General features: G+C 39.8%; 3 protein-coding genes across 4 annotated transcripts; 2 read left to right on the top strand and 1 right to left on the bottom strand.

The window, feature by feature from the left end:
- Positions 1-499: 499 nt before the first annotated feature.
- tdrd1 (tudor domain containing 1) lies at positions 500-26,234 on the bottom strand. The gene is made up of 25 exons (XM_034194648.1): positions 26,075-26,234; positions 25,202-25,239; positions 25,033-25,087; positions 24,792-24,906; positions 24,586-24,652; positions 24,402-24,482; positions 24,128-24,310; positions 23,880-24,023; positions 23,621-23,786; positions 23,428-23,511; positions 22,025-22,201; positions 21,608-21,715; positions 20,316-20,486; positions 19,485-19,739; positions 16,123-16,254; positions 15,402-15,506; positions 14,987-15,154; positions 11,572-11,946; positions 11,362-11,478; positions 11,147-11,266; positions 8,413-8,580; positions 7,059-7,424; positions 4,493-4,543; positions 1,923-1,966; positions 500-964 (listed from the first exon to the last, which is right to left on the bottom strand). Exons 1-25 carry the CDS (start codon positions 26,232-26,234, stop codon positions 896-898), a joined length of 3,519 nt encoding a protein of 1,172 aa, XP_034050539.1. The 3' UTR covers positions 500-895.
- Positions 26,235-28,550: 2,316 nt separating this feature from the next.
- Positions 28,551-69,854, top strand: LOC117530880 (coiled-coil domain-containing protein 186-like). Of its 2 annotated transcripts, none has more exons than XM_034193828.1 (16): positions 28,551-28,698; positions 31,501-32,438; positions 33,462-33,588; positions 35,315-35,443; positions 40,879-41,091; positions 41,286-41,405; positions 42,267-42,371; positions 44,480-44,578; positions 47,920-48,006; positions 48,088-48,230; positions 49,945-50,200; positions 51,964-52,153; positions 55,280-55,333; positions 56,618-56,846; positions 65,859-66,078; positions 69,456-69,854. In XM_034193828.1, exons 2-16 carry the CDS (start codon positions 31,525-31,527, stop codon positions 69,537-69,539), a joined length of 2,970 nt encoding a protein of 989 aa, XP_034049719.1. In that variant the 5' UTR covers positions 28,551-28,698; positions 31,501-31,524; the 3' UTR covers positions 69,540-69,854. The 2 variants fall into 2 exon arrangements, with proteins under 2 accessions (XP_034049719.1, XP_034049718.1); XM_034193827.1 differs by having other exon boundaries at positions 55,280-55,360.
- A 13,187-nt stretch (positions 69,855-83,041) lies between these two features.
- LOC117531061 (coiled-coil domain-containing protein 186-like) lies at positions 83,042-111,616 on the top strand (the record flags this gene model as incomplete). The annotated part of the gene is given in 14 exon segments (XM_034194083.1): positions 83,042-83,264; positions 83,458-83,573; positions 84,434-84,538; positions 86,634-86,697; positions 86,700-86,731; positions 90,059-90,145; positions 90,227-90,369; positions 92,082-92,337; positions 94,097-94,286; positions 97,391-97,471; positions 98,727-98,771; positions 98,774-98,957; positions 107,927-108,146; positions 111,526-111,616. Coding segments are annotated over 14 exon segments (1,830 nt in total), but the record flags the coding sequence as incomplete, so codon positions are not given.
- Between the last annotated feature and the right edge of the window lie 10,280 nt (positions 111,617-121,896).

Below are 121,896 nucleotides of genomic sequence, written 5' to 3'. Positions count from 1 at the left end.
TCCGTTCAGTGCGTCTCCTATCTTGTTCTGGTTCTCTCCTCCAAACGAGAGCACAGGCCACGCCCATTCAGACCCACCTGTGCTAACAGGTTCTCTTTGTTCTCTCCTCCAATAGCATGGCAGAGACACTTCTATTTACTCTGTCCCCGTGGACAGTTTTTTTTTCCCTCCCGTCTTTCCAATTTAATTTGTTAATTCTGCATTCAACAAGCCCAGGAGTCATTACTTCTACCAACCAACAGAGGGCAGGATTGTTACCACCTCTTTGCAGTTTAGTGTAATGTCGCCAAAGTTTTTCAGGGGGAAATAAAATGTCATCAATCCAGTAGCAGCGAGAAAGAAATGCAAACTAAGATTTTTGGTCAAGAACCTGTGTTTGGGTGTGTGTGTGTGTGTGTGTGTTGGGGGGATGTGTAAATAAAAACAATGTCACGGAGTGGATGAAACCATCATCACTCATCAGAACAATTTTTTTTTTTGCAAGAAACCAAACATTTTGGTCATTAAAAAAAAAGATACCTGAAGCCACTTGAACACATTTTCTTGTTTTTGAAATCACAGACACACAAATCCAGCTGAACATGAATACAACCAGACAGCAGTACAGCACGCACGACAGAGGAACTTAAAACTGATTTCAGTTATTTATAACATCTTTAACATAGAAAACCTCACTTACTTTAAAAAAAACAAACAAACAAACAAACAAACTTCAAAACATTCTTATGATTTGAAATAAAAAATGTCAAATTCAGACACACAAACTTAAAACTCCTTTTAAAGACAAAATTGTAAATGAACCGGTGGCAGCTTCTGGAGTTTGAACTGAAAAATAAAACTGGTTGAACAAACTGGCAAATAAAGTGTAAGATAAGGAACGAGGTTAGGATGAAGATTACGTTTGTCCTGTTAACTGTTTGATGAGAGAAATCTGCAGCTGCATCAACTGTTCCAGGTGGTCGATCTGAAAAAGTAAAAGAAAATTACTTCCTTTCAAAACAAACACCTAAAGAAACTTATAAAAGTGTCTATAATTATTATTATTATTATAAAATCTGAACATCTGAGGTCATGGTTCTCAGTGGGAATCCGATGGATTGCCTTCTCCAGGAATAAGGTCTTGCCCCAAATGGAGCTCAAGTACCTCGGGGTCTTGTTCAGGAGTGAGGGGACAATGAAGTGCGAGATTGGCTGGAGAATCAGCGCAGCAGGGACGGTGTTGTATTCAATCTAACGTACTGTTGTGACAAAAAGGGAGTCGAGCCAAAAAGGCGAAGCTCTCGATCCACTGGTCAATCTTCATTCCTACTTTCACCTGTGGTCATGAAGGTTGGGTCATGACCAAAAGAACTAGATCGTGGGGAAGGGTGGCTGGTGTCTCCCTTAGAGATAAGGTGCGAAGCTCAGAGTAGAGCTGCTGGTCCTTCACGTAGAAAGGAGCCAGTTGAGGTAGTCCAGGTATCGGTAAGGATACCTCCTAAGTGCCTTCCTAGGAAGGTGATCAAGCACATCCAGCTGGGAGGCGACCCTGTGGAAAACCCAGGACTAGGTGGGTCCTGGGTCGTCGCTCATAATTTCTTTGTTTGCCTTTTGTTTTATTTTGCGCCGTGACAACTGTAAACAATGTCACAGACTGGCCAATCAGAGCATATGGGCTATCGTAGCCATATAATAATAGGGTTTATAAGCATTTTTGACTAATTTTTAAAATATTTTTTTTTAAAAATGGCAGCCAACTTAAAGTTAGAGGAACTAAACGTAGTGGACGCTAGCTGGTCTGCTGATAGTTATCAATGCTAATCTGTGCACCAAAAAAAAAAAAGAAAAAAAAAAAGTGAGCTTTGCTAATTAGCCGTTATCTGATCTGTGCCCACCACTGATTGTTATGAGAATATTAATTGAAAATTAAAATAAGCTCTGACCTTCATCTTCAAACTCAGACAGCAGCAGGAAGGGTTCTGAAGATCTTAGAATCAAAGAGACGTCAGTGTTACATCAACATGAAAAGCTGTGCAGTAAAAACTGTGACCCCTTAAAAACAGGTCACTTTTTGCCTAAGTATTGTACTATTACTATTCTATGAGCAAGTACTTGGAGTGTTATCGTGTACGTGACCTGAGAAACACATTACAAAAATACTGTGTTCTACGCAAGTATGGGTGATATTTTCATCATCAATATTTTCAGCAAGTATAAGTGTTTGACCCCCTGTCAGTTTTGCAGGTTTTCCCATCCACAAAGAATGGAGAGGTCTCTAATTTTTATCGTAGGTACACTTCAACTGTGAGAGACAGAATCTAAAAACAAAATCCAGTAAATCACATTGTATGATTTTTAAATAATTTGCATTTGTTATGACGGGTGGCTGCCCAACACCAGGAGCAGGTGGACCCATGGTACAAATTCCCACACCAGGCTTTGTGGTATAAGAAGTCGTCATGTTTATTACAGGCTGAGGTTCGGCACACAGGTGATCAGATAACGGAACAGAGGTACAAGCAGGGCGAGGCATAAACTTAGTCATTTCCAGGCAGGGGTCTAAGGCACGAGCAAACAGGCATGTAGGCTGAGGCAAAAGGCGCGGTCAAGAAACAGAGCAAAAGACTGGTACACGGCGAGACTAAACAGGGCAAAGAACAGGAAGGCTGGAGAGTGTGCTGGAAGCGACAACAATCTGGCTAGGTACTGTGAGACTGTGAGGGTTAATATGCATGTGGACAAATTAGGAACAGGTGGTGTTAACAAGATGCACGTGAGGAAGGATCCAGAAAGGGGGCGTGGCTAATGAACAAAGATACTATGTGTGCAAGACAGGGAGGGAAGAGAGTACAGGGTGGAGAGAAGAAAAGACAAAGATGTGTGAACAGGTGCACAGAGTGTGAGACAAAAGGAAAAACAAAGCAGACAGAATTAAAGTGAGAGACAGGGACACATGACAGGTGCAGAGAGAACATAATCAGATGTAAGTGAGGGATGAAGACATGAAGGCAGGTGCAGGGTGTGGAGTGAAACAGAACTCAGAGGGGCGTGAGGAGAAACCAGGGAACTATGGCAGAACATAATACAACTGGAAGCAGGCATGAACATGAGAACTAAACTAAACATGAACTGGCAGCACAGACTAGAACGAGAGACATGGAGCAAAATACTAAAATGACATTAAACACAAACTGACTTAAGAAAAACAAAGCAGTAAGACAAAACATAAGAAAAAGCAGTGATCAAACAACAACCAGAACAAATCCTGACACAATACATCAAATATAATAACCAAGAGGAACAAGTGATAACTTAATAAACAATGACTGAAAACAACTAGAACAGAATGGATGGCAAAAGTATAAAGTAACAAAAAAAACAAAGTGACAAGTCAAAACAGAAAATAACCATATGAAGAAAACAAAATAACTAGTGAATCATAACCAGAACAAAGTGACAAGAAAAACATGACAGAATAATTCCTGATGAAAATAAATCCCTATGCTTCATGGTTGGGATGGTTTTCTTGGGGTTGTTCTCATCCTCTAAACATGGTAAGTGAAGTTGATTCCAAAAAGCTCTATTTTGGTCTCATCTGACCACATGACCTTCTCCCATGCCTCCTCTGGATCATCCAGATGGTCACTGGTGAACTTCAAACAGGCCTGGACACGTGCTGGCTTGAGCAGGGGGACTTTGCTGCCCTGCAGGATTTTAAACCATGACAGCATCATGTGTTACTAATGTAATCTTTGTGACTGTGTTCCCAGCTCTCTTCAGGTTATTGACCAGGTCCTCCTGTGTAGTTCTGAGCTTTCTCACAATCATCCTTACCCCACAAAGTGAGATCTTGCATGGAATCCCAGACCGAGGGAGATTGACAGTCATCTTGTGTTTCTTCCACTTTCTAATAAATAATCATAACAGTTGTTGTCTTCTACCAAGCTGCTTGCCTGTTGTCCTGTAGTCCATCCCAGCCTTGTGCAGGTCTACAGTTTTGTCCCTGGTGTCCTTAGACAGCTCTTTGGTCTTAGCTATGGTGGACAGGTTGGAGTGTGATTGAGTGTGTGAACAGGTGTCTTTTATACAGGTAACAAGTTCAAACAGGTGCAATTAATACAGGTAAAGAGTGCAGAATAAGAGGGCTTCTTAAAGAAAAATTAACAGGTCTGTGTGAGCCAGAATTCTTGCTGGTTGGTAGGGGTTCAAATACTTATTTTATGCAATAAAATGCAAATTAATTATTTAAAAAAATGATACGTGATTTTCTGGATTTTTTTTAGATTCTGTCTCTCACAGTTGAAGTGTACCTACGATAAAAATTACAGACCTCTCCATTCTTTGTAGGTGGGAAACCTGCAAAACTGACAGGGGGTCAAATACTTATTTTCACCACTGTAACTTGCTGAAAATATTGATGTAGACATCATGACATTCTGGATCCCAAAAATGATCATAACCAGTTATACAAAACACTGAACTGTTAAATTCTCATAGTCAAGCCAATACATACCATTATTCTTTGTATCGATTCTGCATGGTGACCTCATTTGCACTTCATTTTCTGAAAAACAAAATATTATCTTAGAACCTCTTAAGAGCTTACTGTACCTCACACTCCAGCAAATACTGTATGTGTGGTTGCATAACCATGTTTGAATTATTAGCATATTAGGTTACAAATGACCTTCTTATGGCCTCGGACAGTGGACTCATCTCTGTGCTTGTTCTGTTAGACCTCAGTGCTGCTTTTGATACTGTTGACCATAAAATTTATTACAGAGATTAAAGCATGCCATAGGTATTAAAGGCACTGCGCTGCGGTGGTTTGAATCATATTTGTCTAATAGATTACAATTTGTTCATGTAAATGGGGAATCTTCTTCACAGACTAAAGTTAATTATGGAGTTCCACAAGGTTCTGTGCTAGGACCAATTTTATTCGCTTTATACATGCTTCCCTTAGGCAGTATTATTAGACGGTATTGCTTAAATTTTCATTGTTACGCAGATGATACCCAGCTTTATCTATCCATGAAGCCAGAGGACACACACCAATTAGCTAAACTGCAGGATTGTCTTACAGACATAAAGACATGGATGACCTCTAATTTCCTGCTTTTAAACTCAGATAAAACTGAAGTTATTGTACTTGGCCCCACAAATCTTAGAAACATGGTGTCTAACCAGATCCTTACTCTGGATGGCATTACCCTGACCTCTAGTAATACTGTGAGAAATCTTGGAGTCATTTTTGATCAGGATATGTCATTCAAAGCGCATATTAAACAAATATGTAGGACTGCTTTTTTGCATTTACGCAATATCTCTAAAATCAGAAAGGTCTTGTCTCAGAGTGATGCTGAAAAACTAATTCATGCATTTATTTCCTCTAGGCTGGACTATTGTAATTCATTATTATCAGGTTGTCCTAAAAGTTCCCTAAAAAGCCTTCAGTTAATTCAAAATGCTGCAGCTAGAGTACTAACGGGGACTAGAAGGAGAGAGCATATCTCACCCATATTGGCCTCTCTTCATTGGCTTCCTGTTAATTCTAGAATAGAATTTAAAATTCTTCTTCTTACTTATAAGGTTTTGAATAATCAGGTCCCATCTTATCTTAGGGACCTCGTAGTACCATATCACCCCAATAGAGCGCTTCGCTCTCAGACTGCAGGCTTACTTGTTAGTTATGCTGCTATAGACTTAGACTGCTGGGGGGTTCCCATGATGCACTGTTTCTTTCTCTTTTTGCTCTGTATGCACCACTCTGCATTTAATCATTAGTGATCGATCTCTGCTCCCCTCCACAGCATGTCTTTTTCCTGGTTCTCTCCCTCAGCCCCAACCAGTCCCAGCAGAAGACTGCCCCTCCCTGAGCCTGGTTCTGCTGGAGGTTTCTTCCTGTTAAAAGGGAGTTTTTCCTTCCCACTGTAGCCAAGTGCTTGCTCACAGGGGGTCGTTTTGACCGTTGGGGTTTTACATAATTATTGTATGGCCTTGCCTTACAATATAAAGCGCCTTGGGGCAACTGTTTGTTGTGATTTGGCGCTATATAAAAAAATTGATTGATTGATTGATATACACAATAGTGGAAGAACAACCTGATTAACATGCATCTTAAATACTTTTACTATAAATAACAGTTTAGCAGCTCAGTTAATAGCATCTAGAGATGTGTACTGAAACCTGCTATAATCAGGACCCGGGGCTAGATTAATACCAGAGTAGATTAAATTAAATTAGTGTGTGCTAGATTAAAGACCAGAATATTGATAAGCTCCAACCCTTAACAGTACTCCTTTCAGTACTGGAGAAATTACAGAAATGTCTTGCTTTATTTATTGGTACATAGAAGAGAGCTCTCCATCTCTCACTGTGAGATTATGTGTGCGCACATGGAGCATGGAGGCAGCTCATCTCTCTCTCTCAGAATCAACCAGAAAATTTAACACTGAAATGTGTGGTTGCACTTGACTGTTAAATGGCGTGCAGAAAATAAAACATGGTTGATTATCTTCTTCATTTTGAATTTTCTTCTCCACAAAGTACCAAGTAGAATTTGGTTAAAGTACCGGATTGAGAAGCAGTACTGTGGTTAAAGTCTTAATACCCATCCCGAGTTGTATCTCAGATGCTACTCGGTGTTTAGCTCCATTTTTTATGTTTTGAAGCTATGTATTTCTTATGACTGATACAAATCTAAAATCAAATATAACACCCCGCTATACCCTTGTGCTATGCTCATACCCTCGTCTGTATGAGCATAAAAACAGGAAACAGAATGTGACCTTTTGACCTCTTAGAGTAGGTCAATGTTAGCCATCTTTGAACTTGTCCAAGGTTTGTGTCCCAAGAATGTTCCCTGTGACTTTGAAGAAGACACCTTGGCAGTAATGGGACTGGACTTTTGCTGAGCACAGGGGCAGACTGACACATGCACGCAAAGTCTTCATAATACCCGATGGTCAGATTTTGGCCTCGGGTAATGAAGGGTTACACTACACATGCATTTAAATGCCATTTTTACTAAATATATACACATATCTCAAAAACTGTGAAAACTGAATGTGACAAACCATCAACTCTCTCAGCAGAAGTGGTATGTGGGAGAGTTTTGGGTGAGTCTGGTGTTGTAGCAGGTGGGTCGTCCAGCGATTTATGGGTTTCAGGGATCCTAGTGGATTGAGGGCAGTTGGGGGCAGCTGTAGTACGATCACATAACACAGGGGTGGCTGGAGAAGGAGGGGTCTTGACCTGAGCCTGTAGTGCCTTCAAGATCAAAGCCGTGACATCACTCCTGCCCCCCTCAGTGGTCAGAGTGAGTGAAAGCAGATTAACAGACCCATCAAAGGACTGGACAGTGGCTAGGACACCCTGCGACAGCAAGTCCCGAAACATCTGCTGCACTTCTGCTGGCCACACTGTAGGAAAATGTTCTCGACCTGGGAGCAGAGGAAGGAGTGGTGGAGTGAGATACCCCAGAGCGATGACTAAAACAGAGTTTATGTCGTCCAGTTTGAAATCTATGTCAAAATAATGACTAAGATGCAATGTTTGTTGTAGTACTTCTTGTTAAAAAAAAAACATTGTTCACTGTTTACTACTTTTTTTTTAGACTTCAAGAATAAAGTCAAAATATTACTAGAATAAAGTCAACATATTACTAAAATAAAGTTGTATTTATACGAGAAGCGATAACTGCCAGTGTCGTGTCAATGCAGTTATTCCCGCCAGGAATTGTATCAACAACCCCACGACACCAGTTCCGGCCATCTCCTCCTCCAGGAAAGAAGCGATTTCGGGAGCTACTAATAACCAGAACTACAGACGAAATCCGCATGGTTCCTCCTCCGGAATAGACACATTTTCTTGCATATTCTTTTCAAAGTTGTGATACTAATGATAATGTGGTGCAGATTTCAGTAGGTGGTGGCATAATAGTTTGAACGTTGTACTGAGATGCCAGTGATCCGGGTTCGATTCTCGATTGCAGCCACGCTCCCAACAGGAGTGCTTGGGAGGGGTGAGAGATGTGCCGTGGACCCTTCTGGAAACAAGCTTTGGGCTTTCATTGGGAATCTACGTTAAAAAGGAACCTCTATCTCTCCTCTTTATTTGTAAAACATATACCTGAAGTACAACTTAAAGCACTCCACAGATCTCATTTTGAAATTAGTCTCTCTCTCATAAAATTACATCTTTGTCATAATTATGACTTTATTCTCATAAATTACAAGTTTTTTTCCTCATAAAATTACAACTTTATTCTTGTAATATCACGTCTTTATTTCGAAGTCTTATAAAAAAATAATAATAATAAAAAAATCATCAATGTGGCCCTGAAACGCCATCATAGTTTACAGTTTCTGTACTCTGGCAAAATAATTTCCTTCGGGATGAATAAAGTTGATCTTATTTTAAAAGCCTTACCAATGAGGGCACAGCGAACTATCTGAAAGGGGAGCTGCAGCAGGTGCACAGGGATAGCCAAAATTCTGGAACATGGCACTTGCTCAATGTTCCCATAGTCTGCGTAGATGACGGTGATCTCATTCTCGGCAACCTCCAGGACCACCGCACGGTACCAGTTATTATCAGCTGGATGAAAAGGGGCAGATGCAGTTATATAACACACACACACACACACTAAAATCAGCTTTCAAATCTACCTTTCTGCAGTTTCACCAGCATCACTGCTTTAGTTTGCACCATACGTTTTTCACATTTGTGAGGAACCCAACAACACATACTATTAAAATAGGCAATAATCTAAAAGTTGAATATTGTAAAATGTTAATGAATGTTACTGGTGGTGATGTTCACATCTCTGGGGCCAGAGTCTTTTCCCTCGTTTGTTTGCAGGGCTGTGAAATGAAAATTGTGAAATCCGAGGAAAATTTGCAGGGGGTCTGGGGGTGGGGGTAGTCCCCAGGAGCTGGGGTCTAGGGCCCTGTGGGGCCCCAGAATTAAATTTTTATCTAATGATACTTTTTCAGCATCTCCTGGAAGAACAAATCTCAAAATTAGTGGATATTTAATTGATCCTATATTCAAACTTTTATTTGACCTGTCAATGATGATGTTGAAATAACAGAATATGACCTGGAAGTAGGACCTGGAATGATTTTCCTTTTAACTGTAAACCAAATTATGCATTAACTCAGAACAATTAAACTACATGAAATTTATGAAGACTGAAATGACTGTTACAGCATTTCAAAAACCACAGCTAAAGCTTGTAGAATATTTGGAAAATCATGGTAAAATATCAATAACACACCTTATAGTAAAAAGTCACTTATATTCTTGTGTAAATTCATGCAGCCTAAATCCATTCAAAGCCACAATGTCTTTTTACAAAGAAAGAAAGTCTAGATTAGTGAAAAAAGTCACATAATCTTGTCTAAAATCCTGTTTGAACAGCACAATATTTATTTTCCAGGGAGAGAAAAATTCTTACCGTGATTCCTGAGAGGGCACAGTTCACTTTTTCCCATTCTTTTATCTTTCAGGTGTGTGGATGAAGCCAGTGACAATTCCATGGATTCTTGTCCTTATCAGACTTTTTCAAACAGTCTTTCTCGCCATCTTCTCTCTGTGCGACGTCGGTCCGTGACACAGACATGCTGCACAAATCTTCTTTTAAAACCTTGAAAGCTTTAAGGTTTGGGATTTCCACATGCTAAGTTTAGCTTAAGCGTCGCACAGGAGCCACACAGCGTCGCCGCAGCAACCAACCAGTCCTGCTTTACAACAACAGTCGTAACAGCTACGCTTTGAGTGGCATTTTTCCTCCGCAAAACTCCGCGGATCCAAGGAAACTGATTTGTATCTGTAATACACAGATCAGTGTCCGCGGAGTTATAAAACTTACACGATGTCGTAAAAAAAAGAGAACGCTTTGCGATAAGCATTTTAAAAACTCAGTGATGATCACGATTAAAGAGTACAACACTAACACCCCCCCCCCCCCCCCCCCATGATGAAATCCGCGGAATCCCGCAGATCCGCCGGGTTTTCACAGCCCTGTGTTTGCTAATGGGACAGCTTTCAAACATTACCCACAGTATTTTGGAGAAAATGTTTAACCTCACGGTGTGTACAGTGTTTTCTTGTTGTTGTACAAGTACTCTGTCTTCAGCATTTACAGATAACGCATTTAGAGAACTTGTGAAAACATTAATTCTTGCATCCAGCTGTACAGCAGACCTTCAGACAGCACAAAAGATTCAGTTAAATGCAACCCTGTTGTTAGCTGGGCTGTGGAATGTTCTACCTGCACACTGTGTTTAAAGAATAGATGCTCTTGTGCTCGGCTGCACCACAGCAGTCTAATTATGTCGACTAGCAGACGGCAAATTACCGGCTCAGTTCTGCAGAAGCGATAACTGCAGGCATGCCTCAACACAAATCAGAGAGAAAAATGTAGAAAAAAGGTTTCATTGAGAGGAATAAATAGTAATATTTGGTATTGTCTGTGTGTGTGAGAATGTGAATGGAGTTCATTAATGAGTGAGCTGGTCTGTCCTCACAGTGTCTCCTGTATGGAATAAATAAATCTGTGTGTGAAGATGTGATTTTCTCCTGCTGACATATATATATATATATATATATATATATATATATATATATATATATATATATATTTTTTTTTTTATTTTTTTATCAAATTATTAAAATGTCCTCATATGGCACAAGCACATCCACTTCACTGTTGCTGATGATTTTCCAAAGAGTATTTCTCAAACATTGCTTAAGCACAAAAGCAAGTTATTATTAAAACTAAAAATAAACAGTTTTTTAACACTACGACTGCTGGTGAACAGGTGTCACAGTTAGTCAATGATTAATGTTATAAACTCATGACTCTGCATGCTTTTTAGCACACTTGTCTGACCCCTAGTGGCTATAGGGAGTCATGGCAAAGCTTAGAAATGGGGAATTCTTGCACTGTGTGAAACTTTGCATAAACACTGCATTCCTCTGTTTTTCCTTTCAGCTGCTGGGCTGACTTTACTGGACAGTTACTGGCTGCATCATCAAGATGAGTGCTGTGCGTCTGTCAGGAAAACCAGCCCACTGAGGAGCCAGACCAAAGGACTTTGCTGCCTCAGTAACGTATTACAATGTTGTGTGTTGAGGGAATCATAAAGTCATTCCTCACCAGAGAACTGGGCACAGCAGACTGCTCCTGGTGCGGGTCTGCTTGCGGCCACTGAGGCCTGCTTGGTGCTGCAGTAGGCGGCCAGCTCCACCATCACCTCCCGAAGCTTATTAGGTTCAACTGTGCGACACAACGGCCACAACAGAAATACAAATTGTCACATATTTGTAAATGTTTACTTAACGTGAGAAAGAGGCACAAGTGAGCAGGCTGACCTTGGTTTGACCCAACCAGGTAGAAGAGGGAAGGACTGGTGATGGCAGCAAAGTAAGGTTGGAACATCTCATTGACAGGCAGCTCCACTGTCTTCCAGTCCAAAGGGAAAGACTCTGCTGAAAGGGGACACACACACATTCAATCAGTATTCTTGACTCATTCATTTCCTTTTTTTTTTTTTTAAATAAACAATGCTTACAATAACTGACCTTCTGATTTCACTGTTGCACTCAGCTCTTCAGATGGCTCATCCTGGGAGCTGGCAGCTGTCTGGTTGGAGGCTTGGAGCTGCTTTTGGCTGTCTTCCATTTCCTTTACACTCTCTTGGTTCTTGGCTACAGTGCTCTTGCTTGTACGTGCTTCTTTGGCCGTGAGATCAGGAAGCCGCTCAGTTTGCCCGGAACCTCTGGCTAGTTGCTGAGAAATTAGGGCATCCGCCACATCCAGCCCTCTGCTCTCCAGCGCCACGCCATAGCCTTGTTCAGTGAGTGCGAGGACACGTGCTGAGAGCTGGTGGCCGTCCACGAGACTTTGGAACCACAACGTGGCTTCACTGCTCCATTCCAATCCCAGTGGCTCCACGCCTGGATCCAAACATACAAACCACTCAAGATACACGCTTTGACACCGAGCTTGCATACAGCTGCATTGTGATGCATGTGGAATACACTGAAAAACTGCACAGCTTTGGGCATAGTCCCTGTGTACGCTGGTGTGTGTTTGCGTTCCTCATCTAGCTTCAGTTGCTTACTGCCATGTATGTAGCCCTCACCGCTGTATTTTCTGTCCACTCCTGCCTTTTTTTTTTTTTTTTGACAGTGTGGAAATGTGATCCGTTCTCAAAACAATACATGAACAGCACTCACGTTGCATGCAGAGAGAGAGCGCGGGTGAGCCGACGGATTTGATACACTGGAAAAAGTCAGAAGACATTATTTCCAGAAGTTAATGGACTTTTCAGGCACACATCTTAAATACTCACGCTACAGAGTCTCGCCCTTAAAACAAAGCAGTGGAAATCACAACTTTCCAAGTAGCACTTGAAAACCTCCTGTTGTGGCGATTCACAGAAGCTTGTGACTTTGAGCCAGCAGCAGCAGCGGACATTTGTGTGACGTTTGATCCAGCTGTGACACATGTGCCTGAGTAAAGCAGTAAACCCTGTGTTATTGCATTTCCTTCTGAACAACGTCTGAGTGGTGAATTATGCACAAAACAATCTTTTTGCACGCGCTATAACTTAGTGAAAATGCCTGGACCGGCAATCGCACACGCGTTACATGCATGAGGAGTGGACATGGACATGTTCCCTCGCTGGCCATCCATCCGTGTGGAGTTAACCCGGATATGTCCTCTCGCTGGCGAGTTCTCCGTGAGCAGGAGTTAATGGACTACTTAACTTGCTGCACTTGTGAGAGTACTTGAGGAGAGAAATAAAAGCAAAGCAAAACGAAGGTACATGTGGCGGCTGTGCGTGCGATCTGCTGCGAGACGTGGACAGTGGAAATGTCCTCCTGCTGGGGATCGGTCTGTGAGCAGGGGTTAATGGACTTTACTGCACTCGTGAGACAATTGGAGGAGGTGAAGGAAAGCTGCGAGCTGCAGCGGCGATGTCGTGCACGATCCATGCATGAGAAGTGAACGGTGGACATGTCCTCCCGCTGTAGATCTGTCCGTGAAACTGGACGTGGACATGTCCTCCAAATATGGGAGCATGGCTCGCCTCTTCTTTTTCCATGGTTTTGAAGCGTCACTGCCAGTAAAGTCCAGAGGACAAATAAAATCTATCAATCCAGGTTTGTATTGATAAAAGGATTTGTCACCCCAGCGTGTAGAATTGAGGAGGCTTGGTGTACTTTAGCGCAGTGATGTGTAGATTTATAAGTTTAAGTTGCGTGCGTTGTGTAGACTCACTTATAAACTGCATACTTTGAGTCCAGTGCTCTATGCTGAAAAAATTAAACATGTTTCTTGCATCCTCCTCGCGTACCGCCAGAATACTGCTGCGTAGTGGAGTAAAAACCCGATGTAGAGCTGCGTAACTCAGTGTAAACAGTACGCCACAATACACAATTCTACGTTGGCCCCGGTGTGAAAGGGGCTTAAGAGTCATGGTTTCTGAAAAGTAATTTCCAGAATTTACTTGCATGTATTTATTTTAGAGATGGATTCTTTTCTAAATTACATTTCCTATTAATCAGAAAAGATTGTACTATAGTAAAATGATGTTCTCTGCAGAAAGAGGCTTCAATTACATTCAGTCAACGCCCGGCCAAACTAAAATTACACTTGTAAATATTCCTCAATTTTTATTTATATTTTAATAATAGCCAAGTGGCCTCTGTGTGTGTGTATGGCTCGATCATGCAGAAACCAGGGACAGCGGACATGTGACGTTTGGTATATCTATTTTGGGTCAAGGATGAACGCTGCGAAATGGAACGTTGATAGGATGAAAATTTTTGGAGAAGCTAGGGATATTAGCTAACAACACTGAACAATAAGTAAGTCCCTTCGGCTGCTCCCTTGTTTGCACTCGGGGTCACCACAGCAAATCCAAGTTGGATCTGCATGTTGAATTGGCACAGGTTTTACGCCGGATGCCCTTCCTGACGCAACGCCACATTACATGGAGAAATGTGGCAGGGGTGGGATTTGAACCCGGAGCCTTCTGAACTGAAACCAAGCGCATTAACCACTTGGCCACCACCCCTGCTGAACAATGGAGGATGCTAATTACATTATGAACTCGCGCCATTCCAACAGGGGGCGGTAAGTCATCTTTATATTAAAAGCATGAGAGCGGTGAGTGATTTTATTTAGAAAGTTCAATCCAAGTACATAATATAATGTTCAAAATACATGAATGACAAGAAAGTGAAAACACTTATTTCCATTGTGGTCCATTTAAAAGTCAAATAAGAAAATAGAAGGAAAAATAAAATGATTATAATAGTGTATATATAACAAGAACCTAAACAATTTATAAATACATTACGACAGTAAATTAACATTTAAAAAATGACATAATTCACAGGAAATAAAAGGGTTTAGTTCCTCTTCTAAAAACTGTTGAGGTCTAAGGTTCTAAAAACATTCTGGATTCACACACACCATTGCAACTCATTATACAAGCTTTGCTTAATTTATTACCACCCTTGAAAAATGTCAGCTACCGATTTTATTAACACTAGCCAACCTAGAGCCCGTGGATCCCCATGGGCAGCACGCTACTCTGTGTATATTCTGTTTTTCACGACTTAAAAAAATAATTACTATTTAACGCAACATCCCCTCATAGTATAATTTTAAGTGTAAACACAATTTCACAAGTAAACAGTGGAACATTATGGCATTTTCTTAAATATATATATATATATATATATATATATATATATATATATATATATATATATATATATATATATATATATATATATATATATACACACACACACACACACACCAGTGAGTCAAGTCTCTGGACACTGCCTCTGCACAAAAATATAATTCCTGAACTTAGAAAATCTTTATCTTCATGAAACTGACTGAGGAACCATCTGAGCTCCAAATTAAATGAATATAACAAACTTCCACTCTCTTGCTGATGCAGACACACAGTACCTGCAAGCCAGCAGCGGATGGCCTGAAAAGGTAAAACCAGGAGTTTGGGTTCGATGGCTCTAACACAGCTGTTTTTCACTTGAATGCTGTAGCCGTAGTCCACGAAGTAAACAGACACACTATCTTGAAGCAGCTGCTGCACCATAGCACGATGCCATGCCCCATCCCCTGGACAGGAACAAGCACAACACACACAAAAAGAAACCAGACTGCATGAACATCAACAAAGCATTTACATGAGAAAATATTTCACGTGCCATCAATTCAGCAACATGAATTATGAATTTAGGATTTCTTAATTGCATTATTTTGAGTTTTGTTGTTGTTTTTATAACCTAAATCTGGGTACAAATAAAGCTGAATAATCACACCCACAGTTTTTGACAGAATGATAATCACAATCAATGAGTCTCACCAGGAAACTTTGCACAACAGGGTTCTCCCACTTTGGGTGTGAAAGGTGCAACATCTTCACAAAGCTGCTTCAACTCGGCCCCCAGCTGCACCAGCTGTCGATTGTCTGACAAGAAACAAAAATTTCACTGCTCAAGTAGTGTGACAAAAAGGCATGTGCAGGTCTCGACAACAGCAGGGGCCCAACTACAGAGGGTTCTGAACATTTCTGTAAAAAGTAAGTCCCTTCGGCTGCTCCCTTGTTTGCAACTTGGGGTCGCCTCAGCAAATCCAAGGTGGATCTGCATGTTGAATTGGCTCAAGTTTTACGCCGGATGCCCTTCCTGACGCAACTCCACATTACATGGAGAAATGTGGCAGGGGTGGGATTTGAACCCGGAACCTTCTGAACTGAAACCAAGCGCATTAACCACTTGGCCACCACCCCTGCTCTGAACATTTCTGTAAAACCTTATTTAAATTCACTAACTTCATTTATACCAAAGGAAAGTATTTTTGCCAAACAATAGTTAGTTTAATACACAATTACAGAAAATGTCAATATTAAATAATGTTTTTGTAACAATAAATACAACAAATTTATGCAAAATGACTGGGAGATATATTGCACAAGATGCTTGACAATATTGCACATAAAGTCCAAATTGTCACCTGGCAGAGGGAGGTGCACTTGTCTAATTTATTATCATAACAGCTTTTTTTTTTATTGATCACAGAACTACCTGCAGGATTGTTGATGTGACAGTAAAACTCGCTAGGGTTGACCACAACACTGGATAGCAGCATCACTGTCTGCCCGTCACGAGGGAGCTCGGCACTGGACCACAGCAGAGGCTCACGGGGCATGTTAGACACTGCAGGACACACAAGAACACCATCTGACCACTGCTAGACCCAGTAACACATGCCATACACACGAGTGGTAATGACAAAACTGACAGTCGTGGCCCTTCATGACACACCGTTGACCATCTTTCCTCTGTGATGTAAAATGAAGCAATAAAAAGCAGCTGCATGTCTTCACAACACAGTGAACACAAAAGGGCACATAAATGAAATGGCTTCATAACATACAACTGTCACCACTTAAAGGACATTTCAGTGAAATAACACTACCACAAAGCTCAACGAACTCAACCATATTTACTATAATAATCAGAATGCAACAAATGTTGTGAAATGTTCATTTAGAGCTGCAACGATTAATCAACTACTACAACCCCTGGCAAAAATTATGGAATCACCGGCCTCGGAGGATCTTCATTCAGTTGTTTAATTTTGTAGGAAAAAAAAAAAAAACAGATCACAGACATGACACAAAACTAAAGTATTTCAAATGGCAACTTTCTGGCTTTAAGAAACACTAAGAAATCAGGAAAAAAAATTGTGGCAGTCAGTAAGTTACTTTTTTAGACCAAGCAGAGGGAAAAAAATATGGAATCACTCAATTCTGAGGAAAAAATTATGGAATCATGAAAAACAAAAGAATGCTCCAACACATCACTAGTATTTTGTTGCACCACCTCTGGCTTTTATAACAGTTTGCAGTCTCTGAGGCAGGACTTAATGAGTGACAAACAGTATTCTTCATCAATCTGGCTCCAACTTTCTGATTGCTGTTGCCAGATCAGCTTTGCAGGTTGGAGCCTTGTCATGGACCATTTTCTTCAACTTCCACCAAAGATTTTCAATTGGATTAAGATCCGAACTATTTGCAGGCCATGACATTGACCCTATGTGTCTTTTTGCAAGGAATTTTTTCACAGTTTTTGCTCTATGGCAAGATGCATTATCATCGTGAAAAATGATTTCATCATCCCCAAACATCCTTTCAATTGATGGGATAAGTGTCCAAAATATCAACGTAAACTCGTGCATTTATTGATGATGTAATGACAGCCATCTCCCCAGTGCCTTTACCTGACATGCAGCCCCATATCATCAATGACTGTGGAAATTCACGTTCTCTTCAGGCAGTCATCTTTATAAATCTCATTGGAACGGCACCAAACAGAAGTTCCAGCATCATCACCTTGCCCAATGCAGATTCGAGATTCATCACTGAATATGACTTTCATCCAGTCATCCACAGTCCACAATTGCTTTTCCTTAGCCCATTGTAACCTTGTTTTTTCTGTTTAGGTGTTAATGATGGCTTTTGTTTAGCTTTTCTGTATGTAAATCCCATTTCCTTTAGGCGGTTTCTTACAGTTCGGTCACAGACGTTGACTCCAGTTTCCTCCCATTTGTTCATTTGTTTTGTTGTGCATTTTCAATTTTTGAGACATATTGCTTTACGTTTTCTGTCTTGACGCTTTGATGTCTTCTTTGGTCTACCAGTATGTTTGCCTTTAACAACCTTCCCATGTTGTTTGTATTTGGTCCAGAGTTTAGACACAGCCGACTGTGAACAATCATCTTTTGCAACATTGTGTGATGATTTACCCTCTTTTAAGAGTTTGATAATCCTCTCCTTTGTTTCAATTGACATCTCTCATGTTGGAGCCATGATTCATGTCAATCCACTTGGTGCAACAGCTCTCCAAGGTGTGATCACTCCTTTTTAGATGCAGACTAACGAGCAGATCTGATTTGATGCAGGTGTTAGTTTTGGGGATGAAAATTTACAGTGTGATTCCATAATTTATTCCTCAGAATTGAGTGAGTCCATATTTTTTCCCCTCTGCTTGGTCTAAAAAAGTAACTGTTACTGACTGCCACAATTATTTTTCCTGATTTCTTACAGTGTTTCTTAAAACCAGAAAGTTGCCATTTGAAATGACTTTAGTTTTGTGTCATGTCTGTGATCTGCTTTTTTTCCTACAAAATTAAACAACTGAATTAACATCCTCCGAGGCTGGTGATTCCATAATTATTGCCAGGGGTTGTAAATGAAACCCCAACTATTTTCATAATCAAATCAGTCTTTGTTTCCTTTTTTCTAAACAGACAATTTCTTTATTTCTGCTTCTCAAATGCGAGTTATTTTCTGGTTTATTTCCTCCTCTATGAAAATCTGTGTTGTGGACACTTGACATTTGAGGACATTATCTTATTCATTATTATCAGGTTGTCCTAAAAGTTCCCTGAAAAGCCTTCAGTTAATTCAAAATGCTGCAGCTAGAGTACTAACGGGGACTAGAAGGAGAGAGCATATCTCACCCATATTGGCCTCTCTTCATTGGCTTCCTGTTAATTCTAGAATAGAATTTAAAATTCTTCTTCTTACTTATAAGGTTTTGAATAATCAGGTCCCATCTTATCTTAGGGACCTCATAGTACCATATCACCCCAATAGAGCGCTTCGCTCTCAGACTGCAGGCTTACTTGTAGTTCCTAGGGTTTGTAAGAGCAGAATGGGAGGCAGAGCCTTCAGCTTTCAGGCTCCTCTCCTGTGGAACCAGCTCCCAATTCAGATCAGGGAGACAGACACCCTCTCTACTTTTAAGATTAGGCTTAAAACTTTCCTTTTTGCTAAAGCTTATAGTTAGGGCTGGATCAGGTGACCCTGAACCATCCCTTAGTTATGCTGCTATAGACTTAGACTGCTGGGGGGTTCCCATGATGCACTGAGTGTTTCTTTCTCTTTTTGCTCTGTATGCACCACTCTGCATTTAATCATTAGTGATTGATCTCTGCTCCCCTCCACAGCATGTCTTTTTCCTGGTTCTTTCCCTCAGCCCCAACCAGTCCCAGCAGAAGACTGCCCCTCCCTGAGCCTGGTTCTGCTGGAGGTTTCTTCCTGTTAAAAGGGAGTTTTTCCTTCCCACTGTCGCCAAGTGCTTGCTCACAGGGGGTCGTTTTGACCGTTGGGGTTTTTATGTAATTATTGTATGGCCTTGCCTTACAATATAAGGTGCCTTGGGGCAACTGTTTGTTGTGATTTGGCGCTATATAAATAAAATTGATTGATTGATTGATCTTGGGCTTTGGAGAAAAACTGACAGTTTTCACCATTTTCTGGGTCAAACATCTAATTAATTAATTAATCAAGGAAATAACTGATAGATTAATCAAACACAGAAATAAATGTAAGTTGCAGCAGCCCTAGATTCAATTCCTAATAAGAACATCTTTTTTTCACCATGTGGTTCTGCAGCAGCAGCAGGTTTCTGCTCAGCCTGCTGGTCATTGGTGATAGTAGCAGGAAGTGCATAGCCAGCAGAGATCAACAGCTCGGCGATGTTGTCCTGAGGATCACTGCTCTCATCGATCATAGTCATCAAAGCATTGCCCTTGTGTGCTCCCTGGATATCAACTCGCAATACTCGGTTGCAGATTCTTCGTTTTAGAGCCAGCAGGCATTCCTCCGACCAGTCTTCTTCAGCGGGCTGCACCCCTGGAACACACCCGAGGGACACCACGGAAAGGAGATGAATGAATTAGTGGGCATGATGCACCAACTGAAACACCTGAGAGTTCAAACTACTGAAATTTAGATTTCGTCTCCCTTCCACTTCACTAAGCAGTGTTTTGTTAAGTTTAATATTGAAGTGACAATCAGAATATCTTTGCACAAAGTGCGCTTCCACTGAAGCAACTGCATGTTTGCACAAATGTTTTATGAAATTAGGTCACTCATAGCATATGCATAAACAAAGTTCAAAAATACTGCGTAACACACTGAAAGCATTTTGTTGAAAAAGGCTCACAATATCCAAATTTTTGCGAAGAATAACCAAGTAGCCCGTCTCATTAAAAATAACAGCAACAACAGACTTTAGAAATACTACAGCAAAAACAACATTACCTGTATCACAGCCAACAAATACAGCTCTAGAACTATCTCCTAATTTAGAAATACTACAGCAAAAACAACATTACCTGTATCATAGCCAACAAATACAGCTCTAGAACTATCTCCTAAAACCTTTCAATGCAGTATTACACCAGTGTTGCACAGTGGAGAGATTACCAGCTAGTCCACATGGGATAGCCTGCATCGGCAGAGCCGAAAGAGACGCAGTGATTGGGCGCAGGTGTCTGATCTCCACCTCCTCAGAGTTGCCAAAATCAATGTAGCCAACACAGACTCGTTCTTCTGATGAATATGCCAGGATTTTAGCCCTGTACCACTGCTTGTCCTCTGACAGAGAAAGCACACGTCAGGGTCTGGACTGACCAAACAAGTCTAATTAAGGTCTCTACAAAGTACAGGTCTATTCCAAACATCACTTTTACATTTGATATTTAAGTTTTTGGGAACAAAGGTTTGGGAAGTACTTGATTTTTGCATCTCCCCCAGGTCAAACAGTCTGACAGCAAGATAGCGTATAGCTTCTTTAACCTGCCAAACAGCCTCTATAAGCAGTACTGACAATTTTCTGTCCCCATTCAAATAAGCTCTGCAAGTGGCAGCAAGTAATTAACAGCCAACATTACACAGCAGATTTTATTTATAATGTGCAGAATTGTGAACGCCTTGGGGTTCCCCCGGAGGAGCTGGGGGAGGTGTGTGTGGATCGGGAGGTCTGGGCGGCTTTGCTTGAGCTGCTGCCCCGCGACCCGACTCCGGATAAAGCGGAGGAAAATGGATGGATGGATGTGCAGAATTTAGCTGGATGAAGCACATCAACAGAAAGATGACAAAACTAGCATTTGACGTTAGTTAACATTACACATTAGAAGCCAAGGGCTCTGTGTACGTGTATGCGTGTGATCACAGAGAAACTGGGGAGAGCTGACATTTGCCATTTGGTATGCTTATGCATTTTGGGTCAAGGATGAACGTCGCCAAAATGGAACATTTATGGGACTAATATTTGTGAAGAAATTACAGATATTACATAACAACAGTCAACAATGGACATTGGTAATTAGATTCTAGACTCACATGCCATTCCAAATAATTACAGAAACATTGCATAATTTGTTACCACCCTTGAAAAATGTCAGCTACCCATTTTATAAACACTACCCAATCTAGAGCCCATAGATCCCACGGACAACGCACTAGTAATTGTTATTTACTTAACTTTGTAGTTGTGTGTATATATGACAAAACATATTTAAATCCTTTATTTAATTTGCTGGCTGGGGCTTTAGCCTTCCTACAAATCCGATGAACATTAATGATGTTAAAGTTTGGTAACTGTTGTAAGCAATGGGTGTAGAATGCTATCACAGTTGGACGGAAAACAACGCAGAAGTCAATGTGCAAATAGCCCATTGCTGTTTATAAAAACAATTTTTTTTAATGTGCTGTACCTGAGAACTGGGCGCAACAAGCGGTACTAGGAGCAGGTCTGAAGTTCAGAGGAGCTGGAGACTTGCAGCAATGTTCCTTCAGCTTCAATTGCATCTCCTGAATCATTCCTGCCAACCAAAACCTCCAAATGTTAGCATGTGTAGCCGGACAAATATCTGTCTGCTACTAGGGCCAGCAGGAGTCGCTGTGTATAGGGTAGTCAATAGGCATCACTCCCCTGACAGCCAAAGGATTCTCTGGACACTCAGGCCAGAGCTCGGATTTTTAGCCAACTGGTCATGGTCAGAGCGTCTGCCTCCCACGCCGGAGATCATGAGTTCATGTCCCGAGGGGAGCAAGTGAAAGGAGTCAAACACACGACACAAAGAAAACCACTACACCTGTCCTGATCCAGAGATTTAGCAGTGTGCACTTACCGGCATTCTCTACTTTCTGAACAATGATTTTGGTGGGTGACTGGAAGTGGGTGACCACAACAGAGAAGGAGTCACCAACTGCCTGTGACTGTGCCTTTGGTGCCTCAGCCCGGATGTTATCATCCTTTCCACCAGAGAAACGCTTGAAGATCTCCAAAGATGCACATAGCATACCACCTACGGAAGTTCAGAGAGATACTGATGACAGCGAAAGTCACTATAGCTTTTTAATGTAAGCTTGTAGGTGATCAACCATCCTCTTGGTCATTCATTTTTGTCAGACATGTCATAAAATCAATTTCAAACACGGGGTGACCAAAACAAACAAAAATAAATATATTTTTTTCAGAGAATTTAATTTGATATTAATACTTCAGAAACTGAATTTTGTCATCCACTTTATGAGTTCACAGAAGTGGATTGCTAGTGGATTTTAGTCAATGTGTACTATAGCAAAGAAGGCTGGTGGTGGCTTAGTGATGACTTTATCACTGTGGAAAAGAAATTAGGAGATATTCATTGAAGCATCTCTTGTCTTTCGATACTCTATCCGGAAACAAAAACAACCAGCTACATTGCTTACGTGGTTGCAACACACATGCGGGGGGGGGCACCTCACAGTTTGTAAACTACTGATGTAGATCAAATATTGGTGACTAACAACCCAGCATATATTGGTGGGTTGTTTTATTTCATTTATTTTCCTGTGGTTGATTGGTTAGGACAGAACAGAAAATGCAGACTGGTTGATTTTTTTCTTTATGGCTTTCATCGACCTCTGGTTGTTTGGGCACAGCAGATCCACATCGGATGCCCTTCCTGGCGCCTCTCCATTTCCACATGGAGAAACATGTTCATCACAGTCTATTCCCCAACAGTCGCCCAGCCAAGTACTGACTGGCACCTACTCTTCTTCAATTCTGAGGTCTAACAGGATCAACTGCACTCAGAGTGGCATGACTGTGCCAAAAATAGCCAGCTATCTAATTATGCTCAAGTTCAAATTTGCTTAAGATACTCATTTAGGATGTTCTGGTTAAAGTGAGTGAAAACAATTTAACATTTGCACAAGTCATCAAGTGCACAACAAAGTGGGTCCGACATATAGAAAGCAACTCTACACCCCGCTTCTGGGCCTTACAGGTAGCGGCGGATACTATCTAGGAATGTTTGATGCACAACACTGAAAGTTCTCATATTAATGTGCTTAGGCAGTGTTATAAAAGTTTGTCAAACTTCTGCTAACAAACAAGGATTCTCCTCCTTAAACAATTTTCTGCACGGTACAGAAAGTGAAATCCACTAATTCTCTACATATTTGTTTCTTTAATGCCACAATGATGCACAAAGCACACAGATTAATTTGCCAACCATGAGGGGAGGAACATACACAGACTACTTACTTATTTCTTGCTCAGATGGGGTTACGGCAGCCATTTCCTTCATTGCATAACCGTGTTCGATAAGGAATGTGCTCAGCCGGTTTCCTAAAAGCAAAACGGGGATGTTTTTCCTTTGGCGTATAGCACACCTGTGCATCTCAAACATTCCAACAATCGCAAACAAATCCAATCCAGAAAAGTCTGTATGACCTACCCAAAGAAAGCATAATATCCACAGCATGGACGTGACCACTCTCAAGTGTTTCAATCAACTTAACGGTCACAGTCTTTCCAGCCAACATCTGTCTTACAGCCAAACAGCACTCGCCTGACCAGCTGCTGTTCACGGGCACCACCCCAGCAATGTGGCACTCCATCGCCTGCAGAAGACAATCAAGTGCTAGTGTCATTTTATGGGTATATTAGAAAGAAATACAAAATCAACAAATATAAATGTGTCAATTTTCCCTTACACATGGACAAAAAAGCTGAATGTTGGCATTAAGGGGCTTGATTCTCTGTATGGGAACATCCTCCTCGTTGCCAAAGTCAATGTAAAGGACCTTCGCAGTCTTGTGATCAGGAGCCAAAGTCTGGACCAGGCCTCTGTACCAGTTCTATACACAAATGGAAAGTACAACACAAATTGCAAGGTTGAAGGAGGACAAGGCAACATGGGCATTTGGATTCATCTATATTGGTGAAAAAGTTCTATGCTTACCATATCACAGGAGAACTGAACTGCGCAAACCTCCCCCTGGCAGGGTGTATAAACCATTGTAGAGGGGCAGCTGCCGTAGGTTTTCTGAAGTTCCATGCTAATGTTTTGCAGGGCTTCTCGCACCTCAGGACTTTGGACAAAGATGAAAAACCTGCTCGGGCTGTAGAACTCCAATAGTGATGCCTAAATAAGAAATACCATAGCAAATACATTTTTAGCTTTAATAACATTTGCCAATTATTGTTAAAGTTGAGACTAAAGGATTCTGTGATACCTGGACATCTGTTCCCTTAATAATTTTGGTGAGGTACAAGTCCTTTAAATAGACTCTCTGCTGGCAGGGCCCATCACTGTGCTTTGCAGGTAAAACCAAAATGCAGATCATAAATCTTTCATACAAGGATGTTTCATCACTAAAGTGTTTATTTGCAGTTTGATATCCCTGAAACATTAGTTACCTTTGACTCGAGAAGACTGGCTCTGTCTCCCAACACCGGTGAAGCACAGCTTTCCTTGGACTTTTCTCTTCAGAAGAACAAACACAACTGAGTACAGGTAAGTCTTGATGTCCAATCCAAATCCTGGCAGTGGACTTGAAAGCCCAAAATTGCATTTTTCTAACTTGTTTTTAAAATAACTGGCACTGTGGGATCAATTAGCTTACTTGACAGTGTCTCCATCACTGGACTTGCACATGTCTTTGTGCACCTTCCAGTCTTTTGACTGACATGCCACAGAACAGTAGGGCGTCTTCTTGCAGCCTTTGCACCGAAAATTTCCTATCAGCGCAAAGAGGTCAATTAAAATGTCCAAAACGCCTCAACTCAGTTCAACCACAATGAACTTTCCTGCATTGCAAAAACATTTAAATTAATACTGAAAGTTATTAAGTGTGTCAAGAGTACCTTGCTGACCACAGAAGTTGCAAAAGTATGTATCTGGAGGTGCAGTGCCTAAGAACTGTGCAGACAAAGAAGAAAAATGGCAGAGATCTTTAAAAGAAGGGCAGAGATCTTTAACAGACGGCCAGATATGATCACAGCAATATCAAAGTAATGGGCGTTTACTACATACTGGAGATTTAACCCTCTTGTCCAAGGCATTTAGAGCACCTGCAAAAAAGACGAAGTGTATTTCAGGACAGCAAGATATCAATAACAGGGCACATAGTATTTAAGCAGATCAGCAGGCCATTTCTCCAAGAGCCTTGGGTACACCAGTTCACAAATAATCAAATGCATGTGGGGCTTTTTCTGTGCTATACTACCACCCTAAATGTTTGTTTATAAAGAGTATAATGTTTTCCTGGATAAATTAATTTTCACCTGTGATGAAATGTGTGTATGACTTTGGTCACTAGGACCTGTTTTGGTGACACAGATATCATTATTGATATGGGCCATTTTGACTGCCACCAGATACTTTTTTTTGGCCATGATTAATCCACAAGAATGACAGAAGAATTCAAGTGAAATATGGTTGGTGTAAGAGATGAAACGGTATGAAAATTTTACATCACGATTATAATGACCAAAATCATCATGTTATTGCTAATGATGACATGTTCAAAATGGCTAAAAAGCACTGATACACAAGCTGAAACAGTTTTATGAAGTTTTAAGTAATACATTTATCACATAAAAATAATAAACATAGCCAAAACCTTATCAATAACGCAATTTTAACATTAAAAGGCATACATGTGCATGCCTGTTTTGCATGAAAAATTTTACAGCATTAGCCAAGTCTCCCAAAACAGGCGTGCTTTGGAAAACTTGGATAACGCTATACAGTTTTTCACACTGCTGTAATTCCAAGTAACTTAAAAAAAAGTTGCAATGGTAATTGCCATCGTCAGATAGTTTTAAGTTTACTATTACACCAGTAACTGTTACAGCACACTGTAAATGTGATCATGATTCATTCATGTGTTGCTAAAGTTCTCACCCAGGCTTGCCACGTGTGGAACAGGCACTGTACCAGGTGATGTCAGACGTCTGGAAGGCGGAGTCAGAGCGGGAACGCCCACGGGGAGGGTGGATGGTTTCCTCAGAGGCTGGTTCGGTCGGATGGATCGAACCGAAGACGGGGAGAAAGAACGGTTCATACCGCCACCTGTCAGGGAAAATACTTAAAAAGTAAAGTTGAGCCACATAACTAAAAATACAACATATCTATTTAAAAAAAAAACCCTCATAATATAACCCCGTTTCATAACATAATATATCGCCATATCATTATAAATTCAACTACACGAATCTCTGAAGCTAATTCGCTTCAACACGTCCGTGATTGTTTTTCGAAAGCTAACAAGACAGGTAATTAATGTTTAAAAATTAAGCAAATGTTACAATAAATTAATGTGCTGCTTGTTATTTTAGATATAAAAAAAAAGACTTAAAACTTACGTGTGTAACAAGTCTCCACGGCCAATAATCCTCTTGCATGTGCCTCGTGCGGGAGCAAAAGCTTTGCGCATGCGCAAATAGCGTTCAGCTGCATATATATATATATATTCATATTCATATTCATTTATTTTTTGGGCGGGGGGGAATGTCATTTTATATATAAAATAACATTTTTTTCCAAGAATGAAGAGAAATGTTTTTCAAGTCAACTATATTTCACTGTTTTATTTTTCTGTTCATTTGGCTTTTACTGTCATTTCTTTTCACAATAATGAAACATTGATTAAATCTATTTTATTTATTTCGTAAAATTCAATGCACATAACAAAGTGGATGACACTATAAAGTGATAACACTTATTTCCACTTTGTTTTTATGTATGGGACATAAAAACAAATAAATAAAAGTGTAAAAATAACAATAAAAACAAATACAAGGTAAATTAAAAATTATAACAATACTCAAAATAAGTTAATAATTGTACACATAACTAATATAAAAGGCTAATGAATGGTGTACTACACCAAAGAACTGATAATATGTTTAAAATAAATAAAAAATGACCCTTAAAAATGAATATACCTGCTAATCAATGCCTAAAAATCCATGAATAATTAACAAAAGGGCTCAGTCTCTCCTCCAAAACTTGATCAAATAAAAAAGTTTTAACATGATATTTAAAACAGCATTTATGTGATTAGAATTTAATATGCCCTGGTAAACCATCCCACAATCTGGCACCAGTAAAAGTAAAGAAAGAACTCACCAAAGGACCAAACAGAAAGGATAACAAAGCAAAGCGGACCTGAGCATGACAGGGATTTATTGCAAAAGCAGAAGTTAAATTACGAGGCGCTTTACCATGTATTATGTTAAGCATGCGACTGAGCTGAAGTTATAAGATAACTTTTGTCTTTCTCTATATCAATCAATCAATCAATCAATCAATCAATCAATCAATCAATCAATCAATCAGTTACAGTGAACCATGGTCACCAAACCATTTGTGTTTTTGGCACTGTTGGCAGGTGGCAAGTCCTGCTGGAAAATGAAATCAGCATCTGAATCGGCTTTGCTTGACATTCTTCTCAAGGGTGCAGTCATCCCTGTTGCTTTTGTATCTTTTCCTACCACACTTTTTCTTTCCAGTCAACTTGTGAAGGGTGTCAAAGACTGTCTTCTGGACAGCTGTCAAGCCATCAATCTTCCAAATGATTGTGGGTTTGTGTATTGAAGGGGTTGGTGATGGTCTAGAGGTTAAAGAGGTGGGCTTGAGCATCCTTGGTTCAAATCCCTGTTAGAGTTTGGGGAAAAAAAATGGGAAAAGATGAACGCCTTGTATAGCAGTGCACTGACGCTGGTTTGCATGTGTGTATGTGAGGCATCATTCCAAATCACTTTGAGTATCTCCTGCAGATGGGAAAAGTGCTATTGAAATGCAGTCCATTTACTGAAGCAGACTGAGCAATTCATGTCATTTATACCTCATTAACAGTGTATTTCTCAAACGTAAAATGAAATCTAATATTTTGAGGTAAGGTTTTCTGTTTTGTTTTTTTTGTTTTGTTTTGTTTTTAGCTGTAGGCCATACTTATCAAAATGTAAAATGTAATTAATGAAACATGTTAGATGACAGAAGGACCATGGAACTAGCAACAAGGATTTCCAAGCATCTTGGTAGGCTTGTCTTTTCTTTATTTTATGTTTTGATCACTGTTCAAGTTAAGAGATGACAACATGGCCCAAAATAGGAGGTCCACTGGTCCTCACCTGTGTCTATCAGATCCCAAAATTTCAGAGCTACTTATGCAGTAGTTAAGCAGTTACTAATGAAAATTTTGTGGACCCACTTACTCACTAACTTCTTTATGCTTACAGGAAATTACAGATTAATTACATAAATTGCATGAAACAGATAGATAGATAGATAGATGTGTTTCACGTTTGACAGTGCTGTATTTATTGTGACGTTATATGACGTCACCCGTCGCTTGGTTCTCATTGGCTTATTTTCCCTTTGCTTGTCGCGCAGTGGCCATATTTGTTGATGTGTCACGTCAAAGTGTTTTGTTGGGGACGATCAGCTGGCCAAACAGCAAGCTCAAAGTTCATCATTGTTCCGATTGTTACTGGATCGAACTGCACATGGATTTGTCGTGTATGGTGAGGAAACATCCATTTGTTTACTGAAGACTCACACACGCTTTATTGCTGATGATTGGCGCTAGGCTAGCTGTGCTAATTGAAGCTAATGCGGGCTGCTCGAGATTCTATAACGTTAGCTTCGTGAAAGTTATAATATTTCGCTCCACGTTTTAAAGTTAGATAAACCACCTCTGCTGGGTTAGTAATATGTCATATTGGGACTTATGCGGGTGGTTCGGTGTTTATTTTTAACGCTTCATTGCAGTTAGCTAACATGCTAGCAAGCTTAAATAAGCTTATGGTGGGCTCAAGTGTCACTATAAAGGGCATTTTTGAATTAACGTTCCTATCTTCATTTATAAACTTAATGGAAGGATGGTCTAAAGAAGGTGTCGACCATGGCTGATCTTCCAGTCTAGTAATTTGAAATGACATCTGTCACAAGAGCGCAGTTTTAGCTGAGGGAGTAACATGGTGAGTGCTTCATTTATTTTCTGATACGCATTCAGTAACAAAAAAGGCCAGTGGAAACTTAAAGGATTGCTTTAATCTTTCTTTTTTATAGTGACATCAGATCTTCCTCAGTGTAGATGGGAGAATTTTATTTATTTTAGGTAAACTGTATCGAAGTTCTGTAATGATTGTGATTCTATGTTTTTGTTGTATTGTGCTAGAAACTAAATGCGTACAGGTGCAATATCACAGTTGTTGGGATCTCCATTCCTGTTAAGGTATGAGCTATTTTGAAATATCAAAAAGTAGAACAAATGTCTGTGTGGGATGGGAGTTGGGAAACCAATATATAGGGTGTGGTTTGAGTCCATGCATGAAGGGTGTGATCCAGCACACAGGTGCCTCAGTGTTGAGGACCACAGTTTGTGGAGAAGCTTGTGTTTCACCTGGCTGTGGCAGATAGATGAGGTAGGGATGAACCAGTTGTCTGCCTGAGCGGTTGCCATCCTGGACCCAAGGAGGTTCGGTGGTGTTATGAATATGGCGATGTGTGGTTCCGGCGCATGCTGCCAGAGGTGATTTTTCTTGATTCCGGGTATGTGCTTCATTCTACCTTGTGTGTTGTCAAATAATACACTTCATCTGCATTGTCTCAGTCCACCCAGCTGTAAATAGATACCAGTCTTGGAAGGGGAAGTACTGTAACCTTTAATGGGCTGATATTCCCTTCAGAAGGAATCATAAACTCTAAGCACCAGTGACAACGGCCTCAGGGCCTGCATAGGTCCCCTTCTATTTTTATAAGGGTGCGAGGAAAAAGGTCAAATTTTGAACACTGGTAGATTGTGATTGCTGACACGTCAGATACTCTGAAGGGTGGATGTGGCCAGCACAGTTAAAAATATTTGTTGTATTTTCACTCTTGGGACAGTCATCTTGCAGAATTTACATGCAATAGTGTTCTGATAACTGTCAGATTTTACAAAATAAAAACTGCCATACTGGCAAGCTGACCTACGTTGTTTTTTATATCCACTTTCTCTTCAACATGGACACTCATGTTGACTTCTCAAAACACATAATTTATGTTGTTGTTGTAATTCACTGTTGCCAAGTCTTCCAAGACAGTTAAGCAACCACAGGTGATATTAGTAACACATTAGGGTCTGCTGTTGGAGGTGCACTTGTGCTGTGTGTTGCCACATTCACTACACTGTGGAATCTTCTTGGATCCTTGATGGTAACCACCCTGGCAGAGAAACGATTCATCTCCACCACTCAGAAATGGTCAGAATGAAGCGTAAAGTAATACAAGCCGACATGGAACTCTGGTTAGGTTGATGGTGCAACATAACAACAGATCTGTTAAGTGACTGGTTCTTTGCACGTCACTTGTACCATGCTCCATTATCAAGGAATGTGATGGGCTGTTTAGTCAACAAAACTTGCATATTGGTGATGTGCTTTCATGGCAGTGTTCCTTAATGCATTTCAGTGAAACTACCACACATTCTCCCAAAATCTGTCTTACTGATCTTGTCTATTGCAGTACACATTAGGGATACAACAGTTTCATGCATCATATTTTGATGAGCTTTTAAGCAAAAGTTCACCCATGACCCCATGTTTGTACTCTTATGCAGAACTTGTTTAAATATGGGCATGATTGCATAGCACTCTTGGCTTTCAATAAATTCTTACAATTTGTAAGACTTCAGTGGTGATTAGATTGTATTGCTGAGTAATCATGCTTTTTCCCTTTTTAGTTTATTATTCTACCAGGCTACTAGTTTATGGAAATCCACCCAAATGCAAGGGTATAAAAAGTTAGCCATGGGTGAACTTTTGTGATCAAATATAAAAAAACAAACAAACAAAAAAAAACACAACAACAAAAAACCTCATTGATTTACATTGTTGTCTAGCAAAAGCTCAGAATATGATACAGGACAATGGGGTTGCAAAAAAAGCTGTGTCCCTAGTACGTATTGGTTTGTGTTATCACCCAGGGGTAGCTCAGGGGAGGAAAAGGAAGGATTTAAGATTCACCCTGGTTAAGATTACACCTAGGACCATTATGTAATATACAAGAAGGCACACTACACAAAAGGTGTTGCGTCACATGTTGGAATGTTGAACTATAGTCAAAGCAGCAACAATAAAGATTCACCTTATTTCCTTTAAAGAAGGCATTTATTTAAAGGTTTTACCATGTGATCCCTGTTTCTGTAACATGCACCAAACTATTTTATTATTATGATTGTTGTTGTTATTATAATATTATATCAGAAGGTTACGGAAAACTCAACCTGTTGATTAGCTTTTGCGCCAGTTAATTTTTTTTCATTTTGCCCCTCTTTCCCTCAGTCTTAGCTGTGAATCCATGAGGCCATGGAAGACCCTGCGCCATCTTCACTTCCAGACATAATGGAAGGTTCAAATGCTGAACCTGAGCCCGAGGAATCGCTCCAGATGAATCAGTTCCACAACAGCACATCAAATACAGAACAGGAGTTAAAAATATCTCTGAATGTGGGAGGTGACTCAGAACATTATAATGAGGAAAACAATGAGGCACATCTTGATCATAAGTTAATCGAGACTAAAGATGATGATCAGATTGACACTGAGTCAGAGCCTCAGACATGTGTGCAGATGCAACGAGGAGGGAAACATTCAAATGACACCTTTGAAATGATCAGTGTCTCCATGGATGAAGCAGTAGAAAATTCTCCTTCTGTTCTTGAAGGGACAATAGATACCTCATTGACTTCAGGTGTAGCGAATGAGTCCCATGGTGTCACCCAAAACGGCATGGAGGTGCTATCACTCTACGACGATAAATGTTCCACAGACACTGCAACTACTTCTGATGATGGACAAGCTGATAGTTTATCCTCTTCCATCCAAAGTGCTTGCGAAATCTCGCCTATTGACTCAACGTCCACCTCTGGGATCTCCAACGGCCCTTGGACCCCCAGTTCTGACACTGCTATCACCTCACTTCCTTGCAGCCCACAAAAAAGTACCAACACGTCAGCTCCACCACATTCCTCATCGAGCCCGTATGACACAGACTGCAGCCGAAAGCTTATTTCCCACATTCAACGTTCACTATCACAGGAGTCGCTGCTGGATGAGCTGGAAACGGAACTCCTGGCCTGTCGGCTCCCTGAGAATGAAATTGCTGAGGGGAAAGGAAGCCCCCCTATGAATGGGCTTCCCACAGACCAGGAAGGCTGCATGGTGGTCTTTGAGAAGTGTGTCCAGTACAAGTACAGCCAGCAGGAGAAAGCCATTCAGAGGTAAAAACTGTCATATAACTGATTTTAATTGCACTGTAGTGTCGTTACACTTTTGTGTCTTTGGTAGTTTTCCTGCTAAGAGTAGACCATGATGCACTGGGCCACTTTCACTGCATAAATTTTCATTTTTGCTTCTGTGAAGGCTCTCAGTTGTCCAGGTGGTTTCCATAGTAAAGAAGCTTGATTCTTCGACTGGACTGGGTTGCTTGACGCGAGGAAGTTTTGCTTCAAATCGCAGAAGCTTCCTCAGCTAAAATTCTTGCTCTGGTAGTCTGACTTCTGTCTTGACTCTTGTAGAGAAGAACAAACAGAAGCCACAAAAGCTGGAGTTTTAAACCTAACCAGACCCCTCCTACCGAGAGGCAGACTGCTATTGGCTAGTGACTAAACAATTGCTTTCAGTTTCAGTCTTTTGTTCATGGTAATGAGTCATTCATGTCATCAGGAGAGCCCTCAGGAGAGGCGTCAGTCCCATCGTTAGGAGGGACAGCTGCCCTGTCATTAGGAGGGGGCTAACTAGAGCACAATAGGTGCTAATTAAAGCAATTGTTTAGTCACTAGCCAATAGCAGTCTGCCTCTAAGTAGGAGGGGTCTGGTTAGGTTTAAAACTCCAGCTTTTGTGGCTTCTGTTTGTTCTTCTCTACAAGAGTCAAGGCAGAAGTCAGACTACTAGAGCAAGAATTTTAGCTGAGGAAGCTTCTGCGATTTGAAGCAAAACATCCTCGCATCAAGCAACCCAGTCCAGTCAAAGATTCAAGCTTCTTTACTTTCCCTTTTGCTGTTTTTTCAGTATTTTACTGACAGGATTTGCACTTTTTTAACTTGCTTGCCAGTTTTAGGGGAAAACATATATCTGGTACTGCAGTAGAAGGTTTGTTGCTACAGATACAAGCAAAGGTGCATCGGCTTTGTCTCTACAAAAGGACATATGCTGAAGTTCCTTAAAATCTTCAAAGACGTCTAATTTCTCAGTAATTTATGTGAGCTTGACTTGTTACAGTTGTAACTATTGTGCTGTGTAGGTTGCTTGAAGAAAACAAGAAACACCAGGAGCTGATCCTGGGTATCTGTTCAGAGAAAGACACCATGAGGGAAGAGCTGAAGAAGAGAGCGGAGACGGAAAAGCAGCACATGACCACAATTAAAAAGGTTTGTTTGATGGTTTTAAAAGAAATTTTTCTGTGTGCGTACTGCCTCAATTATGCTTCCCAGTTGTGACGTCTGTCCTCTGGGGCTGTGTGACTTTTCACAAGGAAGAAATATGCAGGTTGTCAGCAACATTTAAATATTTCTGTGAGCTGTGTACACTTCAAGCAAAGTGTGATGGCTGAAGCCGAAGATCTAGTATTTGACAAGAGGCTGTTTCATCAAAAGAATTTTCAGCAATAAATAGCAACAAAATATTTATTGGCATGGTTTCTGTATCTGTATCTGCCCTAAAATGTAGTCATTCCAGGCCAGACCTAAACATTTTATGGGTTTTCTGTGAATAGTAAGTCCCTTTGGTTGTTTCTTGTTTCAGGGTCGCCACAGCAGATTGATCTGCATATTGATCTGGCAAACGTTTTAAGACTGATGTCATTCCTGATGTAATTACATCGAGAATGGCAGGGGTGTGTTTTGAACTTGGAATTTTCTATCAATATGTTTTATTAACATGCTCTATTTTAGAATTTCCTGGCCATGATATTTATTTTGTATAACCAGCCACTGGTTTAACCCAGTTTCATGAAAAGTGGTTCATCCATTTTAAGTAATCCTGCAAACAAATAACCTGATGTGCATAAAAAAATTAAAAAAAAATCACAGAAATGTTATTTTTCATTAATTTTCTGCAGTTTGTCTGCATTGCAGTGGCAGCAGGCCAAATGCTGAAGGTGGCGTTTTGGTGCCACACACAGTCAAATCCTTATATCCCCTTTGTTTGTTGTGACTGAAAAAATCATTTGGATAAGAATACGTACAATCAGGTCCATAAGTATTTTGAACAGTAACACACTTGGTGTAATTTTATCTCTGTATACTTCTATTATGGAGTTGAAGCAAAACAGTCAAGATGTCCTTGCAGCATAGACTGTCGGGTTTAATTCAAACGGGTTCAACAGAAATATTTCAGACAATTCAAGTAGTAGTCTTTTCTAAATACAGGCCCTCTATTTTCTGTCTTACTGGCTTTTCTCACAAGTGTCCTTCTTGCACAGTCACTCGTGTTTTGAGAATTGCCTACATACTCCAGACAGATTCACCGCACAGTGCCACGCTGTTTGTAGTTCTTAATGAATGATGTAAATGAAGTCCAAGACAAATTCTGTGAATTGGAATTGTTCATGTACGTATCCATCCTCTGACTGTCTAAAGAAAACTGGATGTAAACTTGATAAAGTACACCTTATAGTGAGAATGGTGGTATGTTCTGTTACTCATGTCCTTTGAAAATGGAGGAACTGGCTACACAACAAGCATGTTTAGTTTAATTTTGTCTCTATCGGGGGGTGTACAAAGGAAAATGCTTTCACTGTCTAAATAGTAATAAACCTGACTGTAGACACAGATCTTTGCATTGTTTCCATTTAAAAAAAAAGTATTTATTTATTTTAAGAATAAAATTAAAAGCCTAGGTTTTTCTGTTTTACTTATAAAAACAGGATGACTTTTTTTTTTTTTGCTTCACTTTATCAGGTGCATTTCAGACCTACAGTGATTTTTAGTGCCATTATTTTATGTATTGTGGGGATTATACCAATGCCAAGCTTCCGCTTCCTTCCTGTCTGTGTGCTTTCTAAATTTAGCCATTCGTCATTATGCTGTGTTCATTTTCTCATGGCGTAGCAGGTGTGGCCCAACAAGTTGGTCAACTTGTGTTTCTCATCTGCAGTTGGAGGGCAGGGTGGATGAGCTGTTGAAAGAGTTGAAGGAGTCGCGGGATAAGCTAATTCATCAGGACCAGACAGCAAAGGCAGCCCTCCATCAAATGCAGAAAGAGATGACCTGCCGCCTAGAACAGGTATAACAGAGACTCAAGCAGCCTTTGTCCTTTACACAATACCACTCTGACCCAGCTACTCCTCGGCTTTGTTTCACTTTCCATCACTACAACATGGGTTATATATTTACTCAAACATGTCTAGTGTCAGAGAAGCTCATGTATTTGTGTCAAGTGTAAATTGACTTCAGTTTCTCATTCACAGTCCATCTCATGCATTCAGTAAGGGGATAAAATATATCATTGTTTACACAGTTTTATTATATGGCTGCGACACTATGCTCAATCTGATTGGTTGATTACCGGTCTGATAACCATGATAATCAGTCCGGAACGCGTATCACTATCGTTACAAACCAGAAAGCTAAAAACACAATTAGAAAAACCAAGTCGGACATATTCCATAAATATCTAAACCGCATTGGGAAAAAAACACACAGAATGAAAGCTCACCAGCTAACAACCGGACCATCTGTTAGCAAGTCTCCCTTAGTGATAGGGTGAGAGGTTTGGTCATCCATGGCGAGCTCGGAGTAGAGTCGCTGCTCCTTCACATTGAAAGGAGCCAGCTGAGGTGGTTCGGGCATCTGGTAAGGATGCCTCCTGGGCGCCTTCCTTGGAAGGTGTTCCAGGCACGTCCATCTGGGAGGAGACCACGGGGAAGACCCAGGACTAGATGGAGAGATTATATCTCCACACTGGCCTGGGAATGCCTCGGGATCCACCAGTCAGAGGTGGTCAATGTGGCACGGGAAAAGGAAGTCTGGGGTCCTCTGTTAGAGCTGTTGCCCCCGCGACCCGATCCCAGATAAGCAGTTGAAGAACAGTTAGTATTTATTTATTTATTTTTTGCTGTGGTACTTTGTATAATTTATTATCACCCTTGGAAAATGTCAGCTACCTATTTTATACCTCCATCACACTAGAGGCCAAAAGCCGTTCGAATGGAAATTCGACCCACTTTCCGGAAGTGTCGAGGTGCATTCGAGGACATCAGACAGCAGTCTGAGAGCAGTTTAAACAGTCGGGCAAATTCCTGTGGCTTCCCAGAATGTTTTGCACCTGTGCAAAAGTGAAAGTGCAAAGGCAAAAGTAAGGGAACACGTAGACCCAGCATAGGCTGACAACTGTAGAACAAGCACAGTACAAAGGACAAAAGAAAGCAGACATAAGAGCAAAACAACTTGCCACTGGTGGGAAGGGCCGTGGACAGTTATATAGTTATAAAATTTATTGGAGCACATGAAACCTGAAGCCCACGCAGCAGGAAGTAAAGTCACTGAAAATGCACACAGAGCACATGTCAGAATAAGGGCACAATGGCTCACTAACATGGAGAATTTTACTAAAGAGTGCAGAGAATAAATAACACGGAAGACATGATATCAAGAGAATGTAAGGAGTAATGATGAGGGAGCATGAGGAAACTAAAAACACTACTGAAAGAGAGATCAAAATATCCCAAAAGACAGAAAACGGGCGGCGACAACATAAACCGTGACAATGTGTGCAAGAACGTACTATGGCAGTGGGGATGTCATGATTTAATACTAAAATAATAGCTCAGTTTGACTAAAAATTTGTGCAGTGTTTAGAGACTAATTGCTGTTTAAAGTTATGTGCTTCAGTTCATACAACTGAGAAATACTCTTGTCAGCCACTGTGTAATATCTCTGAAGAAGTTTTCGTAAAACTAACAGCACAACAGTCAAGCTTTTTGCCCACCAAACTCTTGTTATTACAGATTTAATCACCTGTTAAGCGAATACTGCAGGCAGGCACATTTTTCATTCAAAGGTTTCCACACCTGGTTGCTATCATGTCGGGTACTTCTGCCCTCGACAGTTTTGTCACACTTAACAATTTTTAATTTCACTGTTCGGTGAGCAGTTGGTGGTAGATTTTTTTGAGGCAGGTCTCTCTTTTAAGCCCTCACATCAAGATTGTGACCCAGTCCTAATCAGCCCCCCCACCTTGAAGCAGTTTGGTATCAAATCTGATTCCACATTTATTCTTTTATTTATATATTAAATGATTCACATTTTGATGACTTGCGTGAAAAAATAAGTGCCTTTTCTAGCACTTATTCTCTGACACAGAAATGCATTCATGTCATTTCTTATCTTTTCTTGCCAAGTTTGTGCCTTTTTCTCAAACATTAACCCATGTTAAATGTATGCTTGACACTGAAATGTGGACGTCTGACTGAATTTGGCATAATATTTCTGTTGACATGTTAAACACAAATGTTTCTCAGAAATGGCGTTGAACCAGCAGTTTACATGTCACATCTACACAACTTGTTCACCGGTGTTGCTTGCAACTGTCTCTCAAATAAAAGCAAAAGTTGTGACAAAGTGCTAAACATTGATGGTTGGAAAAATAATCTGAAAATGGAACAAATTTGGTTTTCTTCAGTATCTTCATGCCTCTGAAGCATTTTTCCTCCACAGTGGTGCCATTTATTAAAAAAAAAAAAAAAAATTGTAACTAGCGTGTTGCCGGTGGGGATCTACGGCTCTACATGGGGTTGTGTTCATAAAATCGGTAGCTGACCTGTTTCAAGGGTCAATTATGCAAAGTTTCTATAATGAGGTGGAATGGCATGTGAGTCCAGAATGTTTTTAGAACCTTAGACCTCAGCAGTTTTTTAGAAGAATAATGTTAATGTTAATTTACTGTCTTAATATACGTATTTATGTTGTTTAGGTTCTTATTATCATATACACACTGTTATTATTACCATATTATTTTATTTTATTATTACTTCTATTTTGTCATCTGATTTTTTTTTTTTATTTTTTTTTTTTTTAATTGGACCACAATGGAAATAAGTGTTTTCCCTTTCTTGTGTCATCCATGTTATATTGTAGAGATTTGTTTTCAGTTTGAGTTTAAGGAACATAATTTTCCAATTTTTTATATTAAAAAGCCTGATTTACTTTTTGTATTTGAAATGCCATAAACAAATTAAAATGAGTGAAATACCAAGGGGTGAATACTTTTGCAAGCCACTGTATTTTTAACATATTTACAATTATATTATGTACTTATTGAACGTACTAAATAAAATCACGCACCCACGCATGCTTTTAATATTAATATAAAGATGATTTACCGCCCCCTGTTGGAATGGCAAATTAATTAGTTTAGAATGTAATTATCAACAGCCATTGTTCATTGTTGTTAGATAATAACCGTAGTTTCTCCAAAAATATTAATCCTATCAATGTTCCATATTGGCAGCGTTCATCCTTGACAATTGGAGAGCTAAGAGCCCCTGCACCCGTGTCACCTCTCCACACTTTCAGTGATTGAAATTGCACACATGCACGCAGAGATTTTTGTCTTTTCTGCATTCTGCCACAAGCAGGTGCTTTTATTTTTACACACCCACAAACAGAGACTGTGACAGAAGACATCAAACACAGTACCCTTCTTGCTCATGGTAACGGCAACATGACACAACTAAACTGACTAAATCAATTGAACTGCAAAACACAATAAATCAATAACACTAACATACTGTTAAACTAACATGAACCACAATAACATTTAAAAACCCAAAACCATGAAGTCCCATGGTACATTGCAGCATAGCATCCATTGTTCACTGTTGTTAGCTAATATTGCCAATTTCTCCTAAAATATTAGTCCTTTCAACTTTTCATTTTCGTAGTGTTTATCCTTAACCCAAAATATATAAGCATACCAAACGGCAAATGTCAGCTCTCCCCAGTTTCTCTGTGGTCAAAGCCATACACACGCTCGCATACACGCACACAGAGGCCACTTGACTATTATAATATAGGTGTTACAGACAGTTTTTATGTTGAGTAGTCTAAAATTTAACTCAGAGTGCAACATTAATACCTTCCATATTTGACACCAATTCATGAAAAGTACGTACGTTTTCATGATCCAGTGATACATTAATATATAGTTTTGTGTGGCCTTTTTATTTGATCAATTCTTTGCAAATTTGTACCACTTTGCCCTGAATTAACAAACAACCATGTGTTAATTTCTGGTTTACCGCAGTCTAGCATTAGGGGTCTCCAATTGGCTCAAAATGCTGCAGCCAGACTTTTGACATGAAGCAGAAAGTTCGACCACATTACACCCATTTTGGCATCCCTTCACTGGCTTCCTGTCCCAGTGAGATCAGATTTTAAGGTTCTGCTACTAACCTATAAAATTATTCATGGACTGGCACCTCCCTACCTAGTTGACCTAATTAAACCTTACATACCAGCCCGGGCTTTATGTTCTCAGGGTGCAGGACTACTTTGTGTCCCTAAGATGAATAAGAAGTCTGCGGGTCACAGAGCTTTCTCTTATCGTGCCCTTGTTCTGTGGAATGGTTTCCCCGCGTCAATAAAACAGTCAGATTCTGTGGAGACTTTCAAGTCCAGACTTAAGACGCACTTATTTTCCCTTTCATATGGCTAGCATAATGGTACAGTTTTGTTTTATGCTTTTTACTCTTTTAATTCATTTATTAGTAATTGGAGCGGGCCACGGCCTCAACTTTACCTAAATTCTGGGTCTTTTAGTGAAGTTTAGGGCTAGTGGCCGGCGATCACCTTAGTATTTCTCTTTTTCTTGTTGTTTAATGCTGGCAAATTATACAGTATTTTTTGTCTTTCTGATGCCTGATTCTGTTTTTTTCTCTCTGTTTAAGGTGCAGCTCCATCCAGAGATGGGAGTTGTATTCGTGTTGGCGATCCTCCTGTCCTGTGTGCCAATAGCATTTCTTGTATATTCGTCCGTGAATTGTTCTGTAATTTATGTCTGTAGCATGGCCCAAGCAGAGGGTCACCCCTTTGAGTCTGGTCTGCTTGAGGTTTCTTCCTCTTCCTTACCACTGTTGCTCTGGGGGTTAGTAAGGTTAGACCTTACTTGTGTGAAGCACCTTGAGGCAACTCTTTTGTGATTTGGCGCTATATAAATGAAAATAAATTGAAATTGAAAACCGTTTTATGTCCATGTTGCCTCCAAACTGTTTGAGTAGGTCAAATGTTATGTGACCAAGAAAATGTTGCTGTGTGACTTCATATTGGTGTAGTAACTTTCAACCAACTCAGCTATTACACGTTTGGTCATGTGTCATGTTTCTCTGTGCATAATCCAGCTTGTAGGTGTCTCAGTATTGAGGACCTCAGCAGTTGGTAAAGGCCTAGGGGATGCCTGCTTTTCATCTTGCTATGGCACATAGGTTGTCTGGCTGGGTAGCTGCCATCCAAGACTCATGGCAGTTTTGTACTGTAGCAACACATGGCACTGCCACCACGATTGGAGATGGAGTGTGATATTTTGTAGAGTGTATATCACATTTATGATGTTGAATTTTTAATTTCCCCCTCCCCACCCCCAACAAGAAATTTATGGAATGCGGAAATCTTAAGGGGTTTTAATAACTGGAGTGATGTAAATTGTATTACTGACCCCTCAAGGTGAATAAGAAATGTGAGGAAGCACGCCATGAAAAGGAGGCTATGGTGATGAAGTATGTGCGAGGAGAGAAGGAGGCGCTTGACTTGAGGCGAGACAAGGAGGGCTTAGAGAAGAGGTTAAGGGAAGCCACCAAGGAGGTAGACCGCCAGGCCCTACGAGGAAACCAACTAGCCCAAGACAAAGGTAGACTGCAACAGCTGCACGATTCAAAGGTAAGTAGGCTTTTGGATAAGGCGACTGTTGATGTTTTGAACTAACAGGCCAACATTTTTTAATCATTCCTTGGATACCAAAGCTTATTTTTTGCTCTTGCCATTGATGTTGGCTTGATTTCCCTAAGAGATGTTACATGCTTTTTGTTGTTCAAAATTAATGTAGTATCATTCATTTGTGAAATTGTTCTCAGGAGGGGGAGGTTAGCAGATTGACCAGGGAGGTGGAAAAGTTAAAGGAGGAGATCAACTCGCACCTTATCAAAGTCAAGTGGGCCCAGAATAAACTCAAGACTGAGATGGATGCCCACAAGGTATTTTAACAGTTCTTTCAAAAGAAGGGAAAACGTCAAGTGTACTGATTCATCTATAGGCACATGGTATTAATGGTTTTCCTTTGAAAATGCTCTTTGGGTCCTGTTGTAAACACATACCTATAGACTTCTGGTCACAATCAAATCAAAGGATCCAGTAAGTATCGAAATGTATGAAAAGTATCTGTATTTGACTGATGTAAATGACTCCATGTGTAAGTTGTTGTACCTCAAGTTATTTGAATCATTTAGAAGTGACGTACTGTACTTTGATTGTACATGAATATTTGTTTCATGTAGATAATGTAGATACCATGCTTGTTAGTCATTTGCATACCTCATAGGTGTTTCCAGGAGACAAATGACATCAACTCAGTTAAGTTGATCTGTAGCTGCTCTATATTAAGAGGGAAAAAAAAGCATAATTAGATTTGTCTTTTGATTGTTGAGCTAAATGAAATGGGGTGAAAATGTTACAGTAATGATCCTGCACAAAAACATTGTTAACAAGATGTAGCTATATTTGGAAATGTCTTTTGGCTAAATGAACTGCCTTCAAGCAAATTTGCAGCTGTAAATGCCCAAATAATTAAATCCCAGTAGATGTACGAGTACACGCCTTCAGATTGAAGAACAGTTTTTGTTATTATGGTTTTCGTTGTAGATGTGCCTCATGTACTGTGCAGTGAAATCTACTGAGGGTTTGTGCCAGGAAAAGAAATAGCCAGACATCCGTCTTTACTGGATTTCTTTTGCGGTTAAAAATGCTTTTTGTGTTACACATTACAATTTGAAGGTATTGAGATGATATCTCAACTGCTGTACACATTTAAAATGCAAGTTTATGTTTACTGTTTGCAGGAGACCAAAGACAAGCTTAGAGAGACCACATCCAAACTGTCCCAGGCCAAAGAAGAGACCGAACAGATCCGTAAAAACTGCCAGGATATAATTCGAACATACCAGGTCAGTGGTGTTTATCACAGAGTACTAGTTTTACTCATGGTAGACAGTAAAACAGTCTATATAAAAATGTCACAGGCATTTTACAGTAAAAAGTACATAAGAGATACATACACAATGAGGACAACAGTGCAGTAAAATTTCAGAATTGTGGGCCTGTCAAGGGGCTATCAGACGCTTTATGCAAAAATTAGTTAAAGTCCAGCACTCGGAGGATTGATTGCAAACAATGTTTGAAGATGACTAATGTAAAAAGTGAAGGTCATCAAACCGTATGCTGTAACTGGCCTATGAAAAGGCACTTAAATTCACTTTCCAGTGAATTATGAGATTGTATTTTGCATTTTGTTGTTCATGGAAATAGATAGACTATTTGTCTTTTCTGTTGCTCTCCAAATGTGATTGCCTGACATTTAATGACTTTGATGGCAGTTTTCCTCTTCACCTTATGATGGTAGCAAAGAGCTGCCTGACTTTTCTCTGTATTGAAAAAAATTTACTGACTCTTTTTTTCATGTTGTTGTTATTATTGCAAAAACTGTGCTGGCATTTAAAGATGAAATTACAATGGATTGCACAGCAAGAAGGTACAGTCAGAAAACACGTCCCTCTGCCTTTTGTTCTCTTCAGACTTATGTGATGGAGTAAGACTGGAATTTTACAGAATGAGATGAAAGGAAAACTGATTAAAAGAAATTGGGGAATTGGATAGAACTAAATTCAGGTCACCATCAAAATGAGTTTGCCTGTTCCTTAATGGTGAGGAAAGGGTTACTGACTTTGACCTCGTGGGTGATGTCATGTGTTTGGAGATGCTGGTACCTTTCCTTACATGTCCAAGTCTTTAGGTCCTTGTGCTTCCTGCCATACTATGTGATTGTGAGACTTGAATGCTAACCAGTGACATAAGATGAGGGCTGGATGTCTTGACTGCATTTGCATAACACTTTTAGATCTGCATCAGATGCCAAAAGCGCTTTAGATTGATGCCTCACATTCACCCCGATGTGAGGGTGCTGCCATACAAGGAACTCACTCCACACCGGGAGCAACTAGGGGATTAAGGACCTTGCCCAAGGGCCCTTAGCGATTTTCTGGTCAGGCTGGAATTTGAACCAAGGATCCTCTGGTCTCCAGCCCAACACTTAACCACTAGACCATCACCTCCCCACCTGTCTCTGTCTGTCTCTTCAGAGGATCCTTGGGTACCACTGGAATGACTTTGTGTCAAACAAAGACTTAGTTGGGGAGACTTGGATGAGGCGCGTCACTTGCATTGTCACGGGACATCAGCGATGATATTTAGCCTTCTGATCATAATTTAACAAACTGTTACTGTTGTTGATACAACTCATCACTTTTTGCGAACAGTTTTCTTTAGCCAAGTTGAGGGATAAATATATGAACCTTTCCAAGTCACTGAATGTGTGTTGGACTTCATTTTGTCATTGTGCAAGAAGATTAGTGAGAGAAGCCACCAAGACAGCTCTGAAGATGTTCAAGGCTTCTGTGCTTGTAATTGTAAAAAAGGTGCATAGTGCACCTTTTGTTTGTAGCACGCACCACCAATGGTTCACCTTCATGGTGGAGTGGAACAAAGAAGGGCTTCCATACAAGAAAGCTGACCATATTTAGGCTTTACTCTTCTATGTGCCATCTGGCAAACTGCAGCTAGAATTTCACATCTTTCTCTGTTCCACTCATCCATGAAACTGCAGAGTTGTTGAAAGTCTTCACTTCAGTCACTTCATGGTTGTGTCATTTCAGTTCCATTGTGGTAATGTACAGAGACAAAATTAGAACAACTGAATCACTTTCCAAATATTTATGTAACTGAGTGTATTATTAGAGGAACACCCTAAATGTATGTTCTCAGAGCTGGGAATGGGCCATTGCCTTGTTAATTTTCAAGAAAAAATATTTGATGATTGAACACATGATTAAAATAAACGTCCACAATAACAATAACCGTGATACCCAGAAATGGCATTTAACGAAAACTACCCTGTTGCACTTTCTTTGTTGGTCACTCGACTGCGTTTTCAGCTATTATGATACGTTCTGTTCCTCACTGCATTATGACTTTATTTGTTTGCCTCTTTGCCCTCCAGGAGTCTGAGGAGCTCCGGTCCAATGAGCTTGATGCTAAACTGAGGGAGACCAAAGGAGAACTGGAGAAACACAAGCAGGAACAAACAGACCAGTTAGAGGTGCGCACTCATCTTCCACATATATAAATGAAAATAAATGGAGTTTCCTTTTATAAAACTTATGCCACAGCTTATCAAACACATGATGTTTTTCATTAATTCTCAGTGATATACACGGTTATGTCAGGCCCATTAGTCAGTCTTTTACTGATGTGCTTCGTGCCAGCTCCTCTCGTTAATGTTTATTTTTGGCCGGTTTCATGAATTGGAAAGGTGTAATTTCCATAATTTGGCACATAAGTGATGTAGGCAGACTCATTCACAGAGATGCAGAAATAGACTTAATCCAAACAGAGTGGCCTGTTTTTGTGCCTGCACCATTCTAAGGAGAAATATGCTTTAGAAATAAATGGCCTAGAAATAATCAATATGAAGCTGTGAATTTCAACAACATCCCAGAGGACATCGCCATTTCTTGCCCTCAGTCTGGTTCATGGAGTCAGATTGCTTATTTATTATTTAAGTTTACTCGTATTACGTCATAAAATGTTCTAACATTTGATTTTTGTGGCTTCTGTGTTGTATATTTTTTCCAGATTTAGTGACGTTAGTAATTATTTGGCATTGTCAGAAGCTTTCAGATGCAGAATCTGGAATAACATCTTTGAAAATTCATGAAGATAGTGAGTCTCTTTGGCTGCTCCCTTGTTTGCACTCGGGGTTGTTGCAGCAAATCTGAGGTGGATCTGCATGTCAAATTGGCACAAGTTTTACACTGGATGCCTTTCCACATGGAGAAATGTGGCAGGGGTGGGTTTGAACCGGGAACCTACTGCACTAACCACTTGGCCACCACCCCTGCCCATAGAACATTAGTACTTAGAATATTCCAGAACATATCATTAACTACAGTTGCTTGAACGTCACTTGCCTAGTAATTATAGGCCAATCTCCAACCTTCCTTTTCTCTCAAAAATTCTTGAAAGGGTAGTTGTAAAACAGCTAACTGATCATCTGCAGAGGAATGGTCTATTTGAAGAGTTTCAGTCAGGTTTTAGAATTCATCATAGTACAGAAACAGCATTAGTGAAGGTTACAAATGATCTTCTTATGGCCTCGGACAGTGGACTCATCTCTGTGCTTGTTCTGTTAGACCTTAGTGCTGCTTTTGATACTGTTGACCATAAAATTTTATTACAGAGATTAGAGCATGCCATAGGTATTAAAGGCACTGCGCTGCGGTGGTTTGAATCATATTTGTCTAATAGATTACAATTTGTTCATGTAAATGGGGAATCTTCTTCACAGACTAAAGTTAATTATGGAGTTCCACAAGGTTCTGTGCTAGGACCAATTTTATTCACTTTATACATGCTTCCCTTAGGTAGTATTATTAGACGGTATTGCTTAAATTTTCATTGTTACGCAGATGATACCCAGCTTTATCTATCCATGAAGCCAGAGGACACACACCAATTAGCTAAACTGCAGGATTGTCTTACAGACATAAAGACATGGATGACCTCTAATTTCCTGCTTTTAAACTCAGATAAAACTGAAGTTATTGTACTTGGCCCCACAAATCTTAGAAACATGGTGTCTAACCAGATCCTTACTCTGGATGGCATTACCCTGACCTCTAGTAATACTGTGAGAAATCTTGGAGTCATTTTTGATCAGGATATGTCATTCAAAGTGCATATTAAACAAATATGTAGGACTGCTTTTTTGCATTTACGCAATATCTCTAAAATCAGAAAGGTCTTGTCTCAGAGTGATGCTGAAAAACTAATTCATGCATTTATTTCCTCTAGGCTGGACTATTGTAATTCATTATTATCAGGTTGTCCTAAAAGTTCCATAAAAAGCCTTCAGTTAATTCAAAATGCTGCAGCTAGAGTACTGACGGGGACTAGAAGGAGAGAGCATATCTCACCCATATTGGCCTCTCTTCATTGGCTTCCTGTTAATTCTAGAATAGAAAATTCTTCTTCTTACTTATAAGGTTTTGAATAATCAGGTCCCATCTTATCTTAGGGACCTCATAGTACCATATCACCCCAATAGAGCGCTTCGCTCTCAGACTGCAGGCTTACTCGTAGTTCCTAGGGTTTGTAAGAGTAGAATGGGAGGCCGAGCCTTCAGCTTTCAGGCTCCTCTCCTGTGGAACCACCTCCCAATTCAGATCAGGGAGACAGACGCCCTCTCTACTTTTAAGATTAGGCTTAAAACTTTCCTTTTTGCTAAAGCTTATAGTTAGGGCTGGATCAGGTGACCCTGAACCATCCCTTAGTTATGCTGCTATAGACGTAGACTGCTGGGGGGTTCCCATGATGCACTGTTTCTTTCTCTTTTTGCTCTGTATGCACCACTCTGCATTTAATCATTAGTGATCGATCTCTGCTCCCCTCCACAGCATGTCTTTTTCCTGGTTCTCTCCCTCAGCCCCAACCAGTCCCAGCAGAAGACTGCCCCTCCCTGAGCCTGGTTCTGCTGGAGGTTTCTTCCTGTTAAAAGGGAGTTTTTCCTTCCCACTGTAGCCAAGTGCTTGCTCACAGGGGGTCGTTTTGACCGTTGGGGTTTTACATAATTATTGTATGGCCTTGCCTTACAATATAAAGCGCCTTGGGGCAACTGTTTGTTGTGATTTGGCGCTATATAAAAAAATTGATTGATTGATTGAAACTATATTGCATAATTTGCTGTACTTTATACATTGCTGTTGTTATAATAATACCCACACTCAGTGGTAGGGTATGTAAGCGTATTGTTTTCAGTTCTGTGTGTGTGAACAAAACAAATGAAAGAGTTTTGATCTAATATGGATCAACCCTAATTTAATGTTTGAGAGTCAAGTACAAAATAAATCAGTCATAGGTCACAGGTCAAGACCAAAATTTGGGCTCATTGCCCATCTAGGAGATTTTTCTTTAATATAACTAGTTAAATATATGGTTCCTTTTGAAACACTAATATGAAGTCATGCATCACATTTCTATTCGTCACACTACTTTTGACCATGTATGAACATCACAGGTCATAAATGTTGAACTCAATCAGTTTGTAGCCAGTACGAGTTACACATGGTGGAACTGTTGTGTGTTCATCAAGGATAAAGTGGCCTAGTTTTGGACAGACTTGATGAAGTGTCAAGGCCACAGAACCACATATGATGGTATCACTGAATCACAAAGAATTAATTTGCATCATTGTGTCAGACATGTAGGCACAGTTGTTGCACTGTCACATTGCCCTTTGTTGTTGTTGTTGTCGTCATAATTCTTGAAATTATTTAAAAAAACATTTAAGCCATAAGTATTCTAGAGAAGCAGAAATTACTTGTATGAGTAGACTCAAAGTAAGGCGGGCACATCTAACGTGGATATCGATGTACCTGGCAGGTCCATCGGGTGAAGGCCAAAGAGCTAGAAGACCTGAAGAAGAATTACAAAGAGAGCATAGATGAGCTTGACACCCTCCGGACCAAGGTGTGTCTTGAGTCTAAATGCATGTCTGTCTACAGTAGGATGGACACACTAATGTGGCCGTCAAACGTGTGTGATCTGTAGTTAAAGTGTTTGGAGGATGAGCGTCCACGCTGGGAGGATGAGCTTAACAAGTACAGGGAGATCATTAACAGGCAGAAAACTGAGATCGGCCGCCAGCGGGAGAAGCTCGACGAGATCACTGCATTCGAGGAGCAGCATGAATGGTACTAATACATTCTCACAAAACTAGTGCTCAGTCATACATGGTAGCACATGCTGAAGAGTAAAGTCAATATATACATTATACATTATCTTTTTAAATGAGACCTGTACAATACAATTATTTAGTAAAAATATTGCCATTATAAAATTTGTTTTGGTTATTTTTTCCTGGTAGGTGTGTTTGTTACACATAGTTAGTTCAAGCACCTTTGGAAATTCGAAAACCTGACAGTAGTTGCTGTTGTGAGAGTTTCTGGAACCTGCTGGTGGGTTGCAGCATTTAAAACAGATTTGTGATTTCACTGATGAGCAGATCAGTTAATCAGTGAAATCACCTGCTGGAGTGGGTGGTTGCAAAGAAAACCTGCACCCTCTCTGCCCTTTCTGGAATCAGTGTGAGACCTCTGATTTAAAAGATTAAAGTACTGCATGAATGACATCTTTTTGTGGCATGGAAACAAGTTTTGCACCATTTAGGTCTTTACTACGAGAGCAGTTAGCTCAGTGGAAAATGATTGGGCCTATATGTAGGCCTGGGTTTGATTTCTAGTTTTATCAGTCTGTGTCCATGGACAAGACACTTTATTTGCATCATCTTAAAGCTAATCCCAGTGCTCTCCCTTTGCCCTACCACTTCACATTTTCCCTTCATTTTGCACATTTGCATGAATGTGCAAGTTGAAGGGAGAGTATTGGGGTTGGGCCTTAGTCCCAGTCTCACACTTCCCCAGTCTTGACTAGGGAAGTAACCTGTGATGGATTGGTGTCCTATCCAGGGGGAGTTGTAGACGCTCATTTACTTCATCCCAAGTATCTGGGGATAAAGTGGTGGCACCAATGGGCCTTAAGCCCTACATAAGACTTAATACTGAGGTCTTTAGGAGATCCATTTTTATAACATATTTAGCAGTATCACCATCTTAAAAAAAGCCAAAGTTGTATAACACAATATACAGAATATGAACCCGTTGATGTCATCTGGCTGTTTCAGCTGTCAACCTCATCTTGCATGAACTGTATTACAGCCTACATAGCTTTTTAGTAGTAGTTTCAGTACGGCTGTGCAGGCTTTAACGTGGTTGTTGTCATTTCTTTAAGTATGTAGCATGTGAAGACAGGACTTGGACCAATATAGAACACAGTGCCGGAATGGGTGCATGTGTGAGTGCCAACCATGTGGTTTGGTAGTGGAAGGGAAAAAAATTCCCTGTACTTTCCACGTTGCTGAATTGTTGCCTTGTGTACCGTGAGTGGGTACTGACAGCAAAGACTGATTTATGCAAACGGAAATGCTCTTCACTTCTGTTATTCTGGTTGTCAGTTCAAGCAGTATGAAGTTTTTCCACTGTGTATGGAACCATTTTTAGTATTTTGGCAAGAGCAATCAATCAGATGCTGCCAGCTGCAGGCTTTTTTTTTTTTTTTAAGTCTTCTTCATAGCTACTGAAGTATGTGAACGTCATCATAGTTGCGGGTTATTTTAGTAAGCCTGCAACTTATTTTTACATATCTCTGTATTTTAAGCAGAATTAAACATTAGTGGTGTCATTTCATACCTCACTTTACTGGTTTTATATCAGTGTTCTCAATGTAGTTGCAGCAGTAATAGTGAATATTTCATATACAAATTAAAGGAAGTTGTGTAACTGTTATATGAGGTTTACTGCTTTTTTAATAAACAGTCAGTTGTGCTATTATAATGTCTTTTCTCCACAGTGACAAACAGCAGATCACATCTCTGCATGATGAGGTGGACAGCTTGGCCAGCCAGATGACTGACTTGCAGCGTGACGTGCAAGGCAGCAGGGAACGTGAGGCAGAGTTACTGGGCTTTACTGAGAAATTGAGCAGCAAGAACGCCCAGCTTCAATCTGAAAGCAACTCGCTTCAGGCACAGCTGGATCAGCTCTCCAACAACTTCACGGAACTCCAAGCAAGGCTGCAAGAGACCAGCAGACTTCTAGATGATAAGGTCAGGAAAGTGCACACAAAGTGATGCAGTGTGTTCATCCAGCAAACATCTTGCATGATCCAGATATGCAACTTCTGTGGATTTGATGGATAATTAAAATTTGCTAAAAATGTCTGCAAAAATAGTACATGCACTTTTTCTGGACTATATGTCGTTGTTGTTGTTGTTGTGTGTGTGTTTCTGTTTCGCGTTTACTTGTTTGGCTTTTCCTCTGCCATATTTTGAAGCCACTTTTGCATTAAAAAAAATCCTACATTATCATCTGTGGCCACAAGATGGCACCATCTACACACAATAACTAAGAGCTGCTCTTGTATACTGATTTGGCTGAAGTGCTCTCTGATCCACGCTCCAGAGCCGAAGGGAGCAGTAATGCACTATTAAGCTGGATGACAGCAAAAAAAAACAAGAAGGAAAAAGACCTCAATGAGGGGATGTGTTGAAGTTTAGAGAATGAGTGAAATTCATAAATCATGCTGTCAAACTGAAAGACCATGCTCTTGAATAAAGATGGGGAATAACGTTCATACTACTCAGCACTTGACTTGCTTGCATTTTGTGGAACAGCCGACACTGCAACAGAGGAGGATGCATCAGCGTAGGTCAGGCCAAATATATAATTATTTAAAAAATGTATTATTGTTTTAAAAGGTTTCACATGTAGTGAGGGGAAACATCAACATTTCGCTCCTCCTTGACATGTTTGTTCAGTGATGGCAAGAAGCAGTTTATACTTAAGTTCTTTGACTTGTGCAATAACTAGCCTGTTGGCTTCTGCTTACTAATGAGCCATTTGCATTACAATAAGTAATGTGCAGATTCAATTCATTTTGGTACTGGTTACATGAAGTAGTAGCACCATGTTTCAAAAATGAATGTGACTTATAGACTGATAGGACTTATGTATATATGCTGCCACCCCCCGACACATTTTGGACAGATGTGACTAAAACACCATTGTAACATATAGTTTATATAATTTTATTGTGTTTTTTGCAGGTTTCTGGAGTCACTTGATGACTGTGTGACATGACCTTAAAATTTGTCACACAAATTTACTGCCACCACGATGCAGCTCCAGCAGAAAATGAGTGAATGAATAGAAAAACTTGCGTATATGTTTCTTTATATCACATCACAATCTGACGGCCCTAAAAATACTGAGGTTTACTGGGATTCCAATAGTCTCACTTGTTTCCCCCGTTAACATTGAGCATTACATTCAACAGAAACAAAAATTGTTTTGTTTGCTTCTGCACATTAGAGGAGAAATGTCAGCCAAAATTGACACAAGGAGCAGTTTGGCTCCTGTCACTTTGCTGCACGATGTGATGTCATGCTGTCCGAGCACCCACCTCCCGCTGTGCTGTGTGCTGCAGCTGTATGTGAAACAAGCTGTTGAGAACAGCTGCTCGAGGACCTGGAGTAGAAAACAGATTAACAAAGTTGTTAGACTTCATGGAGCTGATTTTTATATTGTAAGGGAAAACATGACATTTTGGTCATGTGGTGCATTTCTCTGGTCGTGATTCAGCTAGAAGATGCCTCAGTGTTGAGGATCTCAGAGGGTGGAGAAGGCCCAGCTGATGCCCACATGTCAGATAGTTATTTTCCAGTTGTCTGTCACGGTAGTTGCCAACTGAGTCCCACTGTATATCACTGCACATTCCCAGACCTGAATCTGTCATGGCTGTTGTTGAAACTAGCATTCTTATTTTTGTCCCTTTTTTTTTTTTTTTTTTTTCCCCCCTTACATCATGCAGTCACGGGAGCTGAGGCAAGAGGAGGTGCTGAGGAAGCAGGAGGTGCAGGACCTGTGCGAGGAGCGAACGATGTTGCAGACAGAGGTGGGCCGTTTGAAAAACCAAGTGGAAGAACTGAGAGATGAGCTTGTGACTCAAAAAAGGAAACAAGCTGCCAACATCAAGGACTTGACCAAGCAACTCATACAAGGTTAGAAAAAGCTTCACATTTCTGTGACTGTATTATGGTTCAGAAACCAAATGAATTCAGCTGTTATTAACAGATGATTAAGAGTGGCTTTCAGGGCTGCCAGGACTCTGCAACTAGTAAAAAGGCTTCACAAGCAGCTGATAGGCCTGTCTGTCTTTATCTTATGTTATAGTCAGTCATTGATGTTAAAAGATGCCACCATGGCCCTAAATAAGAGGTTCACTGGTCCTCACCTGTATCTATAATAATCCAAAATTTCAGAGCTGAATATGCAGAACTTTTCTGGACCCACTCACTGAGTCACTAACTCTATACAATCCTGTGCTTTCCCTGTTAATTGCAAGCAACAAGGACACAGGCTCGTAACACTGATTGGGAAGATTGGACAATATAGTATTTTATGCTAGAGTTGATTGGGGTGGGGGTGGAGGGGGAAGAGTCTTAATTGAAGTACATTTTGCGTGAGTGCTAAAACAGCAATGTTTTCTAGAGGATAAGACGTCATGCGGGTTATGGTACCCTTGGCAGTTTCTGTGAAGGCTCTCAGTTGTCCAGGTGGTTTCCAAAGTAGAGAAGCTTGAATCTTGGACTGGACTTGAGAGAGGAGTGAAGGAGGCATTGTATGTGAAACAGTTGAAACCCAGCCTTAACCGGAGAGGGGGCCTGAGACATGCTTTGTCCCCTGTTTACAATGGGGTACTCAGGTCAAAGCAGTTTCAGTCCTTTGTTCATGGTAATGAGTCATTCATGTCATCAGAGGAGCCGTCAGGAGAGGCGTCAGTCCCATTGTTAGGAGGGACAGCTGCCCTGTCATTGGGATGGTGCTACTAGAGCACAATAGGTGCTAATTAGAGCAATTGTTTAGTCACTAGTCAATAGCAGTCTGCCTCTCGGTAGGAGGGGTCTGGTTAGGTTTAAAACTCCAGCTTTTGGGGCTTCTGTTATTCTTCTCTACAAGAGTCAAGACAGAAGTCAGACTACCAGAGCAAGAATTTTAGCTGAGGAAGCTTCTGCGACTTGAAGCGAAACGTCCTTGCGTCAAGCAACCCAGTCCAGTCGAAGATTCATGCTTCTCTACTATGTAACCTTGGCAGGTTCGTCAACAAACCGTAAGACCAGTGGTGGGCACAGTTCCGCTAATTATCAAAGCTAAAACAAACTAATTGCGGACAAATTATTGAAATTAACAACACGTCTGTCGTTTCACAAAGTGAAAATATCAGCTATATGTTTTAGTTTTAAAGTAATGCACTAATTTTGAAGGTTTTAGCGTTTAGACACAAATACTGCATTATGGGTACATTATACATCCCGACACAAGAAGATCTGTCAATATCTCCACTGGAAAGTATGCACGGAACTGGAGATGGAAGTCAAGGAGAACATCTGGGAGCATGAGCCAGCACCAGTTTCATCCAACGGAAAAGTAAAGTCATCTACGACAAAAAGATCCAAGCAGGAAGACATATCAAAGGAGGTGCAATAAAACCTGATATCGTCATCTGGAACAAGTAAGAGAAAACAGCCAAAATCATGGATGTGACAGGCCCCAATGACTATGGCCTGAATTGAGCTGAAAGGGGAAAGATCACAAAATACCAAGACCTGAAAAATGACCTACGAACAACATGGTCATTGAAAGACTTCGATATCATCCCAGTTGTGGTGGAGGCAACAGGTCTGATGAAGAACAACCTGAAGAAATACCTTGAGGCAATCCCCGGTCACGCAAGCGCACATGAGGTGCAGTTGTCTGCAATTAAAGGAACGATTACCATCTTGAAGAGAGCCCTCGGATACAACGCCACCTATGGTTAGGGTAACTATAGAGCAGGGGTGGGCAGCGAGGGCTGAGACACTGCAGGTTTTCCTTGCAACCAGTCACCTCAGCAGGTGGGTTGCTGATGAGCTTCTCCCCTGAACATAAACACCTGATTGTCAATTAAATCACCTGCTGAGATGATTGGTAGTAAGGAAAACCTGCAGTGTTTCGGCCCTTCATGGCACATGATTGCCTACCCCTGCTATAGAGCCTAGGGTGCAACATTATACCCCAGGTCTGGGGCCCACTGCATTCTATTAAAAAGAAATCAAAGATAAATGAAAAAACAAAGGTACATTAGTTTCCATAGACGGGCAAAATAGAGTATAATTTATACCATCATGTGCAGTCAAATTTGATATTTTTTTCAATCTCAAATAAATTAAAAAGTCAGACCGGAGCCATTTTTATCCATTGCGTTTTTGACATCTCTCAGCCAGAATAGTACAGATTTCCTCCTTGCTGTCGTTTGACTTCACTGGGTTGAGTGGAAAGCCTATGATTTAAAGTTGGGTTGCGCGTGCAGATTAACAGAGAATACAGGATGATTAGAAACAAAGGAGCTGAGAGTGCACAGATAAGTGTCGAGCTTAAAGAGCTCATTTTCTGTGCCTGCTTATTACTCTGGACACTCACAGCACTGTTCTCTTTTCACAAGCTTTGCACACAGTCTGCACATGGGACATGGCCTTTCTTTCCGAGTGAGTGAATGTGATGATCGGAGGTGAAGTTGGGCTTCATGGCTTCAGCACAGTCACTTTTATGCGGGAAAGGTTCAACTTATTTGGCGTCACATCACATTTATACAGATGGACCATAAATTAAAATGCCGAGTTCATTCAGCCAGTGATGTTTGGGTTACAGCATTGTTCTATGTTTGTTTTGGCATGCACTTGTCTTCAAAGATGTGTGTGTGTGTGTGTGTGTGTGTGTGTGTATAGCATGTGCCACTCCTCGCCACAAATGCATCACACAATCCCACACAGTTGTCATCAGTCTCAAGGGTGGGATGATTGTTTTGGTCATGTTCAAAGCATTTGTCACTCTGTTTCACTGGTCGTGCGGTCGCCCCTTAACACGCCACATCAAAACCCAGAGACAGAATTGTTACATCACTGGCCAGGAAGCAACAGATGATCCCAAGGTTACACGCTATGTTAAACGTCATACACAGTGGCAGTCGCTGGTATTGGTGGTGCGTGTCAGGGAGTATAGCATGCCAAAAGGGTGCCGTGAGAGGGGCTTTAGTTTCAAATCAAGTCATGTGTATCACAAACTCACAGGTGCCATCTTTCATTTTGCAGCTCGAAAGAAGCTGGAGCATGCTGAGAATGGAGGCTGTGACCGCGATGCTGGAAGTATGGGAAGTCGCTCCAGTTCTTCTGGTAACTTTGTTCTAGTGGTAGCGCATGCAGGGTTTATTGTTTTCAGGCCTGTCTGAACAAAATGACCACTTTTTAAAAAAAAAAAAACACAGTTTGGGCCAAACATCATGGAATATTTGAGGGTCGACCAAAGACAAAGTGGTAGATTTTTAAGGAAATCAAAATTTTTGCACAAACTCTGTTGGGGATGTTGAGGGTGGTTATTTTTCAATTTTCAGTTTCGAGTTTCAACCTATATTCAATTGAATACACCACAAAGACAAGATATTTAATGTTCAAACTGATAAACTTTATTGTTTTGTGCAAATATTTGCTCATTTTGAAATGGATGCCTGCAACACATTTCAAAAAAGTTGGGACGGGGCAACAAAAGACTGGGAAAGTTGATGAATGCTAAAAGAACACCTAATTGGAAACACGTGAGTGTCATGATTGGGTATAAAAGGAGCATCCCCAAAAGGCTCAGTCATTCACAAGCAAAGATGAGGCGAGGATCAACATTTTGTGAACAACTGCATGAAAAAATAGCCCAACAGTTTAAAAGAATGTTTCTCAATGTTCAGTTGCAAGGAATTTAGGGATTCCATCATCTACAGTCCATAATATAATCTGAGGATTCAGAGAATCTAGAGAACTTTCTACATGTAAGCGGCAAGGCCAAAAACCAACATTGAATGCCCATGACCTTCGATCCCTCAGGTGGCACTGTATTAAAAATCAACATCATTGTGTAAAGGATCCTACTGCGTGGGCTCAGGAACACTTCAGAAAACCATTGTCAGTTAACATAGTTCGTCGCTACATCTACAAGTGCAAGTTAAAACTCTACCATACAAAGCGAAGCTATACATCAACAACATCCAATTGAATATAGGTTGAAGAGGATTTGCAAATCATTGTATTCTGTTTTTATTTACATTTTTCACAATGTCCCAACTTCATTGGAATTGGGGTTGTATTTAGAAAAAGTGAGATACATTTTCCCAAAATAAGACATTTTTTTTTTCTTACGTTAAAAAAAATGTTTGGCAAGGTTATTTTTCTATTTAGACAAAAATTGTCTTTTTTTTTTTTTTTTTTACTGTTTTACTGTTTTACTTTCTTAGATATCAGTTTTTGCAGTGTGACTTGTGGCTTTTTGTAACATCAGAATATTTTGATTATCAACTGCTTGCTATATGTAGTTCTTCCTCCCAAGCTGCACGAATGGGCAGTTTCCTGAATTGAAACTGAATTGCCTTCATTTCTGTTTCATAGGCTCCTTAAACGCCCGCCACGGTGGTAGCAGCGGTGTTGAAGAACGATCCCCGGAGAGCCAAAGCAGCCCCTCAGTCGTGGTTGTGGACAGTTTCCCAGAGGTTGACAAGGCAGTGCTGGTGGAACGTATTGTTCGGCTACAAAAGGCCTTGGCTCGCAAGCAGGAAAAAATCGAGTTCATGGAGGATCACATCAAACAGCTGGTGGAGGAGATTCGCAAAAAGACCAAGTGAGTGGCACAAATCAGAGTGCAGCAGAAAAGAGAGATGAGGAGAAATCATTTTACTGGAACAGCTGTGCACAAAGTGTTGAGGTATTTGATTGTCCATTCATAATCAAAAATAACGCAAGTCGTGTTTCAGACCTTTGAGAGCTTGTTACAGAGGCACAAAATTACAGAAGCACAAGCAGCAGCATTAATTTAATACAATTCAATTTAGCACAAAATCACAGCATACATCACACTAAGGCCCTCCACATGGGTAAGGTCCAGCCTTACTCCCCCCCCCCCCCCCCCGCCCCCAAAGAAGCACATGGACATCAGACTGTCTGTCACATAAAACTATGTCATCATCCACCATGATTGCACTCCATAACCATGACCTAAAAGGTTGTCAACCCCAGACAACACCGTTACTCTAAAATGAACAGTAAAACAAAAATGTTGGCCTTGCCCATAAGTCCTTACCTGGGATAAGCGATCAACCTTTAATTTTCGAGTTTGCCTTGAGGTCAAAGATGACCTACAATTAGGTCAAATTTCATATTTAAGTAAAACATGTCGTGTCATAAACAAAAGTAAAGGACCTGATAAGAGGATCCAGAATATATCAAACGTTTTATGTTATGACATCATATGGTGACGTCATGATGAAAAAACCTGCAAAATTTAGATTTTTTTTTTTTTTTTTTATGTGGAAAAAACGTGCAAATCATCATTGCAGATTCTTGTAAGCTCATATATAGCAGTCCAATGGAGATGCCTTTCAGCACACAAAAGCGCCAAGGTCACAGGAAGGTCAAGCACAAAAATCGCCAAGAACATTTCCTGGTCGCGTACTTTTTGGGAGAGGTGATGGTCTAGTGCTTAAGGCGTTGGGCTTGAGACCAGAAGATCCTCGGTTCAAATCCCAGCCTGACTGGAAAATCACTAAGGGCCCTTGGGGAAGATCTTTAATCCCCTATTGCTCCCAGTGTGTAGTGACCGCCTTGTATGGCAGCACCCTTACATATGGGTGAATGTGAGGGTGGGCATGGGGTGAATGGCCCATGGGTGAATAGTAGCATCTGCTGTGAATGGGTGAATTGTAAAGTGCTTTGAGTGTCTTATGCAGATGGAAAAGCGCTATATAAATGCAGTCCATTTACCATTTTGCCTCCAAATTTGGCATGAGTATATTGAATGGCCTTGACCATTAGTCGCTCTTCTTGGTGGTCGTTCCTCGTGGTAGTCTCTCGTTCACCTTTTGGCAAGATACCCGTCACACTCGGGGTGACTTTTTTTTTTCTTCAGTTTTTCTTTTTGGCGTCCTCATTGGTCAGCAGCCTTTCAGGTCATGTTGATGGAATGCTTAAAGATGGATGATGCCTCCATGAGCTTCGTTATTTCCTTAGTTGTGTGATTCTGATGTTCTTGGGGGGTTAGTTTGTCTCATTTATACATTATAAACACGTGGCCTTACAGTACTATGAGATGTAAAGAACTGAGCTTGATATTAATCTACTGACATGTCCCTGAAACATTTCACAATACGTTTTCTGTCTTTGAAATAATACTGTCTTTAGCAAAAGTTGACAGGCATTATATGCTTGCAAACACTTTATTTTCCTCTCACCTCTCCACCTGCTTCATTTTTATTATATTGTTTACTCGTGTAAACAGTGCACCTCTTGGTAAATATCCCTCAGAGCTATTTATAGATGAGTAAGTGGTGAAAAATGTGGCTATGAATTGCTGATTGCTTTCCATCATCATCATAACCACCAGAAAGACGAAAGCTGTTCAGACGACGTTATCGTCACTTTGTATGTAGTTTATATTTTTAAGTGTTCAGATTTTAAAAGTATGGTTCATACGTTGAATTTGTGAATAAGGTGAAAGTGTGTCTGTGTACTACCACTGTACAACCGTGTTTGTGGATTCTGTTTTTCACATAATTGGGTTTGATTTAATCACTCTGTAAATCATACGGTGTGTGAGATGCAATAGTTGGTGCTATTTTCCACTCGCACACTGCAAAAACTGATATCTAAGAAAGTAAAAAAGACTTGTTTATAGAAAATTTGACTTATTTTTTGTCTAAATAGAAAAATAAACTTGTCGAGCATTTTCTACATGAGAAAAATGTCTTGTTTTGAGAAAATGTTTGCTAGTTTGCTAAGAATTCTAGCCAAGCAAATTTTTCTTACCTCATTGGCAGATTTTTTTTTGCTTAATACAAAACAATTTGGCTAGATTTAGGATTATTTGGCTTATTTTGAGAGGGGCAGTTTTTGCAGTGATTTGATCTGGCACGCTGATGTTATGCGTGCAGTCTGATGCTCTCTGGATGGTTCAGGCGCACTTCCGTACTAGTTTGAAAGGCAGCCATGGTTTCAACTACAGTAGTGTTCAGAATAATAGTAGTGCTATGTGACTAAACAGATTAATCCAGGTTTTGAGTATATTTCTTATTATTACATGGGAAACAAGATACCAGTAGATTCAGTAGATTCTCACAAATCCGACAAGACCAAGCATTCATGATATGCACACTCTTAAGGCTATGAAATTTGGCTATTAGTAAAAAAAAAAAGTAGAAAAGGGGTGTTCACAATAATAGTAGCATCTGCTGTTGACGCTACAAACTCAAAACTGTTATGTTCAAACTGCTTTTTTTTTTAGCAATCCTGTGAATCACTAAACTAGTATTTAGTTGTATAAGCACAGTTTTTCATGATTTCTTCACATCTGCGAGGCATTAATTTTGTTGGTTTGGAACCAAGATTTTGCTCGTTTACTAGTGTGCTTGGGGTCATTGTCTTGTTGAAACACCCATTTCAAGGGCATGTCCTCTTCAGCATAAGGCAACATGACCTCTTCAAGTATTTTGACATATCCAACTGATCCATGATACCTGGTATCGATATGTAGGCCCAACACCATAGTAGGAGAAACATGCCCATATCACATGATGCTTGCACCACCATGCTTCACTGTCTTCACTGTGAATTGTGGCTTGAATTCAGAGTTTGGGGGTCATCTCACAAACTGTCTGCGGCCCTTGGACCCAGAAAGAACAATTTTACTCTCATCAGTCCACAAAATATTCCTCCATTTCTCTTTAGGCCAGTTGATGTGTTCTTTGGCAAATTGTAACCTCTTCTGCACGTCTTTTATTTAATAGAGGGACTTTGCAGGGGATTCTTGCAAATAAATTACTCAAAATATATATATACTCAAAATCTGGATTAATCTTTTTAGTCACATAGCACTACTATTATTCTGAACACTACTGTACATCACTGGGCACAGACGATTTAACGTGGTGTCCTGGATCAAGCTGTTTCTGGTCAGAAATAAAGATGTGAAGAATATCACTCTTGAAGACATCAAGGAAATGTAGGTACTCCGTGCATTAGCGTGTTTCTCAATCATGGTCCTCGGGACCCCAAGCACTGCACGTTTTTCTATTTGCTACATATCACTCAGTCAGATGTGTTCAGCCAATAATCAGTCAGTCTGGCACTGGTCTAATTATAATTTATGTACTTTAATTTAGCACTTTGGTGTGAAGCTAGGTTAAGTCTGCTGAGCTCCTTATGGGACTAAACAGAAACATGCTGTCACTTTGGAAAGATCTGATGTCGTTTTTGTATGATTTCAGTGACTGTTTTTATTTTTAAATTGGGACGGGTTTCAGGCAATATTTGCCATTGTGTTTGGTTTGGTTCTGCTGACCTTCTCCCTACCCAACCCACAAGGATGGTTATAATACTAATACAGTTTCCGCTGCCAAAAATGAACACATGCTACGTACATGCCGTGTTTCTCACTTTCTGCACTTGCTGGCTGCATTTTCCCTTCCACTGTCTTGGTTTGCCCAGTCTGACATGTAGCAATACTTTGACGCAGTACTTATGACACAATATGGCATCACTCCATCAGCTGATTGATTAAAGAAGTCAAAGTAAACTCAGCAGCATGGGCGCCCGCCATGGTTAGAATCCCACCCACACCCTCATTTTTAATCTTGCAGCTAATCATGCAACGTCTAATTATTTCTGCTCCCTTTGCACTTGTTGCTTTTCCGATTGTCAAAAAAGGGAGAAATATAGCATTTTGGCATAACTGAAGTGAAATAAAAATGTGATACATTTATTGGCTTGGAGATTTTAACTGGTTGCTTGAATTTGAAATTGGTTGTGATGGGTTAGCTATTTCTTTAAATTGGAATTGCATAAAGGATTGTGGGTATCATCTTTTCCAAACTATATGTCATGCGGGAGTATTAGTTGTATTTGTCCAAAAATGTGCCTCAAAGAGTGGAGGGGAAAAAAAAGTCTGTCTCATTGGTCTGCAAGTCAGATTGTTGTTCTTTTTTTATGTTGCCCCACTGTTTCATGCAACCAGAAGCAAAAATAATCTAATCAGTGCTTTATGAGTTCATAAGGCAAACACAGCATTAGCGAGCAGAAGCTAATGATAAATGTTACAGGGCAGAAAATTTGAGAATAAACTGTTTCTTGTTGCCACTGAATTTACGAGTGTGGTCTGGTCTTTCAGTTTGAGGGCATGATTTATTCATTTCACTCCTCTAAGACCCAGCGCACTGTCTTCATGTAGATCTTCTTGTTTTACAGCAAGTGGCATCCAACTTAATGGTGCATTATTGCCACCTTTTGTTTCTGGATTGTATAGCTATACTGATATATACCTGATCTATACTCTATATATCAGGATAGCTTGTCATGCATGTAAACATTGCCATCTTTTGGCTCTCGATGATAGTGCAGTATTTAAAAAAAAAAAAAAATTTATACATGCATGTTTGTTGTAGAATCACCCAAACATTAAAAAGCCCACTTTTTTTTTTTTTACATTATTTGGCATCTGTCTATATTGAACTTGAGATTATTTTTAGAAATAATTATTTTCATGGTTGCTTAATTTAATGACTCATCATTTAATCTCTAATTATTCAAAAAGCTTTCAATAAAATCTGTTTCAATTTCCAAAATTTTGTGTCAAGTGATCTGCTCCCAAAAATTTACAATTTACATTGATATTGAAAAAATGAAAAATGTAGGAAACCTCACTTCTGACATGCTGGAACAACTGAAATCATTTTAATTGATTCACGACTTAAACCCTTGATTGACTAATGAAATGTTTAAGTGTCATTTTTATGTTGATCAGCTTGATTGTTTCAGCACTACATAGTCTTCCATATCAAATGCTTTAAGCCTTTAAAGGCTCAGTAAGAGTATTTAAAGGTCAACACAGCCATGCTGTGACATTGTCTTTCTTTGTGGATTTTCTCTTTTCTTCCACTTACATTTTTCTCCCTTCATTTTGTAGCTTGGATTTAATCCATTAGCCTCAACCTAAATTCAACAGTGAGGACAAATCCCACGATTGCAGGGCTAAATTTAGTTCTCTTAAAACCTCAGCTAAGGGAAGAAGGTTGCGCTAAATAGGATGTGGATGTGAAATTGTGTTTTTTGCCTTTTCTGTCCCTCCAAGACAACATGGGTGGATGCCTCAGGGCTATCTGTAAGCCTGGGGGAGAGCTGAATAAAGAGAGATGAAATTAAAAAGCTAATGGCCCCGTTGCAATGGAGAGTTGGTGAATTATAGATTTAATTTGTTATTTTACCATCACGCCCCCTCCCCACACCAAAGTATCACTCACTGACTGTTAAACTGACAGCGACATGGAGAGAAGGAAGAAGTATCTGCATTGGATACATTCATACAAAATCCCTTCTGCAGGGTTGTGTGGACTTGTGATGGTGTTGTTTGCATTTAGAATATAACCTTTGTAAAACAATAAGAAAATAACATTTACTTATTGGAGTTTTAGTACTACATTTCTACACAGAAGTGTTCTGCCTCTCACTGATAGTGAAACGTGCACCAATATTTCAATCGTCCATTCAGCATCCATCATTCATCCAGTAGGTGGCAGACATGTCTATGGCATAATGGATAAGCCAAAAAAGTTGCTTTTATTTGTTTTAATTGATCTGATGCATTGCATTATCATATTGACAAATTAGAGGAAATGGACCCAATGTCCATCTATACACTCCCTACATTTTACAGGGTGCCTTCTGTGTTGTAACTATTTACCAAATTGCCACTTTGCACATTCTGCATGGCCTCCTTTTTCAAACATTTCTCAATTCACTTTATATCAATTCAATTTATTTTCATTTATATAGCGCCAAATCACAACAAAGTTGCCTCAAGGTGCTTCACACAAATGAAGTCTAACCTTACCAACCCCCAGAGCAAGCACACAGGCGACAGTGGTAAGGAAAAACTCCATCTGATGATTTGAGGAAGAAACCTCAAGCAGACCAGACTCAAAGGGGCGACCCTCTGTTTGGGCCAAGCTACTGACACAATTTACAAAACATTTCTCTTTTGTTTTTACTAAAAACTCTCACGATGGAGCTGTGGTTCAAATATGGACCCTGCCAAGCCTAGTCCAAGGTAAGTGACATCGTATGGCTCAGGTGCTGTGTTTGGATAGGGGTGTTTTTTTTGTTTGTTTGTTTTTTCCCCCTTATGGCTCCTCTGTAGTGCCCACATAGCCATGGTTTAGCATTTGTCTGTGTTACAGAGTTGTTGCTTGGTTTGAATAAAATAAAAACTAGTATTTTTATTAAATAGTAGAATTAAGCTCGACATGAGTAGTTTCTTGATTGACGTCTGTGAAGGACTTGAACTTCTTTAACGTTATTAAATCACCTGTCCCCCTGTCTCTGAGTTTTATTTTATTAGGCAACCTAATCATGCTGTTTACCTCCTTTTGGAGGGTAATTAGTGTGTTTAACAGAAGTTGGCGGCAACTCATGTACGGCGTTCTCATTTACAGCCATAAATGAGAGACACACCAGTGCAACCTTTTCTCAGTCTGAGGATCTACTGATACAAATAATAATCCAGTACCGATCCTTGTCAATGGAAAGACTTTTTTCTAAATGCCTGCTTCAGAATTACAGATGCAGTCTTTACATTCAAATAACTTTGTGAATTTGGCTGATTGCTAATCTGATAATCAATACTCAAGTAAGGCCAGAATCATTGTGTGGTATAACTGCCTGTTTTTACTGTTTACATGACAGTAAAAAACTTGCTGTGTAAAATATCCAAATGAACCTTGAAGACTTGAAGTCACTGTACCTAATGAAAAGTTACCAACTTCATTTGACTAATTTTCTACTTCACATCTGTTCAAGTTAGCCATCGCACAAGAAGTGCACGTGGATGTCGTGCAATATTTGCTTTCCTTTTTTGTGTGGTACTTGTTGTCTTTGCATCATTCAGACGTTATCTATTTGCTTCCTCTTAATGTACTTCTTTTCAGTTATCTCGCTGAGATTCATCCACGAAGAATCCTTGCGATGTCACATAACAGTTGTTCGTCTCTTTGTAGAAAAGCTTCAGAAAAATAAATAAAACAGAGCAGAGAAAGAAAGTCATGCAGAGCCTGGAATTGGAATAAATTGCTGCTTATTAGCAGGGGGCTGAAAAGTGTTGCTGTTTTTAGATGTCAAGTCTTCAGATATACATGCTGAGTTGTAAATGGGGCGCTTTCTTTTCATTGGGCCACTAAATAGCACTTTTCACTTCTTGTCCTTTTGTCTTTGATGCCTGTCTGTCCTTAATGGCTAGCGGTTGTCCTGAGCTTTACCACTTAAGGTTGATGACTTTAGAAATGCACAGAAAAAATATGAACATCTATTTTCTATTTCACATACAAACTCTTTTTTTTTTTTTAAATCTGTTTTTGTCATTTTTATTCTATGTATGTATTTTTTCCTTTTGCATCATACAACAACTAGTACACTAACAAATCCTATCTTCTGACACAACTGCAAATTAAAGGAGAGTTTTGACATTTTCCAACTTTAGTTTTATTTTTAGATTTTGGGGGGGGGGTCATCTTTTCACTCAAGACAAAAATGAATTTGGATTGTTACTGATTTGGAACGCAAGCACCAGCACAGGCTAACTGGCTAATTAACGTTAATGGATGGGGCAATCTGACGCAGTCAGAGTAATTGGCTTCTTGTCACCACTGAACAGGCAAACACCTCATTAAAAAGGGCTAAGGTAAGCAGCTGGCACTTTCTTAAAGTTTATTCACACTTAGTGTAGTACAACAGCGAGCAGGGGTGGTGGCCAAGTGGTTAATGTGCTTGGTTTCAGTTCAGAAGGTTCCGGGTTCAAATCCCACCCCTGCCACATTTCTCCATGTAATGTGGAGTTGCGTCAGGAAGGGCATCCGGCGTAAAACTTGTGCCAATTCAACATGCAGATCCACCTTGGATTTGCTGTGGCGACCCCAAGTGCAAACAAGGGAGCAGCCGAAGGGACTTATTATAGTGTAGTACAACAGCATACGTTTACCTCATCCAGAGATTCTGTTAATTTTAACCCCTTCAGTTATGATGAATAGTTGTTTACTCTTGTTTGTGATTGCCCCATCCAGTAACATTAATTAGCTGGTTAGCCCGCAACATTGTTTGCATTCTAAATTAATAACGTGCCAATGAAATTAGTTTTTGTCCTGAGTGAAAACATGACCCCCAAAATATCTAAAAATGGGTTGAAAAATGTTGCCCTTCTACTTTCAATCTTGTTTTATTGAGATATGCATTTTTAACGTGAACAATTCCACTTTCTCAAAAATGCACACAGTTGATTGATGGTATAGTGGCAGCTCTTTTTTCTTTTCTTTCTTTCTTTTCTGTGCCTGGGGCATTAATATTCTTTTGAGCTTTGACCGAGTGCAACCTTTGCGCATACTGGAATTACTATTCAAGTGGCATACACTGCGTTTGCGAGCTTAAATTATGTTGCTCTGTTGAATCTCAGTATTTTATCCCCTAAATTCAAATTTGTCTTTGCCAAGCAGCTGGACGGGTTTCATCTTTGAACGTTTACAAATGCATATTGTGCTATATTCACTCTGTGTGATTCCTCTGAAATGGTCATTGAAACTAACCTGCACCTTCCACCTCATAGAATTATCCAGAGCTACGTGCTCAGAGAGGAGTCGGGGACCCTCTCATCAGAGGCTTCAGATTTTAACAAAGCCCACCTGAGCCGACGGGGGGGCATCATGGCTTCACTTTACACCTCCCACCCGGCGGACAGCGGGCTGACCCTGGACCTGTCCCTGGAGATCAACAGGAAGCTGCAGGCCGTGTTGGAGGACACACTACTTAAGAACATTACTCTCAAAGTAAGTTCCCCCAACAGGCACAAAGCTGTAAATACAAACAAAATGGTTTATGTAAAAGTTGCTGAATGTGCATGCACAAGCGCTAACATATTGTTCAGATAGTTCAGCTCTTAAAACGAGGAACCTGCCTCAAATTATGCATCATAAGTGAAAGAAGCTGTTTTAATTTGTGATTTACCAGTTACCGGATCATTAGTGCTGGAGGCATACATTTGCATACCGAGAAGGACGTTCTTTAGACCACATAGCCATCAGTTTAGCCAGCTTAAATTTTTTAAACATAATTTATTTGATTTTAATGCCCTGGGTCTGCCCCTTTTGCCTTAATTTGACCCAAAATATAATGGCCAGTAGTGGGCACAGCTAACCAAAAAGTTAGCTTCGATAACCATTAATCCAATAACTGAAAAGTTATCTTTCATGACGCTAAACCGATAAACTGCTAAAAAAAAAAAAGATCTTTATTACAGATAACCGATAACTTTTAGTATTGATTCGGACACGGCCACATCAGATTACACTGTCGGCTTCTGATAAACCAGTTTCACTTTCACTTTTCACTGCTGGGTAAATTCAAAGATCACAAACATATAAGAACACATGAAAAATGAATGAATAAAAAATAAAACCCCAAACACTGTCATCTTTCAAAAGCAGTAAAACACAGTATTAAAAGTCACATTTTATCTCAGTATTATATGAACTAAAAAGCTGCTGCTTTTTTCACACATTTTGAACCCTGTGGCTTAAACAACCGAAATACATCCATTAATGCATTGATTGGCACAGTAAAAGACATGTTAGTAAATATAAATTCTTTCCTGTTAGTGTCAGTGGGATTCATCTGAATAAATAGTGTCCTTTTTTTTTTTAATCCAAAACAGTGTCTGAAACACTGAAGAATAGTCCCTCTGTACACAGCTGCACCGTCAGAGCTCCTCTTCCCCACTGAGTCTTGGCCATTAAATTATCCCGTCAGCCACAAAGAAATAAAATAAAGTTAAAATTAGTCCGTTTTGTTTGTTGAGTGGACGACTCACTGTAATGTCCAAAGTGAACCTGAACTACACTACCCACAATGCTCCCTGCGTCGACGGGCCAATCACGTCTTGAGCTTTATGACGATGTCATCAGCACGTGACAGGCAGCCAGTCTGCCACAAACACACAACAGATGGACTAAAATGTTTGATTTTAGGGTTTACAAACATTTTGACCGTTAAACTTTGCTCACTGTACCAGCAAAAAAAAAAAATGTTATCAGACTGAAAGTTATCGAAACTAAATTTATCGGAAGATAATCCGATTATGGTTTTAAAACGTATCTGAAAAGCCAGTCCGCTAGCAAAAACATTAACTTTGATAATTATCTGTTATCAGATTAGCTGAAATGTGCCCACCACTGATAATGGTGTACATAGTAGCCCAGGCTCAAACCTTTTGCCACTTTTTGTGAAAACCACTTACGTTTTGTGGAATTTTGCCAGTAAACCAAAATTCTAATAATGGAATTGGACAAAAGGATGGCCTCCATGGTTGAAGGTAGTGCTAATGATGAATTGTGATCATTTCCATGTTTGTGTGTTCTGGTCAGTTTTATGCAGCAATAGGAAGGAAGTTAGTACTATTTAGACCCTGAGATCCTTGGGTGTCGGTGTCACTTGCTTTCAAAAATTTTAAATATTTCAGCATCAGCTGCTCCCACATAAAGTGGCATGAAGAAGGACTGATCTTAAACGAGCTGCCATCCTCATTGGTGTGGCCTGCATTTCCATTTTTTTGCTTTTTAATGTTAGTGGGTGCAAAAAAAAAAAAAAAAAAAAAAAAAAAAAGCTTTAATGCGTATGAGTTGCCCCCCCACCCCCCTCCAAAGGAAAAAAAAAAGAAACTGCTTCATATTGTTTCAAATCTATCTCAGATACCCTGTGTAGAGAAATGAGGCGGCAAATTGTATTGTGGGTGTTTTTTTTTTTTTTCTGATGGAATTCTTTTATTTATTTTTGTAACCTTGTTCTCTCAGTTCCTTTTATCATTGCTGATATTGGAATGACTTTTCTGTTAAGACTTCTTTGATTCTTATAAAAACAACGCACGTCCTTCAAACTTTTACATACTTCCAACAATGTACTTTTTCTATCCAGGCTATTTTCTCTAAGAGAAGGTCACTTGCAGAGGGCAGACCTTCACGACCTATAGTCTGCTTTTCTATGATGCGTATAACAACACGCAGCCCTCCACAACAACTAGCGGCCGCACTGAGCAGAGAATGTGTGTCATGATCGGCTCAGCCGCTGTCACTCCGAGCGACCATGCCCCCAATTACAAATAACTTTATGGCTTATAACATCTTCAGCTAAGAAGTTCAACAAAAGTAATTCACCTCCTGTACAGTTATTTTAATTTATATGGTGCCAAATCACAACAAAGTTGTCTCAAGGCACTGGTTGGTAAGGTCTAACCCTACCAATTGTTCCAGTTGTACTTACAGTTGTCATGCAGGGGAAACTATCTATAGAGAGCAAAACTGTTTTTGTACTAGGCTGTAAACATGTTTACTTCTGCTCTAAAGTGGATGTTGTAATATGGACTGAATGGGAACCTGCTTGCTTTTGGAGCACATGTCACGTGGCCAGTCAAGGACCTGAAACTGCAACTTTTCTTGTTCCAGTAGCGTTTCATCTGAGGCATTGAAGTTTACCACATGGTGGATTTCTATAATCCTGCTAAAAATCCAGTCACTATTGAGAACAAATTTAAATCCTGTTGGAAACATGACCTCATTGGTGAAGGTTGGTGTTGGGGGCTTGACGTCAGTATGTGCATATGCGTCAGTTGGGTATATTGATCTCAGACTGGCGTCCTGTCCAGGGTGTACACCACCTCGTTCGCTATGATTGCTGGGATAGGCTCCAGCCCCCCGCAACCCTTAATAAAACCCTTTGGATTAAGCAGTTGAAGATAAGTAAGTGAATATATTGACCTCAAGAGGCCTGTTGTCTTTGGAATCAAAGGTCAAGGTCACTGGAGTTTACTTTGTAAAACTAATAGGATTGGAATATGTCTGGCTGCCACCAAACATGGGATGTGTGCTAGGCAGGGTGACCCCAAGAAGCCTCTTGATCTTTGGGGTCAAACGGTGTAAATCACTGAAGTGTACTTTGTAAAAGCATTCTGTAGAAAAGCATCTCGTCAATCGTAAGCTTATCAATGTTAGCCCAGAGCGATGGGGTTAGCGCAGACTGCTTGTGCTTGTTTTTATACTACATAATAAATGTTGTAAAGTATTTTCTGCTACTATTACACACTGTAGCACCCCCCCACCCCATGCCAAAGTGTGTCTCTTCCTCACGGGTGTGTGTGTGTGTGTGTGTGTGACAGGAGAACCTCCAGACGCTGGGAGCAGAGATCGAGCGACTGATGAAGCAACAGCGGGAATCCAGCAAGGCTGTGAAGAGCAAGTGAAGGAGGAGAAATGAGGCGGGAGAACCCGCTGACACCTTATCATTGTCTACTCCCAACATATGAAGGCACACGCTGAATGTTTTAAGTGCCAGTAGTACCTGGGGCTAATCCGTGGAGGATGTCTTAACTTACTTGAACTGTCACTGTTCCATCCACGCCTCTCTTTTTTTTTCCAACACGAAGACTCCTGTTTTCCCCTCTGGATGCTCCCTCTGGATTACTAGTCATCGAGTCGATTGTCCTCTCGGCTAACTGACTGAACTCACGATGCTATAATTATGAATGTAAATCGAAATCTGTCTGTGAAACGGTTCCAACAACAAAACACTGATTTGCTGTCCATGTCTTCCCATAAAAAACTGAATTAAGCAGAGAATTTGTATCTTATATGTTCTTTTTCTCTGCCGTAGCTCTGAGAGGAGGATAGTCATTGTCCACCTGTGTCCACTCAGCATCTCGCTGCGTCTCATGGTGTCCCGCTGCCAAAACGCCGAATGTGTTTTTCAAAAATTCAACCTCAGCTTGAACATAGGTAAAGCTTGACCCTCAGAACAGAGTGTGCCAACAGAGCTTTTTTTTTTTTTTGGTCTCTCTTTCTCGCTCACTTTTTTTTTTTTATCCTCTCTTTGTTCTGCATAACACCTGGTGCGCTGATGATGCAGCGAGCTTCACATCAGCAGTCCCGCCCACGTGGTACTGGTGCTACACTGAAATGAAGACACTATCTTTGCATTGTGTGGGAGATTCTGCAGCTTCAAATGAATGGGAGAAAATCTGTGATGAAAACTAGAACGGCACTAATGAGAGTGCTCACTTCCAGAAAGGCCCAAAACATCCCAGCTGTTTTTTGTTTTTTTTCCCCCCCCCTTAATAATAAATAAAACCACAGGGTCCACTTACTAAATGGATTTGCTTCAGTGGGACTTTTCCAGATGAAATAAATATAATATATATATTTTAAACAAAATAAACTGAAAATCTGACCTTCTGGTAATGTTAAATTATTTTATATCTTAAAGAATACCACCAAAATTTGATGGAATTATTTTCAGTCCATCCCTGTCAATTTAAACCCGAAGTGTACATTTATGCCATAAAATAGCTGTCCACCTGTTTTTTTTTTTCTTCTTTCTTCTTCTAGCGAGAGCGAGATTGCGCTAACAGACGCAGACAAAAACTTAGTGGTGGCAGTATCATTACACTGAACTGTAGTTTCATTTTGAACATGACCTTTTTTTCCTTTTGTTGCCAAATTTGTATTATAATAATGGATAGTTTTTATTTTAAGTAATATGTGTAGAAAATTCCTTAATGATATACAACTCCTGTCACATTTTACAGAGTTTTCCCAAATTTTAACATCCTCTCTTGCTGAAACGAAAGCGTCTAAAGATTATTTTGCCTCATTTTAAACTGTGTGCAGACCACTCTCTTTGCACAAACATGATCTGTTGAGGATAAAGGAAAAATGTGTTTGTTCTTATAGCACTCCTCTTTTTTTGTGTAGCATCGCTGAGCCTGTTGAAGTCACTAAAGCGTGTAACTGAACACGAGACCCATAGCAGCTCAGGAAACTGACAGATCGCACGTAGGGACAAAGTGCAATGCCATCCTGTTTATTCTTTAGTGCTTTTTTCTGCTGAATGTGTTGGTGCAAAACTATGCCGTGCGTGCAAGTTTCTAAATGTGCAGTGTGTCTCCATATGTGCATCTGCCTTTTTTTTTTTTTTTTTTTTTTTTTAAAACGCTCATTAATGTGTTAAGATTTGTCAGGTTTCACCAGTTGACTGTTCATTTATTAGGGCTGAAGAAACAAAAAAGGGACGTGAAGTGAAAATGGAGTCATGAATATGGCATTCATGATTCACATCACCAAAATGTCAATCAAAAGCCACGCTCCACTGTCACACTGAATTTAAGTTTTTGGCTTTTCACCTTGTCAGCCCTGACCTGTTTTTGAACTTTTATTTTGTCGTGACAACAGCAGATCAAGAGAAAAGTGAAAGTTCAACATACAAAACATGGTTTTTGCAGAAACATCATCACTGTTTGACTGGCACACAGTCTGCACAAGTCGGCATGGCGTGTTTGCAGACTGTCCAAAATTAAGTGGCTTCGTGAGTGGACACAGTTTCTCACGGGGGTGGGTTGGGACATGGTAGAAGTAACAAATACATGCTTGCTGCACTTGGGTATTGTGATGGATGTATGGCACACAGAATTTTCAGTTTTTATCCATTTATCACTTCCACCCTTCAGGACGCTTTTCTAAATGACATTTTGTTTTTTTTTTGTGTGTGTGTCTGTGTGAATGATATATGGGAAAATGACTAAATGCAGTTTTGTTTAAATCATGGATTTTCAGTCAGTTCCGGTTTAAATGACTTCATTTATCACTTTTTAATTTCAAACCCATTTTTATCACTCCATTTTTCAATTCGTATGCATTTTTTGGGCTTGGATGAGCAGCACTGGGTCAAAGAAATAAGTTTAGACGGCTACCACAAGTTTTATTCTATTTTATTTGTGTCACAGAGTTTCATTGAAGTACAGTACTCTACAATATGAATAGAAGTATTATTTAGCTGAAATGTTTTACTTATACATATGCACATGCAACACAGGTTTTTTTTTTTTTTTTTTTTTTGGTGAGTTGAAGCAAAAACTCCCAGATGACATCTGTGCATGCACCAGCTTTATTTCCTTTGTTCACTAATTTGTTAAAATTGATGTTGGTGAGCCGAGATAAACCTTCCACCTGGATGATTGTGCAGCATTAAGATGCTGATTAAGCAGTAGGATTATTGGACAGATGTTTGTTTGACAAATAAAAGGACTCCCTAAAATGTGCAGTTTTTCTTGGGGGGGCTTTTTAGAACATGAAGCGGCTGGATGTGATGGTCCTGGCTTGGGGTGTTTCACATGATCTGATTGGGGGCATCTAATGCTCCCTCAAAACTTAATTGTTCTATTGTTTTGTGTGATTAAAACTGTACATTTTACTGTTTGTGCAACAGTGAAGTCCTTCATTTATGGAACGTTTAAAAGGTTTGTGTCCACAATTTTGAGAAATAAGCCTTTATGTGCACAGAAAAAATGTTTAATGCTTTTATTTCAATGCATGGAAAAATTGAAAACAAAATCAAAGATACGGCATTAATAATTTTAGTGCACAGTTTTTGTACTGCCCAAAAATAACTAACACGGGTGTCTCTGAGGCGCCATGTTTGCTGCAGATTATCGCATTACAAAGTTAATTGATGTTGCATATTTCAAAATAAAGTAGCTCGTGAGCATCCCTGCATTTTTGTCACATAGATGTCTTTTTTCCACAACCTGTGCTAACTTGCATTTTGCATTTTAGATGAGTTGCGCACACGTCACGTTTCAGCTGTTAAGAGGGGAAAGGGTCTCTGCAGCACTCTGGATAGAAGTGTCATTATATGAAGTAACGAGTGTCAAACACAAAACTTTTTTGTTGTTGATTTGTTTTCCTGCTGTGCAATGATTCTCCCGCTCTGATTGTTCCAAGCTGTGATTATAACACATTTATCGATGTATCATTCTGTAAAATTCTGACATTTTTGTTTTTTTTAAATGATTATGATTGCGTGTGTATATATGGTGTTTCCAGGGAATTAAAGGAGACAAGTCTTAACTTCCTCTTGTATCTGCTGTTTTGTCTGTTTTTAAACAGGTTGAGGCACCTATAGGTGGTTCTCAGAGTCAGCGATGCTCAAGGTTGTGCACGTGTCACTGCAGCACTCATAAATCTGATTTAATACCCACAAAGTGTGAATTGTCCAGAATATGTCTGGGACTAAAAAAAAAAAAAGAAGTGAAAATTGCAGAGACAAATAGTCCAGCAGAGGAGTGAACATCACTGTGATAAAAGCTTCACAATTGGTGAGGACACTCATCTGGTCATATTTTTAAAAGCACGTTGGCAGTGGGGCAATAAATTGTCTCTGAGTGCACCGCTCACCTTTGATGAACAAATTAATATAATTAAAAAGAAATACATAGACATCAATGTGACAGCCAGCAGTGAAAGTTGTATCAAAACTGCATTTAAAACAAAAAAAACAAAAACTTAAAACAGTATCATGCTGTTAATTGTTTGTTTGTATTTCTGTGATTACTTAGATATTTCTGTTGACATTGTTAAAGTTTTATTGGGATTATCAGCAAACTGACAGCAATTAATGTCAGATACGGATGCAGAGAAGCAGACAGCTTGTTGAGCGTAAGCTGAATTCATTATTATTATTTATCAATCGATTGACTCAATGGATTAACTTCTTAAAATAATTGTACAAATGCAGGGTTCTGGTGTAGAAAGCAACTGTAAAAGATTAGTCAAAGGCTTGATTGCTGACTTATGTTTTAATATGATTAGGGCTGTTAAAAAAATATCTCTAAGGTTGGAAAATGTCTTTTATTTGCACTGTCAAATTTAATTGACTAAATCATTTGTACCAAAATAAGTGCTGCCCATCATATTTTTGTTCATTTCAATTCCAGAAGTGTATTCATGTCATATGCATTATTGTTGTTTTTTTTTTTTTTTTTGTAGGTCTACCCCTTATTACATCTTCCACGGAGGTCATGGTCCAGTCAGTAATTTCTTTTGGCTTCTCTGATTTTTACTCTGAGTTGCAATAGTGGAAAGGATTCACTTTTAGATTTGGCACAAATATGACAAATCTCCAGGTGCACATGTTGAATGGGGCACTGGTGGTCTATAACTAGGCCCCTTCTCTTTTGGAAGCAGGCGCACTAGTCACTTAAATTAATTTGCCGTTATTAGTCTGAAATACATTTTTACAAAGCTAGCCTCAATATTTTCCCCCGTTTTCCATAACATTGCATGATACTATTATCGTTCCAGCAGCCATGAAGACATTAAGAAATATGGAAATCTGATAATTGACCCCAGTGGCCTTGACCTTCACCCAAATTGTTGACCTCTCTGTGATCTTGCCTGGGTAATTGTGGAATCCACCTCCATGTATATCACATTTGGCCCAAATTAGGTTGAAAATTAATATCTTTGACTCTCTTTTTTTTTTTTTTTTTTTATAGAAGGGATTTCTTTTCTTATTATTGCTATTTCTTCTTATTGCTTGTGCACCAGTAACACCAGATCAAATTCCTTGTACATGCGAACTTACCTTGTAATATATTTGATTCTGTTTTTGATTCTTGACCTTTCGCTAAATGAACTCCTTAAGCACAAATACAGGGTCAGTCTTCATCAAGTTTTGCCAAACAGCCAAAAGGCCTGGGGGTTCAGGCCAACAAACAGACAAACACAACCTCAAACCTCTTGGTTGATCTTGAATGTGATCTCACAGGTGCAACTCCAGAACCCACCTTCATATTTGCGCCATATCTGGTGCAAATCAGAGTGAAAATCAGAATTTTGACTTGTAACTCCAGGTAAATGGACTGCATTTATATAGCACTTTTCCATGTGCATCAGATGCTCAAAGCGCTTTATAATAATGCCTCACATTCACCCAACCGGGAGCAACTAGGGTGATTCAGGACCTTGCCCAACCAAGGATACAAGGATCATATGGTCTCAATCCCAACGCTTGGCCACTAGACCATGACCACCCCACCCCTACCCCCCCACAGACTGAGTTTACCTTGAACTTCGCCAAAACAAGTGGCAAATTTGGTCATGAAACTTCCTGCCAACAGATGAAACGGGCATTTTACCAAAGTAAAACAGAAATCAATGGGAGGCATTCTACAAAATATAAAGATACACATAACTCAAAGTCTAATCAACCCTTCATTGACCTACTATAGTCTGACCTTCAGACTTATGATTTAAAGGTTGACATTTGTCATACTGGTTGGCATTAACATGGTCGAAGACTTAATAATATATAATATGCATTTTGATGGAGGACTTTGTTCTACTGAGTGCCCCTGTAGTTTAGTTATAAAATGCTTTATATCACAAATCCTGCATTTGGCTCCACATCACAATTTCATGTGTTTATATATATATATATATATATACATATACACACACACACACTCACACACTTTTTTAAAACACTGACACATACATTTAAGATATTCTGCTGCATTTGCAGCTCACAACAGCAGCTACCATAAATAACAGATCATCAAAGATAGAAAGGGGAAAAGGGGAAAAAAAGGTGGTCTGGCACATGGCAAGTTCACAGATCCCATTCAGCCCAATGGCCGCTGATGGTTATTTTTAGCTGGCTGATAACAGACTCTGCTATCAGCTTTGATGTCTACCCTTGAATTCATAAAACCTTATGTACCTTTGACCCTGCAGCGAGGGAGAGCTTCCTGTTGTTCACCAAGTACCATCTCAGCACAAAAGCTCCTACGCCGTTAAAGACTGAGAACATTTCACTATGAATGGCTCTTTATAACCACCATTATTACATTCTTATTTTCTTCAAGCATTTAAATGAATCCACCTCCTTTGACGATGCGTGACAATGGTTCTTGAATCTTGAATCGTCTAACGTTCCATGTGTCGTCTGTGTGCAGAGGCTTTTCTAAAATTGTAACTATTCATGCATCCGTGTGATTTATGATATCAGAATAATCAGACCACTTATGTGACAAACCTCTCAGTAATTCTTTGATTGTATTCCGCTCTGTCTTGAAGCGACGCTTCTAAAATGCTAATTAAGAGAACTCATTTTCTCCTCAAGAAGCAAAGTCTGGCCTGTATGGTAATTTACAATGTTGTCGTCTCCTGTCAAATGTTTTAGTTATTTTGTTTAAAATTGCAGAGCTGCTGGCTTGGAATGGATATATGACGAATGGGTATATGAACGATACGGGTGGAATGATACACTCGTTCCGTGATACGATACAGATCATGATACACTTATCGCAATTCGGTATGAATCACAATACACTAATAACTATGTATCGTGATTCATACCAAATCGCGATACATAATTACATCGCAGTTCACACTATTAGGAAAGAAAAAATTTGTGGTGAATATTTAACTTTCAAGAAACAAATTATTTTGAAGTGTAAATTGTAATACTTGATATCTTTTCCTATTTATGTATTTTATGAATTTACTTGGCTCCAGCAGATATAGTAGGTGCCAACTTTCATGAGGTAGGGTGGATTTCCTCTCTACCTGGGTGTTTTCCATCAACAACCTGGGGGGGGGGGGTTCCATGGTGTGATGGTTGTGGAGATACGCGGTATTGGCACGTGCTCCCAGAGCTGACCCGACAGGCCAGAAGAGACGCTGAATGCTCATATAAATATGATGTAGCCACGGACTACGATCTTTGATTATCTTCATTTTGGGTGCCTGACATTAACACAGGCCCATTTAACGGTGCAGAGTCCAGTAGTCTTTAGTCTGGGATTTTTCTGGCACCTGTTATCGTGGATAAAATGACCTGTCCTGGAAGAAACAAGATGGGGCAAACAGATTCCACTGACCATTTCAAATCAAATCAAATCAAATCAAATCAATTTTATTTATATAGCGCCAAATCACAACAAACAGTTGCCCCAAGGCACTTTATATTGTAAGGCAAAAGCCATACAATAATTACAGAAAAACCCCAACGGTCAAAACGACCCCTGTGAGCAAGCACTTGGCGACAGTGGGAAGGAAAAACTCCCTTTTAACAGGAAGAAACCTCCAGCAGAACCAGGCTCAGGGAGGGGCAGTCTTCTGCTGGGACTGGTTGGAGCTGAGGGGAGAGAATCAGGAAAAAGACATGCTGTGGATGTGATTAAATGCAGAGTGGTGCATACAGAGCAAAAAGAGAAAGAAACACTCAGTGCATCATGGGAACCCCCCAGCAGTCTAAGTCTAAAAGGGTAGCCAGTGGGTGGAGGATTAGGGCTTAGAGTAGTAACTGGCCACCTGGGATTTTGGCCAAAACCCTTTCATATTTACTCCCGAAGGAGGCTCTTGAACAGTCCAAGAGTTTCACTTTTATATATACTAAGTAGCCCAGTCTCACGTTTTTTTTTTCGTGCTCCCGTCATGAAATGAGTCAAATTTTCGTGACGGGGGTTTTTGTTTAACTCACTATTACTAACCCTACTCCTACCCCCAAACCTAACCTTAACAATAATGTTAAGGTTTCACTTTTAATTTTGTGCAGTCATCAGAGAATGAATTACAATGAATTCATGCTGCCGTGACAAAAATTAGGCGCTTTTTGTCACAATATCACGAACCAATAAATTAATGTATATTTCGTGCTGCTGAATCACGACTTGCTGTGAGACTGGGTTGTACTAAGAGACAACTGTATGCGTGTATATGAGATTAGATTAGATAAAACTTTATTAATTCCTTGGGAAGACTCCTTCAGGTAAATTAATGTTCCAGCAGCATTGTATAGCAGCACACAGGGTAAGAAACACACAGAGTATCAAAAGTGAAACTAAAAATAGTTTGCAAATATAAATATAATTACCAGACATAGTGATCAATACTGGCTCCTACTGTTGCTCTCCTTCCCGTCCCCTGTCTTCCTGTTACTCCTCCTCCCCCTGAGTGAGGAGTTGTGCAGTCTGATGAAGGACAAAGGAGTTTTTCCAGTCTGTTGGTCCTGCATATGGGAAGGAGCAGTCTGTGGCTGAAGAGGTTCCTCTGGTTGTTGATGACGGTGTGCAGAGGGTGACTGGCATCGTCCATAATGTCCAGTTTGTCCAGTGTTCTCTTCTCTGCTCCTGTCACCAGAGAGTCCATATGGGTCCATTTCAGGTCCTACATATGTAGGACCTGAAATGAGTGAGTGATGTAGGCTATTGAGCACTTTAGTAGTAGTAGCAGTAGTAGTTAAGTAGAGTGACACGTTTGTGCTGGATTACCATCGGCAAGTGTGTCATACATTTCTATTTCTCTTTTTCCTTTGAACTTTTTACATCTATTTTGGCAAGCAACTCTAGCAGTAACAGTACTAGTAGTAAAAGCTGTTGTTGCTTCTTGAGGCAGCTTTAGTTGCACCCTAACCATTCTCTGGAATCCTAGATAAGGTGACAGGGGATAGTTGGCTAGTTATTACGACGGAACATTGATCACTTTGTGGACGTTAGGGCTGTTCATGTTATATAGTGAAAAAATAAAAGTTGTGAGAGACTTGGGGCCACAGGTTGTTTTTGTTCCACTTGGGGTTTTATAGGTGCAGACCAAATTTGAACTCAATCCGATAAGATTTAGAGGTCCCCCAGAGTGACACATTTTCCTCTCCGTCCGCTGGCAAGGCAACGTCACCCAAACGGGAGAAGACTGATGCCATTATTTTTCTTTTACAGGAACATGTGATGGCTTCTAATCACAAAAAGTGGTGGTTGATTAGTCACCCAGAGGAGAACATTACTGGAAGTCGTCTCCCCGTTTTGCTTGTTTGGGATTAATTCTTGCTTTGTGGGGGACCCCTAAACAATGTCAGATTACAATAAAATTTGGCACAAATCTTTCATTTTATTAGTGGAACAAGAACATGTGGCTCAAAAGATTTTGTAACATTTGACATTAGTGGGTGTAGATACTCACTCACCTTAGGAACCACGTATTTTGTCAAAGGCTGTTCAATGACATGAAATTGTTCCCATGATTCTTTACAACAGAGGCTGTGGACTAAAAATTTGTGCAGTGTTTAGAGACTAATTGCTGTTTAAAGTTATGTGCTTCAGTTCATACAACTGAGAAATACTCTTGTCAGCCACTGTGTAATATCTCTGAAGAAGTTTTCGTAAACTAACAGCACAACAGTCAAGCTTTTTGCCCACCAAACTCTTGTTATTACAGATTTAATCACCTGTTAAGCGAATACTGCAGGCAGGCACATTTTTCATTCAAAGGTTTCCACACCTGGTTGCTATCATGTCGGGTACTTCTGCCCTCGACAGTTTTGTCACACTTAACAATTTTTAATTTCACTGTTCGGTGAGCAGTTGGTGGTAGATTTTTTTGAGGCAGGTCTCTCTTTTAAGCCCTCACATCAAGATTGTGACCCAGTCCTAATCAGCCCCCCCACCTTGAAGCAGTTTGGTATCAAATCTGATTCCACATTTATTCTTTTATTTATATATTAAATGATTCACATTTTGATGACTTGCGTGAAAAAATAAGTGCCTTTTCTAGCACTTATTCTCTGACACAGAAATGCATTCATGTCATTTCTTATCTTTTCTTGCCAAGTTTGTGCCTTTTTCTCAAACATTAACCCATGTTAAATGTATGCTTGACACTGAAATGTGGACGTCTGACTGAATTTGGCATAATATTTCTGTTGACATGTTAAACACAAATGTTTCTCAGAAATGGCGTTGAACCAGCAGTTTACATGTCACATCTACACAACTTGTTCACCGGTGTTGCTTGCAACTGTCTCTCAAATAAAAGCAAAAGTTGTGACAAAGTGCTAAACATTGATGGTTGGAAAAATAATCTGAAAATGGAACAAATTTGGTTTTTCTTCAGTATCTTCATGCCTCTGAAGCATTTTTCCTCCACAGTGGTGCCATTTATTAAAAAAAAAAAAAAAAATTGTAACTAGCGTGTTGCCGGTGGGGATCTACGGCTCTACATGGGGTTGTGTTCATAAAATCGGTAGCTGACCTGTTTCAAGGGTCAATTATGCAAAGTTTCTATAATGAGGTGGAATGGCATGTGAGTCCAGAATGTTTTTAGAACCTTAGACCTCAGCAGTTTTTTAGAAGAATAATGTTAATGTTAATTTACTGTCTTAATATACGTATTTATGTTGTTTAGGTTCTTATTATCATATACACACTGTTATTATTACCATATTATTTTATTTTATTATTACTTCTATTTTGTCATCTGATTTTTTTTTTTTATTTTTTTTTTTTTTAATTGGACCACAATGGAAATAAGTGTTTTCCCTTTCTTGTGTCATCCATGTTATATTGTAGAGATTTGTTTTCAGTTTGAGTTTAAGGAACATAATTTTCCAATTTTTTATATTAAAAAGCCTGATTTACTTTTTGTATTTGAAATGCCATAAACAAATTAAAATGAGTGAAATACCAAGGGGTGAATACTTTTGCAAGCCACTGTATTTTAACATATTTACAATTATATTATGTACTTATTGAACGTACTAAATAAAATCACGCACCCACGCATGCTTTTAATATTAATATAAAGATGATTTACCGCCCCCTGTTGGAATGGCAAATTAATTAGTTTAGAATGTAATTATCAACAGCCATTGTTCATTGTTGTTAGATAATAACCGTAGTTTCTCCAAAAATTAATCCTATCAATGTTCCATATTGGCAGCGTTCATCCTTGACAATTGGAGAGCTAAGAGCCCCTGCACCCTGTCACCTCTCCACACTTTCAGTGATTGAAATTGCACACATGCACGCAGAGATTTTTGTCTTTTCTGCATTCTGCCACAAGCAGGTGCTTTATTTTTTACACACCCACAAACAGAGACTGTGACAGAAGACATCAAACACAGTACCCTTCTTGCTCATGGTAACGGCAACATGACACAACTAAACTGACTAAATCAATTGAACTGCAAAACACAATAAATCAATAACACTAACATACTGTTAAACTAACATGAACCACAATAACATTTAAAAACCCAAAACCATGAAGTCCCATGGTACATTGCAGCATAGCATCCATTGTTCACTGTTGTTAGCTAATATTGCCAATTTCTCCTAAAATATTAGTCCTTTCAACTTTTCATTTTCGTAGTGTTTATCCTTAACCCAAAATATATAAGCATACCAAACGGCAAATGTCAGCTCTCCCCAGTTTCTCTGTGGTCAAAGCCATACACACGCTCGCATACACGCACACAGAGGCCACTTGACTATTATAATATAGGTGTTACAGACAGTTTTTATGTTGAGTAGTCTAAAATTTAACTCAGAGTGCAACATTAATACCTTCCATATTTGACACCAATTCATGAAAAGTACGTACGTTTTCATGATCCAGTGATACATTAATTATAGTTTTGTGTGGCCTTTTATTTGATCAATTCTTTGCAAATTTGTACCACTTTGCCCTGAATTAACAAACAACCATGTGTTAATTTCTGGTTTACCGCAGTCTAGCATTAGGGGTCTCCAATTGGCTCAAAATGCTGCAGCCAGACTTTTGACATGAAGCAGAAAGTTCGACCACATTACACCCATTTTGGCATCCCTTCACTGGCTTCCTGTCCCAGTGAGATCAGATTTTAAGGTTCTGCTACTAACCTATAAAATTATTCATGGACTGGCACCTCCCTACCTAGTTGACCTAATTAAACCTTACATACCAGCCCGGGCTTTATGTTCTCAGGGTGCAGGACTACTTTGTGTCCCTAAGATGAATAAGAAGTCTGCGGGTCACAGAGCTTTCTCTTATCGTGCCCTTGTTCTGTGGAATGGTTTCCCCGCGTCAATAAAACAGTCAGATTCTGTGGAGACTTTCAAGTCCAGACTTAAGACGCACTTATTTTCCCTTTCATATGGCTAGCATAATGGTACAGTTTTGTTTTATGCTTTTTACTCTTTTAATTCATTTATTAGTAATTGGAGCGGGCCACGGCCTCAACTTTACCTAAATTCTGGGTCTTTTAGTGAAGTTTAGGGCTAGTGGCCGGCGATCACCTTAGTATTTCTCTTTTCTTGTTGTTTAATGCTGGCAAATTATACAGTATTTTTTGTCTTTCTGATGCCTGATTCTGTTTTTTTCTCTCTGTTTAAGGTGCAGCTCCATCCAGAGATGGGAGTTGTATTCGTGTTGGCGATCCTCCTGTCCTGTGTGCCAATAGCATTTCTTGTATATTCGTCCGTGAATTGTTCTGTAATTTATGTCTGTAGCATGGCCCAAGCAGAGGGTCACCCCTTTGAGTCTGGTCTGCTTGAGGTTTCTTCCTCTTCCTTACCACTGTTGCTCTGGGGGTTAGTAAGGTTAGACCTTACTTGTGTGAAGCACCTTGAGGCAACTCTTTTGTGATTTGGCTATATAAATGAAAATAAATTGAAATTGAAAACCGTTTTATGTCCATGTTGCCTCCAAACTGTTTGAGTAGGTCAAATGTTATGTGACCAAGAAAATGTTGCTGTGTGACTTCATATTGGTGTAGTAACTTTCAACCAACTCAGCTATTACACGTTTGGTCATGTGTCATGTTTCTCTGTGCATAATCCAGCTTGTAGGTGTCTCAGTATTGAGGACCTCAGCAGTTGGTAAAGGCCTAGGGGATGCCTGCTTTTCATCTTGCTATGGCACATAGGTTGTCTGGCTGGGTAGCTGCCATCCAAGACTCATGGCAGTTTTGTACTGTAGCAACACATGGCACTGCCACCACGATTGGAGATGGAGTGTGATATTTTGTAGAGTGTATATCACATTTATGATGTTGAATTTTTAATTTCCCCCTCCCCCCCACCCCAAGAAATTTATGGAATGCGGAAATCTTAAGGGGTTTTAATAACTGGAGTGATGTAAATTGTATTACTGACCCCTCAAGGTGAATAAGAAATGTGAGGAAGCACGCCATGAAAAGGAGGCTATGGTGATGAAGTATGTGCGAGGAGAGAAGGAGGCGCTTGACTTGAGGCGAGACAAGGAGGGCTTAGAGAAGAGGTTAAGGGAAGCCACCAAGGAGGTAGACCGCCAGGCCCTACGAGGAAACCAACTAGCCCAAGACAAAGGTAGACTGCAACAGCTGCACGATTCAAAGGTAAGTAGGCTTTTGGATAAGGCGACTGTTGATGTTTTGAACTAACAGGCCAACATTTTTTAATCATTCCTTGGATACCAAAGCTTATTTTTTGCTCTTGCCATTGATGTTGGCTTGATTTCCCTAAGAGATGTTACATGCTTTTTGTTGTTCAAAATTAATGTAGTATCATTCATTTGTGAAATTGTTCTCAGGAGGGGAGGTTAGCAGATTGACCAGGGAGGTGGAAAAGTTAAAGGAGGAGATCAACTCGCACCTTATCAAAGTCAAGTGGGCCCAGAATAAACTCAAGACTGAGATGGATGCCCACAAGGTATTTTAACAGTTCTTTCAAAAGAAGGGAAAACGTCAAGTGTACTGATTCATCTATAGGCACATGGTATTAATGGTTTTCCTTTGAAAATGCTCTTTGGGTCCTGTTGTAAACACATACCTATAGACTTCTGGTCACAATCAAATCAAAGGATCCAGTAAGTATCGAAATGTATGAAAAGTATCTGTATTTGACTGATGTAAATGACTCCATGTGTAAGTTGTTGTACCTCAAGTTATTTGAATCATTTAGAAGTGACGTACTGTACTTTGATTGTACATGAATATTTGTTTCATGTAGATAATGTAGATACCATGCTTGTTAGTCATTTGCATACCTCATAGGTGTTTCCAGGAGACAAATGACATCAACTCAGTTAAGTTGATCTGTAGCTGCTCTATATTAAGAGGGAAAAAAAAGCATAATTAGATTTGTCTTTTGATTGTTGAGCTAAATGAAATGGGGTGAAAATGTTACAGTAATGATCCTGCACAAAACATTGTTAACAAGATGTAGCTATATTTGGAAATGTCTTTTGGCTAAATGAACTGCCTTCAAGCAAATTTGCAGCTGTAAATGCCCAAATAATTAAATCCCAGTAGATGTACGAGTACACGCCTTCAGATTGAAGAACAGTTTTTGTTATTATGGTTTTCGTTGTAGATGTGCCTCATGTACTGTGCAGTGAAATCTACTGAGGGTTTGTGCCAGGAAAAGAAATAGCCAGACATCCGTCTTTACTGGATTTCTTTTGCGGTTAAAAATGCTTTTTGTGTTACACATTACAATTTGAAGGTATTGAGATGATATCTCAACTGCTGTACACATTTAAAATGCAAGTTTATGTTTACTGTTTGCAGGAGACCAAAGACAAGCTTAGAGAGACCACATCCAAACTGTCCCAGGCCAAAGAAGAGACCGAACAGATCCGTAAAAACTGCCAGGATATAATTCGAACATACCAGGTCAGTGGTGTTTATCACAGAGTACTAGTTTTACTCATGGTAGACAGTAAAAGTCTATATAAAAATGTCACAGGCATTTTACAGTAAAAAGTACATAAGAGATACACAATGAGGACAACAGTGCAGTAAAATTTCAGAATTGTGGGCCTGTCAAGGGGCTATCAGACGCTTTATGCAAAAATTAGTTAAAGTCCAGCACTCGGAGGATTGATTGCAAACAATGTTTGAAGATGACTAATGTAAAAAGTGAAGGTCATCAAACCGTATGCTGTAACTGGCCTATGAAAAGGCACTTAAATTCACTTTCCAGTGAATTATGAGATTGTATTTTGCATTTTGTTGTTCATGGAAATAGATAGACTATTTGTCTTTTCTGTTGCTCTCCAAATGTGATTGCCTGACATTTAATGACTTTGATGGCAGTTTTCCTCTTCACCTTATGATGGTAGCAAAGAGCTGCCTGACTTTTCTCTGTATTGAAAAAAATTTACTGACTCTTTTTTTCATGTTGTTGTTATTATTGCAAAAACTGTGCTGGCATTTAAAGATGAAATTACAATGGATTGCACAGCAAGAAGGTACAGTCAGAAAACACGTCCCTCTGCCTTTTGTTCTCTTCAGACTTATGTGAGGAGTAAGACTGGAATTTTACAGAATGAGATGAAAGGAAAACTGATTAAAAGAAATTGGGGAATTGGATAGAACTAAATTCAGGTCACCATCAAAATGAGTTTGCCTGTTCCTTAATGGTGAGGAAAGGGTTACTGACTTTGACCTCGTGGGTGATGTCATGTGTTTGGAGATGCTGGTACCTTTCCTTACATGTCCAAGTCTTTAGGTCCTTGTGCTTCCTGCCATACTATGTGATTGTGAGACTTGAATGCTAACCAGTGACATAAGATGAGGGCTGGATGTCTTGACTGCATTTGCATAACACTTTTAGATCTGCATCAGATGCCAAAAGCGCTTTAGATTGATGCCTCACATTCACCCCATGTGAGGGTGCTGCCATACAAGGAACTCACTCCACACCGGGAGCAACTAGGGGATTAAGGACCTTGCCCAAGGGCCCTTAGCGATTTTCTGGTCAGGCTGGAATTTGAACCAAGGATCCTCTGGTCTCCAGCCCAACACTTAACCACTAGACCATCACCTCCCCACCTGTCTCTGTCTGTCTCTTCAGAGGATCCTTGGGTACCACTGGAATGACTTTGTGTCAAACAAAGACTTAGTTGGGGAGACTTGGATGAGGCGCGTCACTTGCATTGTCACGGGACATCAGCGATGATATTTAGCCTTCTGATCATAATTTAACAAACTGTTACTGTTGTTGATACAACTCATCACTTTTTGCGAACAGTTTTCTTTAGCCAAGTTGAGGGATAAATATATGAACCTTTCCAAGTCACTGAATGTGTGTTGGACTTCATTTTGTCATTGTGCAAGAAGATTAGTGAGAGAAGCCACCAAGACAGCTCTGAAGATGTTCAAGGCTTCTGTGCTTGTAATTGTAAAAAAGGTGCATAGTGCACCTTTTGTTTGTAGCACGCACCACCAATGGTTCACCTTCATGGTGGAGTGGAACAAAGAAGGGCTTCCATACAAGAAAGCTGACCATATTTAGGCTTTACTCTTCTATGTGCCATCTGGCAAACTGCAGCTAGAATTTCACATCTTTCTCTGTTCCACTCATCCATGAAACTGCAGAGTTGTTGAAAGTCTTCACTTCAGTCACTTCATGGTTGTGTCATTTCAGTTCCATTGTGGTAATGTACAGAGACAAAATTAGAACAACTGAATCACTTTCCAAATTTATGTAACTGAGTGTATTATTAGAGGAACACCCTAAATGTATGTTCTCAGAGCTGGGAATGGGCCATTGCCTTGTTAATTTTCAAGAAAAATATTTGATGATTGAACACATGATTAAAATAAACGTCCACAATAACAATAACCGTGATACCCAGAAATGGCATTTAACGAAAACTACCCTGTTGCACTTTCTTTGTTGGTCACGACTGCGTTTTCAGCTATTATGATACGTTCTGTTCCTCACTGCATTATGACTTTATTTGTTTGCCTCTTTGCCCTCCAGGAGTCTGAGGAGCTCCGGTCCAATGAGCTTGATGCTAAACTGAGGGAGACCAAAGGAGAACTGGAGAACACAAGCAGGAACAAACAGACCAGTTAGAGGTGCGCACTCATCTTCCACATATATAAATGAAAATAAATGGAGTTTCCTTTTATAAACTTATGCCACAGCTTATCAAACACATGATGTTTTTCATTAATTCTCAGTGATATACACGGTTATTCAGGCCCATTAGTCAGTCTTTTACTGATGTGCTTCGTGCCAGCTCCTCTCGTTAATGTTTATTTTTGGCCGGTTTCATGAATTGGAAAGGTGTAATTTCCATAATTTGGCACATAAGTGATGTAGGCAGACTCATTCACAGAGATGCAGAAATAGACTTAATCCAAACAGAGTGGCCTGTTTTTGTGCCTGCACCATTCTAAGGAGAAATGCTTTAGAAATAAATGGCCTAGAAAAATCAATATGAAGCTGTGAATTTCAACAACATCCCAGAGGACATCGCCATTTCTTGCCCTCAGTCTGGTTCATGGAGTCAGATTGCTTATTTATTTTAAGTTTACTCGTATTACGTCATAAAATGTTCTAACATTTGATTTTTGGCTTCTGTGTTGTATATTTTTTCCAGATTTAGTGACGTTAGTAATTATTTGGCATTGTCAGAAGCTTTCAGATGCAGAATCTGGAATAACATCTTTGAAAATTCATGAAGATAGTGAGTCTCTTTGGCTGCTCCCTTGTTTGCACTCGGGGTTGTTGCAGCAAATCTGAGGTGGATCTGCATGTCAAATTGGCACAAGTTTTACACTGGATGCCTTTCCACATGGAGAAATGTGGCAGGGGTGGGTTTGAACCGGGAACCTACTGCACTAACCACTTGGCCACCACCCCTGCCCATAGAACATTAGTACTTAGAATATTCCAGAACATATCATTAACTACAGTTGCTTGAACGTCACTTGCCTAGTAATTATAGGCCAATCTCCAACCTTCCTTTTCTCTCAAAAATTCTTGAAAGGGTAGTTGTAAAACAGCTAACTGATCATCTGCAGAGGAATGGTCTATTTGAAGAGTTTCAGTCAGGTTTTAGAATTCATCATAGTACAGAAACAGCATTAGTGAAGGTTACAAATGATCTTCTTATGGCCTCGGACAGTGGACTCATCTCTGTGCTTGTTCTGTTAGACCTTAGTGCTGCTTTTGATACTGTTGACCATAAAATTTTATTACAGAGATTAGAGCATGCCATAGGTATTAAAGGCACTGCGCTGCGGTGGTTTGAATCATATTTGTCTAATAGATTACAATTTGTTCATGTAAATGGGGAATCTTCTTCACAGACTAAAGTTAATTATGGAGTTCCACAAGGTTCTGTGCTAGGACCAATTTTATTCACTTTATACATGCTTCCCTTAGGTAGTATTATTAGACGGTATTGCTTAAATTTTCATTGTTACGCAGATGATACCCAGCTTTATCTATCCATGAAGCCAGAGGACACACACCAATTAGCTAAACTGCAGGATTGTCTTACAGACATAAACATGGATGACCTCTAATTTCCTGCTTTTAAACTCAGATAAAACTGAAGTTATTGTACTTGGCCCCACAAATCTTAGAAACATGGTGTCTAACCAGATCCTTACTCTGGATGGCATTACCCTGACCTCTAGTAATACTGTGAGAAATCTTGGAGTCATTTTTGATCAGGATATGTCATTCAAAGTGCATATTAAACAAATATGTAGGACTGCTTTTTTGCATTTACGCAATATCTCTAAAATCAGAAAGGTCTTGTCTCAGAGTGATGCTGAAAAACTAATTCATGCATTTATTTCCTCTAGGCTGGACTATTGTAATTCATTATTATCAGGTTGTCCTAAAAGTTCCATAAAAAGCCTTCAGTTAATTCAAAATGCTGCAGCTAGAGTACTGACGGGGACTAGAAGGAGAGAGCATATCTCACCCATATTGGCCTCTCTTCATTGGCTTCCTGTTAATTCTAGAATAGAAAATTCTTCTTCTTACTTATAAGGTTTTGAATAATCAGGTCCCATCTTATCTTAGGGACCTCATAGTACCATATCACCCCAATAGAGCGCTTCGCTCTCAGACTGCAGGCTTACTCGTAGTTCCTAGGGTTTGTAAGAGTAGAATGGGAGGCCGAGCCTTCAGCTTTCAGGCTCCTCTCCTGTGGAACCACCTCCCAATTCAGATCAGGGAGACAGACGCCCTCTCTACTTTTAAGATTAGGCTTAAAACTTTCCTTTTTGCTAAAGCTTATAGTTAGGGCTGGATCAGGTGACCCTGAACCATCCCTTAGTTATGCTGCTATAGACGTAGACTGCTGGGGGGTTCCCATGATGCACTGTTTCTTTCTCTTTTTGCTCTGTATGCACCACTCTGCATTTAATCATTAGTGATCGATCTCTGCTCCCCTCCACAGCATGTCTTTTTCCTGGTTCTCTCCCTCAGCCCCAACCAGTCCCAGCAGAAGACTGCCCCTCCCTGAGCCTGGTTCTGCTGGAGGTTTCTTCCTGTTAAAAGGGAGTTTTTCCTTCCCACTGTAGCCAAGTGCTTGCTCACAGGGGTCGTTTTGACCGTTGGGGTTTTACATAATTATTGTATGGCCTTGCCTTACAATATAAAGCGCCTTGGGGCAACTGTTTGTTGTGATTTGGCGCTATATAAAAAAATTGATTGATTGATTGAAACTATATTGCATAATTTGCTGTACTTTATACATTGCTGTTGTTATAATAATACCCACACTCAGTGGTAGGGTATGTAAGCGTATTGTTTTCAGTTCTGTGTGTGTGAACAAAACAAATGAAAGAGTTTTGATCTAATATGGATCAACCCTAATTTAATGTTTGAGAGTCAAGTACAAAATAAATCAGTCATAGGTCACAGGTCAAGACCAAAATTTGGGCTCATTGCCCATCTAGGAGATTTTTCTTTAATATAACTAGTTAAATATATGGTTCCTTTTGAAACACTAATATGAAGTCATGCATCACATTTCTATTCGTCACACTACTTTTGACCATGTATGAACATCACAGGTCATAAATGTTGAACTCAATCAGTTTGTAGCCAGTACGAGTTACACATGGTGGAACTGTTGTGTGTTCATCAAGGATAAAGTGGCCTAGTTTTGGACAGACTTGATGAAGTGTCAAGGCCACAGAACCACATATGATGGTATCACTGAATCACAAAGAATTAATTTGCATCATTGTGTCAGACATGTAGGCACAGTTGTTGCACTGTCACATTGCCCTTTGTTGTTGTTGTTGTCGTCATAATTCTTGAAATTATTTAAAAAAATTTAAGCCATAAGTATTCTAGAGAAGCAGAAATTACTTGTATGAGTAGACTCAAAGTAAGGCGGGCACATCTAACGTGGATATCGATGTACCTGGCAGGTCCATCGGGTGAAGGCCAAAGAGCTAGAAGACCTGAAGAAGAATTACAAAGAGAGCATAGATGAGCTTGACACCCTCCGGACCAAGGTGTGTCTTGAGTCTAAATGCATGTCTGTCTACAGTAGGATGGACACACTAATGTGGCCGTCAAACGTGTGTGATCTGTAGTTAAAGTGTTTGGAGGATGAGCGTCCACGCTGGGAGGATGAGCTTAACAAGTACAGGGAGATCATTAACAGGCAGAAAACTGAGATCGGCCGCCAGCGGGAGAAGCTCGACGAGATCACTGCATTCGAGGAGCAGCATGAATGGTACTAATACATTCTCACAAAACTAGTGCTCAGTCATACATGGTAGCACATGCTGAAGAGTAAAGTCAATATATACATTATACATTATCTTTTAAATGAGACCTGTACAATACAATTATTTAGTAAAAATATTGCCATTATAAAATTTGTTTTGGTTATTTTTTCCTGGTAGGTGTGTTTGTTACACATAGTTAGTTCAAGCACCTTTGGAAATTCGAAAACCTGACAGTAGTTGCTGTTGTGAGAGTTTCTGGAACCTGCTGGTGGGTTGCAGCATTTAAAACAGATTTGTGATTTCACTGATGAGCAGATCAGTTAATCAGTGAAATCACCTGCTGGAGTGGGTGGTTGCAAAGAAAACCTGCACCCTCTCTGCCCTTTCTGGAATCAGTGTGAGACCTCTGATTTAAAAGATTAAAGTACTGCATGAATGACATCTTTTTGTGGCATGGAAACAAGTTTTGCACCATTTAGGTCTTTACTACGAGAGCAGTTAGCTCAGTGGAAAATGATTGGGCCTATATGTAGGCCTGGGTTTGATTTCTAGTTTTATCAGTCTGTGTCCATGGACAAGACACTTTATTTGCATCATCTTAAAGCTAATCCCAGTGCTCTCCCTTTGCCCTACCACTTCACATTTTCCCTTCATTTTGCACATTTGCATGAATGTGCAAGTTGAAGGGAGAGTATTGGGGTTGGGCCTTAGTCCCAGTCTCACACTTCCCCAGTCTTGACTAGGGAAGTAACCTGTGATGGATTGGTGTCCTATCCAGGGGGAGTTGTAGACGCTCATTTACTTCATCCCAAGTATCTGGGGATAAAGTGGTGGCACCAATGGGCCTTAAGCCCTACATAAGACTTAATACTGAGGTCTTTAGGAGATCCATTTTTATAACATATTTAGCAGTATCACCATCTTAAAAAAAGCCAAAGTTGTATAACACAATATACAGAATATGAACCCGTTGATGTCATCTGGCTGTTTCAGCTGTCAACCTCATCTTGCATGAACTGTATTACAGCCTACATAGCTTTTTAGTAGTAGTTTCAGTACGGCTGTGCAGGCTTTAACGTGGTTGTTGTCATTTCTTTAAGTATGTAGCATGTGAAGACAGGACTTGGACCAATATAGAACACAGTGCCGGAATGGGTGCATGTGTGAGTGCCAACCATGTGGTTTGGTAGTGGAAGGGAAAAAAATTCCCTGTACTTTCCACGTTGCTGAATTGTTGCCTTGTGTACCGTGAGTGGGTACTGACAGCAAAGACTGATTTATGCAAACGGAAATGCTCTTCACTTCTGTTATTCTGGTTGTCAGTTCAAGCAGTATGAAGTTTTTCCACTGTGTATGGAACCATTTTTAGTATTTTGGCAAGAGCAATCAATCAGATGCTGCCAGCTGCAGGCTTTTTTTTTTTTTTAAGTCTTCTTCATAGCTACTGAAGTATGTGAACGTCATCATAGTTGCGGGTTATTTTAGTAAGCCTGCAACTTATTTTTACATATCTCTGTATTTTAAGCAGAATTAAACATTAGTGGTGTCATTTCATACCTCACTTTACTGGTTTTATATCAGTGTTCTCAATGTAGTTGCAGCAGTAATAGTGAATATTTCATATACAAATTAAAGGAAGTTGTGTAACTGTTATATGAGGTTTACTGCTTTTTTAATAAACAGTCAGTTGTGCTATTATAATGTCTTTTCTCCACAGTGACAAACAGCAGATCACATCTCTGCATGATGAGGTGGACAGCTTGGCCAGCCAGATGACTGACTTGCAGCGTGACGTGCAAGGCAGCAGGGAACGTGAGGCAGAGTTACTGGGCTTTACTGAGAAATTGAGCAGCAAGAACGCCCAGCTTCAATCTGAAAGCAACTCGCTTCAGGCACAGCTGGATCAGCTCTCCAACAACTTCACGGAACTCCAAGCAAGGCTGCAAGAGACCAGCAGACTTCTAGATGATAAGGTCAGGAAAGTGCACACAAAGTGATGCAGTGTGTTCATCCAGCAAACATCTTGCATGATCCAGATATGCAACTTCTGTGGATTTGATGGATAATTAAAATTTGCTAAAAATGTCTGCAAAAATAGTACATGCACTTTTTCTGGACTATATGTCGTTGTTGTTGTTGTTGTGTGTGTGTTTCTGTTTCGCGTTTACTTGTTTGGCTTTTCCTCTGCCATATTTTGAAGCCACTTTTGCATTAAAAAAAATCCTACATTATCATCTGTGGCCACAAGATGGCACCATCTACACACAATAACTAAGAGCTGCTCTTGTATACTGATTTGGCTGAAGTGCTCTCTGATCCACGCTCCAGAGCCGAAGGGAGCAGTAATGCACTATTAAGCTGGATGACAGCAAAAAAAAACAAGAAGGAAAAAGACCTCAATGAGGGGATGTGTTGAAGTTTAGAGAATGAGTGAAATTCATAAATCATGCTGTCAAACTGAAAGACCATGCTCTTGAATAAAGATGGGGAATAACGTTCATACTACTCAGCACTTGACTTGCTTGCATTTTGTGGAACAGCCGACACTGCAACAGAGGAGGATGCATCAGCGTAGGTCAGGCCAAATATATAATTATTTAAAAAATGTATTATTGTTTTAAAAGGTTTCACATGTAGTGAGGGGAAACATCAACATTTCGCTCCTCCTTGACATGTTTGTTCAGTGATGGCAAGAAGCAGTTTATACTTAAGTTCTTTGACTTGTGCAATAACTAGCCTGTTGGCTTCTGCTTACTAATGAGCCATTTGCATTACAATAATAATGTGCAGATTCAATTCATTTTGGTACTGGTTACATGAAGTAGTAGCACCATGTTTCAAAAATGAATGTGACTTATAGACTGATAGGACTTATTATATATGCTGCCACCCCCCGACACATTTTGGACAGATGTGACTAAAACACCATTGTAACATATAGTTTATATAATTTTATTGTGTTTTTTGCAGGTTTCTGGAGTCACTTGATGACTGTGTGACATGACCTTAAAATTTGTCACACAAATTTACTGCCACCACGATGCAGCTCCAGCAGAAAATGAGTGAATGAATAGAAAAACTTGCGTATATGTTTCTTTATATCACATCACAATCTGACGGCCCTAAAAATACTGAGGTTTACTGGGATTCCAATAGTCTCACTTGTTTCCCCCGTTAACATTGAGCATTACATTCAACAGAAACAAAAATTGTTTTGTTTGCTTCTGCACATTAGAGGAGAAAGTCAGCCAAAATTGACACAAGGAGCAGTTTGGCTCCTGTCACTTTGCTGCACGATGTGATGTCATGCTGTCCGAGCACCCACCTCCCGCTGTGCTGTGTGCTGCAGCTGTATGTGAAACAAGCTGTTGAGAACAGCTGCTCGAGGACCTGGAGTAGAAAACAGATTAACAAAGTTGTTAGACTTCATGGAGCTGATTTTTATATTGTAAGGGAAAACATGACATTTTGGTCATGTGGTGCATTTCTCTGGTCGTGATTCAGCTAGAAGATGCCTCAGTGTTGAGGATCTCAGAGGGTGGAGAAGGCCCAGCTGATGCCCACATGTCAGATAGTTATTTTCCAGTTGTCTGTCACGGTAGTTGCCAACTGAGTCCCACTGTATATCACTGCACATTCCCAGACCTGAATCTGTCATGGCTGTTGTTGAAACTAGCATTCTTATTTTTGTCCCTTTTTTTTTTTTTTTTTTTCCCCCCTTACATCATGCAGTCACGGGAGCTGAGGCAAGAGGAGGTGCTGAGGAAGCAGGAGGTGCAGGACCTGTGCGAGGAGCGAACGATGTTGCAGACAGAGGTGGGCCGTTTGAAAAACCAAGTGGAAGAACTGAGAGATGAGCTTGTGACTCAAAAAAGGAAACAAGCTGCCAACATCAAGGACTTGACCAAGCAACTCATACAAGGTTAGAAAAAGCTTCACATTTCTGTGACTGTATTATGGTTCAGAAACCAAATGAATTCAGCTGTTATTAACAGATGATTAAGAGTGGCTTTCAGGGCTGCCAGGACTCTGCAACTAGTAAAAAGGCTTCACAAGCAGCTGATAGGCCTGTCTGTCTTTATCTTATGTTAGTCAGTCATTGATGTTAAAAGATGCCACCATGGCCCTAAATAAGAGGTTCACTGGTCCTCACCTGTATCTATAATAATCCAAAATTTCAGAGCTGAATATGCAGAACTTTTCTGGACCCACTCACTGAGTCACTAACTCTATACAATCCTGTGCTTTCCCTGTTAATTGCAAGCAACAACACAGGCTCGTAACACTGATTGGGAAGATTGGACAATATAGTATTTTATGCTAGAGTTGATTGGGGTGGGGGTGGAGGGGGAAGAGTCTTAATTGAAGTACATTTTGCGTGAGTGCTAAAACAGCAATGTTTTCTAGAGGATAAGACGTCATGCGGGTTATGGTACCCTTGGCAGTTTCTGTGAAGGCTCTCAGTTGTCCAGGTGGTTTCCAAAGTAGAGAAGCTTGAATCTTGGACTGGACTTGAGAGAGGAGTGAAGGAGGCATTGTATGTGAAACAGTTGAAACCCAGCCTTAACCGGAGAGGGGGCCTGAGACATGCTTTGTCCCCTGTTTACAATGGGGTACTCAGGTCAAAGCAGTTTCAGTCCTTTGTTCATGGTAATGAGTCATTCATGTCATCAGAGGAGCCGTCAGGAGAGGCTCAGTCCCATTGTTAGGAGGGACAGCTGCCCTGTCATTGGGATGGTGCTACTAGAGCACAATAGGTGCTAATTAGAGCAATTGTTTAGTCACTAGTCAATAGCAGTCTGCCTCTCGGTAGGAGGGGTCTGGTTAGGTTTAAAACTCCAGCTTTTGGGGCTTCTGTTATTCTTCTCTACAAGAGTCAAGACAGAAGTCAGACTACCAGAGCAAGAATTTTAGCTGAGGAAGCTTCTGCGACTTGAAGCGAAACGTCCTTGCGTCAAGCAACCCAGTCCAGAAGATTCATGCTTCTCTACTATGTAACCTTGGCAGGTTCGTCAACAAACCGTAAGACCAGTGGTGGGCACAGTTCCGCTAATTATCAAAGCTAAAACAAACTAATTGCGGACAAATTATTGAAATTACAACACGTCTGTCGTTTCACAAAGTGAAAATATCAGCTATATGTTTTAGTTTTAAAGTAATGCACTAATTTTGAAGGTTTTAGCGTTTAGACACAAATACTGCATTATGGGTACATTATACATCCCGACACAAGAAGATCTGTCAATATCTCCACTGGAAAGTATGCACGGAACTGGATGGAAGTCAAGGAGAACATCTGGGAGCATGAGCCAGCACCAGTTTCATCCAACGGAAAAGTAAAGTCATCTACGACAAAAGATCCAAGCAGGAAGACATATCAAAGGAGGTGCAATAAAACCTGATATCGTCATCTGGAACAAGTAAGAGAAAACAGCCAAAATCATGGATGTGACAGGCCCCAATGACTATGGCCTGAATTGAGCTGAAAGGGGAAAGATCACAAAATACCAAGACCTGAAAAATGACCTACGAACAACATGGTCATTGAAAGACTTCGATATCATCCCAGTTGTGGTGGAGGCAACAGGTCTGATGAAGAACAACCTGAAGAAATACCTTGAGGCAATCCCCGGTCACGCAAGCGCACATGAGGTGCAGTTGTCTGCAATTAAAGGAACGATTACCATCTTGAAGAGAGCCCTCGGATACAACGCCACCTATGGTTAGGGTAACTATAGAGCAGGGGTGGGCAGCGAGGGCTGAGACACTGCAGGTTTTCCTTGCAACCAGTCACCTCAGCAGGTGGGTTGCTGATGAGCTTCTCCCCTGAACATAAACACCTGATTGTCAATTAAATCACCTGCTGAGATGATTGGTAGTAAGGAAAACCTGCAGTGTTTCGGCCCTTCATGGCACATGATTGCCTACCCTGCTATAGAGCCTAGGGTGCAACATTATACCCCAGGTCTGGGGCCCACTGCATTCTATTAAAAAGAAATCAAAGATAAATGAAAAAACAAAGGTACATTAGTTTCCATAGACGGGCAAAATAGAGTATAATTTATACCATCATGTGCAGTCAAATTTGATATTTTTTTCAATCTCAAATAAATTAAAAAGTCAGACCGGAGCCATTTTTATCCATTGCGTTTTTGACATCTCTCAGCCAGAATAGTACAGATTTCCTCCTTGCTGTCGTTTGACTTCACTGGGTTGAGTGGAAAGCCTATGATTTAAAGTTGGGTTGCGCGTGCAGATTAACAGAGAATACAGGATGATTAGAAACAAAGGAGCTGAGAGTGCACAGATAAGTGTCGAGCTTAAAGAGCTCATTTTCTGTGCCTGCTTATTACTCTGGACACTCACAGCACTGTTCTCTTTTCACAAGCTTTGCACACAGTCTGCACATGGGACATGGCCTTTCTTTCCGAGTGAGTGAATGTGATGATCGGAGGTGAAGTTGGGCTTCATGGCTTCAGCACAGTCACTTTTATGCGGGAAAGGTTCAACTTATTTGGCGTCACATCACATTATACAGATGGACCATAAATTAAAATGCCGAGTTCATTCAGCCAGTGATGTTTGGGTTACAGCATTGTTCTATGTTTGTTTTGGCATGCACTTGTCTTCAAAGATGTGTGTGTGTGTGTGTGTGTGTGTATAGCATGTGCCACTCCTCGCCACAAATGCATCACACAATCCCACACAGTTGTCATCAGTCTCAAGGGTGGGATGATTGTTTTGGTCATGTTCAAAGCATTTGTCACTCTGTTTCACTGGTCGTGCGGCGCCCCTCGCCAACACGCCACATCAAAACCCAGAGACAGAATTGTTACATCACTGGCCAGGAAGCAGATGATCCCAAGGTTACACGCTATGTTAAACGTCATACACAGTGGCAGTCGCTGGTATTGGTGGTGCGTGTCAGGGAGTATAGCATGCCAAAAGGGTGCCGTGAGAGGGGCTTTAGTTTCAAATCAAGTCATGTGTATCACAAACTCACAGGTGCCATCTTTCATTTTGCAGCTCGAAAGAAGCTGGAGCATGCTGAGAATGGAGGCTGTGACCGCGATGCTGGAAGTATGGGAAGTCGCTCCAGTTCTTCTGGTAACTTTGTTCTAGTGGTAGCGCATGCAGGGTTTATTGTTTTCAGGCCTGTCTGAACAAAATGACCACTTTTTAAAAAAAAAAAAACACAGTTTGGGCCAAACATCATGGAATATTTGAGGGTCGACCAAAGACAAAGTGGTAGATTTTTAAGGAAATCAAAATTTTTGCACAAACTCTGTTGGGGATGTTGAGGGTGGTTATTTTTCAATTTTCAGTTTCGAGTTTCAACCTATATTCAATTGAATACACCACAAAGACAAGATATTTAATGTTCAAACTGATAAACTTTATTGTTTTGTGCAAATATTTGCTCATTTTGAAATGGATGCCTGCAACACATTTCAAAAAAGTTGGGACGGGGCAACAAAAGACTGGGAAAGTTGATGAATGCTAAAAGAACACCTAATTGGAAACACGTGAGTGTCATGATTGGGTATAAAAGGAGCATCCCCAAAAGGCTCAGTCATTCACAAGCAAAGATGAGGCGAGGATCAACATTTTGTGAACAACTGCATGAAAAATAGCCCAACAGTTTAAAAGAATGTTTCTCAATGTTCAGTTGCAAGGAATTTAGGGATTCCATCATCTACAGTCCATAATATAATCTGAGGATTCAGAGAATCTAGAGAACTTTCTACATGTAAGCGGCAAGGCCAAAAACCAACATTGAATGCCCATGACCTTCGATCCCTCAGGTGGCACTGTATTAAAAATCAACATCATTGTGTAAAGGATCCTACTGCGTGGGCTCAGGAACACTTCAGAAAACCATTGTCAGTTAACATAGTTCGTCGCTACATCTACAAGTGCAAGTTAAAACTCTACCATACAAAGCGAAGCTATACATCAACAACATCCAATTGAATATAGGTTGAAGAGGATTTGCAAATCATGTATTCTGTTTTTATTTACATTTTTCACAATGTCCCAACTTCATTGGAATTGGGGTTGTATTTAGAAAAAGTGAGATACATTTTCCCAAAATAAGACATTTTTTTTTTCTTACGTTAAAAAAAATGTTTGGCAAGGTTATTTTTCTATTTAGACAAAAATTGTCTTTTTTTTTTTTTTTTTTACTGTTTTACTGTTTTACTTTCTTAGATATCAGTTTTTGCAGTGTGACTTGTGGCTTTTTGTAACATCAGAATATTTTGATTATCAACTGCTTGCTATATGTAGTTCTTCCTCCCAAGCTGCACGAATGGGCAGTTTCCTGAATTGAAACTGAATTGCCTTCATTTCTGTTTCATAGGCTCCTTAAACGCCCGCCACGGTGGTAGCAGCGGTGTTGAAGAACGATCCCCGAGAGCCAAAGCAGCCCCTCAGTCGTGGTTGTGGACAGTTTCCCAGAGGTTGACAAGGCAGTGCTGGTGGAACGTATTGTTCGGCTACAAAAGGCCTTGGCTCGCAAGCAGGAAAAAATCGAGTTCATGGAGGATCACATCAAACAGCTGGTGGAGGAGATTCGCAAAAGACCAAGTGAGTGGCACAAATCAGAGTGCAGCAGAAAAGAGAGATGAGGAGAAATCATTTTACTGGAACAGCTGTGCACAAAGTGTTGAGGTATTTGATTGTCCATTCATAATCAAAAATAACGCAAGTCGTGTTTCAGACCTTTGAGAGCTTGTTACAGAGGCACAAAATTACAGAAGCACAGCAGCATTAATTTAATACAATTCAATTTAGCACAAAATCACAGCATACATCACACTAAGGCCCTCCACATGGGTAAGGTCCAGCCTTACTCCCCCCCCCCCCCCCCGCCCCCAAAGAAGCACATGGACATCAGACTGTCTGTCACATAAAACTATGTCATCATCCACCATGATTGCACTCCATAACCATGACCTAAAAGGTTGTCAACCCCAGACAACACCGTTACTCTAAAATGAACAGTAAAACAAAAATGTTGGCCTTGCCCATAAGTCCTTACCTGGGATAAGCGATCAACCTTTAATTTTCGAGTTTGCCTTGAGGTCAAAGATGACCTACAATTAGGTCAAATTTCATATTTAAGTAAAACATGTCGTGTCATAAACCAAAGTAAAGGACCTGATAAGAGGATCCAGAATATATCAAACGTTTTATGTTATGACATCATATGGTGACGTCATGATGAAAAAACCTGCAAAATTTAGATTTTTTTTTTTTTTTTTATGTGGAAAAAACGTGCAAATCATCATTGCAGATTCTTGTAAGCTCATATATCAGTCCAATGGAGATGCCTTTCAGCACACAAAAGCGCCAAGGTCACAGGAAGGTCAAGCACAAAAATCGCCAAGAACATTTCCTGGTCGCGTACTTTTTGGGAGAGGTGATGGTCTAGTGCTTAAGGCGTTGGGCTTGAGACCAGAAGATCCTCGGTTCAAATCCCAGCCTGACTGGAAAATCACTAAGGGCCCTTGGGGAAGATCTTTAATCCCCTATTGCTCCCAGTGTGTAGTGACCGCCTTGTATGGCAGCACCCTTACATATGGGTGAATGTGAGGGTGGGCATGGGGTGAATGGCCCATGGGTGAATAGTAGCATCTGCTGTGAATGGGTGAATTGTAAAGTGCTTTGAGTGTCTTATGCAGATGGAAAAGCGCTATATAAATGCAGTCCATTTACCATTTTGCCTCCAAATTTGGCATGAGTATATTGAATGGCCTTGACCATTAGTCGCTCTTCTTGGTGGTCGTTCCTCGTGGTAGTCTCTCGTTCACCTTTTGGCAAGATACCCGTCACACTCGGGGTGACTTTTTTTTTCTTCAGTTTTTCTTTTTGGCGTCCTCATTGGTCAGCAGCCTTTCAGGTCATGTTGATGGAATGCTTAAAGATGGATGATGCCTCCATGAGCTTCGTTATTTCCTTAGTTGTGTGATTCTGATGTTCTTGGGGGGTTAGTTTGTCTCATTTATACATTATAAACACGTGGCCTTACAGTACTATGAGATGTAAAGAACTGAGCTTGATATTAATCTACTGACATGTCCCTGAAACATTTCACAATACGTTTTCTGTCTTTGAAATAATACTGTCTTTAGCAAAAGTTGACAGGCATTATATGCTTGCAAACACTTTATTTTCCTCTCACCCTCCACCTGCTTCATTTTTATTATATTGTTTACTCGTGTAAACAGTGCACCTCTTGGTAAATATCCCTCAGAGCTATTTATAGATGAGTAAGTGGTGAAAAATGTGGCTATGAATTGCTGATTGCTTTCCATCATCATCATAACCACCAGAAAGACGAAAGCTGTTCAGACGACGTTATCGTCACTTTGTATGTAGTTTATATTTTTAAGTGTTCAGATTTTAAAGTATGGTTCATACGTTGAATTGTGAATAAGGTGAAAGTGTGTCTGTGTACTACCACTGTACAACCGTGTTTGTGGATTCTGTTTTTCACATAATTGGGTTTGATTTAATCACTCTGTAAATCATACGGTGTGTGAGATGCAATAGTTGGTGCTATTTTCCACTCGCACACTGCAAAAACTGATATCTAAGAAAGTAAAAAAGACTTGTTTATAGAAAATTTGACTTATTTTTTGTCTAAATAGAAAAATAAACTTGTCGAGCATTTTCTACATGAGAAAAATGTCTTGTTTTGAGAAATGTTTGCTAGTTTGCTAAGAATTCTAGCCAAGCAAATTTTTCTTACCTCATTGGCAGATTTTTTTTTGCTTAATACAAAACAATTTGGCTAGATTTAGGATTATTTGGCTTATTTTGAGAGGGGCAGTTTTTGCAGTGATTTGATCTGGCACGCTGATGTTATGCGTGCAGTCTGATGCTCTCTGGATGGTTCAGGCGCACTTCCGTACTAGTTTGAAAGGCAGCCATGGTTTCAACTACAGTAGTGTTCAGAATAATAGTAGTGCTATGTGACTAAACAGATTAATCCAGGTTTTGAGTATATTTCTTATTATTACATGGGAAACAAGATACCAGTAGATTCAGTAGATTCTCACAAATCCGACAAGACCAAGCATTCATGATATGCACACTCTTAAGGCTATGAAATTTGGCTATTAGTAAAAAAAAAAAGTAGAAAAGGGGTGTTCACAATAATAGTAGCATCTGCTGTTGACGCTACAAACTCAAAACTGTTATGTTCAAACTGCTTTTTTTTTTAGCAATCCTGTGAATCACTAAACTAGTATTTAGTTGTATAAGCACAGTTTTTCATGATTTCTTCACATCTGCGAGGCATTAATTTTGTTGGTTTGGAACCAAGATTTTGCTCGTTTACTAGTGTGCTTGGGGTCATTGTCTTGTTGAAACACCCATTTCAAGGGCATGTCCTCTTCAGCATAAGGCAACATGACCTCTTCAAGTATTTTGACATATCCAACTGATCCATGATACCTGGTATCGATATGTAGGCCCAACACCATAGTAGGAGAAACATGCCCATATCACATGATGCTTGCACCCACCATGCTTCACTGTCTTCACTGTGAATTGTGGCTTGAATTCAGAGTTTGGGGGTCATCTCACAAACTGTCTGCGGCCCTTGGACCCAGAAAGAACAATTTTACTCTCATCAGTCCACAAAATATTCCTCCATTTCTCTTTAGGCCAGTTGATGTGTTCTTTGGCAAATTGTAACCTCTTCTGCACGTCTTTTATTTAATAGAGGGACTTTGCAGGGGATTCTTGCAAATAAATTACTCAAAATATATATACTCAAAATCTGGATTAATCTTTTTAGTCACATAGCACTACTATTATTCTGAACACTACTGTACATCACTGGGCACAGACGATTTAACGTGGTGTCCTGGATCAAGCTGTTTCTGGTCAGAAATAAAGATGTGAAGAATATCACTCTTGAAGACATCAAGGAAATGTAGGTACTCCGTGCATTAGCGTGTTTCTCAATCATGGTCCTCGGGACCCCAAGCACTGCACGTTTTTCTATTTGCTACATATCACTCAGTCAGATGTGTTCAGCCAATAATCAGTCAGTCTGGCACTGGTCTAATTATAATTTATGTACTTTAATTTAGCACTTTGGTGTGAAGCTAGGTTAAGTCTGCTGAGCTCCTTATGGGACTAAACAGAAACATGCTGTCACTTTGGAAAGATCTGATGTCGTTTTTGTATGATTTCAGTGACTGTTTTTATTTTTAAATTGGGACGGGTTTCAGGCAATATTTGCCATTGTGTTTGGTTTGGTTCTGCTGACCTTCTCCCTACCCAACCCACAAGGATGGTTATAATACTAATACAGTTTCCGCTGCCAAAAATGAACACATGCTACGTACATGCCGTGTTTCTCACTTTCTGCACTTGCTGGCTGCATTTTCCCTTCCACTGTCTTGGTTTGCCCAGTCTGACATGTAGCAATACTTTGACGCAGTACTTATGACACAATATGGCATCACTCCATCAGCTGATTGATTAAAGAAGTCAAAGTAAACTCAGCAGCATGGGCGCCCGCCATGGTTAGAATCCCACCCACACCCTCATTTTTAATCTTGCAGCTAATCATGCAACGTCTAATTATTTCTGCTCCCTTTGCACTTGTTGCTTTTCCGATTGTCAAAAAAGGGAGAAATATAGCATTTTGGCATAACTGAAGTGAAATAAAAATGTGATACATTTATTGGCTTGGAGATTTTAACTGGTTGCTTGAATTTGAAATTGGTTGTGATGGGTTAGCTATTTCTTTAAATTGGAATTGCATAAAGGATTGTGGGTATCATCTTTTCCAAACTATATGTCATGCGGGAGTATTAGTTTATTTGTCCAAAAATGTGCCTCAAAGAGTGGAGGGGAAAAAAAAGTCTGTCTCATTGGTCTGCAAGTCAGATTGTTGTTCTTTTTTTATGTTGCCCCACTGTTTCATGCAACCAGAAGCAAAAATAATCTAATCAGTGCTTTATGAGTTCATAAGGCAAACACAGCATTAGCGAGCAGAAGCTAATGATAAATGTTACAGGGCAGAAAATTTGAGAATAAACTGTTTCTTGTTGCCACTGAATTTACGAGTGTGGTCTGGTCTTTCAGTTTGAGGGCATGATTTATTCATTTCACTCCTCTAAGACCCAGCGCACTGTCTTCATGTAGATCTTCTTGTTTTACAGCAAGTGGCATCCAACTTAATGGTGCATTATTGCCACCTTTTGTTTCTGGATTGTATAGCTATACTGATATATACCTGATCTATACTCTATATATCAGGATAGCTTGTCATGCATGTAAACATTGCCATCTTTTGGCTCTCGATGATAGTGCAGTATTTAAAAAAAAAAAAAAATTTATACATGCATGTTTGTTGTACATTAAAAAGCCCACTTTTTTTTTTTTTTACATTATTTGGCATCTGTCTATATTGAACTTGAGATTATTTTTAGAAATAATTATTTTCATGGTTGCTTAATTTAATGACTCATCATTTAATCTCTAATTATTCAAAAAGCTTTCAATAAAATCTGTTTCAATTTCCAAAATTTTGTGTCAAGTGATCTGCTCCCAAAAATTTACAATTACATTGATATTGAAAAAATGAAAAATGTAGGAAACCTCACTTCTGACATGCTGGAACAACTGAAATCATTTTAATTGATTCACGACTTAAACCCTTGATTGACTAATGAAATGTTTAAGTGTCATTTTTATGTTGATCAGCTTGATTGTTTCAGCACTACATAGTCTTCCATATCAAATGCTTTAAGCCTTTAAAGGCTCAGTAAGAGTATTTAAAGGTCAACACAGCCATGCTGTGACATTGTCTTTCTTTGTGGATTTCTCTTTCTTCCACTTACATTTTTCTCCCTTCATTTTGTAGCTTGGATTTAATCCATTAGCCTCAACCTAAATTCAACAGTGAGGACAAATCCCACGATTGCAGGGCTAAATTTAGTTCTCTTAAAACCTCAGCTAAGGGAAGAAGGTTGCGCTAAATAGGATGTGGATGTGAAATTGTGTTTTTGCCTTTTCTGTCCCTCCAAGACAACATGGGTGGATGCCTCAGGGCTATCTGTAAGCCTGGGGAGAGCTGAATAAAAGAGATGAAATTAAAAAGCTAATGGCCCCGTTGCAATGGAGAGTTGGTGAATTATAGATTTAATTTGTTATTTACCATCACGCCCCCTCCCCACACCAAAGTATCACTCACTGACTGTTAAACTGACAGCGACATGGAGAGAAGGAAGAAGTATCTGCATTGGATACATTCATACAAAATCCCTTCTGCAGGGTTGTGTGGACTTGTGATGGTGTTGTTTGCATTTTAGAATATAACCTTTGTAAAACAATAAGAAAATAACATTTACTTATTGGAGTTTTAGTACTACATTTCTACACAGAAGTGTTCTGCCTCTCACTGATAGTGAAACGTGCACCAATATTTCAATCGTCCATTCAGCATCCATCATTCATCCAGTAGGTGGCAGACATGTCTATGGCATAATGGATAAGCCAAAAAAGTTGCTTTTATTTGTTTTAATTGATCTGATGCATTGCATTATCATATTGACAAATTAGAGGAAATGGACCCAATGTCCATCTATACACTCCCTACATTTTACAGGGTGCCTTCTGTGTTGTAACTATTTACCAAATTGCCACTTTGCACATTCTGCATGGCCTCCTTTTTCAAACATTTCTCAATTCACTTTATATCAATTCAATTTATTTTCATTTATATAGCGCCAAATCACAACAAAGTTGCCTCAAGGTGCTTCACACAAATGAAGTCTAACCTTACCAACCCCCAGAGCAAGCACACAGGCGACAGTGGTAAGGAAAAACTCCATCTGATGATTTGAGGAAGAAACCTCAAGCAGACCAGACTCAAAGGGGCGACCCTCTGTTTGGGCCAAGCTACTGACACAATTTACAAAACATTTCTTTTTGTTTTTACTAAAAACTCTCACGATGGAGCTGTGGTTCAAATATGGACCCTGCCAAGCCTAGTCCAAGGTAAGTGACATCGTATGGCTCAGGTGCTGTGTTTGGATAGGGGTGTTTTTTTTGTTTGTTTTTTTTTCCCCCTTATGGCTCCTCTGTAGTGCCCACATAGCCATGGTTTAGCATTTGTCTGTGTTACAGAGTTGTTGCTTGGTTTGAATAAAATAAAAACTAGTATTTTTATTAAATAGTAGAATTAAGCTCGACATGAGTAGTTTCTTGATTGACGTCTGTGAAGGACTTGAACTTCTTTAACGTTATTAAATCACCTGTCCCCCTGTCTCTGAGTTTTATTTTATTAGGCAACCTAATCATGCTGTTTACCTCCTTTTGGAGGGTAATTAGTGTGTTTAACAGAAGTTGGCGGCAACTCATGTACGGCGTTCTCATTTACAGCCATAAATGAGAGACACACCAGTGCAACCTTTTCTCAGTCTGAGGATCTACTGATACAAATAATAATCCAGTACCGATCCTTGTCAATGGAAAGACTTTTTTCTAAATGCCTGCTTCAGAATTACAGATGCAGTCTTTACATTCAAATAACTTTGTGAATTTGGCTGATTGCTAATCTGATAATCAATACTCAAGTAAGGCCAGAATCATTGTGTGGTATAACTGCCTGTTTTTACTGTTTACATGACAGTAAAAACTTGCTGTGTAAAATCCAAATGAACCTTGAAGACTTGAAGTCACTGTACCTAATGAAAAGTTACCAACTTCATTTGACTAATTTTCTACTTCACATCTGTTCAAGTTAGCCATCGCACAAGAAGTGCACGTGGATGTCGTGCAAATTTGCTTTCCTTTTTGTGTGGTACTTGTTGTCTTTGCATCATTCAGACGTTATCTATTTGCTTCCTCTTAATGTACTTCTTTTCAGTTATCTCGCTGAGATTCATCCACGAAGAATCCTTGCGATGTCACATAACAGTTGTTCGTCTCTTTGTAGAAAAGCTTCAGAAAATAAATAAAACAGAGCAGAGAAAGAAAGTCATGCAGAGCCTGGAATTGGAATAAATTGCTGCTTATTAGCAGGGGGCTGAAAAGTGTTGCTGTTTTTAGATGTCAAGTCTTCAGATATACATGCTGAGTTGTAAATGGGGCGCTTTCTTTTCATTGGGCCACTAAATAGCACTTTTCACTTCTTGTCCTTTTGTCTTTGATGCCTGTCTGTCCTTAATGGCTAGCGGTTGTCCTGAGCTTTACCACTTAAGGTTGATGACTTTAGAAATGCACAGAAAAAATATGAACATCTATTTTCTATTTCACATACAAACTCTTTTTTTTTTTTAAATCTGTTTTTGTCATTTTTATTCTATGTATGTATTTTTTCCTTTTGCATCATACAACAACTAGTACACTAACAAATCCTATCTTCTGACACAACTGCAAATTAAAGGAGAGTTTTGACATTTTCCAACTTTAGTTTTATTTTTAGATTTTGGGGGGGGGTCATCTTTTCACTCAAGACAAAAATGAATTTGGATTGTTACTGATTTGGAACGCAAGCACCAGCACAGGCTAACTGGCTAATTAACGTTAATGGATGGGGCAATCTGACGCAGTCAGAGTAATTGGCTTCTTGTCACCACTGAACAGGCAAACACCTCATTAAAAAGGGCTAAGGTAAGCAGCTGGCACTTTCTTAAAGTTTATTCACACTTAGTGTAGTACAACAGCGAGCAGGGGTGGTGGCCAAGTGGTTAATGTGCTTGGTTTCAGTTCAGAAGGTTCCGGGTTCAAATCCCACCCCTGCCACATTTCTCCATGTAATGTGGAGTTGCGTCAGGAAGGGCATCCGGCGTAAAACTTGTGCCAATTCAACATGCAGATCCACCTTGGATTTGCTGTGGCGACCCCAAGTGCAAACAAGGGAGCAGCCGAAGGGACTTATTATAGTGTAGTACAACAGCATACGTTTACCTCATCCAGAGATTCTGTTAATTTTAACCCCTTCAGTTATGATGAATAGTTGTTTACTCTGTTTGTGATTGCCCCATCCAGTAACATTATTAGCTGGTTAGCCCCGCAACATTGTTTGTTGCATTCTAAATTAATAACGTGCCAATGAAATTAGTTTTTGTCCTGAGTGAAAACATGACCCCCAAAATATCTAAAAATGGGTTGAAAAATGTTGCCCTTCTACTTTCAATCTTGTTTTATTGAGATATGCATTTTTAACGTGAACAATTCCACTTTCTCAAAAATGCACACAGTTGATTGATGGTATAGTGGCAGCTCTTTTTTCTTTTCTTTCTTTCTTTTTCTGTGCCTGGGGCATTAATATTCTTTTGAGCTTTGACCGAGTGCAACCTTTGCGCATACTGGAATTACTATTCAAGTGGCATACACTGCGTTTGCGAGCTTAAATTATGTTGCTCTGTTGAATCTCAGTATTTTATCCCCTAAATTCAAATTTGTCTTTGCCAAGCAGCTGGACGGGTTTCATCTTTGAACGTTTACAAATGCATATTGTGCTATATTCACTCTGTGTGATTCCTCTGAAATGGTCATTGAAACTAACCTGCACCTTCCACCTCATAGAATTATCCAGAGCTACGTGCTCAGAGAGGAGTCGGGGACCCTCTCATCAGAGGCTTCAGATTTTAACAAAGCCCACCTGAGCCGACGGGGGGGCATCATGGCTTCACTTTACACCTCCCACCCGGCGGACAGCGGGCTGACCCTGGACCTGTCCCTGGAGATCAACAGGAAGCTGCAGGCCGTGTTGGAGGACACACTACTTAAGAACATTACTCTCAAAGTAAGTTCCCCCAAACAGGCACAAAGCTGTAAATACAAACAAAATGGTTTATGTAAAAGTTGCTGAATGTGCATGCACAAGCGCTAACATATTGTTCAGATAGTTCAGCTCTTAAACGAGGAACCTGCCTCAAATTATGCATCATAAGTGAAAGAAGCTGTTTTAATTTGTGATTTACCAGTTACCGGATCATTAGTGCTGGAGGCATACATTTGCATACCGAGAAGGACGTTCTTTAGACCACATAGCCATCAGTTTAGCCAGCTTAAATTTTTTAAACATAATTTATTTGATTTTAATGCCCTGGGTCTGCCCCTTTTGCCTTAATTTGACCCAAAATATAATGGCCAGTAGTGGGCACAGCTAACCAAAAGTTAGCTTCGATAACCATTAATCCAATAACTGAAAAGTTATCTTTCATGACGCTAAACCGATAAACTGCTAAAAAAAAAAAAGATCTTTATTACAGATAACCGATAACTTTTAGTATTGATTCGGACACGGCCACATCAGATTACACTGTCGGCTCTGATAAACCAGTTTCACTTTCACTTTTCACTGCTGGGTAAATTCAAAGATCACAAACATATAAGAACACATGAAAAATGAATGAATAAAAAATAAAACCCCAAACACTGTCATCTTTCAAAAGCAGTAAAACACAGTATTAAAAGTCACATTTTATCTCAGTATATATGAACTAAAAAGCTGCTGCTTTTTTCACACATTTTGAACCCTGTGGCTTAAACAACCGAAATACATCCATTAATGCATTGATTGGCACAGTAAAAGACATGTTAGTAAATATAATTCTTTCCTGTTAGTGTCAGTGGGATTCATCTGAATAAGTGTCCTTTTTTTTTTAATCCAAAACAGTGTCTGAAACACTGAAGAATAGTCCCTCTGTACACAGCTGCACCGTCAGAGCTCCTCTTCCCCACTGAGTCTTGGCCATTAAATTATCCCGTCAGCCACAAAGAAATAAAATAAAGTTAAAATTAGTCCGTTTTGTTTGTTGAGTGGACGACTCACTGTAATGTCCAAAGTGAACCTGAACTACACTACCCACAATGCTCCCTGCGTCGACGGGCCAATCACGTCTTGAGCTTTATGACGATGTCATCAGCACGTGACAGGCAGCCAGTCTGCCACAAACACACAACAGATGGACTAAAATGTTTGATTTTAGGGTTTACAAACATTTTTGACCGTTAAACTTTGCTCACTGTACCAGCAAAAAAAAAAATGTTATCAGACTGAAAGTTATCGAAACTAAATTTATCGGAAGATAATCCGATTATGGTTTTAAAACGTATCTGAAAAGCCAGTCCGCTAGCAAAAACATTAACTTTGATAATTATCTGTTATCAGATTAGCTGAAATGTGCCCACCACTGATAATGGTGTACATAGTAGCCCAGGCTCAAACCTTTTGCCACTTTTTGTGAAAACCACTTACGTTTTGTGGAATTTTGCCAGTAAACCAAAATTCTAATAATGGAATTGGACAAAAGGATGGCCTCCATGGTTGAAGGTAGTGCTAATGATGAATTGTGATCATTTCCATGTTTGTGTGTTCTGGTCAGTTTTATGCAGCAATAGGAAGGAAGTTAGTACTATTTAGACCCTGAGATCCTTGGGTGTCGGTGTCACTTGCTTTCAAAAATTTTAAATATTTCAGCATCAGCTGCTCCCACATAAAGTGGCATGAAGAAGGACTGATCTTAAAACGAGCTGCCATCCTCATTGGTGTGGCCTGCATTTCCATTTTTTTGCTTTTTAATGTTAGTGGGTGCAAAAAAAAAAAAAAAAAAAAAAAAAGCTTTAATGCGTATGAGTTGCCCCCCCACCCCCCTCCAAAGGAAAAAAAAGAAACTGCTTCATATTGTTTCAAATCTATCTCAGATACCCTGTGTAGAGAAATGAGGCGGCAAATTGTATTGTGGGTGTTTTTTTTTTTTTTCTGATGGAATTCTTTTATTTATTTTTGTAACCTTGTTCTCTCAGTTCCTTTTATCATTGCTGATATTGGAATGACTTTTCTGTTAAGACTTCTTTGATTCTTATAAAAACAACGCACGTCCTTCAAACTTTTACATACTTCCAACAATGTACTTTTTCTATCCAGGCTATTTTCTCTAAGAGAAGGTCACTTGCAGAGGGCAGACCTTCACGACCTATAGTCTGCTTTTCTATGATGCGTATAACAACACGCAGCCCTCCACAACAACTAGCGGCCGCACTGAGCAGAGAATGTGTGTCATGATCGGCTCAGCCGCTGTCACTCCGAGCGACCATGCCCCCAATTACAAATAACTTTATGGCTTATAACATCTTCAGCTAAGAAGTTCAACAAAAGTAATTCACCTCCTGTACAGTTATTTTAATTTATATGGTGCCAAATCACAACAAAGTTGTCTCAAGGCACTGGTTGGTAAGGTCTAACCCTACCAATTGTTCCAGTTGTACTTACAGTTGTCATGCAGGGGAAACTATCTATAGAGAGCAAAACTGTTTTTGTACTAGGCTGTAAACATGTTTACTTCTGCTCTAAAGTTGGATGTTTTAATATGGACTTGAATGGGAACCTGCTTGCTTTTGGAGCACATGTCACGTGGCCAGTCAAGGACCTGAAACTGCAACTTTTTCTTGTTCCAGTAGCGTTTCATCTGAGGCCATTGAAGTTTACCACATGGTGGATTTCTATAATCCTGCTAAAAATCCAGTCACATATTGAGAACAAATTTAAATCCTGTTGGAAACATGACCTCATTGGTGAAGGTTGGTGTTGGGGGCTTGACGTCAGTATGTGCATATGCGTCAGTTGGGTATATTGATCTCAGACTGGCGTCCTGTCCAGGGTGTACACCACCTCGTTCGCTATGATTGCTGGGATAGGCTCCAGCCCCCCGCAACCCTTAATAAAACCCTTTGGATTAAGCAGTTGAAGATAAGTAAGTGAATATATTGACCTCAAGAGGCCTGTTGTCTTTGGAATCAAAGGTCAAGGTCACTGGAGTTTACTTTGTAAAACTAATAGGATTGGAATATGTCTGGCTGCCACCAAACATGGGATGTGTGCTAGGCAGGGTGACCCCAAGAAGCCTCTTGATCTTTGGGGTCAAACGGTGTAAATCACTGAAGTGTACTTTGTAAAAGCATTCTGTAGAAAAGCATCTCGTCAATCGTAAGCTTATCAATGTTAGCCCAGAGCGATGTGGGTTAGCGCAGACTTGCTTGTGCTTGTTTTTATACTACATAATAAATGTTGTAAAGTATTTTCTGCTACTATTACACACTGTAGCACCCCCCCACCCCATGCCAAAGTGTGTCTCTTCCTCACGGGTGTGTGTGTGTGTGTGTGTGTGTGTGTGTGACAGGAGAACCTCCAGACGCTGGGAGCAGAGATCGAGCGACTGATGAAGCAACAGCGGGAATCCAGCAAGGCTGTGAAGAGCAAGTGAAGGAAGAAATGAGGCGGGAAACCCGCTGACACCTTATCATTGTCTACTCCCAACATATGAAGGCACACGCTGAATGTTTTAAGTGCCAGTAGTACCTGGGGCTAATCCGTGGAGGATGTCTTAACTTACTTGAACTGTCACTGTTCCATCCACGCCTCTCTTTTTTTTCCAACACGAAGACTCCTGTTTTCCCCTCTGGATGCTCCCTCTGGATTACTAGTCATCGAGTCGATTGTCCTCTCGGCTAACTGACTGAACTCACGATGCTATAATTATGAATGTAAATCGAAATCTGTCTGTGAAACGGTTCCAACAACAAAACACTGATTTGCTGTCCATGTCTTCCCATAAAAAACTGAATTAAGCAGAGAATTTGTATCTTATATGTTCTTTTTCTCTGCCGTAGCTCTGAGAGGAGGATAGTCATTGTCCACCTGTGTCCACTCAGCATCTCGCTGCGTCTCATGGTGTCCCGCTGCCAAAACGCCGCATGTGTTTTTCAAAAATTCAACCTCAGCTTGAACATAGGTAAAGCTTGACCCTCAGAACAGAGTGTGCCAACAGAGCTTTTTTTTTTTTTGGTCTCTCTTTCTCGCTCACTTTTTTTTTTTTATCCTCTCTTTGTTCTGCATAACACCTGGTGCGCTGATGATGCAGCGAGCTTCACATCAGCAGTCCCGCCCACGTGGTACTGGTGCTACACTGAAATGAAGACACTATCTTTGCATTGTGTGGGAGATTCTGCAGCTTCAAATGAAATGGGAGAAAATCTGTGATGAAAACTAGAACGGCACTAATGAGAGTGCTCACTTCCAGAAAGGCCCAAAACATCCCAGCTGTTTTTTTGTTTTTTTTCCCCCCCCTTAATAATAAATAAAACCACAGGGTCCACTTACTAAAATGGATTTGCTTCAGTGGGACTTTTCCAGATGAAATAAATATAATATATATATTTTAAAACAAAATAAACTGAAAATCTGACTTTCTGGTAATGTTAAATTATTTTATATCTTAAAGAATACCACCAAAATTTGATGGAATTATTTTCAGTCCATCACCTGTCAATTTAAAAACCGTAAGTGTACATTTTATGCCATAAAATAGCTGTCACCTGTTTTTTTTTTCTTCTTTCTTTCTTCTAGCGAGAGCGAGATTGCGCTAACAGACGCAGACAAAAACTTAGTGGTGGCAGTATCATTACACTGAACTGTAGTTTCATTTTGAACATGACCTTTTTTTCCTTTTGTTGCCAAATTTGTATTATAATAATGGATAGTTTTTATTTTAAGTAATATGTTGTAGAAAATTCCTTAATGATATACAACTCCTGTCACATTTACAGAGTTTTTCCCAAATTGTAACATCCTCTCTTGCTGAAACGAAAGCGTCTAAAGATTATTTTGCCTCATTTTAAACTGTGTGCAGACACTCTCTTTGCACAAACATGATCTGTTGAGGATAAAGGAAAAATGTGTTTGTTTCTTATCGCACTCCTCTTTTTTTGTAGCATCGCTGAGCCTGTTGAAGTCACTAAAGCGTGTAACTGAACACGAGACCCATAGCAGCTCAGGAAACTGACAGGATCGCACGTAGGGACAAAGTGCAATGCCATCCTGTTTATTCTTTAGTGCTTTTTTCTGCTGAATGTGTTGGTGCAAAACTATGCCGTGCGTGCAAGTTTCTAAATGTGCAGTGTGTCTCCATATGTGCATCTGCCTTTTTTTTTTTTTTTTTTTTTTTAAACGCTCATTAATGTGTTAAGATTTGTCAGGTTTCACCAGGTTGACTGTTCATTTATTAGGGCTGGAAGAAACAAAAAAGGGACGTGAAGTGAAAAATGGAGTCATGAATATGGCATTCATGATTCACATCACCAAAATGTCAATCAAAAGCCACGCTCACTGTCACACTGATTTAAGTTTTTGGCTTTCACCTTGTCAGCCTGACCTGTTTTTGAACTTTTATTTTGTCGTGACAACAGCAGATCAAGAGAAAAGTGAAAGTTCAACATACAAAAACATGGTTTTTGCAGAAACATCATCACTGTTTGACTGGCACACAAGTCTGCACAAGTCGGCATGGCGTGTTGCAGACTGTCCAAAATTAAGTGGCTTCGTGGAGTGGACACAGTTCTCACGGGGGTGGGTTGGGACATGGTAGAAGTAACAAATACTGCTTGCTGCACTTGGGTATTGTGATGGATGTATGGCACACAGAATTTTCAGTTTTTATCCATTTATCACTTCCACCCTTCAGGACGCTTTTCTAAATGACATTTTTGTTTTTTTTTGTGTGTGTCTGTGTGAATGATATGGGAAAATGACTAAATGCAGTTTTGTTTAAATCATGGATTTTCAGTCAGTTCTGGTTTAAATGACTTCATTTATCACTTTTTAATTTCAAACCCATTTTTATCACTCCATTTTTCAATTCGTATGCATTTTTTGGGCTTGGATGAGCAGCACTGGGTCAAAGAAATAAGTTTAGACGGCTACCACAAGTTTTATTCTATTTTATTTGTGTCACAGAGTTTCATTGAAGTACAGTACTCTACAATATGAATAGAAAGTATTATTTAGCTGAAATGTTTTTACTTATACATATGCACATGCAACACAGGTTTTTGTTTTTTTTTTTTTTTGGTGAGTTGAAGCAAAAACTCCCAGATGACATCTGTGCATGCACCAGCTTTATTTCCTTTGTTCACTAATTTGTTAAAATTGATGTTGGTGAGCCGAGATAAACCTTCCACCTGGATGATTGTGCAGCATTAAGATGCTGATTAAGCAGTAGGATTATTGGACAGATGTTTGTTTGACAAATAAAAGGACTCCCTAAAATGTGCAGTTTTTCTTGGGGGGGCTTTTTAGAACATGAAGCGGCTGGATGTGATGGTCCTGGCTTGGGGTGTTTCACATGATCTGATTGGGGGCATCTAATGCTCCCTCAAAACTTAATTGTTCTATTGTTTTGTGTGATTAAAACTGTACATTTTACTGTTTGTGCAACAGTGAAGTCTTCATTTATGGAACGTTTAAAAGGTTTGTGTCCACAATTTTGAGAAATAAGCCTTTTATGTGCACAGAAAAAATGTTTAATGCTTTTATTTCAATGCATGGAAAAATTGAAAACAAAATCAAAGATACGGCATTAATAATTTTAGTGCACAGTTTTTGTACTGCCCAAAAATAACTAACACGGGTGTCTCTGAGGCGCCATGTTTGCTGCAGATTATCGCATTACAAAGTTTTGATGTTGCATATTTCAAAATAAAGTAGCTCGTGAGCATCCCTGCATTTTTGTCACAATAGATGTCTTTTTTCCACAACCTGTGCTAACTTGCATTTTGCATTTTAGATGAGTTGCGCACACGTCACGTTTCAGCTGTTAAGAGGGGAAAGGGTCTCTGCAGCACTCTGGATAGAAGTGTCATTATATGAAGTAACGAGTGTCAAACACAAAACTTTTTTTTGTTGATTTGTTTCCTGCTGTGCAATGATTCTCCCGCTCTGATTGTTCCAAGCTGTGATTATAACACATTTATCGATGTATCATTCTGTAAAATTCTGACATTTTTGTTTTTTTTAAATGATTATGATTGCGTGTGTATATATGGTGTTTCCAGGGAATTAAAGGAGACAAGTCTTAACTTCCTCTTGTATCTGCTGTTTTGTCTGTTTTTAAAACAAGGTTGAGGCACCTATAGGTTGTTCTCAGAGTCAGCGATGCTCAAGGTTGTGCACGTGTCACTGCAGCACTCATAAATCTGATTTAATACCCACAAAGTGTGAATTGTCCAGAATATGTCTGGGACTAAAAAAAAAAAAGAAGTGAAAATTGCAGAGACAAATAGTCCAGCAGAGGAGTGAACATCACTGTGATAAAAGCTTCACAATTGGTGAGGACACTCATCTGGTCATATTTTTAAAAAGCACGTTGGCAGTGGGCAATAAATTGTCTCTGAGTGCACCGCTCACCTTTGATGAACAAATTAATATAATTAAAAAGAAATACATAGACATCAATGTGACAGCCAGCAGTGAAAGTTGTATCAAAACTGCATTTAAAACAAAAAAACAAAAACTTAAAAACAGTATCATGCTGTTAATTGTTTGTTTGTATTTCTGTGATTACTTAGATATTTCTGTTGACATTGTTAAAGTTTTATTGGGATTATCAGCAAACTGACAGCAATTAATGTCAGATACGGATGCAGAGAAGCAGACAGCTTGTTGAGCGTAAGCTGAATTCATTATTATTATTTATCAATCTATTGACTCAATGGATTAACTTCTTAAAATAATTGTACAAATGCAGGGTTCTGGTGTAGAAAGCAACTGTAAAAGATTAGTCAAAGGCTTGATTGCTGACTTATGTTTTAATATGATTAGGGCTGTTAAAAAAATATCTCTAAGGTTGGAAAATGTCTTTTATTTGCACTGTCAAATTTAATTGACTAAATCATTTGTACCAAAATAAGTGCTGCCCATCATATTTTTGTTCATTTCAATTCCAGAAGTGTATTCATGTCATATGCATTATTGTTGTTTTTTTTTTTTTTTTGTAGGTCTACCCCTTATTACATCTTCCACGGAGGTCATGGTCCAGTCAGTAATTTCTTTTGGCTTCTCTGATTTTTACTCTGAGTTGCAATAGTGGAAAGGATTCACTTTTAGATTTGGCACAAATATGACAAATCTCCAGGTGCACATGTTGAATGGGGCACTGGTGGTCTATAACTAGGCCCCTTCTCTTTTGGAAGCAGGCGCACTAGTCACTTAAATTAATTTGCCGTTATTAGTCTGAAATACATTTTTCTACAAAGCTAGCCTCAATATTTTCCCCCGTTTTCCATAACATTGCATGATACTATTATCGTTCCAGCAGCCATGAAGACATTAAGAAATATGGAAATCTGATAATTGACCCCAGTGGCCTTGACCTTCACCCAAATTGTTGACCTCTCTGTGATCTTGCCTGGGTAATTGTGGAATCCACCTCCATGTATATCACATTTGGCCCAAATTAGGTTGAAAATTAATATCTTTGACTCTCTTTTTTTTTTTTTTTTTTTATAGAAGGGATTTCTTTTCTTATTATTGCTATTTCTTCTTATTGCTTGTGCACCAGTAACACCAGATCAAATTCCTTGTACATGCGAACTTACCTTGTAATATATTTGATTCTGTTTTTGATTCTTGACCTTTCGCTAAATGAACTCCTTAAGCACAAATACAGGGTCAGTCTTCATCAAGTTTTGCCAAAATCAGCCAAAAGGCCTGGGGGTTCAGGCCAACAAACAGACAAACACAACCTCAAACCTCTTGGTTGATCTTGAATGTGATCTCACAGGTGCAACTCCAGAACCCACCTTCATATTTGCGCCATATCTGGTGCAAATCAGAGTGAAAATCAGAATTTTGACTTGTAACTCCAGGTAAATGGACTGCATTTATATAGCACTTTTCCATGTGCATCAGATGCTCAAAGCGCTTTATAATAATGCCTCACATTCACCCAACCGGGCAACTAGGGTGATTCAGGACCTTGCCCAACCAAGGATACAAGGATCATATGGTCTCAATCCCAACGCTTGGCCACTAGACCATGACCACCCCACCCCTACCCCCCCAACAGACTGAGTTTACCTTGAACTTCGCCAAAACAAGTGGCAAATTTGGTCATGAAACTTCCTGCCAACAGATGAAACGGGCATTTTACCAAAGTAAAACAGAAATCAATGGGAGGCATTCTACAAAATATAAAGATACACATAACTCAAAGTCTAATCAACCCTTCATTGACCTACTATAGTCTGACCTTCAGACTTATAGATTTAAAGGTTGACATTTGTCATACTGGTTGGCATTAACATGGTCGAAGACTTAATAAGGGTTATATAATGCATTTTGATGGAGGACTTTGTTCTACTGAGTGCCCCTGTAGTTTAGTTATAAAATGCTTTAATCACAAATCCTGCATTTGGCTCCACATCACAATTTCATGTGTGTATATATATATATATATATATATACATATACACACACACACTCACACACTTTTTTAAAACACTGACACATACATTTAAGATATTCTGCTGCATTTGCAGCTCACAACAGCAGCTACCATAAATAACAGATCATCAAAGATAGAAAGGGGAAAAGGGGAAAAAAAAGGTGGTCTGGCACATGGCAAGTTCACAGATCCCATTCAGCCCAATGGCCGCTGATGGTTTTTTAGCTGGCTGATAACAGACTCTGCTATCAGCTTTGATGTCTACCCTTGAATTCATAAAACCTTATGTACCTTTGACCCTGCAGCGAGGGAGAGCTTCCTGTTGTTCACCAAGTACCATCTCAGCACAAAAGCTCCTACGCCGTTAAAGACTGAGAACATTTCACTATGAATGGCTCTTTATAACCACATTATTACATTCTTATTTTCTTCAAGCATTTAAATGAATCCACCTCCTTTGACGATGCGTGACAATGGTTCTTGAATCTTGAATCGTCTAACGTTCCATGTGTCGTCTGTGTGCAGAGGCTTTTCTAAAATTGTAACTATTCATGCATCCGTGTGATTTATGATATCAGAATAATCAGACCACTTATGTGACAAACCTCTCAGTAATTCTTTGATTGTATTCCGCTCTGTCTTGAAGCGACGCTTCTAAAATGCTAATTAAGAGAACTCATTTTCTCCTCAAGAAGCAAAGTCTGGCCTGTATGGTAATTTACAATGTTGTCGTCTCCTGTCAAATGTTTTAGTTATTTTGTTTAAAATTGCAGAGCTGCTGGCTTGGAATGGATATATGACGAATGGGTATATGAACGATACGGGTGGAATGATACACTCGTTCCGTGATACGATACAGATCATGATACACTTATCGCAATTCGGTATGAATCACAATACACTAATAACTATGTATCGTGATTCATACCAAATCGCGATACATAATTACATCGCAGTTCACACTATTAGGAAAGAAAAAATTTGTGGTGAATATTTAACTTTCAAGAAACAAATTATTTTGAAGTGTAAATTGTAATACTTGATATCTTTTCCTATTTATGTATTTTATGAATTTACTTGGCTCCAGCAGATATAGTAGGTGCCAACTTTCATGAGGTAGGGTGGATTTCCTCTCTACCTGGGTGTTTTCCATCAACAACCTGGGGGGGGGGGGTTCCATGGTGTGATGGTTGTGGAGATACGCGGTATTGGCACGTGCTCCCAGAGCTGACCCGACAGGCCAGAAGAGACGCTGAATGCTCATAAATATGATGTAGCCACGGACTACTCTTTGATTATCTTCATTTTGGGTGCCTGACATTAACACAGGCCCATTTAACGGTGCAGAGTCCAGCAGTCTTTAGTCTGGGATTTTTCTGGCACCTGTTATCGTGGATAAAATGACCTGTCCTGGAAGAAACAAGATGGGGCAAACAGATTCCACTGACCATTTCAAATCAAATCAAATCAAATCAAATCAATTTTATTTATATAGCGCCAAATCACAACAAACAGTTGCCCCAAGGCACTTTATATTGTAAGGCAAAAGCCATACATAATTACAGAAAAACCCCAACGGTCAAAACGACCCCCTGTGAGCAAGCACTTGGCGACAGTGGGAAGGAAAAACTCCCTTTTAACAGGAAGAAACCTCCAGCAGAACCAGGCTCAGGGAGGGGCAGTCTTCTGCTGGGACTGGTTGGAGCTGAGGGGAGAGAATCAGGAAAAAGACATGCTGTGGATGTGATTAAATGCAGAGTGGTGCATACAGAGCAAAAAGAGAAAGAAACACTCAGTGCATCATGGGAACCCCCCAGCAGTCTAAGTCTAAAAGGGTAGCCAGTGGGTGGAGGATTAGGGCTTAGAGTAGTAACTGGCCACCTGGGATTTTGGCCAAAACCCTTTCATATTTACTCCCGAAGGAGGCTCTTGAACAGTCCAAGAGTTTCACTTTTATATATACTAAGTAGCCCAGTCTCACGTTTTTTTTTTCGTGCTCCCGTCATGAAATGAGTCAAATTTTCGTGACGGGGGTTTTTGTTTAACTCACTATTACTAACCCTACTCCTACCCCCAAACCTAACCTTAACAATAATGTTAAGGTTTCACTTTTAATTTTGTGCAGTCATCAGAGAATGAATTACAATGAATTCATGCTGCCGTGACAAAAATTAGGCGCTTTTTGTCACAATATCACGAACCAATAAATTAATGTATATTTTCGTGCTGCTGAATCACGACTTTGCTGTGAGACTGGGTTGTACTAAGAGACAACTGTATGCGTGTATATGAGATTAGATTAGATAAAACTTTATTAATTCCTTGGGAAGACTCCTTCAGGTAAATTAATGTTCCAGCAGCATTGTATTATAGCAGCACACAGGTAATAAGCACAACAGAGTATCAAAAGTGAACTAAAATAGTTTGCAAATATAATATAATTACCAGACATAGTGATCAATACTGGCTCCTACTGTTGCTCTCCTTCCGCGTCCCCTGTCTTCCTGTTACTCCTCCTCCCCCTGAGTGAGGAGTTGTGCAGTCTGATGAAGGACAAAGGAGTTTTCCAGTCTGTTGGTCCTGCATATGGGAAGGAGCAGTCTGTGGCTGAAGAGGTTCCGTCTGGTTGTTGATGACGGTGTGCGAGGGTGACTGGCATGTCCATACTGTCCAGTTTGTCCAGTGTTCTCTTCTCTGCTCCTGTCACCAGAGAGTCCATATGGGTCCATTTCAGGTCCTAAATATGTAGGACCTGAAATGAGTGAGTGATGTAGGCTATTGAGCACTTTAGTAGTAGTAGCAGTAGTAGTAAGTAGAGTGACACGTTTGTGCTGGATTACCATCGGCAAGTGTGTCATACATTCTATTCTCTCTTTTCCTTTGAACTTTTTACATCTATTTTGGCAAGCAACTCTAGCAGTAACAGTACTAGTAGTAAAAGCTGTTGTTGCTTCTGAGGCAGCTTTAGTTGCACCTAACCATTCTCTGGAATCCTAGATAAGGTGACAGGGATAGTTGGCTAGTTATACGACGGAACATTGATCACTTTGTGGACGTTAGGGCTGTTCATGTTATATGTGAAAAATAAAAGTTGTGAGAGACTGGTGCCACAGGTTGTTTTTTTGTTCCACTTGGGGTTTTATAGGTGCAGACCAATTTGAACTCAATCCGATAAGATTAGAGGTCCCCCAGAGTGACACATTTTCCCTCCGTCCGCTGGCAAGGCAACTCACCCAAACGGGAGAAGACTGATGCCATTATTTTCTTTTACAGAACATGTGATGGCTTCTAATCACAAAAAGTGGTGGTTGATTAGTCACCCAGAGGAGAACATTACTGGAAGTCGTCTCCCCGTTTTGCTTGTTTTGGGATTAATTCTTGCTTTGTGGGGGCCCCTAAACAATGTCAGATTACATAAAATTTGGCACAAAATCTTTCATTTATAGTAGTGGACAAGAACATGTGCTCAAAAGATTTTGTAACATTGTGACATTAGTGGGTTGTAGATACTCACTCACCTTAGGAACCACGTATTTGTCAAGGCTGTTCAATGACATGAAATTGGTCCCATGATTCTTTACAACAGAGGCTGTGGAAGCGATTATGCTTAGTACAAAGGCTCAAGAAATGTGTGTCTGTAATTGTTTGAATGTGTGATGGTGATAATCAATGTCATATACAGGAACAAAAATCACTAAAGATAAGGCAGGTTGAGTTTGTAATATTGAACAAATGGGATCAGGTCTCTCTCTGTGGTGTGTGTGTGTGTGTGTGTGTGGTGTGTGGTGTGTGGTGTGTGTGTTGTGTGTGGTTGTGTGTGTGTGTGTGTGTGTGTTGTGTGTACACAAAACCTGTGATTTTCCTTCCTCAATCTTCCCCCAGGTGGATCTGGTTCAGGCGAGCTCCACACCCATCTTCCATATGGATCAAATCAAAGCTATGTGATGTTCCAAACTGGGCTTAAAACAGAAATGGCGAGTGCAGCTCCTTCTTCTAAGTAGGTTAGCGACCCTCAGGGTAGGAATGACTCATTACTTCCATCACAGCGGTCACCTCTTTGGAACCATCATCTGCCACCAGAGGGGTTTTTTTTTAAGCTTCTGACCTGCTGGCACATGCACGCTCGCCCTGCAAACATAACGTCTCAGAGAGAACCTTTAAAAGACCATCTGTCCCTGGCGTGTTAACTGGCTGGGATTCCCAAACAAGAGTTACTGAAGTTAAAGTTCATAAGGTTGCACCCCTCTGTGAAACTGAAGGCAGACAACATGA

Source organism: Thalassophryne amazonica, chromosome 18, assembly GCF_902500255.1.
Source record: "Thalassophryne amazonica chromosome 18, fThaAma1.1, whole genome shotgun sequence".
NCBI classification, from domain to species: domain Eukaryota; kingdom Metazoa; phylum Chordata; class Actinopteri; order Batrachoidiformes; family Batrachoididae; genus Thalassophryne; species Thalassophryne amazonica.
The sequence above is the reverse complement of the archived record's forward strand: the minus strand, read 5'-3'. Positions and strand labels throughout refer to the sequence as shown.

Bases quoted from the DNA above. Each gene is read 5' to 3' on its own strand.
- tdrd1 (XM_034194648.1), bottom strand. From the start codon at position 26,234: ATGAACCGTTCTTTCTCCCCGTCTTCGGTTCGATCCATCCGACCGAAC. The intron at 15,507-16,122 runs GTAGTTCTGTGA...GTTTCTTGTCAG, and splicing joins TCACATCAACAATCCTGCAG to ACAATCGACAGCTGGTGCAG. The intron at 15,155-15,401 runs GTGAGACTCATT...GTTCCTGTCCAG, and splicing joins CTGTTGTGCAAAGTTTCCTG to GGGATGGGGCATGGCATCGT.
- LOC117530880 (XM_034193827.1), top strand. From the start codon at position 31,525: ATGGAAGACCCTGCGCCATCTTCACTTCCAGACATAATGGAAGGTTCA. The intron at 44,579-47,919 runs GTGCGCACTCAT...TGTACCTGGCAG, and splicing joins AACAAACAGACCAGTTAGAG to GTCCATCGGGTGAAGGCCAA. The intron at 56,847-65,858 runs GTGAGTGGCACA...TCCACCTCATAG, and splicing joins GAGATTCGCAAAAAGACCAA to AATTATCCAGAGCTACGTGC.